Here is a 126,704-nt window from a genome sequence, read left to right on the forward strand (position 1 = left end):
GTATCTTGTAAACCACAGATAATCCCACAATAACCAAGCACTGAACCAAAGGCCCAAAACACAATCCAGACCAACACCCATGGAAACTGATGAATTACTGGGATATAGTCCATCTGCGTTGTTGAAAACTACCTGATTCTGTTCCAGCCCACCTGATACACATTTGACAACTAGAAAGGAAAATGTGAGTCTGTCAATATGGCAAGATACTTCTGAATCAAAAAGGAAACTCCAGGATAAGTGCAGGGGGAGATCAAATAAGCTATTTATAGTAGAGTCAAATTTTGCTCACTACAATATGAATGTTTGGTGTGGGGGAGGAGGGAGTTGGGGCAGCTGGAGAAAAGACGTCTGTCTTTCATGTCTGTAGTGATCTGCTATTGCTCTCAAGCCCCTAGTCCTGCTGATTCAACAGAACAATTTGTTAATAAAAAATTTTTACAGAATTCTTAAAAACCTCAGTCTCTCCCACTCCAATGCAAATACATTTGCAATCCATGCGGAGTGTGAGCACCCTGTTGCAGCTGTTTCCCTCGTCTCGAGCAGTCCCCCTGCCCCTCCTCCTTCTCAATATGATGTGTGGGCAATGTGGTGGTAAGGAGGCCTCTCTGATCACAGGGCTTTCCTCTAAATCACCTGGGAATGGTAGTGACTTCATACAAAGGTACTGGTCTGATCTGGTCCTGGCTACTCTGAGTCGCACCCATCCTACGTTGTGGCTAATCTTACAAGCGTGTTGGGTTATGGGAGTGCAGTTCTGTTCTGATGCTAACCACCAGAGTTAAGGTCAGAGTCTACACATTTAAGGACCTAATCCCTAACAAGACTGCCCTCACTTCAGATGCCGGTTCAAGGATCCCCAGACCACTGCATGTCCAACCAACTGACTACAGATCCTGGGGGTTCCCACCACCTCCACTCAGCTTCGATAATTTGCTAGAATGATTTACAAAACTCAAGAAAGTAATTTACTTACAACAACAGGTTTATTTTAAAGGATGCAAATCAGGACCAGCCAAACAGAGGGATGCATAAGGTGAGGTCGGAAAGGGTCCCAAACACAGAGCTTCTGTACCCTCTCTCTTAGAACCAGAGTGTGTCAATCTCCTGGCAGGTCAGTGTGGTCATCGACCAGAAAGTGCCATCCAGCTTCAGTGTCCAGAATTTTTACTGGGGCTTTATTTTGTAGGCATGATTGATTGAATCATTGCCTCACGATTTGAACTCAATGTCCACTTGCCTCCATTCCCTCCCAGTTATCGGGAAGGGCGAGGCTGATATCATGGGATTCAAAGCCCCAACGTCGTTCTGGTGTGGCCTGTTCTCATCCTGAGTCATCTCTCTAGTGTATCTATCTAGCGGCCCACAGGGATCACCTCATTAGCATAAACTATCTGCATCCACCATGAATACAAAGATACTCCTATCACTTGGGAAATTCCAAGAGTTTAAAGATTCTATCCCAGGAACCAGGGACAAAGTCCAGATAAATTCTCTACCATACAACAGACAGGCCCCTGATATTAAAGTCCGGGTCACTGACATCAGTCCCATCTTAACGTCTCTGCATTCCAGGCTTCCCAGTCTAGACGCCAGGCTACTTCCAATTTACCACGTCTCTCAGCACTTCTGTACCAACTCCCACTTGGGGATCTGAAATCCATGGTTGCATTTCTGTGAGTACCTATGTGTGAGACTTACCAAGGCTACATTCAGGCACCTCTCTCCATTTGCAATGGAAACTCAGATCAATTAAAAAAAAAAAATAGTGAAGACTCCTGAGAATGGTAAATGTGGGCAAATATAAAATAGTTACTTTTTTAGTTTCATCAGAAGATAAAAGACCAAAATCAAAAACATATCGTGCGTTTTACAATACACATAGAAGAAAAATGTATGAAAACAAGAGCAAAACACTAAGAAAAGGAAAGTACGTGATTGTGAACTTCTTTCATCAAATGGAGCAATAGGATTTGAAAACAGGCCACACGTTGAAAATGCACGCTGTGAACCAGAGAGGTTGGTTACTATGTGCTCTGAAGGAGGAAGGAATGATTTTCAAGGCAGGGAAATATAATCACACTAGACAGTAGGCAGAACTTTGCAAACTAAACTCACCTTACTCATCTTTAAATTCTACCTCCCTTTCCACAACAGCCACACCTACCCCCATCCAAACTATAATAAATTACTGGCCTGGAACAGAAAAGGGCTAGACTCATTATGTCCGCTTCTCCCACCCAAATTGTCTAATTTTAATGAAGCTGAGAAATGTAATTCATTGTCATGTTAAGAAATTTATTTTGTAAAAGGAACCCTTGAATATACCAAGTAGTGGATACGTCTGTCGAGGGGCACAGGATATAAGTGAGGGATTTCCACTTTTCTACTGTATATAAAATATGTTTCATATTCTGTTGTATTTTTGTGTTTAAATTGTTTTAAAGAAATAGAAAAGGGACTCAACAGATACACATTCCTCCTCTTGTTTTCAAGCAGGGATGTAGTTTCAACACGGACATAATTGGTGTAATAGAGAGGGAAAAAAGCACTATGTAGTCAGGCCCAGCTCAGTTGCCCTGAGACAGGAGACTCACATCACAAGTCAGATTTTGATCCATCAGGAGACTGGTAGTTTAGTTGTGTCATGCGCCCTACTCCTTCCCCAGACCCAGAGCGCCCCTACGGAACTTTCTGTTCTCTGAATGGAATTAGCCCCTCCAAGTTCTACTGCACAATTTAGCACTTAATCCTACTCATACAACTTCTAGTTTATGTTCCAAGAGTTTATCTGTTGGTTTGAGTGTTTGGTTTCTCGGCACACATTTTCCCATAGATACTGTATTATAAATTATGGTTAAATCCTCAAAACTGCCCACAAAAGTCTCTTAAAAGTTAATGTATTTGAAATATATACTACAAATGGTACCATATTAACTATGCTTAACCAGCATTTATAACCCTATTTACAGGAGGAAATGCATTTTGCAGTTAGAGATGCCAGGATTGCACGGGGCGAGGGGAGAGTTGGAGGCAGGAGGGAGGGCTCTGGACAGCGGGAACACCTAGGAGTTCTTCCATCTATGGACATCAGAGGAGGCACCTAAAGTAGACATTTGTTGCCCTGGATCTCTTCATTTTTTATCTGAAAATGATTGTTAGATTTCACTTCAGGGAATTACCCCTTCCCATTTCAATATATGCGGTGTAGGAAGGCTTACCCCCAACCATAGCTCCAGGGTAGATGACCGAGGCAGTTCTGGCCACCATTACTGTTTCAGAGATGACTATGTTCTGTCTTTCCAGTTAGATCACAGACAACACAAGGATACATAGCATGTCCTATACACACTTGAATCCTCCAGATGACCTAGCCCAGTGCTGGGCACTAATGACACAGCCATGCCCAGACAAGGAAGAGAACGGGGCTGTTCTGAGCAGTAGCCATGTGCTAGGTTTTTTACCTAGCTTTCAGTGTTACACGCCTTTCTTGCATAATACATGTGGTCAACTAGAAGAGTGTTTTTCCAAAAACCCTCTTATGTTCTGGAAATGAATACCTGCTTGCTTTATTAATTTAAAAATGTTTGACTTTCAGGTTTTTCTATATGAGGAGAAAAATATTTCATTTCCCTTAACTACATTATGGTAGTACATACCTCATTTATCATAAGAAGTAACAATAATAATGTCTGGCCTACCTGCCTCAGGTCTAAACCCTCTCTTGGGAGTTTTAAAGGTTGAAAGAGATCAATTTTGTGAGTAAACTTTGCAAAACACTGTACAAATATTATTATTATTATTGCTATTATAATTACTGTTGCTATTGTTATTGCCATCATTTTTTCTCTTATCCATTCAAAAGAATAACACATCTGAGAAACAGCTCAGGAATGATGAAAATGAGATGAATGAAAAATTAGACCCTATTCCACATAAACACACAGATCACCTGCAAAAGAAACTTAAATACGATTATTTTTAATATAAATAAAATAAGTGTTAATTTTCCCTCTAGGGAAATCATGAATTTTCTACAACTTGGCAATAGAACTCTTTAATAATAGGAATTTGCATTCATGTTATTGGTTAATAGGTATGCGTTAGCCCATGAAATTATTCATCTCTATTCTAAACACCTTGTTTTGTTTTTGCTGAAATCTTTCTATTCTCTCAAATTGTTACCTCAAATTGTTATCACTTTAAAAAATTGGCTGTGCTTAGCTGGGCTTTGAGTTTGTTTGGCAGGAGCCCAGCTACAAAAAGCTTCATTTCCCTGGAACAAGTCTGTTCCTCATTATCTCAAATATATCCTTACTTAGGAACTATAGCCACGTTCTTTCAAACACCCAGTCTGACGTGGTATAATGACCTTCCCCATCTGAGAGCACAGTGAAAGCCAGTGGCAGGAGAGGGAAGATAACCCACTGACCCCTTGTCTCTGACTAGTGCCCTGGGCCATCCTGTCTCATTATCTAGGAGAAAGGGCAGGAGACCATCTGCCTCCCCATAGAGTACACACAGCCGATAAAGAACTCAACCACTGGCCTGTGCCTTGCTTTCAGTGAGGCTGTGTTCCCAAGAAAACATATATGGCTCTTGGGCACCTACAAAACCAGCATGGTCAAACCATGAATGCTTTCCAACCAAATATCTTGCTTCCGTTCCCATTTGTTTGAAACTCCCATCAATCAATCAATAAAAAGCTCCAGGTCCAGCACTCATCTAAAAGAACTAAAGAAATCTGGGTATCATCTATTACACTGGAAAAGCATATGATAACAAAGGACTAAGGCAAAGCCCAGCAAAAGGCAACCAGAAGGAAAGCCCCATGAAATGAATGCCATTTGTGAACTCAGCAGCAAATTTGGCTAGAACCAGTCTTCAGCTTTGTCCTCCATCCGCTCTGGGACAGGGACTGCCTTAGCAATCTTCTAGTCATCTGGAGGCAACACACCCAAATTCTCATTCTAGATCTGCCCATAATGAACCATGAAACCTTGAGAAGATCATTCTACTAGGTGCTGAGGACAGTATCTGACGCCCAGTGGACGCTTGTAGCTAAATTTACGTCTACCTTTCTGTTCCTAAGATTTCTCATCTGGAACATTGTCTAATGGAGTCAATAAAGCTTCCACACTTACCAAGTATACTATCATGCCATGCTTCATAGTTTAAAAATTGTTTTCATATTTATTCTCTCATGAAGACTTCACGGTAACTGTGGGACACAGATAGAACAGGAGTCATATTACTGTTATGTCACGGATGACGTGAGTATGGCTCAGGCAAGTTACCTAGTGCTCACATAGCTAGGAGGTTATTTAGGTATTTAAATCCTCGTAGAGTTGTGAAACAACTTACAAGATAATACATCTAAAATTGCCCAGCACACAGGAAGGACCGCATAAATAGTAGTTACAAGGGCGGGTAATAGAGCACAGTGATCAAATCATAGGCTTGAGTTTTGGATCCAGGCCCCATTACTCGTCATCATGTAAGGCTGGCCAAATTTCCCAGGCTCGGTTTCCTCACCTGTGGAGCAGGAACAAGAACCATGGCCTCATACAGTTATCGTGAAGACTACATGAAAACCCGTACATAAAGCACATAGCACATAACTGGAATTCTCCAGCATACACCGCTACCTCTCTAAGTGATAAATGTGAAAAGAAAACAAGATTAATTTATATGATGATAGAGGGGGGAGTCATGGACCAAAAAACATACTTAGGTTCCTAAAATAGTCTTAGAATAGTTTCAAAGTAATTACAACTTATATTAGAATATACATTATATATACACCATCTATATTAGAAAATAGAGCAGGAGGCTAAGTAACAGTGTAATAGAGAAGTTAAAAAACACAAGGTAACCAAACAGGGGAGCAGCTGAGAAGAGTTGAGAAGATGTTGACAAGGCATTAAAGGCTTCAAGGGATGGATACTCACTCAGAATGCTGATGCTGAAGGGTCAAAAGCATGGGATCCCACCCACCACCTCCTCCCACCCTTCTGGTCACTATCATATATTAGAAATAACTTGGACATCTTCTGCCGGGAAATTCTCTTCAGTAAAAAAAACACCTCTCTCTCTTCTTCTTCTCAAAAAGCTCAGGTCCATCTCCCAAATTTCCATATAAGGGACTCAGAACAGTCTCTGCCTTCTAATCCAGCTTCTCAGTGGTAGTCAATGACTTTCACAGACTCTTTCCAGGTGGGACACCATGGCTTGGGGAGGTCATAGCCATTTTTAAGAGCTACAGTTTTCCTAGTAGCGTTACAAAGCTTATTTCTCCCTGAGGACTTTCTGGGACCTTCAGAGACTTTTGCCTATGAATTTAATGATGAACCATTTTGAGAAGAGACCTCAGGCTCCCTTTTCTGGGCCAGTTTGTGATGTTTCAAAAATGCAAGATTAGCATTTCAATTTCAATAAACCAATCCTCTTCTGTAATAAATTATGACAATACTGCAAAAGATGGCATTGATATATACTACATATATAGAGATATAGAGATAGATAGATATAGAGATAGATAGATAGATAGATAGATAGATAGATAGATGATAGATAGATAGATAGATAGAGATATAGATACACATAGATATGTATATGATTGTTTATTGACATTGTATTCTCCTATGTGTTTCCAGGAAAAAAAAAACCCATAAAAGAAAGAAGTAATTGGTTGATACTCCCTGATCCAAATGTGTTTAACAGATATTTTGGGTACAATGCATCTCTCATCGGAAATTAAATTAAATGGTGCCTGAGTTTTCAAAGTAAAGGCAGGAGGTTCCTAAGTACTCTTGCCAAAGGAGTTTTGTGGACACTGAGTGACCTGGGCAGCCAGCTCCACGACTTTAGGACCTGCTGAAGGGGTCCTTGCCGGAGCCCCCCCCAAAAAGGAAGTGGCGTTAAAAGATGCTGATGTACAAATTTCCACGTCTCTCTGTACTCTGTGAATCTGCCTGCCAGACCAGAACAATCTGGGTGAGGGTAGAGCCTTGACCAAGATCAGCCAATGTCCAACATGACTCCTAGCCTCCGCCTGTGAACTAAAAATAGAAGTGGGCATTCAGCAGAGGAACCGAAAGGGTAAACACAACCAGGCTAAGTCACATGAACAACACACCATAGAATAATCCCTGAACCTTTGCTCTTGGCAGGGCAGTAGGACGGTGGTCCTTTAGCTTTCCTGATCACCACAAGACCTGGCTGTTCCATGGTGTCCAGTCTTCCCAGGAAGGCCCCTTATTCTATTTCTCCTGCACACAAGCGGCCAAAAGGCTAAAATTACTTGTTTCCATGTGTCCCTTTACCACTTCAGCCTGTTCATCCCGAAGAGATCGTCATTAGCAAGAGGACTCAGACAGTCTCCTTCCCTTCTCATAGGAATCTGTAATCAGAAAATCTTGATTATCTCAACACCTGCCCAAGTAACCCTCTTATTTTTTTTTTTAAAGATTTTATTCATTTATTCGACAGAGAGAGAGAGAGCCAGCGAGAGAGGGAACACAAGCAGGGGGAGTGGGAGAGGAAGAAGCAGGCTCATAGGGGAGGAGCCTGACGTGGGGCTCGATCCCAGAATTTCGGGATCACGCCCTGAGCCGAAGGCAGACGCTTAACCACTATGCCACCCAGGCGCCCCCCAAGTAACCCTCTTAGACTGAGTATCCCTGCCACTCCCATAAACGTTTACCCTGGACTGCCTTCTATGGACAGTCAGCTGTTTCATCTGCAGAAGTCTTATCTCCCAAATCGATTATGAGGGGTTTGGGGGAGGGGTGGAGAGGAAGAACTCTGAATCTGGCATAAAGCTGACCGGCCATCTCCAGAAGGGTTTGGGCTAAGGATTGCAGCTTCTCAGCTTTTTCTTCAGTGGGTGAGCAAACACCCTTTCTTCCAGAGGTAAAATGCCCCAAGCCTGTTATTGTTTCTTATCTCTTTCACTTATCTCTCTCAACAAGTCTCCATTTACAAACCCTTTGTACAATACGCTCAATATGTTTAGGGGATCAGAAAGCTTACTGACCCAGGCCTGTTACCCCACACTTTTTAGCTTTTTATTTTTTTTTATTCCTTTTTTTTTTTTTTAAGATTTTATTTATTTATTTGACAGAGAGAGAGACAGTCAGCGAGAGAGGGAACACAAGCAGGGGAAGTGGGAGAGGAAGAAGCAGGGTCCCAGCAGAGCGGGGAGCCCGGTGCTGGCTCCATCTCAGGACCCTGGGATCACGCCCTGAGCCGAAGGCAGACACTTAATGACTGAGCCACCCAGGCGCCCCACATTTTAGCTTTTTAAATCTTGTTATGTTATCTCTCTGCAAATCTACATTTATTTTATAGCTCTTAAAACTTCACCCTCATCAGAGATACTGTATTTGAGAATCTTGCTCCACCAACACCATTAATTTTTACCCCCAGGAACCCCAAGGGCTCTGTGGAATCTTCCCAAGCTTCCCAGGAAAGCAGACAAAATGAAAGGAACAGAGTGGGTGAGTCTGACACTTCAATGCTTTGTTCTGTTTTCCACACTGGCCACAGTAAGACTGATTCTACAGCCCGAAGCAAAAATGGAAACATGTTCATATAGTGAGATTTAACCTCATGACCAAAAATAATCCCTCCACCTTTAGATTTTTTTTCCGCCGCTGAATTGAGGTTTTGTGTCTAGGATTTCAAAAGCCCAGTATTCTGAGGTCAACGTTGGATGCTTCATGGTGTAGCCTTGTCTATCAGAACTTGTACATCAGGTTCAAGGAGATGGGTTGCACAAATAAGACATATCTGATGTAGGAAAGTTCTTAGGGTTCGAAGCTGATGTCCAAGAAAGAGTTCTTGATGCAAAAGGGTGGTTTTATGAAAGCACAGGGACAGGACCCATGGGCAGAAAGAACTGCACTGGGGTCATGAGGAGTGGCCAGTTATATACTTTCAAGATGAGAGGGGTTAGGATAGCATAAGCCTCCCAGGTATTTGGGAAAGAAGGTTGCCGGGAGCCTGAGGGGGTAGCTGTTGTTAGGAAAAGGTCATTTATTATGGTTGAGTGAAAACTCAGTCATGAGACCCTTCAGATGTATATCAGTGGGTCATATACTTGGGGGATGATTGCCAGCATGTATCTTGGGGGTAGAGATAAAGGAAGTTTCCAAAGGAAATTTTATATGTTAAAGAAGACTTACAGGATCCTGGGGGTCAGGCTAAGATTGCCTTTGGCCCCTAGCAAAGTGTCAGCATCAGGGCAGCTGCGTTCCTAGAGGAATGTCACTCTGCCTGTTTCAAGAACTTGTCAATGGCCGTAAATAGTAAGGAAATTTAATAAGTTTTCTTCTTTGTTTCCCACATCATATCCACAAGGCGAGTTTCATGATCAGCCTGGGAGAAGAGGTAGATAAAAAATTTGGAAGTTCTGTCCTAAGAAGGTCTGGCCAGTGGTCCCTAGTGGGGCAGGAAGGAAGCCAGGGCTCCCCAGTATTCAACATTCACGAGCTTGCTGAGCATATCTTACCTGTAAAACAACAGAGCCAGCTCATGATTGTAAGCTAACTATTTGTTCACAGGATCATTCCTTCATTCCACAAACAGTACATGTCAGGCGCTTTCTACAAAGAATATCTTTGCATGAAGAACACTGGGCAGAAATAGAGCATTCAAAACAGAAAATTCTAGGTTTATAAAAAAGTTGTTGCAAAGTACAGACTAGAGCTGGAAATGAGGCTGTATCTACTTTTTCCCTTAGAAATCACTCTGGCCATTTGGTAAAGTGCCCTGTTTTCAATCAATACTAAGAACTGATTGAAGATTAAGAAACACCGAGTCCTGATTAAGGAAATGTTGGTGTATGTAGATAGATGCTTTATTAGGTTGATTTTGGTGTAAGATTATCTATCAGCTACAAATAGGGCTTAGAGTTGGGTAAACTGTTGCACACCCATAAAATATTTCTGCCTGACTTCTTACTTCTGGCAAGGCAGGCGTCTGACTAGAGGCTTCTCTGAACTTGAAGGGGTGTTATAGTCAGGATATGAGCTCCTCTCATCATTCCTATGTCCAGTCATACCACTGGCATTGACCAAGAACACACTGACCTTCCATGGTGCTAAGTTCCTTGACAATTATCTCTGCTCCTCTCTTAATTATCTTACTCTTTCCTATCCCTGCTCTCCAACCTCGGTCCTGATTCCCACTCTGTAATACAATTCTTCTTGCATCTTTTTCCATAAAGATCTGTGTTTCTCTTATATTTTCATTCTCTTAATGTTTAACGAGTTATGTGTAGCCAGATCTATCAAAAATCACAAGCCACATGTCAAATGGCTTAACACAGTGTCAGACCCTGACCTGAGTTTCACTTTGGTTCCATAAACATCAGATGTTACATTTGATGTAGAAGCAATTGCTGTTCTGTTTAGATGTTCCTGACACCATCTCAATCCATTACTTCACTGAGAAATTTTGCTCACTGTCTTCTTCCTTCTATGGATGAATTAATTGTGCCTAACAGTGAACATCCTCACTCCCAAACCCAGGCCAGCTCTGATGACCCCGTCAACAACTCCAGGACTGAGTTCTCCTCCCTGTTGATTTATGGAGGTTCAGGCAATCTGTACCAGCAGGAAAATAAAAATGCATAAAGGGAAAGAAGACTGGGGCAAATTTTACACTAGATTGAACCATAGGAAATTGCTGTTTTTGTAGGCTAAAAGTGGCCAGACATCAACAATTTTATATGGTTTAACCCAATACATGAAACAATGCACTCACAGTTCAACAAAGTAAGTCACAAACTCCATCGTGCACAATGATTATGAAAATGAAAGGTGTCCTAAAAACTCAGTGTGTACTGCTAATTATACATTAAATGCTGCATGTATGGAAATTGCTCTTTTAAGAGTTTATATGCTTGAGGGGTTACCCCCAATGCCATCTATTTTTAAATATTGAACAAGAGTGACAGATCCCCTGTTCTGCATCTGAGGAAATGAAAGCACCACACCCAGGCAAATGAGATTGATGGAAAAACATGTGAATGAAGGGCACTTTTCTTATTTTGCTCCACGATCCAAAGGGCTGGTTCAAGAGGGTGCTTCATTGCGGTTGATAACTCATCCAAACATGAACCTCAGAGGGGGCACCACCCTCCCACAGGGCATGGGAGGAGGATTGGCCCAGAGAGACATGACTAATGTAGGGTCATCCAGGGGTCCACAAGCTGAACAAGTCGTGAACCTCAACCTTACCAATGTCTGGTCTTTGCTTCACCAGTAGCTGCATTTCCTCTTTTAAAGGCATGACCAAGGAACACAAAACCAGAGACCTTCCTTGCTCCAGCCAACCCATCTCAGGGAGGAATATAGAGACTCCTTTCAGCAGATCTGACTCCTGTTAGAAAATCAGGATTTGGCGGGCAATGTGACATCTCTAAATTTTTTCCTTCAAAAATCATCTTCTCATTTATACCCCTCAGTGTTTTAAATTTAAAAATCTCCTCTATTAAAAAATATATATATACATGGAAGCGTACACACATGGTATCTGGGCTGTATTTCAAGTAGAAGAATCAAGAAAAACCAAGACCCAAATATCTGCAGTGAATTAAGAGTCTGGTTAAAAGTCATTCCAATAAAATCAAACTGTATTTAGCACTCCAGAGAAAATATTACTGTAAGATTGTAACTTTATAGCATCGTATCATTTGCTCTAGACTTTTGCCCCCAAATACGGTTTTTAAATCAAAATAATATTGAAATTTCTTTTAAAAGAAATTCAGCTTAGGGGCGCCTGGGTGGCTCAGTTGGTTAAGCATCCAACTCTTGATTTCGGCTCAGGTCATAATCTCAGGGTCATGAGATGGAGTCCCACGTTGGCCTGCACGCTGGACATGGAGCCTGCTTATGATTCTCTCTCTGCTTCTCCCTCTGCCCCTCCTTCCCCCACCTCAAAATAATAATAATAAAATAATAAATAAAGCAAAAATAAAAAATAAAAGAAATTCAGCTTAAAAGATGGGTGTGAAATATATGAACACTCCACGTGCATATCTGAAAACATACACACATGCTTTGCTCCCACGGCTGTGGTTCCATTCTCATAAACTTTGGAAACTATTTAAACAGCTCATTCCAAGGCCATTAAAAAAGGAAAACACATGAGAATATATAGGTATACCAATCTAACCAAATATCTCACTTCTAAATAAATTGAAGAGAAGGATAGTATACTTCATTGAAGCTCACAGGCTCTCAAACTTCACGTCCATTTTCCCACACTTTGACTAGAGTAAGAACCCCCCCCCACCTCTCCACATTCCAAACTTTGTTTCACTTAATAAGCACTTATTGAGCACCTAGGTGTACAGCACAGGGCTAAATGCTGATGGAAACATAAAAGTATAAAAAGCAGTCATCAGCTCCCAGGAAGCTGACATCCTGTAGAGAGAAAAATCAGACCACCCTCCGGTCTGTTCCCCACAGTGTGCTCCCAGGAGCACACATTGCTTGACTTAACCGTTTTTACACGAAACACCAGTGCCCAGCCAAATAGATTTGAGAATTACAAAGTTAAACAAAGTTAAATAATTTTCCTTGTTGTCGAATCGGAAACTTGACTGGGCAAATATGAATTCTGAAACTCCAAGACAGGAATGCAAGACGCAGAACCTCCCAGGCTGCTTGGTCAGGAGACGGGTTTTACCTGCCTCGTTCGCCACCAATCACACTCGGGCAAACATTGGGTTAGGTGACGAATGACTTATTGTCTGTTCTACTCCTTTGGAAAGTTTAGAGGACAGAGACCACATGGAATGTTGAAGAAGGACTTCCAGGGGAGTTGGAATTCAAACTGAATCCTGAGCTGAACTCAAAAAGAAGAAAAGAATTTGGATAAACACAGAAAAAGGAAAAGAAAGGGAAAAAAAAAAGATAAGACAAGACAGAGATTTCTGATGAGAACCAACATGAACCCACCAAAGCTTGGAGCCGAGTATGAGCATTGCACATTTAGAAGTCAGTAAAGAGAACAGTCTTACTGGAGAGAAAGACCCATGTTGGGAATGACAGCATAAAAATACAAAGGCTGAAAGTACTAATCTGGGGTTAGTTTTTCTAATTCTCCTAACAACTGGCAGATAGGCATTACTGTGATCATTTTGCAGCTAAGGAGACTGAGACCTGGGGAGAGCAAGAAACTCTCCCGAGGTCTCAAAGCCAATAGACAGCCAAGCTGGAATTTGAACCCGAGTAGTGGAAATTAATCAGGTAGGACTTTAAAAGCCAAAATGGAGGGTTTCTTATTCTTATGTTAGAGACAGTGGAGGTTTGCAAGCACTGGAGATTTCTCGGAAGGAGATGGATGTGAAACTGGTATTTTAGGAAGAGAAGCTTAGCAATGGTGATCAGGACAATTTAAGGAGGAAGAAAAGAGGATCTTTTTTGGAGGTTATTTCAGTGATTTGACATGAAGACACATGAAACTGGACAGGCATGGAGTCAAATGGGAGGTGGCTAGTGGCACTTGGTGATGGATTGAATGTCAGTGTTAAAGGTGAGGGAAGAATCCAAGATGGTTTCCTACTCCTTTCTTGACTCTCTCCACCCTCAGTGAAGGTGTGAACAGTGGGCTATTGGGAGGGCTGAACAGAGAAGGAAAGAGCTCACCAGTATGGCATTTCACAGAGTTCCTGTTAAGCCCAGCCTGGGGCTGGGTTATCACAAAGAATCCACATACACAGGTGCATAGATGTGTTTCCTCAACCAGCAACTATTCAAAACTGTGACTCCTACCTTTCAGAGGTTCCAAACATTTCTTTTCTTTTAAAGGAGTGTCTTTATTCTCAAATTCAGCTGAGAATCACTTATTTAAAATCAAGGAGGAAGTGTCTACAGTTCCAGTCCTAAGCCGAATGCCCTTGACCAAGCTCCTTCAACTTTTTAAGCTCCAGTCTCTTATCTTCAAAATGGAAGTTCATTAGAGGCAGTAAATTCCATAATTCTCATAATCAGCACCAAATGACAGATCTTTGGCTAGAGTTAAATGTCTTTGGAATAAGCAGTTTTCTCGCCCTTCCCACCTCTTGTCTCTAGCCAACTTACATGCATATGTGAAAGCCCTCATAGTCCTCTGACACAAATCCTGTCTTTATTCCAGGTCCAGGCCCCTAAACCAGGCCACATAGAGTGTGACAACTGGGTTGTGACAAACAGCTGATTTCCTTCTAACACAAAGGAAGCTTTGCAAGGTGCTCTGACATTTACTAGATACACCAGCCTTTACAGGGAAGTCAGAGCATTCTGCTTTCACATAGATATGTGAGTGAACTGAGACCCAACACATAATAAATGCCTAAATCTCAATTATAATGTCTCCATCCCTTTTGTTTATTAGTAAAAACAGCTGTCCATAAATGTGTAATGACTACACTAAAGGGGTATAAATTTTCCATGGAATGGTCAAATAAGCATTGAAAAGCTCTGGTCCAGTCATATTGATTTGTTTTGCTGAGTTCATAGGACTACAAGACCATGCTTTTTGGTTGACTACAAACAGAACTCTCTGAGGGCAAAAACATGGAGTTAATTTCTATACCCAAAATCATGCCAGCATTTCCAAACTTCTTTACCAATTTATGCCTTCACAAGCCCTTCAAATAAAAGGTGAAAACGTCTGAGATCAAGAAAGCTATAAAGTGACTACAAAAGGTCAGAGACCTTGGCTGGGAATCCACAGGATATGCATGGAGTGAGTATTGCCAGAATTATCGAGCTGGACATATCGCTCTTGCTGTTTCCTCACATGAGCCCAGCAAGGTGCTGCATTATGTCAACCGCATGAGTCAACCCCCACAGGAATGTGCTCAAATGGAAAACAGATAGTGCATGGGCCACAGTGAGTACTGCTTCACACTGTTCTCTCCCTGGAATTGAGAATGGGACTGTGGCCAGGATGGGGGTTAAGGGGTGGGGATGAAAGAGAGCCAACTGATTCTGAAACAGTCAAGAAGACTGGGGTCCATCTGTCAGAATGGAATTCATCACGAGCACTAAATGATGACATGTGCTTTCTTTTGGAGTGGGGTAAAGATGGAGCTGGGAGGATCTTGGTATCACTCAAGAGCAGATCCCAAAACAATAATTTGAATGCAAACAAGTTAAGTGAAAGAAGAGCCTTGGAAGCACCAGAAGGAAAATGGAAAAGTGAGCAAGGGGGACAAAAACAGTACATGGTACAAGATGCTGTGAGTATCTGAGGCTTAATTTGTCTGGGTACACATAGGATATAGGGTGGATGGCATCTCAAAGTTGTCCTAGGGTGTGGATTATCCTCCAACTGTCTTTCATCATTGATGAGGGCTACTCCAGATCCATTAACTCCCTGGCCAAGAGAAAGCCCTCAAGCAGTGTCGTCGTGCTTACAGAGGGACACTGCCACCCACACACACTATGAGGACCAGGGCCAAGGAGACATGGGTACGGTTCCAACAGTATCTGCTAAAGTCAGCTGAAGAAGTTGTGGGCATAATTAAAAACCAACAGGGGAATGTTGATGAGGCAAAGCTCAGAGGATTTTTAGGACAGTGAAAACACCCTGTGTGATACTATAATGGTGGACACATGGCATTATACATGATACATTGTCCAAACTCATAGAATGTACAACACCAAGAGTGAGTCGTACTGTAAGCAATGGTCTTTTGGCAATTACAATGTGCCAATGTAGGTTCATCAATTGTTAACAAATGTACCACTGTGGTGGGGGATGTTGATAATGGGGAGAGTTGTGTGTGTATGGGGCAGGGGTATACAGGATATCTCTGTACCCTCTTCCAATTGTGCTGTGAACCCAGAACTTCTCTAAAAGGATAAAATCTTTTTAAAAAACAGTAATGAGAAGTTTGTAATTCTTTCAAATGTCATCCAGCTCCAGTAAATACCATCTGAAGGAATGGCAGCCTTTCAAAAATCTGATGGTTGGGGACAGAGCTAAAATCAGCTTTTACTGGGTGTGGTTATTATGTTCCATCCCCCGTGCCCCCACACTTGGATTACTACAGTAGCTGTTTAAAGTGGTTCTCTGCTGCCAGGCCTGCCTGCCTCTCACCTCTCCTACACATAGTGACCTGCTGGGCCAATCGAGTAAACATTAATAAAGACCATAAATATGTTCAGTTAAATGTTCGGTTAAATGCAATACAACATTGTACTTTTATAAGTCTTTATGTAAAATGAATCCACAAATCCAAAAGAATCCTTTGTCATACCCTCTGTCCCAAATTGGATGTAACAAATTGTGATCACAATATGAAACAATTTCCAGAATATATTTTTAAGTTTGAAAACAAAAACAAAACACAAACTACAAAAAAACATGACACAGAGCAGTGTGCAATGTGTGCTGCCATTTGGGTAAAAAGAAGGGGATTAGAGAAGAAGAGATTGATGGATAGACTGATAGACAGGCAGCTAGACATATAGAAACATACAGGGATGTGCACATATGCGTGTCTAGACAGAATATCTCTGGAAGGATACTCAAGAAACTAGATCCAATGATTCCCTCTAGGGAAGGAAAATGGAAAATAAAAAGGAAAGGAGACTTTTTCACCATCTATCATTGTATATTATTTAAATTCTTATCATGTGCATGCATTAACTTTTTTCTTTGAATTGCATGAGATAGACAGTTAAGATGGAAGGCAAAAGAATAATAATAAATATAATCCCTCTTTGTAGCCTGTACCTTCAGCTCCAGCCAGACTTCCTCCTACCTGCCTTCAAATGAGCAACATTTATTCCCCAAATTTTCAGGCTGCTCCTCTGATGGATGCGTATCTCATGGCTGTTGCTTCTTCTTATCAATGCCCAGTCAAGTCTCACTTGCTCCAAGAAATATCCCTCTAGTAATCCAGACTAATTTGATCCATCACCACCACCACCAAATACTACAGCTTTTATTTCCCAGCAAGCACACCAGATCTGGACAATAGGAACGAGGCAACTATTGGTGTTCCCCATGCCATGTGCCTCTGGTAGAGGTGCTAAATAGAACCTGAGAATCGTTGTCTTTTAACAAGTTCTGGTGGGGTATGTCTAAGAGCTCAAGAGCTGCTTCTGTATACAGAAGTCGTCTTACCAAGGGCAGCATTTGCCAATCCCAGCAACCTTCAGCTAAATCAAAGAATCATAGGGCAGCAAGAACCCTCTTGGTATCTTCAAAGTGGCAAAAGCTCACTTTAGAGAGTATATACTGCCAAGAGAGAGCTGGAATAGGAAAGGAAATCATTAAAACATGGGCAGACCTCTGATCTATGCAGGAAACCACGCTGGTGACTCAGAGAAGTGGCCCAGAATCCACAGTACGTCAGACTGTAGGATACAAAAGGATTTGGGAGTGTTTTCCAATGACTGGAGGGCCTTCTGTCTTCTGGACAGAGTAAAATGTGACATGCCCATTTGGAGGGTGAAACTGGGACAGTGCTAAATGGTTGTGAAAGAGAAGGAGAAAGCAACTGAGGGCTGGGGTAGGAGTTGAGGGGCAGCAGTGAGACCCCAGGTAGGAAAAAGAAAAAAAGATACCATCAATGCAGAAAGGAAGAAGAAATACCTCCTTTAATAGCATGGCAGGGAAAAGTAGACTTTGGAAAACAGATCAGAAGGATAAGAATTTGTAAAGAATTTGCTGAGCAGTATATAAGCTGGCAAAATCTTTAGGGAAATCTACATTACTCATCAATGTCTCCTACTATAGACTGAATCTTTATGTCCCTCCCACCCCTGCAAAACCCACGTGTTAAATCCTAACACCCAATGTGATGGTATTTGGAGGTGAGGTCTTTGCAAGGTGATGAGGTGTCCTTATAAAAGAGACCCCATAGAGAGCCCTCACCCCTTCCACCATGTGAGAACACAGTGAGAAGATGGCCACCTATGAACCAGGAAGCATGTGTTCACCAGACATTGAACCTGCCAACACCTTGATCTTGGACTTCCCAGCCTCCACAACTGTGAGAAACAAATTTCTGTTGTTTATAAGCCACCAAGTCTATGGTATTTTTATAGCAGCCTGAATGGACTAAGACACCTCTCTGGCTAGCCCTCACTCAAGTCTTATTCTTCACCTTTCCCATATTTCAGATACTGGAGATCTTACTCCATTAAAATTCAGGGTCTTGGGATCCCAAATCTTTTACCTTTTGTTTCGCTATTAGTGAATGTACCTCCTTCTTTGTAGACAAGCAAATCTCTAGATCAGAGTTTCTTCGTGAAGATATATAATCACTTTTCCTCTTCAATTAGAGAATGCTGTTGTTTACCCAACTGTTTTTATAGACTAAAAATGCAACCGACTTGAAAGAGCTGCTAAGTTACAAATCAACATGCATTTCCATCCAGCTTCATACTATTCAAACATGTCTAGTTTTCATCTCTCTTTGCTACCAAATGAAGCAGTTGGGGGGGGAGGGCTCCGATGCTCAATATAAAATTTACTTCTGTCCAACTCTTTATTTTTCTGGCCTTGGTACTGGGTTTACAGTTCCCTTAGAAAGAAAGCTATCCAACTACCTTTGGAAAAACAATGCATTTTGGTAATCTACCAGAATGATTCCATGTTAGAGTTATTGCAGCTTTTCAGATGTCCAGCTCCTTGTGCAGGATAAACTAGAGCCGAACAATTAAGTAGAAATGTTCCTGGCATACCAGAGGCACCCGTCCACTGTCACAATTGTGGAAAGAAGGTGCCCTTTGTCACTTTATTGAACACATATTGCCAACCAATTTGGTAATATCGAAGTTCTTTTGGACTTTTGGTCATTGCCTATCATTTTAGAGCAGTATCTATTGTTTACAAAAATTGAGGTTTGAGTCATGGTGGGTTAAAATAAGTGACTTTTGGAATCTGAACAAAAAAATTTCTAGGGTAACATAAAAAATATAAAATCACTTCTTAGTAATTTCCTTCTTCAGTCTGTCAGCAACATTCTGTATAATGTCTTCTTCCTTTGCACTGTTAATCGAATAACTGGAGATCTGGGGCATTTTCTCAAGTAATAAAAATATGGGAACTACAGCCTTGGGAAGTGGGGAGAGGGTATAATTGTACATCAAAGTACAGCACTTGGCCCAGCGTAAACCATCAATAGTGTTTACTGAATCTAGTATAATGACAAGAAAGTAGAAAAGAACAATATGAGAAATTGAGTTGAAAATTAAGAAATAATCATTTCTGAGTAAGAAACTAACTAAGCATAAAGGACACTCCCTTCCTGTTATTCTGGTTTCAAAAGTCTTTAAGCAGAAACACGGTCCTAATCCTATACTGATGATGCCTGAACCCTTTGCCCTCAGAGACCTGCAATTTCTTCAGGCCTTCAATGGGAGCTGGATACAAGACATAGATAAACAGAATGGCCAATGAGATGGACTACTGTAGGAGTTAGCGATGGGAGATGGGGCCAAAATAGGGAGCGGAAGAAATTAGGAGAAGACAAAGCCCTTTTGTTTCCATTTAAAGTGTACCCTAGGGCTGCCTGAATGGTTCAGTCTGTTAAGTGTCTGACTCTTTATTTCAGCTCAGGTCTTGGTCTCAGGATCGCCAGGTCAATCCCCACGTTGGGCTCTATGCTGGGTGGAAGGGGGAAAAGAAAAAATGAGAGAGGGAAACAAACCATAAGTGACTCTTCATATGGAAAACAAACTGAGGGTTGATGGAGGGAGGTGGAGTGGGCGAGATGGGTGCTGGGTATTAAAGAGGGCACTTGGTGGTGATGAGCACTGGGTGTTGTATGTAGGTGACGAATCACTGAATTCTACTCCAGAAACCAATATTATACTATATGTTCACTAACAAAATTTATATTTAAAAAAAAACAAAATAAAAAATAAAATAGACTCTAGAATTATGGTCCAGTTGGATAAAGATAGCTAGTCCTCATATAAAAAAGGAAAAAATGAAATAAACATAAATTCTCCCTTTTCTATCATTCCTTGATCCCAGACCAATCCTAAAGTGGGACCCAGAGAAGACTGAGTAAGGCCTCCAAATAAAGGCTGGGAATGGGTAGATGAGTGGAAACTTGGATTCCAAATTTTTTCTAGACTCAGAAGGAGCCCAGATATCCCAAAAACATCCTGTGAGTCTTTCCTGCTCAAAATCATAAAAGAAACAACAAAAATACAACAACAACATGCACCTTGAGCATAAGCTATGTACAGTTGCCTTACATGTAAATGCTTATTGAATCCTCCCAACCACTAACTGTAAGAGATGTTAAACCCTTATTTTACAGAAGACAAAATTAAGATTCAGGGAGGTTAAGTAACTTATCGAAGATTAAGTTCACACAGCTACTAAGTGGCAAAGGCAGGATTCGAACACAAGCTTTGGGACTTCAGAATATGCTTTGATTATAATGAGCATGCCCCCTTCTCATGGCTCCAGACAGGGGTCACTTGGATTGTTCCATTTGCCCCAAAATATATGCATGGAATCTCCTCCCTCGGGGTGGCCAGAGGTCCTTTAAGGTTTACATGTGCTCTGAGCATTTCGGGGAGGGCTCCTCTGAGGGCCCCTCATGATATGGTTTGAGGCAGAGCTGGTATTGCAAGCAGCCAGCCATTAGCTTGATGGTCAGGATGAAAGAGCCCTGGTTCTCTCACATGTGAAGACTGGAAGGTCAGCTGGAGACATCTTAGATTTAGCACATCTCTCAGGTCTTCAAACAGTGCCTCTCATAGCAGGCTTTCCCCCAGTCCAGGGGCACTAACCTGGAAGAAGACCCACTTTTTACAACTCTCTAGAATCAGGCCTCAGGCTTTATTTAAACAACAGATCCCTCTGATCCTGTGCCTTCCCTGCTGGTATGTGGTCTCCACCTATGTGTTCTTTATCCCTCAAGACTAAACCCTTGATGGGATTCGTCAATGGGAAGAGTTTAGGATCCCACCAGCTTAGACCAAAACCATTAGCAATTCTGCATATCTCCAACCTAGTATACAGGGAGGGCTTAGTGTTTAGAAGCACAGCACTCTATTTCCCACCTCTGAATAGAAAGGGAAAAGCTTTCATTCCCAAGGAAAGGACAGCAGATGTTAGGAGGAAAGAAGAGAAAGAAACAAGGATTCATATTAAAAACATACCTATTGGTTATACTAACTCTCAGATACCCTGACAATAAACTGACGTAAGCAAGATGAGAGCAAAACCCCGGAACCCAAAGTCTATACCCAAAGTACATCTTTGTACTCTCATTGCCCACCTGGCTGCTTCCATTATAGCACTCATTGCAGTGCATTATATGGGACCTATCTTCCCATTAGACTGCATAGAGGCTGGAGCAAAGTAGACTCTCAGGAACTGTTGTGGAGCAAATAAATAAATGAGAATTTACAAAATATTACAACAGAAGAGCAGCAAAATCTCACTTAATCTTCTGACCAACTGCATAGAGTCATTTCTTTCATTGCTGTGCTGCTCTTTGGCTGGAGTCCATGCCTTCCACATGAACATTTAATCATGCACCCATCCATCCACCCGTCCCTCCATCCATCCATCCATCCATCCATCCATCCATCCATCCATTCATATGGAATGAAGACCACATGCAAGTCACTGTGTTAAGCACTACAACACTAAGGGCAAGCAAAAAAATCCCATGCCGAAAACATAGCACAAGATCGCCCACTATATTTTTTCACAACGTTGAAAGAGAAAAGGAGAGCAAAATACAAGAAGTTAAATAATGGATAGTAGCTGCCAGATGGAGGACCAGAGACATGCTCAAGGGAGAAAGAAATGTCTTTCAAAGGTGCTTTGAAAAGAAGGGCACTGCCAACACACACACACACAAAATCCAAGAAAAGACACTCTAGAAAGCAGAGAGTTCTAAAATAGTCCCTTAGCAGTGAGAAAAACCAAGTCAGCCAACTCAATCCAATATTGCTGAGGACAAGGAAAAAGGGTGCCTGACTTGTCTCCATCCTCTCTGAGAAAGTCCAGCTGTTCTCTGGACAGCAGAACGCCTGCCCCAGGAGTGGAGTTGAGCCTTGCAGACTGATTAATAGAACATATACAGTTAGAGAATAAACACAGAGCTCAAGAATGTTCTGCTGTGTACTGCGTGGTCAGCAGAGCACCACAGCTCTTTTAATATAAAGCAATTATCTGTAGTTGCTGACCCATGTTCCTAAACTACACAAATGTTATGGCCTCTTCTCAGAGGGTTTCTGTCCTTCTTCTGGACACCTGATCTGCATTTCCTGACAGAACGTTTAATGATATTCCAAAATATTCTCCACAGAAGACAGAGACCTGAAGGACTATTGCTTTTATAACATTCCACTTCTTTTAAATGAGCTCGGGTTGATCCGTGCACCCACTGTATATACACTCCCATTCATCCAAACTGACCTCTCAAGTTTCAAGCAGAATTGTTCCCTCAAAGCTGAGCTTAACACCTGTTTTAAAAGGAATTAATGCCAACTGAAGGACACTGATCATCAAAGCATTGTTTGTACTAAAATTCTCATAGTAGGATTCTGAATTGGTAGAAAGAACAACAACAGTGAATGGGATGAAAGACTGAACATCTGAGGTATTTCAAAATGGTATCTAGGCGTAATGGTAATATGGTGTGGATTTTGATACTTAAGTCCTACTTAAGCCACCTGTCTGTGAAAGAGGTCCCTGAAAACTTCTCACAGAGAAAAGAAAGAAACACAGTGGCTACCTTTACCTTAAATGATTAACTCTTTCTAGATCAATCAAGACCCACTGTGAAAATCTACTAATAGTAAGACCTAGAATGTCCTAGAACAGTCGACCTATAACAATGGACTAAATGAATTTTTGTCCTCCTTCACTTACTTAACAGCTATGCCATTTAGGGTAGGTCACAAAACCTCCGTGGGAAAATTAGATTAGATTAGGATCCCTTGGGACACATTTGGGGCCCATCCAAGGATGTAAAAATAAGAAATTAAACCTAAAATCTAGATTTCTGACTTAGATTTAAAAATGGAAAAACTTAGACGTTCCCACATGGCACTAATCAGCTAAGGACATACTTTTGTAAGTTGGCCATGCTTGCCACTACCCTCTATTGTCTCCACCTGCTGCTTTTCTCCTTTGTGTGACCTTCTTGGTCTGGGTGGTCAGCTGTATTTAAACCTCCTACCCCGTATTGCTAAACTCCGTTCCAGACATTTTAAAACTCCAGTAGGTTTTCTAAGCATAATATGTATGGCTCAATACGAATGTTTCCCAGTGACTCAGAAATGTAGTCGACAAACAGTTCAGTATTTATAGGGTAGAGACAAAGGCATTAGTGAAGCGAAGACTGCAAAATAATGCTGTCAGCCTGGAACTGCCCAAAGTACATTTGTTCAAGTTCATGACAATATTTGCCTGAAGATTTCCCTTTCTTAAAGATTTTCCCTTAAAATTTTCAGGATGGGGGGAGGCATGTTTTGTTTGGCTACTACTCTAACAGTTATCATTCCTGAAATACTACTGAAGAGATGGTGGTGGCGGGGAGCTGACGATTTATGTGATTCTTTGGTATGAATTGGAAGCAGCCAGCTCTAGCTCAATGGCTTTAAAATAAAACAAAATACATGTATTGGATGTGAAGTGAGGGGTGTGGGGGAAGTTAGAGGGGGACAATGATCAGAGTCATAGGAAAAGGGTGCCTGAGTCACTGAGTACCTTGAGCCTGATGCCAAAAGTCAAACCAAAAGCCAAACTATTTTTGACTTGAAGGGCAGTGCCTTCCCTACCATTCCTCTCTTTCTCTTTATTTCTTCCATATTATATTTCTGTTGCAAGAACTATTGAGAAGTGTATCAGTCAGCATAAATTAGACTATCCTTTAGTAACAAATAGATCCCCTAATCTCAAGAGCTCAACACAATAAGGTTTATCTCCAAGTCAAGTCATAGTTTGATGCGGGTTGAGTAAGTCTCCTCTACAGCTCTTTTCTGAGGATGACTCAGGTAGCCGGGGTGCTTCTTTTTGTTACACCATCTAAAATAAAATGCTTCCAATATTGTGGAAGGGAGACAGCAGGAGGATCACACGAGATCTTCTTCAGAAGCAGGCTTTGAAGTGGACTATATCGTTTCTGCTCAAGTTCCGTTGACCAAACACAGTCATATGGCCCCAATAAAACTACAAGGGAGACCCAAGGAACAACTACATCTATGTCACAATTTGGATTTTAGCCAGTCTTGGGTATATAAACAAGGAAAATAGATAGAGGGGACTGATTGTGATGATGGGACCAGATATCAGATGGAATCAGAAGAGGACTATACGAAGGGAATAATCTTTCTCTTTGTATGGCATCAAATCTCTGGCATAGATGAGTCAGGACTACAGGGGAAAAGTATAGTTTTCTCTGCTCACTGGCGCTTCCAAACTTGGTTATAATGTGATAGTTGAGAGAACCAGCCTCAGGGAACCTGTTCTAAATAAGGATAGCCTAATCCCTGTTCAGATACAGAAGCTGACTTTCCTGAGGCCCATCTAGTACTGGGTCATAGACCTAAACTGTGAGACCACTTATTCTGTGAATTGCCTTATCACCAGCTTGGCTTCAATATGGAAAAACATAGAGCAACATATATTCATCACCATTTGTCTGGAGCTACATGTAGGAAACTTCAGAGCAGAGTTTGCCAAAGACACCTAGTCAAGCACTGTTGAGATTCCCAAATCCCACATTGTCTCCATGGAACTGAAATTCACAAATTAACCAGTAATTTTTTAAATGAAGAGTTACTGTTTAAATTAAAATACAAACCCCCCTTTTATTTATTGAAAGCCATTAAAAATAAACCTAAAAAGACAAGCTACAAACTGGGAGATATACATTTTTAAAAAGTCAAACAATCCAATAGAAAATGGACAAAAGCCCTAAACAGACATATCACTAGGAAAGAAGCGCAAATGACCGTAAGTATGTAAAAGACATTGACTTCATTCATAATCAGGGAATGCAAATTTAAACCACAAGAAGGTACTTTTATAGCCATCAGATTGGCAAAATCATCAAGTCTTCACACTCTGACAAGGATTAGTACACATTGTTAGAGACAGTGTAAATTGATAAGCCCACTTTGGAAAATATTTTGGCATCATTTAGAAAACTTGAGGATGTATATCCCCTTTAATTAGGCACTTACTAATTCCTAGGTATATTTCCTAAAGTTATTCCTGTACATGAGCTATGTATAAGAATATTCAGAGCAGCATAAGCACTCCAAATAGAAAAATGCTAGACACAAACTAAATGTCCACTGACAAGAAAATGAACAAACTAATTGTGATATATTCATGAAATATACAACTATTGTATTAATACAACATAGTAGTGAAAATGAATAAACTACAGGTATCAATGTGGATAAATCTCTGGACATGATGTTGATCAGAAAAAGCAAATTCCAGAGGAGTATTACATATATAAAGCTCAAAAAACATGCAAAACAAAATAATATGTGTTCATAAGTTAAAAATGCCAGGGAAAAGCAAAAGAATCTTAAACACAAAAACCAGAAGACTCTGACAAAGAGCAGGAGTAAGGAGGGATTGTAATCAGAAAATGGCTTGCTTATAAGAAGTTTCAGATTTGTTGTTGATTTCTCTTTCTTTATAACAGATTGTGTGTACACAAGTGTTTTATTAGTCCCCTTTAAACTGCACATATACAATATCTATACTCGCTTATATACATGATACACTTCAAAATACATATTTTTTTCCTATGCTACTGTGGCATAGTCTGTTATTTATTTATCTGATATCCATTCTCCCTTCTCTCCTTGCTAAAAGCACTGCTGCTTTGTTTAGCATACCTTCCCCCCCAAACAGATCACCTTTAATCAAAAGTGTTTCTTACTTTCCCAGCTTCCCTTGCGGATGGGGGTGGCCATGTCATGAGTATTAAGTTATGCAAGGAGTCTGCTGAGGGTCTTCTGGGAAAGATTTTATTTTATTAGTCATTAGTATTTATTATTTGCACTGCCCTTTCTCCTTGTTTTGGACATCCATGCCTAATAAACCACCCCAACTAAGTGGTAAAAAACAACAGCCACTTAATTTTGCTCAGAAATGAATTCTGTGGGTCAAGAATTTGTACGGGGCATGGTGTGGATGGCTTATCTTTCTTTCATGAAGTCTGGGTCCTTATCTGGGGATATTTCAAAGGACCTGGGGGCTAGAATCATTTGGAAGTTCTTCACTTCCATGTCTGCCTCCTGGGCTATGATGGCTCAAAAACTGCACTCAGTTGCGACTGTTGACCAAAGACCTACACTGAGTTTTCCATAAAGCTTGGGCATCTCACAGCATGGTATCAGGAAAGGGAGAATCCCAAGAGGGAGAGTCCCAAGAAGAACATCAAGAGAGTAAGTGTTCTAGAGAATTAGGCAAAAGCTGTACAACATCTTACAATCTAGCCTCAGAAGTCACACATACCACTTCTACCATGCTCTGTTGGTTGAATCAGTCACAAACCCACTCAGAGTCAAGGGGAGGGAGCATAAACCCCACTTCTCAACAGGGGATGTGTCAAGGAATTTGTATATATTTTAAAACCATTATCCTCATCAACTTTCTCTTTCGAATAGAGGACCTGATGCCTGGAATGGCAGCAGCCATCTTGCAACCATAAGGGAAAAGCCAGGAGAAGGAAAAGTTCTTGATATCTTGAGCTAACAGACCAATCAGAAAGCTGTTACCTCCAGACTTTTGCTGGTGTGAGAAAAATTAACTCCCATTTGTTTAAGCCAGTTTTAGATTCTAATGCTACTTGCAGGCAAAAGTATTTCTAACCAATGTACTGCCTCTCCCAGAGATAGACTCAGAATGGTATAAATAGATCTGGATTTGGAGTAAGCATGGATATAGAGTCTAAGAAAACTACATGGAAATGTTTGGGTCTTCCGTTATTACTTCTGAGTTTTCATTAGCTCCAGTTAAGCCTCAGAGAATTTCAGAGTAAGGCATATTTGTAACTAGTTGACATAAATTTTGTATATAAAACTGACATGAAAAAATGCATTATCCTCAAAAAATGGTGGAACACTTAATGATTGCAAAGCATTTTATGGTCCTCAGCCAGACAATTGGAATGGGTGATTTACACTCTTATTCCCATTCAGGGTCAACCCCCAACAGTGTAGGAAATGAAGACATTTGTCTCTTCTAGAAATTATACCCATAGAAAACAAAGCGTGGAAGAGGCATCAGGGATTCTGGAAGAATGAAAAACCAAACAAAACGTCATGTACTCCTCCAAATGGAAAGTAAAAACTCAAAGGCAATAGGTACCTATTTCTCCCTACGATGGAACCCATCTCTGCCCTGCTGTCTAGATAAGGGAACAGGGGTAGAGCCCCACATACACTTAGTCCACTCTAAAAATTGTGTCCCGAGCTTGCCAACTGGAGCTTGCTGCAGCCTCTATTTGACATGTGGGGCAGAGCGCATTGCCTCTTCAACACATGCTCCTTTTATGTGGGAGTGAAGTTCAGGAAGGTAAATTAGCCCATCTTTCAGAGAATAGTTACCCCCTGGTCCATTCCCAGCACTGGATTCTGAGTCTGAGAGGACTCACTTTAGAAGTTGCTCTCGAGTTAATAAAGCTCCAACATATGCCATTTGCCTCGGAAATACACAGAATGCTTTGAGCTTGGTGGTCACAGCAATAGAAAATGCAGGAATTTTTCTCAGAGAAGCTTCTGCTTCCCATCAGATACTGTGATTCATTATCTCCATGGACATGTTAGCGTGTGCTCAGACCTCACATCGCAGGATCCTGCGGGGGGCGGGGGAGTTTCCCACATTGACTCAGCGAGGGCCGGTTTTCAGGTTGTGCTAGGTCCACAGTAGGCCATGGCCCTGAGCACATGGATTATCCCAGCAGCCTTCCCTCTGAGCATGCAGCACAACAGGCATCCTGCACGTGGGAGACCTCCAGCACTGCTCCAAAGGGGATCCCCTCCTTCCCAGATCTCCAAGAGAAGCCTCTCCATCTTAACATTCCTTACCAGCCCAAAGGCTATCAGCTGGGATCTTGGCATTCCGTGAACTCACTGCAGGCTCTTGAAAGACTTCCAAAGTCCTCAGCTCAGGCTCCTAAACCCCCTCCTCTACCCAACAATGTTTTGCAATACCCTGGGCTCTATGAACCCTAGGGCTGGTGTCATGAGCATTCCAACAAAACAGAATAACCTCAATATAAGGCAGAGTCTTGTTTTTGAAAGTAAATAGAGGAACACAATTGCAGTTTTTCTAAAGCTTCCAGTTTTCTCAAATTTTCCATTTGGATGGTATGTGTTAAGCCCATCCTTAGTGACCCCAGCTAGTCATTATCATTACTAACAACAAAATAGAGCAGATGTTTATTTGGATAATGGTGCTGACTCAGTAGTCTAGAGGGAACACTCTTACAGAGGAAGGAGCTGCAGTCAACTCCGCATGTGACCAGCTGCTGGCCCTGAATGGGGTTCACTGAAGAAACTCTATGAGCTCCATGTCAAGGTGATGGGGTGTGTGTGTGTGTGTGTGTGTGTGTGTGTGTGTGTATACAAGTAAACACTTGTAATTTATCCCCTTGGAAGAAATGGAACCCATTATTTTGTGAGGCATTCTGTTTTGCTGCTTTTCTAGCAATATATAAACCTGTCTTATTCTAGGAAAGTCAAAGTATCTTGCAGACATTACTTCGGGTCTGCATGGGGAGGAATTATTGTTTCCAGAGTCAGCGTCCTGCTGCAATCCCTAAAAGAGCTCTTGAATGCTAACCAAAACAATCCCACCACTTCAAAGCTCACAGATGCTTATATTAGACTTGAAGGTGAAAGTTCAAGGAAGGAGGTTTCTTCATTTCTAATTCCTGACATCTGGTCTGAATCTGACTCCAGCGAGAAGCAGGCTGGCAGGTGACAGCTTAGAGTATGGCTGGGCTTTACAAATGCCACCCAATCCTCTTCTGTGTAATTGGTACTTGAATTTGCATAGATTTGCATAAATTATGCACCATCAGAATTCTTTTGGTGCCCATTTAGGATCAAAATAAATCTGCTATTTTTAAAGTATCAATCCTAGGTGGCTTTTTTTTTTTTTTTTAATACTTGTGTGCCTATGCACTCTCTCAGATTTTATCAGTCATGGCTCTAGTAGGGTCTCCCAATGGTAACTGCCCTGCCGATGGCAAACATTCATTTAATAAGTATGCGTTGACGAAATGAATGAAGCCAAGATCTTGACTATCAGTCCTAGCTGTTGATCCTGAGTCAACACCTGAAAGCTTTCTTGGGCTGAAGGGCACCTGAGAGCTTGGCCATATGTAGGATCAGACCAAAGGTAGAGACTGCCCAGCAACTGGCTGCAGACAGGATGGTGACTCCTTTGATACCCCCAGCATGACTGATGCCTACAGGCCAGTGGCTTGAGGCTACTGGGGCCTCCCTTCCAATGTGCTAGAATACTTTGAGCACACTCATCTGTTTGCATGCCTGTCTCTTTCTTTAGGGCAGGGATGGAAGAGAATAAGAGTAATAAGTGAGACAAAGGCAAGGCTGGAATTTGCCCACTCAGATACAAGCCCCCACCTGAAGTTCTTAGAGGATCCTGCTGACAGTACTTTACGCTGAGACTCTCTGCTCTTATCTCTGACATCATTGCTTTCTTCTCAGCTCTCTGAAGGTTTCTGGAGAAGAAGAGAGTAAATCTCCTCCAAACCACCCTCCAACACTAAATGAGACTTTTTTGTGCTATAAAGGAGCTTTCTCTTTCTCCTAATCCAGTGTTGGGATCTCTAAGGAATCCTGAGCTTGGAGTTCACACAGCCCTGTGGTTCTCTCCTTGTATGTACATCAGCACCCCTTGGGAAAGGTGAGCTCTATCCTCAGAGAGTTAGATTAAATAGGCCTGGAGTGGATCCTGGGAATCCAAGTCTAGGTCTTTAAAAAGCACTACCAGGTGACAGTGTAGGACAGTAGCGTTGGAAACCCCAAACAACTCAGTCAGTTTGCCCATGAAGGAAATGTAGTTTAGAGGGATGTGATTTCACAGAAGGCCAACCCCTGGAACCAGAGCTCTCTCTTGTTTAAAAAGAGATTAGCCCAGAGTTGTGATTGGAAGAAATGTGAGTCTGTCTTTAAGGCAGCAGCGTCTGGGGTGAGGTAAAGAGTGGGATCTTCTTGAGTGCAAGGGCACGGCCTTACTGAGCTTTGCTTCTACAGAATCTGAAACTAGGTGCTTCCAGAAGTCTGTTAAAGAAATGAATCCATGTACTAATGTAGGGCCCCGCTCAACAACCACTCCCCACTGCTCCAACCTGATCCTGGCTTTTCAGCTCAGGTTTTTGGTAAGGCACAGAGGTGGTGTCTGGGACAAGACATGGGTGTTCCTTAACCTACTTTTCCAGGAATCTGAAGAATTCTTCAGATACTTTGCCAGAGGTCACGGGACCTGAGTCCAAAAGGCATCAGGGATTGACCTGCAGCCCAACAGCAGTTTGAATAGCAGTCTGGCCCCCCTTGAGGCACCTTCTGGGATCCCTCGGTCATATTTTGTTTTGCAGCAAAAGAGTATTAGAAACCTAATCTAAGACTCTTGGAAGTTCTCAAAGTTCAAGAAATCAGTAGAATGCAAACCTGCAATGGTCTAGAGAGTCCTCCTCATTGTTCTTAATTCTCTTTGTTCCCAAGACTTAGCTCTACACCAAAAATACAGTTCTGAAGTCTATTCTGACTGGCAAGTTGAACTCCATAGAAAGGTAACCAGGAAGTCTGGGCTACATCATGCCTCAGCACTCAGTGCCCACGCAAGGACAAATGATACATTGGCTATATTCACACCGCGTGGTTTCCTTTACATGATGCAACACCTGGGCTTTTGTGTGCTTCCCAACCCACCTCCCCCCAAATACATATTGAGCACCTATTTTACATATGATGATATGCATAAGGTGTCTCATCTCATCCTCACAGAGATCTCCTAAGGCGGGTGTCACCTTCCTTTACAGATGAAGAAATTTCCCCAGGTCACTCAGTTAGAAAGCGCTGTCAGAATTTGAACTCGTATCTGTCCAGTTTCAAAGGATCTGCTCTTTCCACTAAGAGCCTCCCCAAAACAGCAAAAGGAGAGCTGAGCCGCTATTCCCTGCTCTACAGCAACTGGTGTTTGAACAGTACAAGCAGAAGCTCATATACCCATGGGGGAAAGCAGAGTGCCTTTCCCTGACTTCAGAGAGCTTTCCTGGGCTGCCCTGGGGCTAGAGGAAGCTCTGCCAGGCAGCTTTAAATACACAAATTTCCAGGAAGAAAGTTCCTTCGTGAAAACCTGCTGTTTTGAATTTCCAACAGCTAAGGCTTTGCCTAACTTCCTACAGCATATGCATTTAAAGAATTCTTTGCAGGGTGTGGGTGCTGGGAGCAGGCCTCCCTCCTCAAGATGGCTCAGTCTGATCATTTTGTTTTTGTTTTTAGTCTTTTGTTGGTTGTTTTACTGATTCCGAGGGATGCAAAAGCACAGTGAGACATTTAGTTGTCTTCCAAATAAAGGTCTTGCTACAGAGTTAAAACATTTGCACTGTAATTGTGTGTCTTCAGTGTCAGAAAGGGAGTCATTTAACTTTTCATGGAGATATTTCTACATTTAACAGCAGGCCCTGATGCCAACAGAAGCCACGAATGATTTGTTTTCTCCCGATTTGCTTCTTAGCAATTCAAAGTTTTAGATACCAGCAGAGAGCTTTGAGTGGGAGAAGACATGCTCCACAAGTGTGTTGAATGAATAAGTGAATACAAGTCAGACGGTCTAATGTTGAGAACTCAGACGTTCCTGGGAAGACACAGGCCCATCAAAGCCCATCACACTGCTGCACTGAGCACTTTACACACACAAGCTCTGTGACTCTTCACCACGATCCTATAAGGTAATAGAATTCTTGTGAAAAATGAGGAAGCTGATGCCGAAGGGGCATAAGCAACTTACCCCCATTCTCAGAGCTATCCTGAACCTACATGGAGTCATTCCTACTCTGCCCATCCCTCGTTTCCACCCCAGGCAGGGAGTCACTGAGCCCATTAGGAATGGGATTTTGCTTTTTGGCTCCCTGTCAGATCAACTGCATCACAGTCCCAGAAAGAGGTTCTCAGAGAAAAGTGCGATAACCTCAGAGCAGTCCAGAGTCTGGCTGACTCTGGGGTCATTTCTGAGCAATGCTCTCAGCATTTTACTGACTTAGCTTCTCCCCAAGAGAGTAATAGACCAGAGAAGCCAAGGGCTTTTTGATTTACCCTAAACTCAACTGAAGGACAACTATGTGCTCATCAGCTCCCAGCATCTTAAGACTTCCTGTTTTCTTTGTTTTTCACATCTGCTGGCCCCCTGCTTCAGATTAAGTTTATATTCATGGAAGAATTAGAGGTGAGACCACAACAGTGTTCTTTTTCTTCACAATCTAAAGCAATTCCTAGATAAATCTCTTCCTTTTGAGCTGGGGGTTTAAGCTCACCCATGGAGTACGGAAGTCCCCCAAAATATCATAAGCCATCTTTAAAATAAAAAAAAACACTGGGGCGTCAGGGTGGCTCAGTTAGTTCAGTGTCTGACTCTTGATCTCAGCTCAGGTCTTGATCTCAGGGTCATGAGTTCAAGCCCCATGTTGGGCTCCACACTGGGCATGGAGCCTACTTTAAAAAAAAAAAAATCACAACCAGAATGTCTCGTCCCCCACAAGCAATCACTAACCCCTGTGCTTTTCACCACCCTCCGTACTCTGTTCATCTCCAAAGAAAAATGATTCACTTGTTAGTGTGCTCTGAGACCCAATCTGAGGTGAAGTAAGATGGTTTAGTACCTCCTTTTCTTATGTGCCTAAGAGCTGTTTTTATAATTAAATTTAAATGTTTACTTATAAACAAGAGATTAAAAAATTATAAGCTAAAATGAAATGTGATGTGAAATAGTTCTTGGTGATATTCCTTGTAGGAACCCTAATCTCAAATTTCCTGGAATCCATCCTTTGCTGTACTCTTTCTGGTCTTTTTGTGCCAAAATAGGCACTTTTCCTAGACCAAAAAAACTCTTCTCAGCCCTGATAGTAGGAATCACTGCAGTAAAACACAAAGCTATGTTGAATATCAATATTAGCATCAGAATTTACAGAGCATTAAAAAAAAAAAAAACCCTACCTATATGCCTGTACTTTTTATCAAAACTCTTTTAGAATCTCTTTCTTGACTGCAGTCTGTTCATTTAAAAATGAGGGAGGTGAACTAAGTGGTATCCAAGCTTCTTTCTAATTTTGATGACATCGATCTATAAATACATAGAGTACTTCTCCAAAAGCTCTAAGTAGAGTTAGAATTAATTTTTCTAGTGATTCAGAATGAATATTTTCATCACACCAACATAATGGTAATAGAGTTGGTATTTCAATTTGCTACAACATTAAGCCAGGTTTATTGAAATGAATGTATAACTTCTTTCTTTTTCTATAAATATATCCATTTGCCCAAAAAGTCAAATACTCAAATGAAAATTGTTTTATCAATACAAGCCTTGCCATTGAAATGACTCCTTCTGTGTGTGATGACTTCAGAAAGGTGACCGATGGAGGACCAGTTTACAAAGAGCCACGTACGTTCTCCTCTCTTTCAGCTGAAGCCAAGACATCTCTGACCAGTGGAGAGTGTGACTTGGGTGTTGATTGAGCAGTGAATGAGTTCAGAATGGACACTCTCCCACTTCACGTCAACGGGCTCTTTGGCTTAACTCCAAACTGCATATAAAAAGCCTAAATCACACAGTACCACTGAGTTTCTATTGACAAGAAAATCTCCAGCCTGCTTTCTGGGTCACCGAGGATGCAACTGCAAAGATGCTACTACATCCCTTAAAACCTTATTTCAAATGTTATTTTGACATCACACAGTATGCGCATCAGAATCCCACAGCTTATAACGCAATTATGCACTTACTTCCAGCAAAGCAAGGAGGACGAGGAGTCCACAGACCTCGTTGAAACTAAAAGTTCTTACAAATTGGCTTGCTTTATCGATGGAAGACAGTGTTTTCTTCTCCAATACATGCATTTGTTTAATGAAGACTGTGTTCACTTGTGTATTGGGTCGGTGCAGTCACTGACACCAGGACAGGGCTGTGAGCCCACCAGAAGCTTAGCAAGTGAATGCCAGTCGATAGTGACAAAAACTCTCTCCCTGTCCAAACTTCAGACAGACGTCTCTGAGCCCTCTTTTCACCTAGGCTTTGTTCTTGGGACTTCTCTTTAGCCTACCTTGTCCAGTTTTAGCAAGACTCTAAGTCAATTTATCTAATCAAATCCCTCCCTTTTGACACCTGATCACCCTGACCTGCTTTCAGCAAGAAGCCCCTACCCTTGACCTCTCCTCTTAGTAACTTTCCACCCACTGACACACCCCCTCCCCCAAGTCTGCTCATAGGCTATAAATCCCCAGCATTTTTGCTGCATTCCGAGTTGAGCCCAACCTCTCTTCTATTGCGATAGTCTTGACATCCATGACAACAGTCCTGAAGAGTCTTCCTTACCATGTTAACAAGTGTCAGAATAATGTTTTCCTTAAAGATAGGCTGTGTTATTTGTATGCTGCAAAACAAAGCATTGCAATCGTCTCCAAGTTCTATAGTTTAGTCTCAGTCACAGGTATTAAAATATGATATACTGTCTGAGGCCCAAAGGCTCCAAAGCCCTTGTTGCAGATGCACTTAATCCTTTCTCCTCCTCTCCTCTTTCCCCCAACTCTCCGGAAAAAGAAAAGCTGTGCCTTACTTAAAACTGCTTTCAGCATGAGAAATTCCAGAAGAGTGTAGCTGGACACATGGGGAGAGACACAGCCGCTCCACTCTGGACCATAAAATGGCAAGTGGGGGTTCCTTTGCCGAGAGGGGGCCCTGCTGCACCAAGTGGCAGGCAGTGTTGGTGAATGGGTGGGTGCCAGGGAAGTACCACCAGATGCCAGGATAAGGTTTTATGGGTCATTGGAACAAGAAAAAGGCTAACAGCATCTTTGTTAGAAGCAGAGAATAGAAGAAAGCCTGAGAGAGGATAAAGAGAAAAAGATAACAGTTATGGGGTGGGGGGGAGCTGGAAGAGTAAGGAGGGGAAGTGGGAGGTTTGAGTGTCAGGGTCATTTCTGGCAGAACTCAAACAAATGCTTACACGAACCCACGCAAATCTGATGATGCTGTTGTTCCCCATCCTTTCCTAAAGCCAACGGGATGCTCTCCAAGTTTATGAAAGAGGGAACCTAAAGGTAGTGATTTGCTTCTTCACCAGTTCATACACATACAAATCAGCCTGAGTTAGTTATTCTGGCTTATTTTATGGTCTGTTTCTCAGGCATCTGAGGATCACTGCTGGTAGGATATTGGGTGATTTGTTGCAGAATATTATTCCACTTTTCTCTGCTGTTAGACCACACATTTGGCAGTGGATATGATCCACAAAACAAAGGCAGCTTTCCCCTATCTACACATGAACAGAAAGCTTCTTCCACGACAGTTTCCCAGAGCTCCACGAACCCTCCTGCCATCTTTGTATCTACTTACTTGGCTTAAAATGCCATTGGAAGTTGTCTTTGGCTTCCTTAATGCTCTGAACATGTGATTTCTGAAGAAATTAAGGGTGGGTATTGTAGACTCTGATGAAGACACATGTCGGGAGAAGTGAGAATATAAGCAGATCAATGTCATTCAGTCAGTGCCTTCTTTCCACTGTTCTCTGACAGGATCTAGTCATCAGAGCAATGAGGGTCACAGTATGGCCATTCCCGAGCATGGAAGCCCAGTGGGCTGGCTGTTCCTTGTTGGTATCTGTAGACCCACTCTCCACTCTGTCCCATTCTGTTCCCTGGGAGGCTGCTGTCTGTGGCTCACATCATTCCAACTCAGTTGCCCTCTGGTTTCCATTAGGTTTGGCCAATGACAGGCATTAGCAAGAGATCACAGGGTGAGAAGAGGGAGCACTTCTAGAAGTGAACTTCTTCGCACTCCAATCCAGCCTCCCTCCTACCTTCTCCCAAGCTCAGATGTGCAGTGACTGCAATCTTTGGCATAAGGCCACTGATTCTTTCTGGTGGGACATCTCTCCAGAGAACTCCAGCTCATGGCACTTTCTGGTAACCTCTCCCTACCCTCCTTCAGACCATGAAGGGAATGGCACCACTTCCTGGGGCACCAGTCCTTGTCACCATCCCTTGGAGTTTGACTTAACCTAACCCACACATTTTTTAAAGTATCCTCTTTAGAAGATCTTTTGTGTGAGCCATCTGTTTCCTACTGGAACCTTTACCACTATGCACCTCTTCTTTCACAGTCAGGATTTTATACCTATCTCAATTTTCCAAAGCATAGCTCCAATCTAAACTATTTATTTCACATTAAGAGAATTTTAGATTACATTAGAAAGAAGTGATTATAGGCTCCACTTTCAGAATGGCCATGCCAGGAACCCCAAGGATCCGTTCCCCAGTGAAACAATTATAACTGATGAAAATTATTTTTTAAGAAAACATTTAAAGTCTCTAGAAATTGTCCTAGGGGAATATAGAAAATGAAGAAATGTTTATTCAAGAAAGGCTACTAAATCTTGGTGAGAACAGCAAGTCTGTGGCTCTTGAGCCATGACGTCTAGCTCAGCTTGAGGGAAACTCTACTCATAATGGGTCTGCCCAAAAGGTGAGGCCCCCGTCTCCCCCAACCTCCTAGTTAAGGACTATAGTATCTCACTGGAAGGGACAGGGCACCAGCAGTTTTCATCCCCTCCAACCTCAAGTTGGAAAGGCTAAATTCCTGGTGAATGTGGCTAAGAAGTAGACATTTCCCATCCCCTATTCAGTCCCCACTCACAGGGCAGAAGCCTTAAAACAGATGTGGTAGACCAAGAATATGAGGGACCCAGTTATCATTCCCTCCAGCTCACTCCAGGTTCCACATCAGGAGAAGCAAGCTAAAGATCAGAGGCTACCATGCCCTGCCAACACCCAAAGCAGTAGCTCTGAGATTTTACTTGGGGGGGGGGGGGGGAAGCAATCTATAAGAGCAGTAGGCTCCAAAGCGTTCCCCAAAAGAGCTGACTTTATTGTAAACAAAGTGTGGGGAAATGAAAGCCGAAAGGTGCTCTCAAATATAATGGGCATTTTGGTGGTAAATAATTAAAAGGAGATCCTACTTTAAAAAAAAAAAACAAAAAACACCCCCCCCAAAAAAAATGTTTTTTAAAGCTAAACTGTAGGTAGGATCGTTAATCAGAAAAAAAACAAACAAACAAAAAAAACAAAAACAAAAAAAAACCAGGGAACTAGATAGACAAGATGAGCAATCTAGGGGTCAGAACAAACCTCAAAGACCAGCCTCAAAAACTTCTCCCACCTGAATTTAATTGGACCAGACTGTGGAGCAAGTTATACACCAGGCATTGTCAAAAACAATAGTGAAACTGTTAAATTACTATATTGTACACCAGAAACTAATATAACAGTGTACGTTAACTAACTGGAACTAAGTAAAAACGTAAAGTAATAAAAGCAAAACAATTAAGAAATCAGCTGGCAGTTGGTGAAGCTTAACAACTTAGTGTGATATCGAAGAAGGGAGAGAGCTTAACAGAGAGCTCAGAAAGTCAAAAGTAACATGGTAGACGTAAATCCAATAATCCTCCTCCTCCTCCTAATCATCATCATCCTCAACATCATCATCCTCATCATCATCCTCATCATCATCATCCTCATCATCATCATCCTCATCACCATCATCCTCATCCTCATCACCATCATCCTCATCACCATCATCATCACCATCATCCTCATCACCATCATCCTCATCACCATCATCATCATCATCCTCATCCTCATCACCATCATCCTCATCACCATCATCCTCATCACCATCATCATCATCATCCTCATCCTCATCACCATCGTTCTCATCACCATCATCATCACCATCATCATCCTCATCATCATCATCCTCATCAACGTGAATGGACTAAATGGCCAAATCAAAAGGCAGAGACTGTCAAACTGGATTTTTTTGAAAAAATCCAACTATATGCTGTCTATAAGAGACACATTTCAGATTGAAAGATACAATTCGGTTGAACATAAAAAGGTAGAAAAACATATCATACAGACAGCAACCATAAGAAAGCTGGAGTGGCATACTAACATCAGACAAAATGGACTTTAAAACAAAAAAAAGTAACTAGAGATAATGAAGGACATCTTATAATGATTAAAATGTCAATCCCTCAGGAAGATATAACATTTATAAACATACATACACCTAACAACAGAAACTCCAAAAATACATGAAACAAAAACTGACAGAATTGAAGGGAGAAACTGACAGTTCTACAATAATATTTGGAGACTTGACTACTCTACTTTCAATAATGAAGAGAACAATTCTTCTTTAAGACCCTAGAAAAAGAAGAGCAAACTAAACCAGAGGCAAGTAGAAGAAAGAAAACAGCAAGAATTAGAGAAGAAACTAATGAAATAGAGAATAGGAAAATGGAGAAAATCAGTATAATCAAAAGTTGATTCTCTGAGAATAAGAAAACTGACAAATTTTTAGCTAGATTGACCGAACAAAAGGGAGAGAAAACTCAAATTTCCAAAATTAGGAATGAAAGTGGGGACCTTTCTACTGACCTTATAGAAATAAGTAAGATTACAAGGGAATATTATGCACAACTACATGCCAACAAATTTGTTTAAATGAAATGAACAAATTCCTATAAAGACTACCAAAACTAACCCAAAAAGAAATATTACCTGAACAGATCTATAAAAAGTAAAGAGATTGAATTACTAGGCCCAATGACATCACTGGAAACTCTCCCAAAAATTGAAATAAAGATTAATAGTGTTCTTTTACCACTTTTCCAAAAAGTGGAAGAGAGAGGAATACTTTCTAACTCATTCTATAAGGCCAAAATTATCCTGATATCAAAACCAAAAAGATATCACAGGAAGGAAAACTACAGGTCATTATTTCTTGTGAATATGGATACAAAATCTTCATCAAATTACTAGCAAACCAAATCCAGCAACATGCAAAAGTATTGTACACTCTGACCAATTGAAATTTATCCTAGGAATGCAAAGTTGGTTTAAGTTTTGAAAATCAATTAATGTAATACACGAAATAAATAGGATTAACACCATGTGATTATCCCAATAAACACGGAAAAAGTATTTAACAAAATCTAATATCCTTTGACATAAAAAACACTGAACAAACTGAAAATAAAGCAAATTTCCTCAGTCTACTAAACAGTACTTATATAAAATCCATAGCTAACATCATATCTCATGGTGAAGGACTGAATGTTTTTCTCCTAAAATCAGGAACAAAAAAAATGACCACTGTTGCCACTCTTATTCAACACTGTGCTGGAAGTCCTAATCAAAGCAATTAGGCAAGAAAATGAAATAAGAGGCACCTAGATTTAAAAAGAAAAAGTAAGGCTATCTAGTGGCAGATAACAAGGTCTTGTACATAGAAAATACTAAGGAATCTAATAAAAATAAATAATTAAAACTAATAACTGAGTTCAGCAGGTTTGAAGAATATAAAATTATGATGCAAGTCAATTATATTTCTATACACATAAAATGAACAATCTGAAAATAATATTAAAATAATTCCACTTACAGTATCATCAAAAAGAATAAAATACTTAGAAATACATTTAACAAAGAAATGGAACCCTTTAGCAAAAGAAAGTACAATTAACAAAAGATATCAAATGATGAACACTACAAAACATTGCTGAAAGAAATTAAAGAATACCTAAATAAATAGAAAGACATCCCATGTTCATGGACTGGAAGACTTAACATCATTAAGATGGCAATACTCTCCAAATTGATCTACAAATTCACCACAATTTGTATCAAAAAAATAGCTGGATTCTTTGTAGAAATTGACAAACTGATCCAAAAATTCTAATGGAAGTTCAAGGGACCCAGAATAGCCAAAAACTTTTTTTGAAAAAGAACCAAGTAGGAGGACTCACATCACACTTCCTTATACTTCCAAGACAATTCAATGGGGAAAGAAAAATTTTTCAACAAACTGGGTATCTACATGCAAAAGAATGAGGTTGGACCACTACCTCATATCGTATACAAAAATTAGCTTAAAATGTATCTAAAACCTAAATGTAAGAGTTTAAACTATGAAACTCTTGAAGGAGACATACATGTACATTTTTGTGACCTTAGATTAGCAATGGTTGCTTAGTCTGACAACAAAAGCACAAGAAAAAAAAATAGAAAAGTTAAAAATCATCAAAATTAACATCTTCTATATTTGCAAGGACACCAGTTAGAAAGTTAAAAACACAACCCACAAAATGAGAGAAAATATTTGTAAATAATATATCTGAAGGGGCACCTGGGTGGCTCAGTCAGTTAAGAGTCTACCTTCAGCTCATGTCATGATACCAGGGTCCTGGGATCGAGCCCCACATCAGGCTCCCTCCTCAGGGGAGCCTGCTTTCCCCTCTCCCTCCACTGCTCCCCCTGCTTGTACACTCTCTCTCTCTCTGTCTCTTTCTCTTTCTCTCTGTCAAATATACATTAATAATAATAATAATAATAACAATAATAATATATCTGAAGAGGTACTTGTATCTAGAAAAGACAGATAACTATTTAAACTCAATAACAAGAAGACAAACAACCCTATGAAAAACTAGCAAAGGACCTGAATAGATAATTCTCCAAAGTAGATACACAAATGCCCAATAAACACATAAAATGATTCTCAATATCACTAACATCAGGAAAATGCAAATAAAAGCCACAGTGATGTATCCCTTCACACCTACTAGGATGACTATAATATAAAATTAAAAAAAAAAAAGATAACAATTACTGGTAGGGATGTGGAGAAACTGGAACCGTCATCATTGCTGTTGGGAATGTAAAATGGTGCAACCACTGTGGAAAACAAGTTAGCAGTTCCTCTTACTTACTATATGACTCAGCAATCGCCCTCTTAGGTATATACAGGAGAGAAATGAAAATATGTTCAGCTGCTGGGGTGCCTGGGTGGCTCAGTCGTTAAGCGTCTGCCTTCGGCTCAGGGCGTGATCCTGGTGTTCCGGGATCGAGTCCCACATCGGGCTCCTCGGCTGGGAGCCTGCTTCTTCCTCTCCCTCTCCCCTGCTGTGTTCCCTCTCTTGCTGGCTGTCTCTCTGTCACATAAATAAATAAAATCTTAAAAAAAAAAAAAAAAAAGAAAAGAAAATATGTTCAGCTGAATGACTTAAACAAGAATGTTCATGGGGCACCTGGGTGGCACAGCGGTTAAAGCGTCTGCCTTCGGCTCAGGGCTTGAGCTCAGGGCGTGATCCCAGCGTTATGGGATCGAGCCCCACATCAGGCTCCTCCGCTATGAGCCTGTTTCTTCCTCTCCCACTCCCCCTGCTTGTGTTCCCTCTCTCGCTGGCTGTCTCTATCTCTGTCAAATAAATGAATAAAATCTTTAAAAAAAAAAAAACAGGAATGTTCATAGCAGCATTATTCATAATACCCACACAATGGGAACAATCCAAGTATCCATCAATTGATGCGTGGATGAATAAAATACGGTATCTACATATAATGGGATATCGTGAGGTCATACAAAGGAATGAAGTCCTGATCCACTATACCAGGGGTAAACCTGGAAAACATGATGCTAAGTGAAAGTAGGCAGTCACAAACGACCACACGTTGTATAATTCAACTGGATAAAATATCCACAAGAGGTAAATCTTAAGAGACAGAAAGTAGATTAGTAGTTGCCTAGAGCTGAAAAGAGGGAAAACAGGGAATAATTGTTAATGGATACGGGGTTTCTTCTGGGGGAATAAAAACGTAAAATGGATTGAGATGATGGTTGTACAACTATGTGAAATACTAACAAACCATTGATCTGTACATTTTAAATGAATGAATTCTATGTTACGTGAATTACCTCTCAACAAGGCTGGTTTTTTGGGGTTTTTTGTTTGTTTTTTTTTAAAGATTTATTTATTTATTAGACAGAGAGAGACAGCCAGCTAGAGAGAGAACACAAGCAGGGGGAGTGGGAGAGGAAGAAGCAGGCTCCCAGTGGAGGAGCCTGATGTGGGGCTCGATCCGGAACGCCGGGATCACGCCCTGAGCCGAAGGCAGACGCTTAACGACCGCGCCACCCAGACGCCCCTGGTTTTTTGTTTTTTAAGTGGTTACAGCTGTTTTTTTCTGACCCAGGGAAGCAAACCAGGCATTAACATGGAACAGCATTTCTCACAATTCACCTTCACACCGTCCACTGCACCCAGACGTGATTTCTGCTGCACCGGAAGTGCAGGCAGCACAGTGTAATGGCTGAGAGCCAGTTGCCTGTGCTGGAGTCCTGGCTTACTCACTTACCAGATGTGGGATTCGGGGAAAGTTCCTTAATCTCTCTGCCTCCGTCCCCTTAGCTTTAAAATGAGGACAATAGTCATGTCTAGCTCAAAGAGTTTTCAGAAGATTTAAAAATATAATACATAGAAAGCTATTAGAACAGTGCCGAAGACAATCAGTGCCATAGAATCATTGCTATATAATGAACCCATTTCCCCTCCCTAACACCACCTCAGAATTCTCCCACCATGCGGATAGGCCAATCATCCTATTCTATCCCCTTGTCCATAGTGGTTGGTTCAGAGATAAGCACAAGAGTTAATCAGCCAGTCAGGGCCAGTAAGACTCTATTCTCAGACCTTGGTTGAGCTGTTTGGTAGCAGACCCCCTCCTTTCACCTGGCAATAAAACAAGGATGCATTTAACCCCCGCCCCAGAAGTTTAGGCAGTCATTAGCGGACCACAGAGGAAAACTTGTGAAGAGAGAGACACACAGGGAACAGTTTAAATGTGAGTTTCTCCTGGAAATATTTTCCCCATCATCACTACACACAGACCAGATTAAGTGTTCCTGCTACACAACCCCATAGCAAGTTTTCCATCCCCTAACACACATCCCAGTTTGCCCAGGGCAATTCCAGTTTAAACATGTTGGCCCACTATAATTATTAAGAACTCCTCTCTCACCTTCAACAGAGTCCTAGGTTGGGTGATAAATTAGATAATCATCCTTTCCAATCACAAAATTTATGTACTTGTTTTAATGTCTGACTTAGGTGTTTGGCACTAAACCTTACAAAAGTCAGGGCCTATGACCATATTAGCCATTGTTTTATTCCCAACACCTAACATGGTACCTGCCATGAAATAGGTATTTAATAATTATATGCAGAAAACATGAATAAATGAATAAATGAAATAATTTTTTTAAATGATCACCACACCTATTCCTAGCCCCAAGGTTTTCCTCTTTCAAAACCATCACCTCTTAAAACCATGCCTAGTGTTTAGTTTTTATGCTGATTTTACAACAAATTAAGATATATTGGCGAGGCACGCACAGGGTGGGATGGTGCTGTAACACACACCCCTTCAAATGTGATTTTTGCTCCTCCGGGAGCCAGTGAATGGAGATATCCTATTCTCTTGCCTTCAAACAGACACAGCACCTGAACAGTTCAGGACACCAAGTTGAGTAAAGGCTTTTTTTTAGTTGAAACCTGAAACTCAAGGTAAAGTTCCCAGAAACAGAAAAAGCCCAACCAGAATGTCTTGACGCCTTTCCATTGGAAAAACAAAGCAATGCTGTCTTGCAAAGCTTTCCTAAGAAATTTAAGTTGTGCAAAAGAGTCCTAGGAAGGTTTTCTATACTCCCTACTTGCTCTCTTGGCCTTCAGTTGACCTCTCTGCCATGTAGCTCAGCCTAGATTCAGCACATAAAGCTTTATTGGATCTGTAAGCCATCTAATTCCCCCATCTTTTGCCATGATATGTTTTTCATAACTATGCGAAATAACTTGCAAGGAAGGTGGAAGAAGTTTTTCATTTTCAAGAGCTGGAATTGCTACTCACACTGCGGCTAGAATAAGGACAAATTTGGGAGATACTCACCACAAATTCACTTATCTATTTGATATAAAGAGGATGAAAAGAGCAAGGAAAATACACTCTTCAGAATATTTTTGGCACTCATGTAGTCATATTAACAGCGCCCCAGAGGCAAATGTGGCGCAATCTAAAAGGTTTACTGTATGTTCTAAAGTTAAACTGAATTCAAGTTACTTTCATGCCCCTAGGGTGTGTCGCCAATGTTCTCAAGCCAAAAGCTGGTTCAAGGGAAAGAAAGGAAAGAGATGGAAAATGTCCAACAAAGAAGTTAGACATGCTTAAGGGTGGCAAAGCCACATGAATATTAATCGGTTCAATGCTAACGTTGACCCATCATTAACACAAAAACACTTTCAAGCCTTAGGATAAGATGGATGAGAAGGTTCTTCCCAGGCTATTTGTCATCTCTCTGCTCTCTGCGTCTCTTACTGCTGGTTCTCAGGATTGCAAGATTGTAAAAAAGAGAAGCTACACTTCCCATACTTCTTATTAAACATCCCAGAGCAAGACAAACCCATGACCTCGTGCATGGCGAGGCTAGACGCAGAGCCGCTCTCCTCCCTAGGTGCTCAGAGCTGGCTCTGTCTCTTCCTCCCTCACGCTTCAGGCAAGGCCGGGAAAGAGAATTCTGAGTCCTGACTCTTCAGCCAGATGGAGAAGTCTTTTCTTGACTTGTCATTTTTGAGTCCCACTAAATGCTTTTTCTTCCTTTCCTGTTCTTTAATTTCCCTGTGCACCTCCTAAAGAAATTTATTTACGCAACTACGAACCAACTTCTCCTGCCGTGCTGGACGCCGAACTCCAGAAGAGAGGCGAGGCAGCTCATGGTGACGACACGGGAACAGCTCTGGGAGTTCGGATGACACCTTCAGAGCTCCAGCTTTTACTTCTAAGCCAGAGGGGAACCTCTAATGAGGTGTATGTCAAAGTCCTCCAGACAAAGGTGTCCAAGGAATTGTCTTCTGGGATAATGGAAACCTAGATTAGTTCTTTTTCATTTCATTATTTTTATTCTCCACCAAAGAAGAAATGGTCACCATTTTTGTTACCTTCCGTTTTGAAGATATGTCAATATGCCTCACTATCAAAAATCTTACCCATCAAAATCTGAACTGAGGAAACGTCTTATTTAAAGCAAAATCTCTCACAATCCAAAAGGATGACTCCTGGCACAAAAGGATTCATCGCCGGTTTCTTTTAAATACAATAGTAAGTTTTTCAATGTAACTAAAATTACCTAATTATATTTTAAGATTTACACATGTGTTCTCAGAGTTTCACATTTTAAAATGTACAGTAGATGCATTTTTTTCCTAAGCAGAGAGATTACAAATCTCACTATGAGTTTTCTTCCCTTTATATTGTCAACCATTGCATTGTTACTAATTGATATTTCATAGAAATCTTGTCCTATACAAAATAAGTATTTCAAATGTTTTTCTTTAATCATTTACTATTTCACTTTTTGTAATGAGGCACTTATCTAACTAAATAGCTATTCAACATCCACAATGTTTCAGGTCCTTTATCCAGCACAGTCAATGACTAATACCACATTTAACTCCCTTCCTGTGACCTGACGATTCCTTTCAACTAAAATTCAAACTTCAGTCAAAACCCTTACCTGTATCTCAAACAAAGTACAAAACCTTACAGTGAATAAAATTGCATGTGAAAGTTCAAATTGGTGGAGGGAAAGATGTACTTTTCAGTAGATGGTATTGGTATAACCAGGTAACTCTATTTTAAAAAGAAAAAAAATGCACCCATTCTCACATTATAAAATAGGATAAACTCCAACTGTATCAGAAATTGCATCAAATGAAACCCTGCAACTATGAGATGAAAACATTAGTGAATTGCTATATGAGTGGGGAAATATTTCATGACCATGACTCAAAATCCAGACACAGAAAGAGAAAGGGCTGATAAAATTGATGTCAAAAATTAAAGAAAAAAACCCTTTACATGGGGAAAGCATTGTGAAGAATGTAAAAAGGAAACAAATGACAAAGTAGGAAAAATATGTGCAACTTACATCACAAAGGGTAAATATGCTTAATATATGGACAGCTTTTAATATTTGAGAAGAAAAGACCAATGACCTTATATTGTCAAAACAGATTAAGAAGCAATTTATAGGCAAATTGAAGTGACCTACAAAAAGCTCAGCATTGCCAATAATGGAAATATAATTTCAAACTTCACTGAGATACCAGTTCTTATTTACCACATTAAGAAAAACAAAAAGTTTGACCACATACACTTTTGGCAAGACTGTGGGAAAATAGGCACTTTTGCTCAGCTGATGGGAATGCAAAATTATACATCTCTCTTGGAGGGAAATTTGCCAATCTTTTCTGAAGGGAACTTGCTAGATATTGACCCAGCAGTCCCATTTCTAGTAATCTAACAATACACAAGCAAAAATACAAAAAGATAAACAAAGCTGTTCACTGCAACACAATTTGTAATAATAAAGGACTTGGAAGCAACCCAAATGTCCACAATAAAGGACTGACTGAATACACCAAGATATAGCCACACAATGGAGTAGAAAGGCAGCTGTGAAAAGAAATAAAGATCATCTATAGTATTATAGAATGATCTTCAGATAAATCATTAAGTAAAAAAAGGCAATCGTAAAAAGTGTATATTATTAGGAAGGAAGAGAAGGATAGGATAAGTATTTGCTCATTAAAAAATGGAAGGATTAAAATAATTTGTTTTCATGGTTACCTATGAAGAGAGAAGAAATATAGACAACAGGGACAAAGCAGGACTTCTTTGAATAGACTTTGATTTGTAGATTTGAGTTTGGCACAATATAAGTATTTTACGTAACTATAAAATAAATTAAACAAAACACAATATAATCCTTAAAAATTGAGAGCAAAATTAAAAAAGTGAATGAAACTGTATCATGTAGGTGGCAAAACGGCACAGAGGGACTCTTCCAAATGACTTTGAAACACTCTAAGCTGACTATACATTCTTACTAGGACATACCCTGAAGACAAGGAGAACTGCAAACAAGTCTTCAACTGCTTTCAATTCTCAAATCGTGAGCTTAGTGGTAGGTATGGTTATTTTGAGTCTGTTACACGTGCACTGTTTGATTAAACAGATAAGTAATTGTGTCAGTGTTATCAAAAGCCAGGATTTTTGACATGAGAGAAAGGAGATACAATTGCAAGATCCGTAAGGCAACAACCTGTCGCCCTAAATTTGAATCTGAAGTATCAGCACGAGCTTACGTATTTTACCAAAAAAACGTATTTCCTAGCTCTGTCCTCTGGCAACATCTAGAAAAAAAAAAGATCAATCCAAGAGCACTGAACAACCCCAGGTTCCCATACTGCTGTTTCTATAAATCCTTCCTAACTCAAAGGGCCAGTGTTAGCCAAAGTCTTGGAGAGACTTGGCCAAAGTCAAGAGAGAACCTGAAACCAGGCCAGGAAGACCAACTTCAGTCTTTTAGGTCTGGAGAACAGAATCAGGACTCAAATGGAAGCTGAACCCAGCCAGGTTTAGGCCAGAATTGAAAAGAGATCCCTCATGATTGCCTCAAATCGAATTTAAATATCTAATTTGCATTTACTGGCCACTGGTCCCCTGATACAAGGGAGACAGGTGGACTGAGTGGGTTGATCCAGTGTCCTTGATGTGTGATGTCTTAACCTAAGTTATGAGCCTGACAGGCTGCAAAGGGCAATACTCATGATCAAGTTTTAAGGCTCACACATACTCATCCTTAAGCTCTAATGAAATGCCAATCCGTTAATTCCTTCACCAAGGGTTTACCAGGAACCGTCAATGTTTTGCACAGCATGCTGGGTAGGGAGAGGTTCATTACAAAGGACAGAACTGCAGTACCACTAGGCCCCCCCGTGCCACCCTCACCCTGCCCATCCCTTAGCCAGCAGAACTACTTCCCTTTAAAACAAAACAAGCAGAATACTGATCATGTCATTTCTGTGCCCCCAAAATCTCCATTTGATACCCTGTTGTCTATAGAAAAATACTTCAACTGGGTCTTCGTGTGTGACTAAAATGTTCTTTCCCCTTCTCCATCCAGACTTCCCAAACTACGAAAGCCAGTTTATTTTTTTAAAGATTTTATTTATTTGAGAGAGAGTGCATGCACAGAGGGAGAGGGAGAAGCAGACTCCCCACTGAGCAGAGAGACTGATGTGGGATTCGATCCCAGGACCCTGAGACCATGACCTGAGCCGAAGGCAGACACTTAATCTACTGAGCCCCCAGACACCCCCCAAAGCCAGTTTAATCATTACCTTCCCTGGATGTCTCCCACAAAGTTAGGCTAAGGCTCCAACAGTACGCCCTCATGGCCACCTATAGCACTGCGCTTTCATAACGTTTATCATACTTACTATCGTTTCAATTTTAGTTGTTTCCCCTTTTTTGGCATTCCTCAAATATAGTGCTCATTGCTAGCACTGTAATTATCTCTTTGCTAGTTATTCTGTCACTTTAAGGTGGAAACCAAGAGTTACTCACTCTGTATCCCCCCACCCAACACTGCAAGTTGCTTGGCAAGTGGGAGGTAATTCACTTCTGTGTGTTAGGTCGGGCAGGGCGGTCAACAAAAGCCGGCAGTTAGAGTCAGTGCTTTGATGCGCAGTTCCAATTTTGAAACTCCAATAATTGTCAACAGACTAAAATTCAAAGGTAATAATAACTGGAATTCACTTTCACCCAAAATCAGAAGGCAGGTGGGAAGGAGGACTGTGTGAAGGGAAGTAGAGAGCGGAGCAACGGAGAACAACGGAGAGGCGCCATGGCAGAAAGCTGTGGCCGTCGCCTTTGTTGCTTGTCTTCCCCTGTGATCCACACGCCCCACCGAACAGGCACTGCGCTCAACCCACTCCCCGGCTAGGTGCACAGTGAGTCAGCTCTGTGATTGCATCAGCGTTGGACACGTGCATGAAAATGGACAAAGACAGGAAGGAAAACACAAAAGTGAACTTGTTCGTTTACAGCGGTACAATTAAAAGTTACATAACGTTTTTTTCGTTTCCTTTAGTATTATGATTAAAATAATGTTCTTTGACTTGACAATAGATATTCTTAACAATAACTCTTAGCTAAAAATGGCAAAGCTGCTGATATACAAATTAGTACTGGGGTTTAAATGACTGATAAATGATTTTAGGGTTTGTACCTTCCAGAATGTTGCTTCAATTAGAATAATAAATCTCTCCTCCTAGATGTCATGAAGAAGCATGAAAATAGAAAAAAAAAAAAAAAACACTTTGGGGTAAGGTTTCTCCCCAAAACCCCTTGTAATCTCTAGGGAAATATTTGCTCTCATTTTTCACGAAGATAAAATACACTTTTTCCCCCAGCACCTCTGGCAAAATATGGTAAGCATATTTCAATCAGTAGCTACGGTAAGTTTTTTATTGAAAACAATATAAAAATGGAAAATTTTTGCAAAGGAAATGACTGTAATGTTTTGACTTTGATATTAATTTGATTCCTTTTATAAAGAAAGCACATGAGCTATGAGGTCCCAGCTGGATACAGTAGACATTAAAGTAACAAAGCACAAAAAATTTGAACTATTGTCCAAATCTGTAATTCCATTCTGGGAAATCCTTTGACTAAAAATAAATAAGTAAATAATCCCATAAATTCTGTAGTTCCTCACTGCAATTCGTTACAGAATACGATTTATGATACAAGGAAACAAATGTGCATATTTAAAAGTTTAAGCCCGTCTTCAAAGTTCCCCGAAGATTTATTTTCTTGTTTGACATGGACTTGTCTATCGTTAGTAAATAATTCAACAATTTAAAGATACCTTTGTAAATAAGCATCGAAAGGCTCTTCTCTTACACCAAGATGCAAACTAAAAAGCAGCTTCGTGCCATCTTTTTGTTAAATGTCATCACTCAGACCTCTGACTCCCCCACCAAGACACTTGGGCAGAAGCACAGATAGAACCAAGCACAAATTTGGACGGAGACTCAAGAAATATTCAGTCCCGGAAACTGCCCTCCGGCTCACGTGACTGGCCCACCAAATCCATCCTGTATCTGGGCAAGTGATCAGAGAAAGTGCAGAAAAGAAAAAAATCTCCCCCACCGACCTCGTAAAATGCCTAGAACTCTGACCATTGCAAACTACTTGGGCTTAAGCCTCTGCTTCTAGGTTTTTCATCCAAGAATCCTGATGGGAGGAGAAGTAAAAACAAATTCCGGGTTATCTAGAGACGCAGCCCAGAGTAGTTTACCCAAAGGAAAATGTCTTCTTTTCTCATGCTTTACTTTTTAGGATATGGGGAATTTTGATTTCTCCTCTAATATGTATCTGTGTTTGCTTTCATATGAAAATAATGTGGGTTTTTCCCAAGGAAGACTTTAAGTACATTTGAAGCCCCAAGGAAACGTGTAGCATGCATCCTGTGAATTTCACTCTAAGCATGGCCGGTTGGGGAGGCCTGGACAGAAGTAAGGCCTTTCAGACCCCAGTCAGAAAACACGGGAATGGGCTCTTGACAAGGAGATGCATATTTGGGTTGACTTTTATCAGCTGTTAACAGCTGGGCATGTGCTGATTTATGAGAAGAACTGGCCAGGCTTCTAACAAGGCTCCAAAGGAAAGAAACCCAAACAGCAAGTTTATCCAGCAGACGTGAAGGGCACCCAGGTAAGAAGGCTGGCTCGCGGGGCACCTGGGTGGCATAGCGGTTAAGCATCTGCCTTCGGCTCAGGGCGTGATCCCGGCGTTATGGGATCGAGCCCCACATCAGGCTCTTCTGCTATGAGCCTGCTTCTTCCTCTCCCACTCCCCCTGCTTGTGTTCCCTCTCTCGCTGGCTGTCTCTCTCTGTCAAATAAATAAATAAAATCTTTAAAAAAAAAAAAAAAGAAGAAGAAGGCTGGCTCGCACCCTCGGCGGTGTCCACATGAAAGGCCAGAGGAACAGCTGTGGCGGTAAAGACACAGCAAGCCTGGGGCTGGAAGGTTCCTACAAGAAGCGGAGGAGATTTCTGCAGGAAGGAAGAAGGATTCAGAGATGGACTTTTCCCACATCTTCTGTTTCTCAAGAGCACCCCCAAGCATATCACCAGGAATGAAAACATAAACATCTGCTTAAAGCATAATCAGCACCGGGAATTGGAAAGTGGCTGGTGTTGGGTCCCTTCTCATGGTTCTCAGGAGCCCGTGAAGAATGGAACAAGAGATAAAGAGAAACAGACTCCTCGGCCACAGTCACGTTTTCTCGTCGCCGTTCCCACCAAACCGATTTGCAGAGGAGGTTATTTCCTAGGCAGCAAATATGTTATTTGTCAGGTAATAAGAGCTAAGCAAGCCAAACTTATTTCCTAAACAAAGATAAACCTGGCTTCCAGAAAAGCGTACCAGTCCATTGCAGATCGACTAGCCCGAGAGATGAGTCAGAAACCATGCCTGGAATATAGGTAACAGAATGATTCTCAAATATCTGAGATATGCACATTCCAGAATACCACAAGGACTAAATAAACAAGAAATGATTAATACTTAAAATACTTAATACTTAAAAACCCGAGAGTTCCCAGACTTTGTGTAAAATAGCATGCGGACTCTGGAAGGCTCTGGAAGGCTCTGGAAGGCTCAGGCTGTTTATCCTTCCAGGTATAAAAGAAAACATGTATCTGTTGCCTGCCCCCTCTGTTATCTCCCCCAAGTGTGCTACCTATTTAAAAGAAGTTTTTCTAGAAGCATAAGATACTCCCTGACATCAGAACTAGCAGTTTACTTTGAATTCTGTCCTTTCAAAATTGAATCACAGTCTTGAAAGCAAAGGACAGACACTCTATTTACTTCTTTTATGTCTCCTCTGGTCAATACTCCAAACAAGAGAAACCAAAAATTTCCAACTGGTTTTGCAACAATACACAGCATGTCCAGCTGGCTCCGAAGCATCACAAAATCTTTAAAACAACAGTTCATTTAAAAATTAATCAATACAATTAGTTCCATATCGGTATCAAAAATAATTGTGTGCCATACAGCACTATTTTGTAGGAAGATGCAAAAGGTCACAAAAATTAAAAAAATTGGAAGATAAAACTGGTTTTCAAAAAAAAAACAACAAAAACTGGTTTCTCTTATTCTAAAAGATGTGGGGAACTGCTACAGTGGCCCCTCCCTGCTTATCTGTGCAGGAGCCACCAAGACAGAGTATATAACTTCATCCAAGGTCCCCTACAATCAACATGGGGCATAGGTTGCTGCCTCCAATCCAGCCTACTCTCACCAGCAGCTCAGTTCTGGCAAGAACTGCCTGCAGCCTGACACCGCCTTCCCTCACACCTCCTTCCCTGCTTCAAAAGGATCTTGCAAGAGCTGCTCCCTGGCTGCCCGCCATCTTCCACAGCTCACAATTGGGTTAATTCCCCCACAGATCGACTTTCTCTCCCCTGTACACACACATTGACATAAACACGTTTTCCTTTTTTCTTTTATTCTTGCCCAATTACCTCCATAAAGGACACCTGGTTCTGTAGTGGATATTGTGATTTTAGAACAAGGGACCAACCCTACCACTGTGGCTGGGAGAGTCAGTGGCCCGTGGCTCTCATGGTTACTCCTTTCCAAAGATTGGTGTCAGCTGGAGAGCCACCCCCCCCCCGCCCCTGCCTTAAGATGATGCCCCCTCCCTGGGAGGGACCCACATCCAGTGGCTAAATAGAAGTCTTGGCCCCTTGCCTCATGATGGGACAAATCTGAAGGGCTGTGCTTGCTCTGTGTTCTCCATGGCATCAACTGAGTCCATTGTTGTGACTGCATCTCAGCCCAACTGTCCCTTCCCCAGCTCTGCTTCCTTCATTCCCCCAGGGGTCCGCTGACAGTGTCCTCTGTAATGAACCTCTCTGACACAAATTTCTATCTCAGACTCTGACTTCCAGGAAACCCACCCCAAGACACTCTGTCTTTTCTTTCTGCAATCTTCCTTTGTGATTAAAAATGAACCATATAGTGGCTCATTGGTGCTAGTAAAGCACAAATGTCAAAGTAAAGGTTCAAAGTAAAATTATTCTACAAGTTTGCAAATTTCCTCTCATTCTCATCTAATTAAAAGTGCCACTGTCAAAGCCATGTCATATAAATAAGAAACAATTTTTATTAATTTGGTTATTTTCTGCTATAATTAATAGATTTGCAAACACAATCTTCATTCCTAAACTATAATATTTGGTTGTTCTACTGCTTATCATGGCAAATGTGCATTATTTCACTGAGGTTTGAGTTTAAATAGATTTCTATGGGCTGGCCTCTGTGCCTTTATTATTATTATTATTATTACTAGAAAGATTATTTTCAAGTTCAAAACACCTGACTTTGAAATAAACTTTTGGAACCCAACCTGTCTGCAAGTGGGAGCTCATGATCACTTCAAATAATTGGCTTTGGAAACAGAGAGAAACCTGACAACATTTCAGGGACTTCAAGCAAGCCTTCAGGCTTCCCCCAATGGTGCAGTTGCCCAGTCACCTAACTGTGTAATAGTAGAAGGGTCCCAGCTGGGCTGTAGCAATTTGATTCCCCTGACTTCAGATCACTGCTTGGCCCAACCTACACTGACCATCTGAAGTGTCTGGCCACTCACAGCCACATGTGCAATGGGCAGCAATTATTTCCTGCTTGTTGGGCATGTGAGGTCACCTAATGCACCAAGCCAAAAACTCCTCCCCACCCCCTTTTTTGGGAGGTAATGAGGGCTGAACATTTTATTAGATCTTTTAGTGATTTTTTTTTTTATCAGCAGTAGTTTCTGAGGGGCTGGAATTGTAAATGAACAAATTCAGAGCTTACCATCCACATGAGAGCAAAAACTCAAAAGAATAACTATAGACAGAGGCCAACCAGCTAAACTGAAGGGGACAAAGAAACTGGTGTATACAAATACAAAAGGAACATGAATTTTCAGCTATTAATTGACAAAGCAGCTAGATTAATGGGTAATCAAAGCTGCTGCTTCAAACATTCAAAAGGATTAACAGCAAAACCAAAGTATCCCATAGGATTAGTAAATGATATGAAGACCCATTCGGATGCTAATAAAGTCTCAGGAGCACTAGCTAGAAAGTGGAAGCTACCCCAGGCAAGAGAGACACAACCCAATTCTGGCATGAGCTGGAGCTGGGATGGAGTGCCCAGGGTGAACAGGTCCTCTCCAGCAAAAGGGAGGCAGGCAAAAATTGTTCTACATCCATCTAAAACATATGTATTTTCTATTATTTGTAAATAGCACTTATTATTTTTGCTGGTGTGCCACTGAGTCATTTCTTTCTTTGTGCACAAAAAGAAATCTGTTGAGTATATTCTCTTGACAGACATCCATGAAATGAAGGTAAGCTCTAATGTTCCGGCTTAACTATTCTGTGATTCTCTGTCTTATACCACAATCACACACTGATATAGTGACAAAATTATACTGAAAAATATATTGCTACAGACACTTATAACACAAAGTGGGCTCATTTAAAGATTTGTCTCATTTTGTCTTTAGCTGAAATGGGTGTTGAAGCTAGAGCTCTAAGCCACCTCAGGGAGTTACTCATTTTTCTGAGGTTATCTCCCATGGAAACATGAGGTATATATGTTAATAAAACTTTTATCTGCTTTTCTCTTGTTAATATGTCTTTTATCACAAGGTCTCAGCCAAGAATTTAGAAGAGTACATGGAAAATTATTTTTCTTCACCTACACTTAGAAGTTCACACCTAGTTCTGTCTCATACCATTTGGCATTACACCATTACCTCCTTCTATCAGAGCTGATACTCATTTGTTCATTTATTTGGTATATATCATTGAGAGCCTGAGTACTATTTTGAGTAGTAGGGGTACAATGATGAAGTAGAAAGTCTCTTCCAGTCCTTCTAAGGCCAGGCAACAAGAAAACCTGAAAAAAGGAAATGTCCCCTGTACTGAGGTCTTTGGAAACTGCAGCTTCATTTCTTTGGGTTTATGTTCAAGATCACTTTGCCATCAACTAGTATTTTAACTGACATAGACTAATGAGAAAAAGACAGAGGTAGACTTAAAAATAAAATATGTATTTATGCCAAATGAATGCAAATGAGGTTAAGGTACAAAGTTTCTCTAGTGCAAATGGAGAGATGGGGGAAGAATTGGGACCATTCCTTGTGTGCAACCTCATAGGCATGCCAAATTCCAAAACCTGTACCGTGGCTATCCGGAACGTATTCACACTGTGAGTAGCAATTTAATTTCAACAAAACTTTGTCTGTCACATCAAATTAATGTTGTTAATTTGAGTTTTATTGGTTTTAGAGCTTTATTCTTGTTTAGTTTGTAAATTTGTTTCAATTTTATAATTCAAAGAGCTCTAAGCATCAAGAATTCATCCTTGGTTTTATATTTGCAAATATGTAAGTAACAAGGTCATTAAATGAATTTAATGACAGTGAGGAAAATTGTTCCTGGGGTTCATATGAGCTCTGGAAACTGATTTATTGTATTTACCATTGGCTGTTCCCAGCAAAGGAGTTATCATTCCAGCTCGTTCTGATGGAGCTACCCCTTTTTCAATTGTTTGTTGACCCAGGAGTTGAAAGAAACAGTCCGTTTTTGTTATCTAGAGGCTTGAGGGGACACTTCTGGCCTTCTGTGTGCAGGGACTGTAATTTCCTTCAAATTTATCAGTGAAAGAAAATGGTGAGCTGAGAGTTAGCAAACATCTGAAAACAATAAAGCGGAAAGGAAAACCCAATTCAGTCTATTGCCTTAGGCAACCGGGGAAAGGCTGTGTTTTCTGATAACACAGGGAAACTTTGTGGAAGATACTACCACGCTGCAGCTGGCCCAGTAGACATGGGGAGGAGTCGTTTCTTACACAGCACACCAGAAGGGGAGACTGCAGTCAATACTGGGCCATGCTTCAGTCTCCCTATCTCAAGAATGCAGGTGAGGAAGGCAGTGTTTTGTTCTACATGATTCCCCACTGCTTGTCCTCAAGTGTGCACTGGGCTATGGCAGTTTTCACCAGTCTTTGACAAAATGAGAAGGATAGGGTCAACTAGTGTTTATATAAGCATGTTGGTGTAAAGTTACCAACTGTTCTTTCCCAGGAAGAACTGTTCTTTGTTCTAAGATGTGACCTTCTTGCTTCTTTGTGGTTGAAATGTCCTGGGATACATTAGCTGCACACATGCTCAAAGTAAGCTTCCCCTCCAGATATGTAATCAGAAATACTCACAACTTCTGGATTTCCCAAATCACAAAGTAATATGAAATAATGTGACATGTGAACATTTTAAAATATAACAAATATAATTAAACACTTTTTCTTTTACAAAATTGTGTTAAGAGTAGGTGATGATTGTTTCTTTTTATTTTTGTTTTCTGTTTATTTGGACACATAAAAAATTGTCAACCTAATTTTAGTCCCAAGGATTTTGTTTGTTTCTTTTTAGCTTTTTGAAGGTCTACTTGTTCATGAAATCCCAAAGTTCAAGAAATACCAAGTACTGACAAGAGCTTGTGACTTAGAGGCAGGGGGATTGGGGTTTTTCAACACTGGCTACACCACCCTGGGAATGTTGCTTAAACCCTTTCAAAGATGCAAGGTCCTCATACACGAAATAGAGATGATGGTATCTTTCTGCATAGAGCCACTTGTAAAGAGTAATGAAAAAAATATATAAAGTATCTGAGAGCTTAATAAATGGAAGTCACCACCATCGGTAACTATCAGCCCTTGGTTTTCATGCATTCAATATAAATTAAGCAGTCAAGATGTTTAATTGTGAAGACTCAACATCCTTTAAAATCAGAGACAAAACACAAGACCATAATTTCCAACCCGACTAGGTACTTATTTTTTCTGGACTAGACCAGACTCAATCTACACAAGTATCTAAAAAAAAAATTAAAGAGAAAGAAATTAGAACACCTAATAGCATTTTTGCCTACAAGATAACAAACAACCAGTTGAGCTGATGTTTTTACACTTAATTTGACATCATTTGAGACAACAGCCCCCAATAGCGCTTGATGGGAACCCATCTCACGAGGCATATACATGCTGAGACAAAACAATACACCATGTTTTTAAAAATAAATTTTCAACATTGAGAGAAAAAAAAACTTTAGAGAACCAAAGGAAACAGGAATTAGGATACTTGCCCAGAACAATAAGAAATGCTTACTTAAAATCAAATACACTTATGTCATTAAAATTTAATTCATGAAGCTTATTCATTTATGTGACTCATTTGAAAACCCTGTAAAGTTGTTGTTAATGGGCAACTAATCTTTACTGGTCTCATTTTCCTAAGGTTTTTTGTTTTGTTTTGTTTTAATGATGAATGGGTCTAAACATAAGCTAACCTCTTAAGAAAATATAGATGTTAATAGATTTAAGTCGAAGAGACTACGTGTTCTTCCTTGTTTGGATAATGTTCAGTGACTGTTTTTTAGCCATTGAGGAAATAGCTCAATTTTATTCTAAACGGACACCAACTGAGAAAATAACATAAGACACTCTTTTGTTTACCTGGGGATTTGAGAGCTCTGGAAGTTCCTGTAGGTTTCATGAGTGAAGGAATCAACACTCTTGCTTTTCACAGACGTGTCAAATTGGCTGTTTCCTAAATCAAAACATGGCATGGTACAAACTGAGGTCTTGATGTGGCACATTTCTGAGATGTTCTTCATGAATATATGTTTTTAATTCAGCAAGTTATTCGTCTAGACTTGGCAAATAAGCCCCTTACCTGTTCCGTAACTCTTCCTACTGAACGTTGTTTTCCTTTCTCTTGCAATTTGCCGTAACTCAGAAACTGATAAATGAGTCCTTGCTGGAAGACTATTTGACCATTAAAAAATGCCTAGGGAGCTGTATGAGCTGAAAAACATGGCCTCTGCACAGGGAAGGCCAAAGCAGTCACAAAAGCCCCTAGATAACTTCAGAGCAAGGGCATTGGAAAGAACTGTCTACCCTCCACTGCATACATAGCCCACTCAAGTTGGCTCTGCTTACCCTGAACCCAAGCCCAGAATGACATCACATCACTCCCCAAACACAGCTTTGGGAAACTGTTTTCATCCAGAACATTCCTTCAACATACATCCTGCAAACATATATTCATCTAGAAAAATAGATCCTTGCCTTGAGCCGATCCATTTTTGTCTTTGAAGGTAGTTAGCCAATTTCAGATATAATTTCTAAATTGAAAAGTTGAGATTGTAATGCCTTTTTTCTTTTCAGTTTGTTGAACAATTTTAGTAACCTGATTTGGTTCTTGAAAATCTGGCAGAGATCTAGCAGAGAAATTGTTTCACTCCGTCTTCTCCATTTGCAGAGGCAGAATTTCCGTGTGCATGTTCTCAGCCACATAAGCACAGAGATCCACTTGTCCTCGGCATCCTAAGGCATAAGCCCTCTATGTTTGTAGAGGATTCCATTCTTAGAGATCACTCAATTCTCACAGCCCAACTGGACTTAAAAATTGGACTTTTCAAAGTAAGTTTGAAGAGGTGCAATAATCAAATCCGAAAGCAATTCCTTTCTTTATTCCCTTGAGCTCAAACGATGGTTATCATACATTTTTGTCTTGTGAAATTCCATGGATCAATCCTTGTATAAGCAGAGGGTAATAAATCACAGTTATTTCAAGCATTCATTTATTAAATGGCTTGCTTTTTATTCATTTTACTTCTTAATTTGATAATGCAACCAATTAAAATGCTATCTACTCAGGTTTGAAATCTATAGACTTTTAAGTGGTTTCCGTTTTAGAAAAAAGTCAATGCATTACAAAAATAGACCTTATTAGTGGCAGTCAAAGGTGGATTCTGTTGATATTATCCAAATCCTATCATCCTTCAAGAATACATGTAAACCTTACTTTTACCATGGAAATTCTTTCTGACTTCCCACTCTGATGAGATCTCTGCTGAACCTCCAAGCAATTCAATATCTGTAACTAGTTAGTCTCTAGGATCATGACTATACTGTTGTCTTGAGTTCTTTTTATATATTGAATGTCATTTTCCTTTTAATGTATTTTTGCTTTGTCCCCTAGCCTCGCTTAGAAACAAACTACTTTCACTCAGGACCATGAGTTACAATGTTTTGTATTTTTCCCTTGTACAATATTTTCATTTTCAGTATGCTGGGTTAAGGGGCACAAAGACACCGTAGTTTAGCCTTGGCTTCACAAGCTTCCATTTTTGATCCAGGAAGAAAAATACCCAAAAACAACTAAGTAAAATAACATGTCAAAGAATCTCTGGGGAAGACAGATCGAGAATGGCACAGAGGTGAAGAGGCTAGTTCCATAGTGGGCTGTCCATAAATATCTGTTGTTAAAAATGGATAATTTACTTTTAATATCATATTATGTATTTCTGTTGAGTTTCCTTTTACATTTCCCCCTTACTACGCAAGGCAAACATCTGCAGCAGTTTTCATTCCCCCATTTCACCAATATTTATTGAGTATGTACATATGTCACCACTGTGCTTAATGTTAGGGATACAAGAAGGTACAAGACATATATGGTCTCTGCATTCATGGAGCATATGTTTTTAGGAGTTTGGGCAAAATACAAAGAAGCAAAACAAAACGATGACAAATTATGACAAGTGCTTTGAAAGACACACACCAGGAGCTGAAACCAGAACAGTAAGGAGCAAACTCCTTGAGTCAAATTGGTCAAGGAGTGTCTCCCTGAGGAGAAGCAAGCTTACCAAGAGAAGAGAGAAAAGTATTCTGAGATGAGGAAGAGCTTGTGCGAGAGACCTGGGGCAAGAGAGAACCAAGTAAAATCTGTTTGACAGGAACGTAATATAAGGAGGCAAGTAGTTCAAATTAAGGTTAGGAATATAGGCAGGGGCCAGGTTCTGGCAAGTTTTGTAGGCCACAGTAAAGACACTTTCCTTTACACTAAGAATAATGGAAAGCTACTGGGGATCTTAGCAATAAAACGACATGGGCTTTAAAGAGGATCACACAATACGTTATGGGTAACTGAATGGTGTATTGACTAATAGCATGGATTCTGGACCCATGTCTTTGCAACTTTGAACAAGTTCTTATCTTCTCTCTGCCTTGATTTCCCCTCTGTAAAATGAGAATAATAATAGTATGTGCCACAAATAACGTTATGAGCACTAAACACATTAGTATCTATAAAAAGCTTTAAATAGTATTGGCACATATGAGTGTTAATTTTCTTTTCAATTCCATGGAGAAAAAAGATGGATTATTAAGTAGAAGGAATTTGGAAAAATTAAGTAGCCATCTGCCCAAGATAAATAAGTTGGATCTATTCTTCATACTTATAACAGTATGTTTCAGATGGTTCAAAGATGTAACTGCAAAACATAAAACAATAAACATACTAAAGAAATAAGAGAGTTTAAAACTAGCTTTACAGACACTATGTATGACAAAACATGGTATAAAAATATACTCATAGATATAGAGAGAGACAATATTAAAATCAAAATTGGTGTTGGCAGAAATCAGCACAGGCAAAATAAGAGGGACAAACTCTAGAAAAAATATTTGCCATTCAAATCACAAAGAGTTAACTTCCTTAATATAAAAGAGATCCTACATATCAATAAGTAAAAGAAACCAACTATCAAATAGAAAAATAGGCTGTCCACTGTTTCCCAGGTAAAGAGGGGAAGGGTCCCATCTTAACATTGACCTTAATAATCTCTGCCAGCGACCTTATTTTTAATTCTGTGTGGGGCCAGCTTGGATATTACCACTTGCATCCCAACCTGTGTGTGTGTGTCTGTGTGTGTGTGTGTGTGTGTGTGTGTATCTGCATTGATGATTCACTTATTGTTTGGGAACCAGTTTTTTTGTTTGTTTTTGTTCGTTTGTTTTTCCTAAATTGTTAAAATGAACTATGACCATCATCTATAATTACATCTTCCTTAGATTAATTTTCCCAATTAAATTGAGGGGGTGCCACCTTTGGTGACAGTAAGAGAAAGAAAGAAAACAAATGGACCATTTGGACAATCTACTGTTAGGATCTTTATTTTTTCTATGATATTCTGGCTGAAGACAGAATAACGCACCTTCTCTGGACTCCTGGCCTCGAGACTGTATTCTGTTTTAAAAAACTTTAATTCAATTTTTTCTAAGGGAAAGGAGAAATGCTCCTTTGCTCATTTGCTCTAGTCTTAGAAACCTGGGATCTGGCTGGGCAAGGCCGCATTATCGGCAGGGGATGAGGCCAAAGTTGGAGTGGCAGGCCTGCCAGGGTACAGACACAGGAAAGGAGCTGGCAGGCACCCGAACGGAAGTCAGGTTCAGAAAAGCCTGTTAGCAGTTTGGGTGCCTGCTGCCCTATGTAGTTCAGAAGCCGTGTAGCTGAGTCCGGCTGGCTCCAGCATCAACAACTGTAACTAGAAAAAACAAGGTACGTCGCGATCATAGGGGAGCTAAATCATGGAATTTAAGCACAAAAACCAAGGTTTCAGAATGGAGGCATACAGTTGGGAGCAGAATAGTAACAAGGGAGATTTATTACTAAACTCCAAGGAGCTCAGATAAAGGCCTAAATATAGATCCCAGATATTCTGTTGCAATACTATGATTAATACATTGAAATAATACCATCCTGTCAATAATTAGCTACTTTTTGCAACCTCCCCATTCTCCCCCACCCTCAACCAATGCCTCTTCCCCCTCTTCCAACCACCTACAAACACCTGGACCCCTCTCCCACAGCCCCTGGTTCAAGAGTCAACCAGCCCCTCTCCAGTGCTAACCTGACTCTACATGGAGCCCCTATTGATAACATTGGCCTCCCAGTAGAAATCAATCTGTATCCCCCTCCCCCAAGTTGTGGCTGCCCATCAGCCTCTCCCCGGATGTATCTCTGCGAGGCCATGTGTTGGAACTGCAGCTTTCACTTCAGGCTACCACCATCTACCAGTTGTTAACATACTTAAAATCACCAATACCTAAGTCTCTTCTATTTAGGCCAGGATTGGTCCTAGAAATATACATGCACACACACACACACACACACACACACAGTTAAACCTACAGTTAAAGTGATGGGCCAGATAATGACAACAGTATCAGCAGTGGGGACAGAAGAAATGAAATACAATAGTCCCCTCTTATCTGTGGAGATACATTCTACGATCCCCAGTGGATGCCTGAAACCATGGATAGTACCAAACCCTAGACATGCTATGGTTTTCCTATATCCCTATGAGAAAGTTTAATTTATAAATAAGGCACAGTAAAAGATTAACAATAACTACTAAAAAACAGAACAATTATAACATTACACTGTGATAAGAGTTATATGAATATGGTCTCTCTTTCAAAATATCTTACTGTTCTGTGCTCACCCTTCTTGTGATGATGGGAGATGATAAGCCGCAGGCTCTTTGAGGTGAATGACGTAGGTGTCATGCCATAGAGTTAGCCTACGATTGACCTTCTGCTGATTGGTCAGAAGGAGGATCCTCTGCTTCCAGACCTCGGGAACTGAAACCCCCAAAACGAAGCAGCAGACAGGGGATTAGGGAACTACTATAGAGGTATCCCCCACTTTATGGAAGTTCACATCACACCACTTTGCTTTTATGAAAGACCTACAATAGTACCTGTTTTCACTAACCAGAAGAAACCCGAAGAGGACTTTTGTTTTTATGATAAAAGGCGAAAATAGCAAGGCGTGAGAACCCGGGAGCAGCGAGAGGGTCCCCACGGAGCTCCCTCCCCAGAACCACACTCAGCATCTTAGCGTCAAGCCACCAGAGCTGTGAACTATGTCTGTGAGTATCTTTGCTTTATCACAATTTATTTTGTGTATTTGTTAGCAGGATGTGTATCAGAAAAGCCTGAGAGGTTATTTTTGGGGTCTGGGAATGCTCAAAAATTTTTCCATATAAATGAATGCTGTTGCTTCTTTGCTTTATGACATTTTGTTTAGGAAGCTTTCATAGGGATATTCTACTTACGGACAGCAGGGAGAAACCCATACTTAAATTCCAAGCAAGGTCTGATTCAAAAGAAAAGTCTAGCTTTGTGGCTCTCACACATAGGTATGCAGAATATTTACATGGGGGATGTTAAAATACAGATTCCCAGGCCTACCCCAGACTGAATCAGGACCTGTGACGGTGGAGCCCAGCATCCATGGCTTTTTTAAGTGCCTCATGGAATCCTGCTCAGCAGGATTTGGGAACTCTGATCTAACCTATATCTAAAGCAATATCAACATTGTGTGGATTTCTTGAGACCTGCTGCCCACTGTTTCCACCTTCACCAGATGTTTGTGTTGATTGTTATAGCTGCCAAGAGGTGAGGAAAAATCGAAAGGATGAGGGTAAAAATAATTACAAGGACACAAATTGAAATAGATGACAAATGAATGAATATTGTATTGAGAAAAATGTGAAGTAATCTATCTTCTAGGTCATTTTAATTACTGCCTTTAAATTACTTGTAATGCTGAACAAAATTATAGATTTGGGGAGTTTTTTTTTACAAAGCTAAAAACAATTATGAAATATTATCTTCAAAATGTATTTTCCTTGAGTCCACATAGCTAGTTATTATTCAAGATAACATCATACAGAATAAATGAAAAAGAGCTGACTGTGAAAAATTATCTGTGAGAATCCAACTGGGAAAAAAGTTGGTGTGAAGAAAAATCATAAAGGGTTTAGAGTTCATGGAAAATCAGCTCAAATAATGTTCAGTACAAAATTTAGCATGAGGTAATAAAAGTTTATGACCATGTGTAACACTTAAATGGAGAAAAATCAATGTAAGTATACCTGCTTTCCTTCCTTTTATGAGGGAATCTGTATTTTGTTCTTGTCAGTCCCACTGCCCCCTACACAGTCCATGGTCTTGTGACTTCTGCAGCCATCCCTCCCCTTCCTCCATCCTCCTTCTCCCCAGTCTATCTGTACATGCTGCTATCTAGATCCCCCCACAGGTCTACCAGTAGCCTGGAGAGGTGGCCAGTAGAAGGGCTGGACTCCATAGCACTGGGGGAATAAATGTACCCAATAAAGGAAGTCAGCATTCAAATTCAGAGAAATCCCAGTCCAAACACCAGGATTATGAGCCACAAGTTTGTGGTCAGGCCCCTGTATGTGGGAACGATAGAAAATTCCAGAATAAGAGGAAGATCTGGGAGAGCAGATTTTCAATGGGTAGGTGGTGTCAGCCTCCTAAATGGGCTAGAGGTAGGATGAGACACCGATAAGGTCAATCTTACTAAATTGAAGCACTGACGATATTACTTCCCTGGGGAAAACCCTCAGCGACTCTTCATTTCCCACTCATAAGGGCCTTTCATGTTCTGGGGCCAACTTTCCTTTCTAATCTTATCTCCCACCATTCATTTGACTGCTGGGCAAAATTTAAGTTCCTGCTGTATGTCAGATTCTCCCATGTGCTGGAGTCAGAGACAATAAGAAAGCGCTGACTAGTTTCATCTACTAGAAATCCACAACTAGAGGGCAGGCAGGCAGACCAATCACTACATGTCTAATAGGGGCATCTCAAAACTGGATATTTGATATTTTTTTGATCTTCCCTCTCAAACCTGATCTTCCCACAGCCTTCTCCGCTTCAGTAAATGACAATAATCTTCCTTCCATTTCTTCAGGTCAAATCCTTAGAGCTGTCCTTGACTTCTCTCTCTTTCTTTCACATCCCATATTGGCAAATCCAGCAGGCTTTACCTTCAGAATACATTCAAGAGCCAATCACTTCTCACCAACTTTACTGCACCACCATGAATTAAGCCACCAAATTCTCTTGCCTGGATTATTGCTCTTGCCTCCAAATTATCTCCCTAGTTCCATCCCCTGTTCTTCTATAGTAAATTCACAAAACAGCAGGCAAAGCAATATTGTATTTTTTTTTAAGTCAAGTCAAGTCTACAGCCCACCTGCTCAAATCTTCCATTGGTTTTTCATCTCATTAAAAATGAAAGCTGAAGATGTTAGAGTGGCCTCTAGGACCATGTATCCTCTGGCCCCACTGCATCTCCCACTGCATCTTCGACCACTATCCCTCTTGCTCATTTGTTTCCATAGGTGTGTTTCTGAAACACACCATCATGTCCCACCTTAGGACCTTTGCACTGGCTGTCCTCTGCTTAGAACACTCTTCCCAGGATAGTTTCATGGTTCGCTCTCTCACCTCCTTTATGTCTTTGCTCAAACACTTCCTTCTGAGAGAACTTCTCCAATCACCTTATACCAAATAACACCAACCTCCCAAGCACTCCCTATCTTCATCGCTTAATTATGCTTCATTTTCCAACATTGTACTTATTACTATCTAACACATACTTATTTGGCTATCTGCTTCTTGCCCTGTCTTCCACTTGAATATAAGTGCCAGGAGTTCACGGACTTTGTTTTCTTCCCTGCTATGTCTCCTGCACCTAGAATAGTGCCCAGCATACAATATGCTCAACATGTATTTTTAATTAATTCATTAACTATTTTGAATAAAGAACTGTTTTCCCTTCCTCTCCTTCTAGCCTTTGGAAATGGTAACATCCTACTCATCTTTAGTCTCAACTCAAATGTCACCTCTTCAAAGAGCTTTACTGACTTACCCTAGAGAAATAATGTCTACCCATAGGACTGTGAGCCAGCTTAAATAAGATAAGTGTAAAGTGCTCACGATCATGCCTGGTACATATTAAAAATCCAATAAATGCTAATCAGCTCTATTTTGGGAACTCTTTGGAAATAGAATCTCTCTGCTGGTGCTGTCTTGCTAACACATGGCAAGAGACTGACTCAATTAAGTAAAACCAGAGGAGCGCAGAGGTGAGACATTGGGAGAGATGGAGTCTGGACACAGCACTTGAGCCCAGACCTCTAGATACGCCTGACAGCCACTGATGCCTAGACTTTTCTGTTCTGAGTCCATAAATTCTCTTTTCTTAAGGTACGTTGAGTTGGGTTTCTATATTTTTGAAGGCGTTCTGCCTAACACGGAAGGTTTCAGGAGGTGTAAAATTAAGTACTAAATGGATGTCACAGACTCAAGACTAAAGATAGGGAGAGTACAGAGCAAGGCAAGTTCAATGGGGCTTATGGGGTGTAGTGAAGAGAGGCAGGTCACCCACCTCAAATCCTGTCAACACCAGCAGTAGTGTCAGAAAATGTCTGGGGATAATTTGAGTTATCATTGCCCCAGAAGCATTACATTATTAACCAGAAAAAAAAAGTCACCTTCTAGAAGAAAAATGCCATTTCAGAGCTTTATACCAAAAATCTCTCCCCTCCCATAGCCAGGATCTAGAGCCCTCCCCTTTGCCTGTGTGGAAATGACAGCTTCCAAAACTTCAAAAAATGATGTTGTCAGACACAGGGAAGAAAGGCCTTTGCTCTTCTATCTGGCAGTCATATTAGCTGGATCTAGCTGGCATTGTCAGAAAGGACAACTGCAAAGTGATTCCTTTCAGGAAATTAGAAGGCACAAAATTCATTGCCATGTCCTGAAGTTTCCACCCAGGGTTCTGTAGGACCCGTTAGCCCTGCGTTCCGGAGACCGTCCCTCATCTGGAATTGTGTTATGATCACTTCATCTTCCTCTAGAGTTTCCTGGGAGGAAGTCCATTGAACACCTCTCCCTTGAGCTTTTTATTTTTTATTTTTTTTAACAATTTAGCTTTTCCACCTCTCACCCTTTCCTTGAAGAAATCCAGCCATCTTCCTTTTTCTTTCTCTCTTCCTTCTTTTTTTTTTTCTCCAAGTGAAGGTAAAAGGCAATCTGTCTTTTCACAATGCAGGGAGTAGGTTATATGCAGCATGACGAAAGTATCATTTCCTACGCCTGAGATCTGAAGTTGATAAGAGGTTTTCAGGGACAAAGGGGTATTGGCAGGCCACCTATGAGAGCAGGAGCAATTGCGTGTCTATGAGACAGGGAGAGAGAGAGAGAGAGAGAGAGGGAGAGAGAGAAAGTAACAGCCAGTCTCCATCCTCCCAAATTACTTCCATTTTTTTCTCACAGAGCAGTCAGCAAAGGCAGCTTCATTTAGAAAGTTCATTACAATTTTATTACCTTAAAATTGCCCAACACATACCAACAACCGTAAAGGAAATATTGGAATTGGAAGCGTCCACTGTGTTACTCTTTAAGGTTAGTATTTGTTGCCAAACCCACCCTTGGTTCATTAAGGTTGTAATGTTTTGCTTTGGGCTTTGCTAAACAAAAGAGAGAAGGAAAAGAAAGAAAGTATCAAGAACTCTAAAAATATTTTCAAAAATGTCTTCTAAAAAGAGGACAGAGAGACAATAGATCAGAATGTTAGCATCTAAGGCTCAAAAGTGATCATTCAGTCGTGGGTGTCATTGAATTGTCAACTGCTCATTTCTGGCATTAGTTCCAAGAGAAAGGCCCTGATCTATGACTTGGCTTCCGTAGAAATTTCTCCCTTGTTCTCATGGCGGTGTTTGTAATGGCTGTAGTTTTGAATGCACACACTAAATGATATTCTCAGTTTCTTGCTGAGTAGGGGATAAACTGGAAGGCGGCGGGTCGACAAGGGTCTGGTAAGAGGCCATGCTGTGGCAGCTGGGGACATCCTCTTGGAAGGATGGCTGCCTAACATTAAGTGGCTCTTCCTGGCAAGTGAGGTGCCCTGGACTCAGACAGCATAAGGCTGACTGCCTGACTGCCTGACTGCCTGACTTTTCCTAGACCTAGGACTGAGGGTATTTATAGTTGAGAATGAATCCATCTGACACTCTAAGACTAGAAACACTATGTATACAGAGGTGTGATTAGGCAAGATTTAAAGGAAAAAGAATGAGCCCTTTTTCACCAGATGGAACTAGTTTATTACTGCTACATTAAGACAAAAATAAAACCCCTATCCTTTCTTCCCAGATCTTCAACATACGCTTTCAATATCCTTCCTCATTGCCGTTTTCAAGGCCATCTGAGGTTGCCAGCTCCCTTCAACTGGTAACTGACCCAATACATCTCAACCCCATCAAACCCAGTGCTCCCCTTTTAACAAGTAGTATGTCCCCTTTAGTGTCCTGAAGTAAAATTTGTAGGTAGTATGCCCTACCTACCAACAGAAAGTTTTAAGTCAATAAATAGAATGCCTAAACTGAAATATCAAGGAGATAAATACAGGGCAGGTCATTTGGAATATATAAGCTCAGGGGCACCTGGGTGGCTCAGTCGGTTAAGCGTCTGCCTTCGGCTCAGGTCATGATCCCAGTGTCCTGGGATCGAGCCCCATGTCAGGCTCCCTGCTCAGCCATGAGTCTGGTTCTCCCTCTCCCTCTGCCTGCACTCTTGTTCATTCTCTCTCTCTCTCTCTGTCAAATAAATAAAATCTAAAAAAAAAAAAAAAAAAAAAGGAATATATGAGCTCAGTGTCAGACACTGCCTCCATCCATAGAATCACCCTGAATGCTGCCGGTGCCTCAGATCCTGTGAGCAATTGGAACACATCTGAAATGGGGTGCTTCTCTTCGTCAAGGTCCAAATAGAGCAAAGTGCAACATTCATTGCTTACACGGTGATTGCATTCATGGAAAAATCAGCGCATATTGTAAGTATACAGAAAACACTTTGCCTTTATATGTAAAATAGAGTTCAGTTTTACACTCGGATCATTATCAACAGGTTTTCCCCCTACACTGAAGTGTGTCAGGAAGTTTGAAGTTGTGCAGGACAGGGAACAAGTCTTCGTTTCACAGGATGAAACAGGACATGTAGCATCATTGTTCTCTGCCAATCACTGTATCACCTAATCCCTCCCCTGACAGGTACGATGTTCCAAAATGCCATCCCAGCTCGGTACACCCCCCTGCCCCTGAGAACACTATGCTGGTCTCTGCTCAATTCTCAAACAAACTCCTCTCTGCTTAAGAATAATGGAAGTCTTTATTTCTAGAGTAGACAGAAGCTTAAAATTGTATTCTAATCCTTTTACTTAAAAGAAAAGTGGCTCTTGGAATTGTTAAGTGATGTCATACGACCACCCGGTGGCACGTCTGCAGCTGGAGCCCAGGTCTCCTAGGCCTTTCCTAAGGCCTGTGACCATCCTTGAGTTCGATATGAAAACTGAGAATCATTATTCCTTCAAAGAAGCAATGTAAACAATTGCATCTTATTTCATTAAATGTTCAGAATGCACAACTATCAATGACACAACTGTCATTGCTCTTCCCCCAAACAACACCTCTGTCTAGAGAATTGATTTCCCAATGACCATGGGTAACACTGTGCTTATAAAAACCCGAGCATGGTGCAGAGGCACTCCATCGTAGGCACCGATTTCCTTTCAAATCCCTCAGCGGGGACACAGGGTGACACTGAAGTTTGAAACCATTCAGAAGTTGTTTTGAATCTTTGCAAGACCTTCTCCCACTATGTGACTTCTAGCAATCTTCAGTGAGCTTGGTAGTATCATCTCCCTCACAAATAAGGAACTGAGGTCCGGAGAATTTGCTCACAGTCACATCGTAAACAAAAGGTCAAAATTTCAGCCCATGTCTCTCTATCTCCAAGCCCATATATATATATATATATATATATATATATATATACACCTTTCACTGTTCTATTGTTCTATGCTTCTCCATTCTCAAGAAATATTTCACCCTGTCCTTTTTTTTTTTTTTTTTTTCTTACCTGACTGAGTTGTTGGCCTGTTTGTTCTTTTTCATTTTTTGGTCAAACTGAAAAAAAAAAAAAAGAAAAGAAAAAAATTAGCACTTTCCATGCCTGCAAGATAAAATTATTTTTAATCAGTAAAAGTGTCCCTTGTTCAAGGTTCTTCATGTTATTGAAATAACATGGCTATTATTTGCCTTAGAAACCAACTCAAAATAATTTAAACGGGGCGCCTGGGTGGCACAGCGGTTAAGCGTCTGCCTTCGGCTCAGGGCGTGATCCCGGCGTTATGGGATCGAGCCCCACATCAGGCTCTTCCGCTATGAGCCTGCTTCTTCCTCTCCCACTCCCCCTGCTTGTGTTCCCTCTCTCGCTGGCTGTCTCTCTCTCTGTCAAATAAATAAATAAAATCTTTAAAAAAATAATAATAATAATTTAAACAAAAAAGAAGCCATTGCAAGCATATTGGCATGTCCTATGTAATTTAAGGAAGAGGGGGCAAACCGATCTCCAGAGACATGGGATGAAGAGAGCCAGGGACCTCACCAGCAATGAACCCTGGGCCTTCTCTTGCAGGCCTGGGGCTGCTACTGATGTGACCCCATTATTAACCGTCCTCCTTTCTGTGTTGTTTCTAAGATTGGACCAGTAGGGGAACTATAGCAGCCAGGAGTCCCCTTCTATGAGAAAACTGTGCATTTCTCAGAGGACAGGGGCAGGTGGGCCAAACTAATAAGTGTCCATTACAAGAAGACAAAGAAAGGCCAGAAAATTTTAACTAAAGAAAATCAGCAGGACTTGATGAAAGACCAGATGTAAGGATAACTGTACAAAAGTGTTTAAAAATCTAGGTATCAATCAGATATTGAAAGATAAAAGAAAGCACTCACTTTCTTTATATTTTCCTCTACTTTGAGGACCTTTAAAATTAAGGATTAAAGTGTGAATCAGATCTGAGGCCCAAATGACTCTGAGCTCCTAGCTAATCACCAAGTATTTTTAAGTACCTTGTATGCATGAGTCTGAACAGGCTTTTGCCACCTCCACACCCTCCTGTACCCCCACAAAACTGAAGGAATACTAATTGACTAAGAGTTCAGAATTCATTTTGGTGGAAAAACAATAGTCAAAGTTAATTTTAGCCGTTAGATAGACTAGCCGACACGTTGATCAATTGCGTTTTTCATTTATGATGTAATTGCTTTAGTATTACCTAGTCACGGACATGGACCATCTCAACCTTGCAAAAGTGTTCATTAAATTTTCTTATTTCTAGGGGCAGAATGTAAATGTGCCTACAAAGCTCATGAATATTAATATGGAGGACCATACTTTCCGCCCTAAGTCCCCCTCACCCTATAGCTATTACTGAACAACTAAATGGGAACACGTAACAGTATGTAATTACTTTTTGTTTTTAAAGAAAAGCTACCAATTCAGGTGTCTGCGCTAGAAGCAACAATCTAATTTATTCTTGTAGTCCTATATCACACAGTACCACACGTTTATGCAAAGAACCAGCTCCAGCTTGCATTTAATAACTCCAAATGAGTTGTCGGACACCTTTAAATAGGAAATTGGCATATAAAGGACCCCAAGGGCAGAGGAAGGGTAAAAGTGTCCATAGATTTTTTCCTTTCCCCCCTGTCATTTTCAGAATAAATTATGGCCTTTTATTTGACTCACTAACCTAGTAGTGTACTGCTTTAACAATACTTATAATTTGTGCTTGAAATATGTGCCCAACCTATTGACACTTTTTAGACAATAAGAAAGAGTCAGAATATTCCTCAAAGGAAGTAGATGATCCCCATTTGCAGTTCAGGTATTACCTTCTAAAGCTTCAAAAGGGCCAGGCTCCTGTTTTCACAAATATATATCCCCTTATAATAGTCCTAGAAATATCATTTATATTGGCTGGAAACTCTACACATTCCCCTTTTCCATTGCCCCACACCCAACTCCACTGATTTTCCAAGCAGCCATAATCCATAGAAAGAGGTTTGATTTACAAAGGAAACAATACAAACACCACATCTGCAAATGAATTATAAAAGGTGAGCCTAACTAAAGCAGCAGTCTCAACCAGTGAATGCACTTCCTCAAGAACCACTGGATAGAGAAATTACAGTGTGCAGTGAGCAGAGGCTTCCCCTGCAACAGCTGGAGACTGCATGCTTTCCTTGGCTGGGCCACTATCAGAATGAACTCACTCCTGAAAAGTCAGTCATTCATAAGCACCCTCACCCATAAGCATGATGGGTCCCCTGGTAAGAAGATCTTAATCTATCTTTTCCCTTACCCACACTCCCACACTTTTGTGTTCTCTCGCCTTTCAGTCCCTTTGTGCCACACCCTCCATCAGTCTTCTGTGAGTTCGATGCTTTTGCACCAACCTGACCAGCATGCCCTCCTGTCGGGGGAGCAGCTCCCTGACAAGCCATTGCATTGGCAGTGATGCACTGGGGGAACTGAAGAATGGAGTGTATACAACAGCACGCTCATCTCTGAGAGATTTGTCAGCTAGTAGTTCTCAGCCTTCTTTTCCACCATGAAATGCCTGATGGAAAATATCCACACATCTGTCACTTCCTATCGGTGACAGCTGTCTACTACCCACTGCCTAGATTATTTAGGACACCGGCCATGAGTTTGTGCAATTATCCGCCAGCTGGCTCTACCACCACCCCTTTCTTTGCCACTGACTCAGGAGACACAGTGGTGAGGATCACCAGCAGGCTAGGACAAACACAATCAATATTAAAATAGAGTGAGCCAAAATAGGTGAGTATGTATCCCTTATAAATAATGGCAACTTGAAATAAACACTGGCAGTTATGGTCACATAAGAAGGATCAGAGCAATAAGAAGATGGGTAAAAAGAGTAGCAATTTACTTACAAAAACCCCAATGGGAAGGCAAAAGGAACCTTGTGAATACAGTGTTAAAGAAAAAATTGTTTCAACATTTTTTAAAGACTGTAAGAAAGACTTTATTCAAGAAGAGTTCACTGTAATGGGGTTTTGTGGGAGGGGAGAGAGATAGGGCTCAACTCTGAATACAAGAAGGAAAAGTGGAGGAGCAGGGGGTCAGTGGATGGAAAACTACTAAGAGGAAATATCAGGGGTAAGGGGGAAATTCAGGTTAAACCCACTTGACAAGATTCTTGCTAAAGGCAGGCCAGGGCAATTAGACATCACCTGGTAGACGGTGGAGGATGAGGAACCTGATCAGGTTTCAAGGGTGATCAGATAATGGGAGAGGAGGAGGTCTCACTCTTGAGCACGACCCAAGGACAAGGGCCTTACTAAAGGCGGTGAAAGAGATAGTCTTTCTCAATAACCATACCTTCCCACTGTAGGGGAGCAAACTTTGCCACCCCAATATGTGTCTTCTTGGCACGTGAGTTATTTTAGGCTGACTACTATTAAGAAACAGACAACTCAAGAAGTTTTTCTTTTTGCCTCCCCCGCTAAATGCCTTAAAGAATTTAGATAGAGGACTTGTTCCAGGAAGGGAGCTGTTGAGCTGTCACCATAGATAACTACAGTATGATGTGAACTAGGTGTGGTAGACAGGGAGGAACATAGCAAGGCCTGTTTGATTAAAGTCTTCTCTGTGTCCCATTGTTTCTGGAAGGCCCAGCAAACATATGTTTACTAAATATTTACTCATTCCATTCTTCTTGTGAATTGCCTTCCTTCCCTTTGAAGCCCCAGATGCCTACCCTTTCTTGTTAGTCCAGAATGACATATATACTTCATTTTGCCTGACTGTCTTTAGAATCTCTCATGTTCTTGGGCATTTCCCATATATATGTAATTAAATTTGATTTTCTCTTGTCAATCTGTCTCATGACAAGTTAGTTCTTACATCAGCCAGAAGAACCTTAGAGAGCAGAGAAAAATTTTCCTCACCCACACCACCTGGAGAGTTTCTTTCTGAAACTCTTCTCTGTTCAAAACTTGCTCTTTGTTTTATGATAAAGCAGGAGGTACTGTTTTGTTTTTAAATAAGAACAGGAACGCATAAAAATGTGCCAAAGTTCAACTGTTAGGGGAAGCATTTTTATCACCTATGAATGCATTTTAAGTGGACATCCACACACACATTCCCTGTAGCATGGCTATGAAAAGCCGACAGTAGGAACTTAGCATTGGCAGCCAAGGGGTTAATATTACCATTCTAGGGCTGCCCTCAAAACAGCACACTTAATCAGTCAACTATTTTTCCTGCCTCTACCACATGAACTGATGGTATTACACACATGTTTCAACTTACTCCACACGGTGCCAGCTATTGCAAATGCATCACAATAAAGGGGTTTTGTATGAAAATATTTGAAACTATTTAAAGTAACTGCAAACATATGCATACTAGTTTTGTTACATTTTTCCCATTGTTACCAAAGACCATGTCTGTCTTTTCTTTTTCCATTGTTTTCCCCCTTCAGTTAAGCTTAAGAGATGAATCTTTATTGCATTTCGATCTCTTCCTCACCTCAAAACAAATTGTATTCAGCAGGATGCACTGAGTAAAGCTGTGCTTCTCAAAAGGTGGTCCATGAAGTGGTCTTTGGTAAGCTTAGCATTTCTGCAGGTAGGATGCCATTTTAATGAATACCTTCAAAACCTGAGTTACAATCAGTTACGGTCAGCTATTTCCCTAGCTCCCTTTTTAGCACAGACTAACATAGTTTTGCTCATGCGGATACTATAAATTTTATTTTGGTGTTAAATACATGTTAAATAGATTCATTGACAGGGCATATCATTTGGAGATTTATATATTTAAGAACAAAAGTTTGTCTTTTTAGTACAGAATTTTCGCATGATAGATGTTTCAAAGTGATAGTTTTGGCTTTTTTTTTTTTTCAAAAAGCCTTTGGGATAGCATTTATCTACACACTCTATTTGATAGGAAATTGCTGTTTGTTTTCCTTCTAATCCTGTTGATTTCTTTGTCACTGTTATTTCTTCATATTTTAAAAAATTAATTCCCATTTTTCATTTTTCTTTTACTCCAACCTATCTAGCTCAGAGTATGGTTATCACTGCATACATAATGAGTTTTTCCACTTTTGTCTTCTTGAATCAGATCCCAAGTTTACTTGGTTTTGTCTCTTAGGTCCTGAGAAATACGGTGTGCCATTTGGACCCTCTGGAAGGCAGACACTGAAGAGAAGTTAGGGAAATGAAGGGCTTATTGGACAATAGCTTCCGTGAAAGGAAAGAACAGAAGTCAGGATTAGATAAGAGATGCCATCAGACAGTGAGATAGACCTGATAAAATACCTCTCTGTCCAACAGGGAGCAAAGATCACCTATAAGGTGAGTCCTGCTTGGGTGGAGATGGCTAAGCCCTTGGATCACCATCTTGTTCCATCATTGGCTGCAGGCTTCCCCAAGAAGAGCAGGACCTCAGTGCAAAAGCTGTGGTAGATGCTTGAAGAACTGGGGACTGGAGATGTCTGCTAACCACACTCTCATATCTGGGCAGCAACTCCTTTCTTGAAGGGGAATCTGAGTGGTGCATTCCTATGTCTGTCACAGGTGAAATTCTCTTACTTTAAACAAGTAACAAGTGACCAAATACAATATTTCAAAAGCAAAAGGAAATTTTAAGAGTAAAAGAGTTACACATTGCATCAGAATATGTAAATATGTACACTGCAATATCATTATTTGGTTTTCTAATACCATATACAAACTTACATATACATACATCTAACTTGTTAATATTTGTAATCACATTTTCTTCACATGAACATTTAAAGATACGTAATGCTAGAAATCCAATGGACAAGGCATAGAGTGACCCAAAATGAGTGGAGAAGAAAAACAATTTCTTTTTTTTTTTTTTAAGATTTTATTTATTTATTTGACAGAGATAGAGACAGCCAGTGAGAGAGGGAACACAAGCAGGGGGAGTGGGATAGGAAGAAGCAGGCTCCCAGTGGAGGAGCCTGACGTGGGGCTCGATCCCATAACGCCGGGATCACGCCCTGAGCCGAAGGCAGACGCTTAACCGCTGTGCCACCCAGGCGCCCCGAAAAACAATTTCTTATATATGAATATCTTTCATTTGCAAGGGACATTTGATTCTACATAGATATAAAGTATTAAAACAACACATTGGTGTTGGAAAGATATGCAAATGCCCAACATCTATTATTTCACAAATATGGGATGTTTGGAAAGTGATTTTTTTTAAAGATTTTATTTATTTGTTTGAGAGAGATAGAGAGGAATGGGGGAGGGGCAGAGGGAGAGATAGAGGAAGAGGGAGAGAAGCAGACTCCCCACTGAGCATGGAGCCTAACTTGCAGTTCCATCTCAGGACCCTGAGATCGTGACCTGAGCCAAAATCATGAGTGGGATGCTTGACTGACTGAGCCACCCAGGTGCCCCTGGGAAGTGATTTTTTTTGGAGTCCAGTTTATCTTAAATAGTTTTACAGAAATTACATATTATTTTTAAAAATTTACCTAATCAACAAAATATTGGCTATATAAATCTTAAGAATGTTTTCAAAATTATTTGGAATTATTCAAAATTCTTTAATTGTATGTACTGGTATTTTATATTTATGTTTTCATCTAAGTACTGTGGGAATTGGTGAGCATTAATTATCCATGGACACCAGCTATTAGAGAACACTTATCATAGTTAATGGTTAACATCTGCATTAATACTACATGTACCTATTAATTAACCCCCTTTGTGTGGAATGTTTATGGTGCATGACATTTTCTAATATTTTCCTCGAGATAATATGAAAGTTAATGAGAACTGCACATGTGCATCAAGAAGAGAATAGAGCCTTTGTCCTAATCTTATTAAGTTTCTCCAGATGTGATAATATTGTCCTGTCTCCAAATGGCTTTTTTTATCACTTTAAACTAATAAGATTTAAAATTAGAAAACAAAGTAACACGAGCAAAGAACTTCCTGAACTTGCATTTATTTTTTATTTTCCTTAATAATCTTAAATTTCCTGTGGGTAAAAGAATGTGATTGCAGAGTCAATACACAGCTGATTGTAGATCTAGGGGCATTTTTCTTGCACATAAACCTGAGTTATAAAGCTCAGAGTATTTTCAAGTCCAGAAGAGAGCAAGATACAGATTCTATTGAACATTACCTGCCCCATTTTAAAACACCATCTGCTGAATGCCAATTATGTGCCTATAATATGCTGAACGCTTCCACATATACTGTCCCACTTAATCATTTATTCATTCAACACATATTATTAAGTACCTTCTGTACTAAACAAAAGGAATACAACACTGAGCAAAACAAGCATATTTACTTTCTTTGTGGATCTTTCAGTCTGGTGGGGGAGATTGATATGAGATAATCCTATCAGTCATCTGTTGCTGCAGAGAAAACTACCCTGATGTTCTGTGGCATATGACAATAAAAATGTAATATCGCACTCCACGTGCAGGTCAACTGAGGCAGCTCAGCTCCATATGTCTCTCATTCTTCTGGGACCAGCAAATGACCAAGCACATGTTCTCCTGAAGGCAGGGGCAGAGATACAAGACAACAAATCCCACCACAAGCATACTTCAGACCTTTACTCATGTCATATCCACTCATATCCTACTGGCCAAGTTGAGTTACGTGGCCAACCCTAAAATAAATGGGGTGCAAAGTACACTCTGCCCACAGTGGATTGGCAAGGGGAACAAACATTTGCTGAACAATAATCCAAATTATCATAATAATTAAGCACAAATATTTAAATAATTAAAAACCCTGGAGCACAACGACAGAAGGTTGAGGGAGCTTGGCAGGAATCTTACAGCAGAGCTGGATCCCATCTGGGGGTCAGGAAGACTTCTCCAAAGACAAGGGAATATGAAATGAGCTGAGGGCTGAAGAACAGGTCAAAAATAACTAGGTAAAGAAGAGGTGTGAGGAATTATCCCAGCAGGGAAAGAGTGTACAGCATGGCAAGTTCAAAGGATTGGGGGGGGGGGTGCTGAGAGCATTGCTCAGAGAGTGAGGAGGAAGGTCAAGGAGCATGAAGCTGAAGGAGTGGGTGCAGCAAGACTTTGCAGGGCCTTGCAGACCGTGTTCAGGATTTCATCTTTACCCTGAGACCAACGGGAAGCCCTGGACGGTTTTCAGCAAGTGAAAGACATGGTCAAATTCAATTTTGGAAATTACTCCTGTTGCAATGGAGGGAACAGCTGAGAGCGGACTTAAAGAAATGAAAGTCCTCAGCAGATAGATTGTAATCAACATCACTGGCATAATCCCCTGCCTGTTTTTATAAACAAAGTTTTATTGGAACATAGCTATGCTCATTCATTTATAGATTGTCTATGGCTGCTTTTATGCTACAGTGCAGAGTTGAGTAGTTGTGACAAAGACCAGATGTCCCACAAAGACAGCAATATTTACTATCTGGCCTCTTACAGAAAACATTTGCCAACCCTTGCATAGATGAGACAGCTTTAAGAAGAAATCATAGAGAGAAGGGACAGAAGATCTAGGACATAACCTGATAGAGAAAAGAATGACAGGAATGTGAAAATGAGCTAGCAGAGGAAACTGAGAATCCTAACCTGCTTGAGTTTTTAGTACCATTTTATAGATCTAGAAATACAGTTTTGGAGAGTGTGGTAGATTGCAACATATAAGCACAAGTTTCTCCCCTTCTTTTATGATTATGTCTTTCCAGTATGATGTCACCATTTCTCCCATCAAGAGATAGAGTGTACCTCTCCACAGCCTTGGCTCTGGGTGGTCCTGGTGACTGACTTTGACCCATTAAATGTGGTAGAAGTGACACTCCAGGAGTTCCAAGCCTTGACTTCGAAGGCCTTATAGTTCTCACTTCTACTCTCATGTCCTGTGACTATCATAAGAGGAGACCTGAGGTAGCCTCCTGGATGCTGAGAGTCCACAGGGAGAGAGCCCTAGCCCACAGCCAGCACCAACCACCAGACATTTAAGTGAGGCCACCTGGGAGCAGCCAGCCTACTGCTGTCACCTGAATGAACCCAAGCAAGCCCAGCAGAGGAGCCGCCCAACTAAGTTTAGCCCAGATTGCTGATCCACAAAGCCACTCAGCTTTGGGCTAGTTTGTTACACAGCAAAAGATAACTGTAACAAAGACATGGAGTGACTTTCTTGAAATCACATGAAGGCTAGGATTCAAGCCAGGCCTTAGGACTCCGGGTACATAGTGTCCTCTCTAGTCATGTTTAAACAAGGCAAATAACAAAAATGATACTATGTTAGTCTGTCTTCCTGATGGTCTGTCTTATGGCATTGAGTTGGCTGATTCTAGATTTGGATGATTTGCTGTTATTTGAAGATGTCTGGGGATGTCCTCCTTTATAAAATAGAAGAAAAAAAATTTAAAAATAGTGTGCCAGCTTGCCTAGTGTCTGAAATTTTAATTATAGGCACTTTATGAGTTTGTTTTCTCTCTTTTGTCTTTGTTTTGGTTGGGGAGGGGTGCCCCCTTCTCACTCTAGAAAAGATTTCACTGGGTCTTTCCCCAACAGATTCATTGTTTGGGTTTAGTATATTGCCCTAGTTGAATTGTAAACAATAATCTTGGGAGGAGAGTTAGCAGTCCTTACTATGGTTTCCTGCAAGGTTAGGCACAGGATAGCTAAGTCTTAAATAAAATGATGATAGCCAGGGACAGTCATTGCCTGGACATACTTTAAGAGAGACAGAGAAGCAGAGAAAGATACCACACTGGGGAACCACAGTCAGAAGGTAATGCGAGTCACTGGGCATCTGAAGTTTAAAAATTAAGAGAGTGGGGAGAGGGAAGAGAGGAGACTTGGAAGGCTGAAATCCTCCTTCATGCTAAATCAGAGGAGCAACTGTTTAATCAAGGAGCAGGAAAAACAAAGTGAAAAAGAGTTAAGAAAAGATTATCTAGCTTGCTAAAATCCAGGTCCATGTGAATAGTCAATGTGGGTACAAAGGTGAAGAAGATGAACTTGGCCCTCAATGCACTACACTCCATCTTCCAGCACCCCTCCCCCCCTGCACCCCTCACTGTGGCCATCTTCACTGCACCTCGCCTACAAACACGGCCTTCTGTCCCTGCAATATCTTCTCTTTTTTCTGTTGTCTACCAAAACCCACTGTCAGGAAGACAGCTCTTGGCTATTTGCATATTAATGAGTTTAAATGAACATTAATTTAACATTTAAGTGAACCTCTTGTTCCAGATAAATTGCATCTGAGGTCTAATTATAGGTGGGTGGGCAATGCTGCGTTAAAGGAATTTCTAGGAGTTGTGAGCATGTGGGAGAATCTCTTTCTGGAGCTGGAGATGGTTATGGCTTAACTTGGATTCACATTCACTACATTTAGGAATAACTCTCAATGACAAAAGAAGCCAGGAAATGAGGGTGGTATGGCAGGCTGGTAGTTTGCTAGGATTGTTTCAACTCTGTGTTGAGGTGAAGATACACTTGGAAATAACTCACTCAGCCAAAGAGCCAAAACAACGCAGTATGCATGGCAACAAATGAGAGGGATGGTTAGGACGAGGCTGGGAGATACTGAGTTGAAGAACACTGAGTCAGTCTGCAGGAACAGGGCTAAAGTAGCACAGAGGAAAAGAGATGGAGTTAAAAATGCTGTAAGAAATGATAGATGGAATGATGATCACGGAGAACAGTGAGCCTGATCTCAAAGAGCGATTGAGTTACACCTGTCATGGTGGCTAAAATCATAAGACTAACTACACCAAATGTTCACAAGCAGAGGAAGCAGAGGTAATTCTCATTCACTGCTGTTGGAATTGTCGCAGGGCACCAACTGAAGAGCTATTTTGCGGTTTCTGTAAGGTTAAACCTCATCTACCCTATGACCCAGCAATTCCTCTCCTAGGTATTTACCCAAGAGAAATGAAAATATATGTTCTCCGAAAGACTTGTATAATAAAAAAAAAAACCTTACATAACAGCAGCCTTATTCGTCGTAACAAAAACTGGAGCAATTCCAAATGTCCATCAACAGGGGAACAGATGAACGAATTGTGGTATGTTCATACTATAACATAATCCTCAGTAATAAAAATAAATAAATGAACTGCTAATACATGCAACAGCCTTGATGAAAATATTATGTTAATCTGAAGTTGGTAAATTACGGTCCGCAGGCCAAATTTAGTCCACCACCTGTTTTTCTAACGAAAGTCCTATTGGAATACAGCCACACCCATTCCATACTGCCGATGACTGCTTTGGTGCTACAGTGACAGAGTTGAGTAGTTGAGACAGAGACCAAATGGAATGCAAAGCCAAAAATATTTACTATCTGATCTTTTATAGAAAAAGTTTGCCAATCCCTGCATTAAGCAAAAGAAGCCAAGCACAAAAGAGTACATACTATAAAGAGTACATACTATAATTCCGTTTATATGAAATACAAGAACAGTCAAAACTGATCTACGATGATTGGAGGGAAGGGAGAATTGACTAGAAAGGGGCATAGAGTTTCGGAATGATATAAATGTTCCTTATCTCCTTTAGGGCGGTTACATATCTGCATATGATTGTCAAAACTTCTCAAACTGAACACCTAAACTAGGGGGATTTTATGAATAAAAAGTTATTTCTACGAAAAAAAAGTTTGAAATAAACCACCTAATCAGCCTTATCTTAGGGGAAAAGATTTGCTTTATGGAAGAATAATTTATTTAATTCTAATAGAGTTATTTTGGAAATCCAACGTAATTTTATTATTTCCTATCAGTGCTATAATAAATTTTACCATGAACTTAGTGGTTTAAAACAACACAAGTTTATCATGTCGTAGTTCTGAAGACCAGAAGTCTGAAACAGGCCTCCTGAGGCTAAACCCAAGGTGTCAGGAGGGTTTGGGTTCCTTCCTGGAGGCTCTAGGGAGAATCTGTTCTCTAGTCTTTTCTAGACACTTTCCTGGCTCATAGCCTCCTTCTATCTTCTCAACTAACAGCATGACCCCTTCTTCTATTCTGATATCGTCTCCTTCTCCAACTCCTGTCTTCCATTTTTAAGGACCCTCGTGATTACATGTTAGGCCCACCCAGATAATCCAGGATAATCTCCCTGTTTTAAGGTCAGCTGACTAGCAACCTTAATTTCCCCTTGCCATGTAACAAAACATAGTCACAGGTTCAGAGAATTAGGACACAGACATCTCTGGGGGTCCCATTATTGTGCTTACCACAGACACCCTGTCTGCAAAGCTAAGACACCTCTGTTAACTACTACTTAATTGAAAATCTAATCACTCTCTGATGCATACGCTCACTCTACTGAACTCCCACCTGGTGTAGCAAATGCCCACAGAGAGGAACCCAAAGAAGGTATTTCTTTGAAGTGGTAGAGGAGCAGGGCTCATGCCTTCCAAGACAATAAGAGTAAATACCTCTTTAAATTGATGCCAGATCTGGCAATCAAAATAGAACAAGGGACTCTGACTCTCTTGTGACAAGTAGCAGGCATTGGTCAGAAGGATGGCAGAGATTAGCAAGGAAACTGATGACTATCAATAGAGTAAATCTCTGATACAATTAGCATTGTGCTCCAGCCAGCTGAGCCAGCCAACCCCGCATTCCATTTATCCACAACACAGCAGAGTGAAGAAGGCAGCTACAGTTGCACAAGAATTTTGGAATTATGAAACTTTTCTGTATACTTAGAGGTTTCACAATATTTCCACCTATAATTCATAACCTCAGGAAACACATAAATACTGCTGGTAAAGCCGCACATGCCTATGTCTTTGCTTTCAATTGAAATAAATCAACCCAATATGGTATTATCAGCCATTTTCACTTATCAGATGTTCTTACCAACTTCCATGTACTCAGAGGAATGCTGGGTTAATGAGGTTTATTACTAAATCCACATACGAAGTAGTCACATTAAAAAAAGGGGGGGGGGCCTGTAAGCATGCCCTTGGACATAAGACCTTGGACCTTGAATCTGACATCCCCTTTTGGATCTGATAAAGAACAAAAATTTAACTGAGTAAATCTGAACATCTGATTGTCTTTATTAAATGATTCATGATTCAGGCAGCACCCCATCTAGCAAATAGAGGGGACCTCCAAGAGGTTGTACAAAATAGAAGGTTTTCATGAGAAGGAGGGGAGGGCAAGAAGTTCCTAGCAGAAGAAAAGAAAGGATTGTTCCAGCCAAGGTCACCTTCCCTTAAGGGGAAGGGCAGAGGGTCTTATCATGCAAATTACCTCATCTTCCTTTGAGAGGCAGATGGAGAGGGCTCATGTGACAGATAACCTCATAGGTACTCTTCAGAAAATTCCTGCCTGGTTAAGACTATTTCTGAGGAAAGTTGAAACTGCAATTAGGTTAGGTATTAGCCTCCATTTAGGGATGTGGCCTAAGTGACTCCATTTTGGGCTTGTGATTGTCTTGTCTTTTCTTTTTTTTTTTAAGTAGGCTCTACACCCAGCATGGAGCCCAATGTGGGGCTTGAACTCATGACCTTGACATCAAGACCTGAGCTGAGATCAAGAGCCAGATGTTTGACCAACTGAGCCACCCAGGTGCCCTGTACTTGTCTTTTTAATAGGTCCTACCCACCCAGTACCATTTTCTCCATATTTTGTAGTTACCTATGTGCCAAAGGCTTTGTATAGAAAGTGAAAGTGACACTTAGCATGTAGTGACACTATATACAAAAAATGAAGCAATCAATAGCAGCAGATAGTGCTGTGAAATACTTGCTAGAATCTCAACCATAGCTTGATTATACGATTTCATAATGTTTTTATACACCATTGCATAAAAACATTGTTGTTTAAAATACGGATAACTTTGGGGGCGCCTGGGTGGCTCAGTCGTTAAGCGTCTGCCTTCATCTCAGGGCGTGATCCCAGGGTCCTGCTTCTTCTGCTCCTATTCCCCCTGCTTGTGTTCCCTCTCTCGCTGGCTGTCTCTCTCTCTCTGTCAAATAAATAAATAAAATCTTAAAAAAATAAATATAATAAATAAAATAAAATAAAATACAGATAACTTTGAAATGGAAACACAATAAAAGGTGGAACAACTTATTTACTATAATATAAATGTCACAGTCTAGATAAAAATCTCTCAAAACACAAGGTCTATAGAGGAAAAATAATAAAATAGGTTTTCAGTGATGGAAAAGCCAGTACTATTGTTCTAATTCAATCACCGCATCTTATAGATGGAATCTCTAGGGTTCAGTGAGAAAAAGTGCCAGTTAATGGCACTCGTCATCAGCCATGAGATGAGTTCAAGTTATGACCCCAACTGCATCTCTTTGTTTCCTGTGATGGTATGTTTTTTTGTTTTTTCCATTTTTGCCTAAAAAGAATGTGAGCGTCCAAGTAGGGGCTTCCTGGTGCTCTGTGACATGCTAAGATAACTATTCATAGATGTGTCCCAGAATTCAGCACTACGGGACTGTAGCCCCTAAGGTGATGAACTGTAAGCAAGAGTGGTCAAGATTAATAGCCAATTCATACAAAAACTGGCCTTGCCAGACTTTTAGGGTCCAAGATACTAGCAGATGCATTTCCCAGTGTGAAAGATTAGTGCCTGGAGCTAGCTGGCCTGGATTCCCTACAGTTCCCCATGTCACTGGTGAGAGAAGACTTACAGATTTATTGTTGGACTGTAGTGAAATGAAATCATCATTCGGTCATCATTTCAAACCTACATACGGTCTTACTTTTTTTTTTTTCCTCATAAAAGTCCCTTGACACATTTTCCTCCTTCTTCAAACAACCATTATCTGCACTATATAAAATGAGATCAAGTAATAAATTTTTGTGCAGTAAAGGTAGTCTTCCTGATTATTTGCTATGTAATGATAACATTTGCTTTTTAATTCTTTTCAATTGGAAAAATGCCTTTATTTGTAAATAGCTGCTTAGCAACATTCTTTGTAAATGCTCATATCTCATTTGGAACACCTATCATTTGGTTCTGGAAATCCTTAAATTCCTTGGGGCTTATGCAGTATTCTCAAAACATGGACAAAAGCAGGCGAAAACATGTGAGAAAGTTGAATCTTTCCAATTTTCTAACCAGAAGAGGAATTTAATAAACATGAAAAGCTGCCTTCATTTTGGATGGAACTGATGTGATGCTGAAGGGAAAAAATATGAAATTAAGATCTGGAGAGACAAAGAATAGTGTGTCCATCTATGACAGAGCACATGCCTGGAGCAGATCGAGTCAGGAGTGGGAAACTGGGAAAGTACGAGAAAATCTAAAACTGTGGACTTTTACCATCTGTATATCACTGGGAATCCCTGGTGTCTTGGACCCAAATGCAGCCCTAACTTTTTACAGATGAGGGGAAAGAATCCCAGTTATGATTATTGTCCTGAGGAGTCCATTTCCTCACTCACATCCTCGGGGGGGGGCGGGGTGTATGGGAAAGGAAATAAAGAGCCCCAGTGAGTTTGTGATAATGTACACCTGTCCACATCCAGGGTAGGAGAAGTGTGAGTAAAGGCATTTCTCTTGGTGTTGGCAGACTCCAGCCAACAATGGGAAGCTCTGACTTCCCTGTTTTGGATCTTTCCCAGAGCACTTTCTCTCTTTTCTTATTTATCTATATACCAAGGCTCTGCACAGAAGATGAAGCTTCTGTGGATGCAAGAGTCCCCATAAAGTGGAGGCCCAACACTGCCTTGTTGTGACTCAGCCACCCTGGAAAATGGCGTTCAGCTTCCTCAAGATGTTAAAAATAGAGCTACCCTACAACCCAGCAATTGCACTACTAGGTATTTACCCCAAGGATACCAATGTAGTGATCCAATGGGGCACCTGCACCCCAGTGTTCATAGTAGCAATGTCCCCAATAGCCAAACTGTAGCGAGAGCCCAGATGTCCATTGACAGAGAAATGGATAAAGAAAATGTGGTCTATACCTACAATGGAATATTGCTCAGCCATCAAAAAGGATGAATGCTTACCATTTACATCGACATGGATGGAACTGGAGGGTATTATGCTGAGTGAAATAAGTCAACCAGAGAAAGACAATTATTGTATGGTTTCACCTATATGTGGAATATAAGAAGCAGGGCAGAGGACCACTGGGGAAGGGAGGGAAAACTGAATGAGAAGTCATTAGAGAGGAATAAAAACCATGAGAGACTCTTAACTATAGGAAACAAACAGGATTGCTGGAGGGGAGGTGGGTGGGGGGATGGGGTAATTGGGTGATGGGCATTAAGGAGGGCACGTGATGTGATGAGCACTGGGTGTTATACACAACTGATAAATTATTGAACAATACATCTGAAACTAATCATGTACTATAAGTTGGTTAATTGAATTTAAACTAAAAAAAAAAAAAGAAACTCATTGACACTGCCTACGAACATTAAAAACAGCTCCGCCTCTGCTCACGCACTCTTGAGTGCTGGGAAAGAAAATGGTACTCAGGTACAAAAGAACATATATAAGACACTCTGTGACAATAAGTCAGAATCAGCCTCTAAGATGGCCCCTTGTGACTCCTGTCTCCTTACACCCACATCCCTGTTTAGTCTCCTTCTGCACTGCACCAAGTTGGTCCGTGTGACCAGCGGAATATGGCAGAAGTGCTGATATGCCACTTCCAAGATGAGATTCCAAATGGCATCACAGTTTCCATTTTGGATATCCTCTCATTCTGTGTGTCCCTTGGAACGTTCACTCTGGGAGAAGCCAGTTACCTGCCACGTCTTGAGGACACTCAGACAGCCCCATGGCAGAGCCATGCAGTGAGGATCTGAGGCTTCCAGCCAACGCTTGTGTGAGGGAGCCTTTTTGGATAAGGATCCCCCAGCACCAGTCAAGGTTTCAGGTCATTCAACCAAGATCCTGAGCCAGAACCACCCAGTTAAGCCACTCCTGGAGTCCTGAACCTCACAATCCACGAGACAGTAAATGTTGGTTGTTTTAAGCCACTAACTTTTGGGGTGACTTTTTATGTAGCAATAGATAAGTAATACAAGTTAGAATAGAATATTTGAGAAATTTAGTCCATAAAATCCTTGGTAATTAGGCTGTATCAATTTTTTCCGGGAAAGAAACATCCTGAAGAGAAATTGTTTTTATCTCATTGGGAGGATGTAAAGTGCTTTTTCCAGCCATGTTAAATTCAGTTTTCAGATCCTTGCATTCGCCCAGTTATCTAGCATCTTGTTTATAAACACTACTAGAATAAAATGATAGAAATATAAAGACATACCGATATCTTTAAAGTGCTTAAACCAAGGGTCCCACATGGACACCCTGCAGCATGTTTTGTTTTCCTCCTCGGTATTTGTTTGCATTTTACTTAATATAAAGTAATAGCTATCAATGCTGGATATTTTCAATTTGACCTTTGAGATCCACTCCCCAGGGTGCTGGCCTTTGGAGACTAAAACAATAGGCTTCTCTGTCCTCTGGCTTTCTCTTGGTTTAAGCCAACAGAGGAATGAATATGTGGGAGATCAGAGGATGAAAGGAAACAGAGATGGAGGTATTTTTATTCCTGGCTCCTTCCCTACCATGGATTGGCTATTTCTCTCCACCCAAGACCAAGCCCCTGGCAGGCAGCCCTCTCTGCCCCCTCCCAAAGCCACAGCCAGGCCCTTTAGACCAAATAATGCCCTCTGCTGTTACTGGACCCAGTGGTTTCACCACTCCTTGATGGGTGAGGGAAACCCTGCCTACAGGTTTTTAAAAAATTCCTTTGTCAATTACCCATTTTGAACGTCTCATGCATTTCTTGCCAGGGCTGAACAATATACTCATCTTTTAAAAACAGGAGATTTTCCATAAAGGTCAGTATTTCCACACTCATCTTAAAAATCAGAAGATCAGGCAATACTGGGTCCATATTCCCAAGCAGCTGCTGTCTGTGCCCTTTTTGACAGACCATGAGCTCTCAAGTTATCCACCAGTTCCTACCATTGCCTGTTATGTGATCCCCCCCTCCAACCTTGGGCAACCTTTTTTGACATTTGTATGATTTGCTTGTTCCCTCATGCTCATTTGAGTCTGTGAACTCAGGCTAAATCCGTGGCAGGAAAGAGATAATCTTGAATACAAATCACAATTATATCATATGGTGTATTGGTGCCAAGAAGTGATGAAGACAATATGGACAATGGCAATTAAGTAGATGAAACATTCATTTCTGTCTTTGAGACATTTCATGGAGGATGCCTCATTTTGAAGAGCAACACTATACACTAGAAACATTATAGGGTATAAACTCACAAGGAAGTCTGGTCATTATTTACACCGTTGCTTACATGGAAAACTAAATTCTGGAATCCAGTTGATTTCAAAATAACATTTTTGGAATATAATCCAATAATTAAATTAATGACCCTCTTCTAACTAACTCTAGGCATCAAAATCCAGTGATTTCAAAATAACATTTTTGGAATATAACCCAATAATTAAATTAATGAACCTCTTCTAACTAACTCTAGGCAATAAAATAATGACCTTTTAAAGAAAGTACGTCTAAATAGAAAAAGTCTAGGATTAGTGACCTTGATCAACAAGGAAGGAGGTATATGGTACATGAGGAATTACCATTTTATGAAGTGGCCAGGGAGAGCCTCCTTGAAAAGATGGCGATACGTAAAGATCTCAGGGGAATAATGGAGCAAGCTATGGGTGTATCTGAAGGGACAGCAGGTGCAAAGGCTCTGAGGTAGGATCCAATTAGAACAGATCATGGAAGGAAAATTCCATTCACAATAAGCAAGCAAAAAGATACGCTGTCTAAGAATAAATACATTAAAAAGTATATAGGATCTATATGAAGAGAACATTAATACAATAGTAAGAAATAAAATAAGAGCTAAATAAATGGACAGTGTGTTCATCAGGGTTCGAAAAGGGAAGTAGAGCCTCTATGAGTACTACAAAATAAGGAATTAATTACGGAATTGGACCCTACTTAATTCTGGAGGGAGCTAGGGAAGTAAAGATCCAGATGGGAGATCTTAGGATCAGAGAAAAGTCACCGGCTCTCCTGAAGCACTGGCCCAGAAGGGAAAGTCCGAGTTTTCAGAGGAATCAGGAAGCAAGGCACCAGCAGCTGCCAAAGGTTGTAAGCAAAGGGAGGCTAGCACACCGGCTGAGAAGACTGTTGCCTCTGCATTGAACCTCCTCTGCATTTCACAGCCAATATTGGTCAATGGGACTGGTTTGCCCTTGGTCAGTAGGGCCCGAGTCAGGAAGAAAAACAGGACATGGAATGGGGAAGATTAAGAACCCACTGGAACTCTCTTGGTCTTCTGCATCTGCCTTTCATCACCTCTATCCAAGAGCACCTTTAAAGATAATGGCTGCTGCCTCACATCTGCCTTGTAAATTTCACAGCAATTTGTTTTTTGGTGAACTCCAACCTGGAAAGAAGGTTCTGGAAAATATGGCCAGGTTGACATGTAAAACCCCTACAGACAGACACATTGTGCTCTTGAATAAAAAGACTTGTGAAGATGTCAATTTCACCTAAACTGATTTATAAGCTCAAGCCCAATACGATTTCACTTGGGGAGGGTTGTCAACAGATGTAAATGAAAATGAAAATGAAAACGTGAGGGCTGCCTGGGTGGTTCAGTCGGTTAAGAGTCTGCCTTTGGCTCAGATCATGATCCTGGGGTTCTGGGATTGAGTCCCTTTGCAGGGAGTCTGCTTCTGTCTCTCCCTCTACTGCTCTCTCTCTCTCTCTCTGTCAAATAAATAAGCAAAATCTTTTTTTTTTTTAAAGGAAAATGTGAGAATAGCCAGGAAATTTCCCAAAAAAAGAAGGAGCATCTGCCTCAAACAACATTAAAACATATAACTCCTTGGTACTGGAGAAAAACTGAAACAATGGAAAAAAAATAGCTGAGAAATCAACCCTAAATACACATGGAGATTTTAATAAAAGTAGCATCTCAATTCAGTAAAGAAACAGGGGATTTGTTTTTTTTTGTTTTGTTTTGTTTTGTTTTGTTTTGTTTTGTTTTGGTGATGGTATTGAAACATGTTCAAGGAAGACCTCAAAGCACAGGATAGAAAACCTAAAAGCCAAAAAAGAAAAGAGTGATAAAAATGAAATTAAAATTTAAAGATTGGTAATAGAAAAAAATATATAATAAACAAAGTTGAAAGACCAACAACAAATATTGGAAAGCATACATGCACACATTTGGGGCAGAGGGCTAATTCCTTTGTTTAAATAGAACTCTTACCAAAACAAAACAAAACAAAACAGAGTAAAACAAAACCAACTCATACAAATTTTTAAAAGGAAAAGCTCAGTAATACAATAGAAAAGTGAAGATATATCTGCAAAAAGTTTACAGAAAATATAAAGAAAAACAACTATTAAATTATTTGAAAACACACTCAGATATTCAAACTCACTAATAACTAAAGAAATGTATGTGAAGATAATAAATGTATTTTGTCCCAGTCCAATGAATAAAAATTAGAAAGCACGATAATACCCAGCGTTGTCAAGGGTGAGGGAAGAGGCACTTCAGAGCTCAGTCTCTCAAATAACTTTGATTCCTCACATTCACGACTTCTCTGGGTTGATTTCTCTGTCCTTCACCTTTTTACTCCAAGCATGGATTCAATTCCTTCCTGGTCCAAATGATTGAGAATAATAAAAGTAGAGTTTGGAGAGTGACTTTCACTGCTACAAAATAATCACTCACAACTTGACCCTGCTCCTAAATTCCTCATCTTACTCTTAATTGCCTTCCATGAGACAAAGTGTACTCCTCACAACCCAAAATCTCTAGGTCCCTCCCATCCTGAGCCCATAGAAGCTTTGGCCTCAAAAGCAGGTAGAGATCCTGCCTACCCTCGTCTGAGGTGAACTCAAAATCACAACAGTCAACGATATATTTCTCAAACTCTGTTCAGTAGCAGCATTTAAGAATTATTAATACTTGGGGCTCCTGGGTGGCTCAGTCCATTGAGAGTCCAACTCTTGATTTCAGCTCAGGTCATGATCTCAGAGTTCGGGGATCAAGCCCCCCAGGTTGGACCCCATACTCAGTGTAGAGCCTGCCTAAGACTTTCTCTCTCCCTCTCCCTCTGCCCCTCCCCACCCCCTGCTCACATGTGCTCTCTCTCTCTCCCCCCAAAAAATTTAATTTTAAAAAATAATTATTAATATTTCATCTAAATCCATATTTAAGAAAAAAATTTTCTGTAACTCTCCAGCACCTAGCTGTCCATGTCAAAATGAACATTTCAGATCTGCAACCGTAGCTTCTGCAGTCAGATCTGTGGTGACTTCAAGTTTTTGTCAAGAACTGTAGGTAAGTATTTGCATTACACTGATTCTGATGATGAAGCCACATCCAAGTTGCTCCAACTGTAAATTAGTAACTCCACCATCGCCAGCAACCAAAAATGGAAACCTCTCCAAAGGGCAATTATCTCAATAAAAGAGAATTTCAATTCTTATCTTCATCAAACACTCAGCTTCATATTCATTCAAATTTCCTATACTTTACATAAATTACTTCTATTTTTAGAACAAATTAATGAATGTCCTTTAATAATCCTTTAGTCATTTGGGTTTGGCCGACAAAGCATATCTCTGTGAGTAAAATCATTTTGAAAAATTAACCATCCGCTACCAGGATCAATCTTAGATAAACTTGGGACATGGGTAAGGTTTCTCTTGGGCACACTTGCTTCCCCTTTGGTCTCTATCTTTCAGCACTGAACTATTCTTCCAAAGAGCATGTCTTCTTTCTGGTTCTTCACTACTCTGAGTCATTAAACTAACTCAGGCATAATCCAGGGCCCTCCCTGTTGTGCTACCACAAGGTTTTTTTTCTATTTTCTAATTGTAATTTAAATCAGAAAAAAACGACACTGAAATTCTCCAAAAGCATTTTTCTTGTCATCCAAGGAGTGTCAGACATTGGATCAGATATATGTATTTCAAATCTCACCACTTGATCTATTTGTAAACTCTCTCATTCCTCTTACCTTCTGTTTGCCTCTTCTATTGCTGACAGAAAGGCAGAAAGAAGAGTGCTCTGACTTTATTAAGAATTCAAGAGCAAAACAGAAAAAAATCAGAGTACTCAACTTTAAAAAAAAAATGCATTCATATTACAACCAGACAATCAAGACAGCTATAAGGAAAATCTCACAACATGGAAATTAGGACCTATCCCATATTTACCAGGCCCACAGCTGGCAATTAGGAAGCTTAAAGTGAGCTTTGTGACACATTTTTATAAATTTCCACAAATAAACTGTCCCAGCTCTACTCACACCATCTTTTCTTTCTCCTTTTTTTTTTTTTCCATATGAGAGTTTTTCTGTCTCCGTATGTTTTCAGAATAAAAAACTCTTTCCTTCAGTCGTCAACAGATACACCCTGCTGGGAATTGCAGATGGAATACAATCTGCTTAGCCTAACTGAAGGCTGGATCTTGTTCATAAGATTTCAGACTCTGCTTTATTTACCTTCATAAACTCCATCCCTTGTCCACAATTCAAAGAAAAAGTACACACACTCACAGTGGTCTTTCTGTAGTTTTCTCTTTAATGATCTAGGAGAGAAATGTCATATGGGGGTATAAAAGAGAGGAAAATATTTGGCAAAAGTTTTAAAGCATCTGATAATGGCTTCAAAGATTCTGAAGATTAGATTAGGAAGTTTTCAGAATGTTTGAAGAATAAAGCTGCATTAATTAAGGAAGTTTGATTTGATTTAGAAGAGACTTCTCCCTTAAACATGTCTATGCAATTGCAGTTCCCAGAGCAGCTGTGCTATTAAATGGAATCTCTTGTTTTCTTCACGATATCATGAAATGTACTTTGTCTCTTACTAGTTGAAGCACTGAGGCAGGCAGCCTCTGAGAGGACCCCAATGATAGATCCCTTCTTCTTGGTATTTTCCAAGTAATCTTTTCCCTTTGAGTATGACAATGCTGAGAGCATGGCACACCTGTGATTAGGTTATGGAGGATTGTGCCCCACCTCTTGCCTCTATTGTTGGCTTTGATGAATCAGCTTGCCATGTTGTGAGGAGTAGAGTGTTTTTGCCCACATTGTAAGGAATCAAGGGTGGCCTCTAGCAACAGCCAGCTGGGAAATGAGGCACTTGAGTCCAACAGCCCTCAAAGAACTGGACCCTGCTCACAATCACATAAGTGAGCTTGGAAGAAACCCTTTCCCAGTTGAACCTTCTGGTGAGAACCCAGCCCTGGGAAACCCCTTGATTATAGTCTTGTAATAGACCATAAAGCAAAGGACCCAGCTAAGCTAGGCCCAGATTCCTAAATTCCAAATAAATGGTGAGGTGATGAAGCTCTGTGTTGTAAGCCTTAATGTTTTGCAGTAAATTGTTATACAATTTTAGGTAACTAATACAAGTACTTATTTCACATTTTGGAACTGTCTTTAATACCCATAGTTTTCTATAGATGTAAGTTACTGTATAATTGTGAAATGACTTACCAAAGTTTTCCCTAACACACTGTTCTTACATTTTAGTTTCAGCTACAATGGACTCAGTAGAACAATAATGACCAAAAGAATCAGAGGCTGGGAATTCTGATTCAGAGTGTAGACAAGAGTATTTGTAGTTTGGAAGATTGCTAGGAATAATTAAGTCATTTTAGGGAATGACTACCCAATCTTGTCTATTCAGTACATCTGCCATCTTGTTTTAATGTTTGGTAATTCATAAATACAACATATTTGGACTTACATTGCCAGGACCTTGTCTCCACTTAAAATGAAAGTATATCAGGGAGGTATCTCAAGTGCAGTGTTATCAATTTATACCTTTATCTAAGTATATGAGACAATTGTTTGGTTTCAGACTTCTCTGAAAGCAGGTTTTTATAAGAGATGAAACTGGGTCCTGTAGAGTAGAGAACAGTTGCGAGGTCAAAAACTCAGAAAACTGTTCCAAATTTTATCAAATGCTAGCCCCACTTGGTTCAACACCAAGAAAATTGGCACTCAAGAGAGATTTAAAAACCCATATCTTCACTTTTTACACTTCTTTGTTGTATCTTTTTACTATGCCTCTGTGATACTGTGATATAAGAACTATATATTTGGTCTCATCCCTGGTTCTTGGCACAAGATCTTCTAAAACCCTTGAAACTTCCCAAGTGATAGGGGTGAGAAGAGCATCTTTTATTATTTATAATAAGCCCCTCTCAACCATACCTGAGCTTGTGTTAATGAGGTGATATTGTGGGTTCCTAGGGAGCTTCAGGAGCTAATTGCCAGAGGAAACAGCCGTGGGATTAGAAGGTTGACACTTTCAGGGGTGCCTGGGTAGCTCAGTCATTAATGTCTGCCTTTGGCCCAGGGCGTGGAACAATGAAGTTCAAAGAGTTTTCAGATTAGTGAATTCATCGAGGTACTGGAGAAGCACTCACCCAGAGTGGTCATGGAAGTTTTGTGCACCCCACTCCCATACCCTGCCTTATGCATCTGTTGCATTTGCTTATTCCTGAGTTGAATCCTTTATAATAAACTGGTAATTGTAAGTAAACTGTTTCCTTGAGTTCTGTGAGCCATTCTAGCAAATTATCCAAACTGAGAAGGAAGCCATGGAGGCTCCTGATTTATAGCTGGTCAATCAGAAGTGTGGGAGCTGGCGACTTGTGATTGGCATCCAAAGTAAAGGCAGTCTTGTGGGAGTGAGCCCTTCACCCAAGGGGTCTGTGCTAACTCTGCGCAGTTAGTGTCAGAATTTAATTGAATCGTGTGATCCCCAGTTGGTTTCTGGACAGTTGGAGAAGAGGTTGGTGTTGGGAAAAACAACAACAACACATATTTGGTGTCAGGAACATTATCAGGTGAAAACACACCACAACCTCATATACACAACTGAATCAGATTAACAGACATGGAATCAGGCTTATAAACTAATTGTCTTAGGCTCCATAAATGAAAGGTGTAACTAGTTCTGTTGGATGAAAAGTAAGGTGGAAGTCCATATTGCTGCAGAAGTCCTCATCTGGGACATCACCACTACCACCACCACCACCACCAGCAGCAGCAGCAGCCAGGGTGAGCTAGGAAATGTGGGAGGGATTTGTTTGTGATAATGACTGGCCTATGGTGATCTTTATCTCAGGCACCTGCCTTTGTTGGATTCCCTTAGTCAAAAACTGACAGGTATGACTAATTTTGAATCTTGGGAGGAAGATGTGGTCTTGATCCCTTTTCTCTCATGGAAGGACCCCAGGCTCAACAAATGTATCTACCCCTGCCTCAGAAAACTTCACACCCCAGTTATCAATAGCTTCTCTGAAACTGGGATGGCCCTTCAGAGTTGTCTGAGTTGAAGCCAGGGGTCGCTTCAGCCTGTCACTGGGTGGAGGCCACTCCAGGAAGAGGACATGACCCTTCAACTGAGGCAATCCCAGGAAGGATTGACAGCCAAGAGCTGCAGCAGCTGAGGGAGCGAGTGCCCCTTTCCTGCAGCATGGTCCGGGTGGTACGTCCTCCCATAGAGCTGACCACTGTCTGAGTCTATTCCTCTAAAGGGTAAGAGATTGCTCTTAGAAAGAAAATTGTGCTCTTTTATTTAGAATAGCCTCTGGTTGTGAGAGCAGAGATCCCTCTGAACTAACGTAAATGAAAGAGAACTACCGCACAGAATGCACTAAAATCGCTCCATGGTACAGTAGCAGGATTCTGGGATTGTCCTCTGGAAGCTTGGGAGGGCAGAAGTTTCAGAGCCCTGGAGATTCAGAGAAAAGGCCCAGGAGAAAGAGAAGAGATGCCAGCAGCACAGCTGCAGGGGACACCTGGAGATAGGGCTTGACTGTGAGCGGCTGCCTGTGTGCCGTCGGCCAGGAATCTAAAACGCCGGTTAATTTTAGGTTGGCAACTATTATGCACTCTTCGGTGATTCCCCCTCTGTTATTCTGAAAACCTCAGTAAATGCCTTTTGCACACATTTTGGGTGAGGGGAGGGGTTACTGGTGCTTTGGGGGAATAAGGAAGGAGGTAGTCCATGCCTAGAAGCAAGGAAGCAAGCTGGATATTTGAGAATTCAAAAACCAGGAAGTTGTAAGCCTCCCTGAGAATTTTTGTAAATGTTGAAAGGGACATTGAACTTTGAATTATATATGGATTGGGGATCAAGCCAGTGAATTTCGTTACCAAAGGCAAAAGTTATCCTCAGAAAACTGGAGTGCTTTAAAATACCCAGTTTATATTTTCCCAAAAGAAAATGTGACAACACTTTGCTTTGGAAAGTCAAGGGCGACTTCTGAGAGGAGAAAGACAAAGGAGCTGGGTATTGAAGGATGAGTAGGAGCTTCTTAGGTGGACAGAGGTAAAGCAGGCGCGATAAAAATATATTCCAGGCACCTCTTGTTTCAGGTTTTTATAAGGTTTCCCTTATGTAAGGATGATTGATTAAATCATTGGCCATTGGTGATTAACTCAATCTCCAGCCTGCCTACTCAGTCTTCCCTCCCACTGGGTCAGAGGATGGGCTGAAAGTTCCAACCATCTAATCACATGGTTTGTTCCTCTGGCAACCAGCCACATCCCAAGGCTCTATAGGGTCCACCAAATCACCTTATTAGCGTAAACCCAGGTGTGGTGTGTTGAAAGGCAACAACATGCGTAAAGGCCCAAGGTATTTTAGGAATTATGCCAAAAACCCAAGTGAGTCTGGAGGCTTGAGTACCAAAAAAGGAAAAGAGATTAGAGCAGTAGACAAGAGGACTGTGGGGTTTGTATGCCAGGCTAAGAGCTTAGATTTGACAATGGAAGCTCCTAATTCCCAAACTGATAAACGTCTACCCAGTGGTTGGCTAGAGCTTATAGAAAGACATAAAAGAATGGGGCTCATTTTCCTGGAACATACATTTTACATATAGACATTAGGAGAAGGACATGCTTTTTAGATAAAACAAACATTTACAGTAAAATTCAAAATTTGCATGACTTTTTAACATAAAATATAAGGTTTCAAATAAATTTGTTGACTGATTCAAGCTGTCTTGCCATGTTCTCTGACGTGAGAGAAACTTGGATGGAACCACCAGTGTGGGTGACAAGAAGCTTCGAGCAGTACAGTAAGCTGATTAGCAATTATATTTGGTTTTGTGTTGTTCTTATTTTATGTGTTTCCATTTTATATCTCCCCCAAATTTGATTTGTTGTAGTTAATAGCATGGGAAGAGGAGAGAGAGGGCGAGAGAGAGAAGGAATGTGACAGGGAAAAAATGGAAGATGGGTGTATATGCTACTGGCTGGCTGCCCAGGCTGGGCTTCATGGGATGTCTATACTTCGGCGAAGTTTCCAATAAATCTTTGGTTTGCTTGGTCCCCAGCTTTGCTGTTAACGATCTGGGTTTTGATCAGCTCACCAGTTCACCCATGGTAGAGCAGATCCTAGAAGGTCGAGTCACACTAACCATACCATAAGAGATTATTTTACAAACCCTATTGACAATATACTCAACACCCAAGAGGAATGCATTCTCCTAGAGGCTAAGATGCTCATGTTTTTTCTCTATATACCTGGAGGATCCTCCCCACGAAGACCTATAAAGATCCTGCCTTCACACTAGCTGACGAAGATTGTTCTTGCTTCTGGGACCAAGGAACATTAATGTTCCAGCTACCATTCTCAAGCCAAGCAGATCTACAGTTACACTGTCTTTTCCTACGAGATAGCAACGTGTTTGGCCAGAAGGAGGATAAGTAACATACAAACTCCTGCCTATTGTCTTTGTTTAAAAATCCTGATCCCTAAAATATTTATATTTGGTGTCAATTCTGATGGACTCTGTCTGATCTTAGCCTTGCAATGTGTGAAGACTAATGGGCCTAGCGAATGGACAGGCAGCAATCCCTTCTGCAGAGAAAGGTCTAAAAGAGTCAGGACTCTTCCTCCATTTCTTAGAGCTCTAGCTCAAAAATTCCCTGCAAAGATCTGGCTTTCGGCTCTGAGCATTCCGTCTGCTGTTTACCTGAAAACACAAGTGGAGCCCTGCTAGCTCAGCGTTTCAGATGCTTAGGACACTGGGACAAACTTTGGCTAAAGGGTTGAACACACTGTGCGTCTTATTAGTTTGGGCATTGCACTGGAAAGGGAGTTGAAAAGCTTATGTATCCCTTCAATTGATTTCTGTTTCCTTATGCCCTGAAATTTTCCCCTTGTGTTCATTTCAAGAATCAAAGTATGTTCTAGGACAGGCAGGAGAGGGGTCCCTAATGTTGGCAGATCCTGATACACCCTGGCCCTCCTGTCCCTGAAAAACAAATTATGCATTCACAAGGTTGTGTGGTGAACTTAGAATCTCAGCCAAGGCAGTTGGATGGTTCCATGACACATTTCCCCTCACCCTGTGGCGGTGGAGTTGATTACGTCTGCCTCACCCAGCGGCTAACCTCTCTAGGTAGGCCGGACACAACGAGGCTCTTCTCTAAGTGGGACAAACATGAACACGCCTCACTTTTTGGCCTTCTTTCTAAATTGCATGGATACTGACCCCTTTCATTATAAAATTACTTTGGGGAAATTAAAATGAATTAGAGCACATTTTCTCTTTCATTAACTGCATTCTAACGTCCACAGTGAGATTCAGGGAATTCCAAAACCCCTATGAACCATGAAGGTGCCAATTTCTACCTTTTCTTTCAAATTCTGGAGTCTCTGCCTCTTTACAGAGTGACTACAGTTTACGAACCCAATGAGAGCGAATGCCGTTTTACAAAACAGATAAAAGTACACACAACATAGTAGTTTCACAATAATTCAACACCTGGTGATTAATTGATGCTTGATCGGTGATATGACAAAAGGAATCGCCTTTTAGAAAAAACTACTTCCTAATAAAGTCCTCCAATAACTAATTCCCCTTTGCCAGTGCCCAAGACCCTTCTGACACTGAGCAGAGAAAACAGCTTTTATTGAGGTCCCAGAATGCTAACTCAGAAAACTTTGTCCTTCCACACAGTTAACGGCTCTGTGCAGGGGCAATGGAGTAACTATCTGGGTGCCCCTTGACACTGAGAGATCTAAAGGAATTTTTTCCTTTCCTCTAAAACCTGTGATCAAAGAAGACCTAAGGGTGTCAAGAAGAAAAACAAGCTAACACAATTTGTATTGAATTTTGAAAAATCTTTCCCTGTAGCTATGGGTAACTGGATAAGAAAACACTAAACAAGTCCCTTTGGGGATATTACATGGTGGTATTCAATTTTATATGCTGCCTCTTGCATTGGGGATTTCTTCAAGACACAGACAGGCTCTGAGAGACAGACATATATAAATAGAAGCATTGCTCAGTGATGAGATTACCCTTGGCTATAAGGCAAAATTACTTCTAAATAGATCGTGGCGTTAAAAAAAAAAAAATTCTGGTTTCGGTGCTCTAAGAGCATAAGTATTTTAAAGGTTATGCATAATGCTCCGCAGAGTCACACGTGAAATCGCTTCAGATATAGAAGGAAACTGTGATGATGAACACACTCGATTTACCTTTTTTTGACAGAGCAACAAAATTCCCTCCAACACTCCCTACACTCACTCCCCCACCCAGATCTAAGAGCAACAAAGGGTAGTTTTGATTTCTTGCGCCAAGAGATATGGAAGAGAAACATTACATGATTAGTTAAAATTTTCCTTCATTGGGGAATAAGGCTCCCATGCAACCAGAAAAATCAGAACTCCCTCTGTTAGCACGCTATGTACTTAATTAGGGTCTGAACTGTCAATGTTCAATATGCTAATTATATGCTTAAGAACACTGATTATAATTTTTAATCTATCACTCCGCTGGATATGGCACCTTCTGGATATATAATTACATATCCAAGGAATCTAAAATACTCTCAGGTTGCCTTTTTCCCAAGTAAATCGTATCATTCATGTTAACATAATTTTTAGCTATCAAAATTTTTGTTAACAAAAGCATATTGGGATTTCTTCCCCATCCATGCCAGAAATTTTCAGACACATCCCTATTTCTTTATCTGAAATATTCATCATTTTTTTTCTTTCATCTAAGGAATTTTTCTTTTCCATCAGGCAGAATAATGTCCCCAGAGACCTCAAAGCTGTAAAACGAGTTCCTCCCCTGGTGAGGATGGAAGGGAAGAAGCTGACCGGAGAGACTAAAGCATCGTATCTCTCGTCTAGACTATGACTTCTGGAAATTCTACAATGCCCGCTCTCACAGTCCCTGGGATTTAAAAACAAGCATAAATGTAAACATGACACACAACAGGCTCCACACCTCCCCCTGCTCCCAGTAATATATATTTCAGACAAGCCAGGATTCCTATATTCTTATTAACCATTTCATATCACCCTTCTATGGGAACCATCTCTAGAGCTTGTCCCTAGATGGTGCCCTGAACCAGATCCTTGACATAGTGAGTCTGGAGGGACAAAGTGTGGCATGAACTCACAGCATAATCATCATGGCCTCTAACTCTCTCTGGCCTCCATTCCAAAAAAGGGAGGGAACATTCTTCTGACTCAGTCACCAAGGGAGACCAGGTTTCCATATCTCAGCTGATGGGTGCTCAATAGGCTTCCCACATCCCTCCTCAGTGAGCATGATGGCTAAACCTCTAGGATGTTTTGAACTGAAACTTCAGAGGGAGAGGGAATCAGTCAGTCACCGGCTGCCTCGCTGGCCACAATAGCAAAAGGCAGCAAGGGCTCATGGACCTGCCTATGACCAACCCTGGAATTCCCAGAAATTCTTCGAGAAGAGAAGCTTTGCAAGGAGGGTCTTGTGTGAACGGAGGAGGGAGAAGAGCCTTTGGATGGGAGCACTGCACTAAAGGGGGTTACATGCTTCCTCAACCATAGCCTGGACACTTTGGTTCACCAGTAAGGACAGAACAGTGTGACAGGGACTACAGTGGGGTGGGGCCCCAAACACTAGGAAACAGAGAGATAAATGAGGTGAGAAAAAACAAGGGGTTGGGGAGCCAGAGAAGAGCTGGTGAGGCTTAACTAGGGCAGGAAATGAAGGTAGAAGTAACTCATCAGGCTGGCCAGGGCACAGGGTGTTCTAGAAAGAGAAAGCAGCTTATGCAGAGGCCCAGAGGAACACAACCAGGTTGGGGGGGGGTGGTTACAGGGGATGGGAGATGGAAGGTGGGTCAACATAGCTGGAGCGGTGACAACAGAATGGAGGAGGGGGCACGGAGGGAAGCCCTGAAAGCCATTTCATAGACCATGGATTTTCTTTTCTTTTCTTTTCTTTTTTTTTTTTTTATTTATTTATTTATGTGACAGAGAGACAGCCAGCAAGAGAGGGAACACAGCAGGGGAGAGGGAGAGGAAGAAGCAGGCTCCCAGCCAAGGAGCCCGATGTGGGACTGGATCCCAGAACGCCAGGATCACGCCCTGAGCCGAAGGCAGACGCCTAACGACTGCGCCACCCAGGCGCCCCAGACCATGGATTTTCTGGAAGACACAGAGAGGTACTACTAAGTTTAAGTAGTGCCACAGTCTTGTGAGATTTGCATTTGGGAAAGACTGTGACGGGAGCGTGGCAGAGGGGGGACTGGAGGAGGAGAACAAGGCTGGAGTCAGGGAGTCTGTTCAGTCGTCCAGGGCAGAGAGGAAGGTGGTCTTTGCCAAGGCAGAGACAGTGGGGCTGAGAAGAGGGGCTACTGAGGGAAAACTTCTCTGAGAAGGAAGAAGCACAACAGTATCTTACCTTCCTGGTTTCTGCACACTACCCAGCTCATTAATCCTCACACAAACCCAGCGAGGCAAATCTCACCCATAGTGTTTTACTTCTCCGGAAAGAAATGGGCTCTGGATGGTTGACTCAGAGGTAGGAAGCTCCCTCCCAGGGAGACACCACATGCCCAGGCTGGAGCTCTTTCCACTGAGTTGCAAAGCCTGCAACTGATGAGCTTACGGTTTTGAAGCTGCTGACCACACTCGGTGAAAACGCGTGTGATTTGAGAGAAATCCCACTGGCAAGGAGACCAAGTAGAAAGAGAAATTCTCAAGGAAAAAGTAGTTCCTTCTGTTATTCAGAAAATAATGTCCCTCTGAAAGCCATTTTTAGAACAGTTAAATAACCAAAGAATTACATGGGAGATCTATTTTTATTTTGTGGGGTAAAAAAAATTTATTTAAATATTATATCTTATTTTCTGTATTTCCATACCTAGGGTCTATTTTTACCCGAAGATGTTATTTGGAGAAACATATTTATATCTTACCGCCTTCGAGAGCAACTGATAGATAAAAGTTGAATTAGCCTCCAAAATTCTGAAAAGGGGAATCTGCATACCTGTTTCTCTTTGGAACAAGCAATATTAAGATAGCTAAATAAATTAGTAAGTCATTTATCTACCTAAAATGTATATGCACTGTAATGAAACGGTTCTGCGTTCTGCTAGTTAACTGAGAGTGTTTTATTGGGCAAACACCCAGAGGCAGCGAGCCAAAGAGGAGTAAACAGTAAAAAGTTTTATCACAAACACATGATCTTTGAAGAACAAAATCTACTCCCTTGGCAGTGATCAAAAAGGAAAAGTGTGGGAGTGTTTCCTTCAAAGGAGACCTTCAGGTGATGGCTCTAATGTGCTTGTGGTTAGCAGCGGCTCATTTAATACCTGAGGGCTGTCCGGCCAGGGCTGGGCGAACCAGAAACCCCCTTCCTTATCTGCAGTTTGCTTCTGCACGCAGAAGGTCATTAGCGGAAGGAAAGCAGGAGAAGATACCTAGACAGCGATTCAGAGATGGTATCTGCGAGCAGCTGGCTGCTGTCAAAACTCAAACAAATCCTTTCCCAAGGACGGGCCACATTCTTTTGTCTTGCTCCAACACTATGGAGTTGATGATCGCCATACATAAAACTGAATTAAGACCGCAGCCAAATCTGCTCTTCCTCTGGTCTTTCCCAGTTTCATAAACGTCGCTTTGATTCGTCCTGGTGCTCCTTTCAGTAAGCACTCCTTTGCCCTTCAAGCTCAACCCATTCCCAAGTCTCCAACCCATCCATAATCTCAAACCACGTGGGCCACCCTAGTTCACAGTGCCTTGTCACCGCGGCGGCTGGAGAGCCACAAGAGCCTCCCTGTGGGTCCCCCCACTTCCACTCTGACCTTCTCTACCCATTGCCACCCAGCAGCTATTCTTCCAATGCAAATACTCTTCCGCTGCAAATGAGAAATTACAAGTGCCTCAGAGGTTTCCCTTTGCTCCTAACACCCTGTAGCATGTCCTACAATACATCCAAATTGAGGTCTGGCCCAGGCCCTTTCTCCAACTTGACCTTGCACCTTTCTTCCCCACATGTATTACTCTCCAGAGACAGTTCCTTTGCTTCCATAGACATGCCAATGAATTTCTCACTTCTGGGTCCTCGCACATGCTGTTCCTTCTGCTTGGAGTGTTCTAATCCTTGCTCTTCACCTGGCTAACTCCTACCTTTAACGGGTCTCAATGAAAATACCCAGCTTTACCTGACCCTTCAATCTTAATTTGATTCTAAATTATGGCATTTTTTTTTCTCAAAACATGTAGTTTTTCTTGGCATTTAACAGCAATTCGAATCTACCATATTTGCCATGTGTTTATCTTTTTAATGTCAAGGCCTTCTACTATCCTGTAATCTTGGTGAGAACAAGAACCAGGTGTGTCTTCCTGGTTCACCTGTTTCCACAGCCCTTAGCACAGAGCCTAACCCATAGTAAGTGCTAAGCCTAATCCATAGTATTTGCTGAATGTATGCATGAATAGATGAGCAAAGCCAAGGCTTAGGGATATTTTTATCACACAGAGAGTTTTCATTTCGTTTAAAAGGCATTAATATTGAATTCCATTTTTTTAAGATTAGCAGAATACAGAGAACATACAGTTGAGTTAAACTGACTTGTTTTCAAATACTGCATGTACCATTCAGTAGTTGTATACCATCGGGAAGTTTCTTCCCTCTCTGCATCTTGGGATTTTACCCTCTAATAGTAGAAATAGCATGACCTATCTTATAGCAGGTTGAAAGTGCTTTCTTGGGGCGCCGGGGTGGCTCAGTCATTAAGCGTCTGCCTTTGGCTCAGGGCGTGATCCCGGCATTCTGGGATCAAGCCCCACATCAGGCTCATCCTCTGGGAGCCTGCTTCTTCCTCTCCCACTACCCCTGCTTGTGTTCCCCCTCTCGCTGGCTGTCTCTGTCAAATAAATAAATAAAATCTTTAAAAAAAAAAAAAGTGCTTTCTGTTTTTTTCTCACAACTTTATTATACTTTCCGATTTTTATATCGTTATAATCAGAAAAGAGCAAGTATTATTTTTAAAAGTGCCTCTCTCACAGAGTCATTGTGAAAATTGTGCTGAATAAACAAACATAAATGTGAGGGTACCTGGGTGGCTCAGTCGGTGAAGTGTCTGTCTTCAGCTCAGGTCATGATCTCAGGATCCTGGGATCGAGCCCCACATTGAGCTCCCTGATCAGTGGGAGTCTGCTTCTCCTCTTACTCCTCCCCCCTGCCTATGCTCTCTCTCTCTCTCTCTCTCTCTCTCTTACACTCTCTCTCTCAAATAAAAAAAATAAAATCTTTTAAAAAAACATAAATGTGATATAAAACAACAACAATATTGGTTATTTCTCTGTGGCTCTGGAATCAGGAGGGCACATCTGAGTAGTTCTGGCTCGGGTCACTCATGAGGTTGCTGTCAGATACAGCCAGGCTGTGGTCCTCTGCAATCATCCAAGTAGGGCTGCAGGAGCTACTTCTAGGGCGGCTCACTCACATGTCTGGCAAGTTGATGCTGGCTATTGGGTTGGGAGCCTCAGGTCCTCCTCTTGTAGATCTTTCTGCAGAGCTACTTGAGTGTCCTCACGGGCTGATGGCTGGCTTCCCCCACGGTAAGGAATCTAAGAGGCCAAAGCAAAGTTGCAATGCCTTTTATGACTCAGACTTGGAAGTCACACACATTGTTGCTCCCACCATATTCTATTGGTCACGGGGAGTCAGCCCTGATTCGATGTGCGAGGAGACCCCACTGGAGCCAGAATACTGGGAGCCATACAACATTTGGGAGGCTGACTTCCATAGATAAAAACCTTTCACACTCACTTTCTCCCTACAAGATGCCCATAAACTTCCACCACTGTGTGTGATGTGTGACATTGGCGAGCGCTAATTGTGGGGTGTCTGGGATTGTTTTCTTTTGAGTACTAGGCTTTTGTCATGCTGCTTCGGGTAGAGCAAAATGAGTGTCCTTTGTACATTTTCAAGGATATGTCTAAATCAATTTCATATACTCTCCCAAGTGGTTTCTTGTTTAATTTGCTTTATCTAACTCTCATCATGCCATCTTTGTTCATATTTAAACATTACTAGATAAAATTCACCATTTGATGATGATGATGAGAGTGATTACACCTCTCAGATCACTACTCCCTGATTTCAATCCAGACAAAGGTAATTTAACTAACAATATCTCTGTAACTATTATTCTGATGTGGAAGCTGGAAAGTGGAATGCGTGAACATGCAACAGGAAAGCCTAACACCTCAGTCCCGTATCCGGTGACATGTCATTGACTGAAATTAGTTGAAATGCTGGAGCTCTCTCTTTATTTATACCCCTTACTGAATAAAATTGATAATAATCATCCCCACCTTGCAAGCATAAATAGTAGTGTCTATGCCAAACACACACAGAACACTAGGTTTCCACTGAAGATGGAAACAAACTGTCTAGGAAAAGAAGTGAGAAGGGTATTTTCACTGTGTGCTCTTTTGTACCATCTGATTTTTAAACTACTGAATGTAATATCTAGTTAACATCAAAAGAAGCCATTTAAAATTATTGGAAACAACTCAACTGTTCATCAATAGAAGACTGGTTAAATAAACCAATTTCCTATCAGAAAATGGAGTCCTAGTTATCTTAAAAAGGAATGAGTCATATCTCTACACAGTACTATTAAATGAGCTCCAGGATATATTGCTAAGTAAAAAAAGCAAAGTATAGAAAAGTGTGCTTATATAAAAGTGCACACTAAAATATAATAAAATACATTATCTAAAATATAATAAATAGGGCACCTGGGTGGCTTGGTCAGTTAAGCATCTACCTTCAGGTCGGGTCATGATCCCAGGGTCCTGGGATCAAGTTCCGCATCGGGCTTCCTGCTCAGCAGAGAGTCTGCCTTTTCCTCTCCCACTCCCCTTGCTTGTGCTCTCTCTCTTTCTCTGTCAAATGAATAAATAAAATATAATAAATATTAAATTAAATTAATTTAAATTTAATAAAATTAAAGAGCAATGGATGGATACCATAGCATTTTTTAAAATAAATGGTTATCTGTGAAGGAGGGTGGGCCTGGGTGAAGGTAGTAGGGATGGAAGCTGGATTTCTTGAATATTTTTAGATTTGACTGTGAGACCATGAAAGTATTTTGCATAATTACTAAGCAAAATTGAAGCTTAAAAAGTAATCCCCAAAACTTTAAAATGAAATGGAACAAATGAACCCATGTGTCCAACTGTTGGCACAACCACACAGTAAGGAACCCTTACGAGTGACATCAAAGCAAGATTCCCTGAGTGTGAACTGGAGCCACCAGCAAGGGCTCTCCAAAGCTGTGAATGTCTCTTCCCAACTCTGCATTCAGTGACACAGAGTCCATAGCTTGGAAGCAGCCACTCGAGGAGTATTCACACCATGGAAATCAGCAAAGTCTTCTGCTTATTTTGGTTTTCTTACTTCTTTGTTCTTGGAATACTGATTGTTAGACATTTACCGGCACACCACTCAATTTATCTGTACATACCTAGAGACCAAAATAATTACAAAGCACAATTACTGCAAATTAGCTTCAATAATTATGGTGTTGGTGTGTCAGTGTTGTTATTCTAAGACTGTCTTATGAGCAGTACAGGATAAACAAATGAGTCATTATGTTGCTATTGTTAAGCACTGGGATTTTGGAGAGTAGGAGAAAGAAGATAGGAATGTAAGAGATTAAGTAAAAGCCCTCAGTATTGAATTTCATTTGGGAGTATCAGTGTGAACACAGGATGAATTTTACTTTATCTAGCACAAATACAGCAATGGAATCAGCAAAATCCAAATTGTGGGAATTCTGAGGCAAACTACACAATTTCTTCAACAAAAACAAAAGAAAAAAATCACAATAAAAACAAAAAGAAACGGAGGAGGGTATCTATTGAGTAAAAGAGATGTAAAATATATTTAACCAATCTCATTGTATGAACTTCTTTGGATCCTGACTCATACAAAAAAAAAAAAAAAAAAAAGGAAAGAAGGAAGAGAGAGCATGTGAGCAAAAGAGAATTCCTATGACAATCATGCATGGAAACATGAATAAAAACTGAACATCTGGGGATGCCTGGGTGGCTCAGTTGGTCATAAACTAACTGTTGAAGCTTAGTGATGGATCCATGGAAGCCTAATACATTGTCTACTTTTGTATTTGCTAGAAATTTTTTTAATGTGTTTTAGAGGTTAATTCCTACACCCCTATGCCAACTAGGTTTTGATTGCCCCAGTGTTTTTTTAAATATAAGCATTTTTTATGATTACTACAGTTTATAATACTATATTATGCATTTGAAAGTCACTAAGAAAGTGGATCTTAAATGTTCTCATTACAAAAAAATGTGTTAACTCTGTATGATGATGGATGTTAACTGGACTTATTGTGGTGATCATTTTGCAACATATACAAATATCAAATCATTACATTTTACACCTGAAACCACTTTAATATGTCAATTATACCTCAGTTAAAAAACATATACAAGCATATTTCTGATGAGATAAGTTTCTGTGGATGTGTTTTTACTGTCATCATTTACTAAAAATTACTAAGAACCTCATGTTTGGGCCTCAATTTAACAAAATTCATTAAGCACCAAAGTATAGACATAAAATCATATTAAATTAGTTAAGAAAAAATCAACTTAATAGAGTCAATGTATAGACCAAAAGGCCTTGGCAGCTATTAACGAAGTGCTTAATTAGGAAACACAAACACATTTCAAACAATAAGCAATCAGAACTTCTTACAAAGTCATAAGACTTTAAAGGAGTTATTGCTGCCGTATAACATTATATAGGCCCACATAGAAAGATTCTTAAAAACATCTGGAATCCAAGTACATCTGCTACAGGTGAGTAAACAGAGCCTCCATAAAGCCACGAAAGAGACAAAACAAGCCGACTGGCCGGAGGGGCACTTTTTATGAATAGCCTGTTAGGAGGAAGCATAGACAGCACTTGTACCCACTGTGCATTTCTCAAGAAAATGAAACCTCAGAAAGTACAAAGAGGCATCAGCCAAAACCATCTCCATTTGCTTTCGGTGTGAACTATCCTTTTCCAATTCAGACAGACGGCAAATATTTAACAAGGAAAGAAGAGAAGCAGGTGCAGAATTTGGGCAGTAGGTAACGACTCCTTGCACCATTCTGAGTCACCAGTGAGACAGTTAGGTCAGTCACCTTCAGACACAGATAGTGCTTTTGATCACTATAAAAAGCAGGAAGCATTTTAAGAAGAGATCCACTCCTGTGCCTGGCCCCATAGTTCCAACCAAATAAAAAACCCACACACCACGGCGAGTTGGTGGTGAGAAACGTCAGCCGTCAGCCAAGGTAAGTAATGTAAGCAAACCCTGAGAGGGTCCTGAAGCCAGACTTCGGAAGAGAAGGAACAAGGTGTTGACTTTTGGAGCTCCTCGTCGGTGTCCTTAAAGTCTCAAGTCACGTAGGAAGCACGGTTTTCTCCGTGGACATAAGCCAGTGTCCCTGCTAATGTGTCTTTTGGGCCACCTACATCAGCACCACCCTGAGATGTTGCTAAATACAGACCTCTTAAACAGAACGGCAAGTGTGACGAGGGAATCTGTATTTTGAACAAGTCCCTTGGGCTGCTTTCGTGCCCGGTAAAGTTCTGAAGCCACTGTACTAAGCCAAGCCTGAACAGTGAATGTTATCACAGATCACAAAATGCCCAACAGCAGAAGCAAATGCTCATGACTTTTCTTTTATGTAAAGTACATGTGAAATCATTTTGTAATCACACGTCTCACACCTACGAAACTTGGTGGGAGGGTAGGGATAAGGATTACAGATTATTCAGGGTCAGGGTCATTCTAACCCTCTATCCTGCAGCTAGCCTCCTTATTTTTCTAAACTTTGAGTCACTCAGATTAAATGTTCATGCTAAAAAAAAAAAAAAGTTTACGAGAACAGATACCCATTATTTTTATGGATTATCTGCAGTACAGAGTATATTCAAACATCTAGGACAAGAGTGCATTCATGATGCCTGTTATGGAAAGACGAAAGCTCACTCAGATTAGTGGGTACCAGCAAGAATCTAGAACTGGCATGAAGTTCCACTTATTAACTGTGTGACTTTAGATAGTTCACCTAACTTTTCTGAGCGTGTTCTTCAGTTTGAATCGAGAACAATGAAAATCTCCTACCAGGATGTCATGAGGATTAAATGAAGTACTGTAAGCAGACCCTTGTGGATATCTGCTGAACACCAATTGAGCATAAATTGTCCCAATCATCCATTTCTCCAACAGCATTCTGTCATGCACTAAGCCTGAGCGCCTACCCTATGCACACACTGGGCTGAAAGGCACTGTGTTCTTGCCACCAAACACATCAGTGTAACGCTTACAAGACCATGACGGGCAAGGAGGAGTCCTCCCTCCATGAGGGGTCTTTGAAGGGGGATTATAGAGAAATCTTGAGCTGGGAGATGGACAAACTGAATGTTATGTCTGTTCTACGCATCCCAAGGGGAGGACGGTCAATACAGGCTAATCAATCTCCTGAAATCACTTATCCTCACGACACTGAGAACTCTATGGAGAATCCTGGGTCAAGATCTCTCCTTGCAGAGACTTGTAGGGATCCAGCTTTTAAATCAGCAAGTGACTGGAAGAGAGTTTATTTCCCTCCCCGATTGAGAGATTTAAAAGAAGGCAACCACTCTCTCTTCATCAGTTCTCAATTGCCAGGATTTCCTTGACTTTTCAAAAGCTGACTACTGTGTATTTCTGTTTCTCAAGAATCAGTCAGGGGTGCCTGGGTGGCACAGCGGTTAAAGCGTCTGCCTTCGGCTCAGGGCGTGATCCCGGCATTACGGGATCGAGCCCCACATCAGGCTCTTCCGCTATGAGCCTGCTTCTTTCTCTCCCGCTCCCCCTGCTTGTGTTCCCTCTCTCATTGGCTGTCTCCATCTCTGTCGAATAAATAAATAAAATCTTAAAAAAAAAAAAAAAGAATCAGTCAGTGTTGGTGATGTGGCTTTCCTCCTGCTCTCCGTCAGTAAGTGGATATAACTGACCTGGGCAGACTCAGAGACACCCGCTTGGGTTGCTGCTATGCCTGGATCTCCCCTTTCCATGTCCTTTCACACACACATTCTTCCCTCCCCAGGAGCCTTATATCCTCAGTCTCTTCTAGCAAAGGGAGAAAAGTGACCCAAGCACGTTATAACATGATTTTGATAGGGTTTGATGTTTTGCTGCTAGTGCTGTGTGTAATTTTAAAGAGGAAACCCAAAGAACGCATTCCAAAGGACAGAATTGCAGGAGGAAATCTCTGGGAGGACGCAGAGAGATGTTTTGGGTCCCCTAATGACATCAGTGAGCAACCCCAGACCTAAAAGCCACGCTGTTCCAGTCCTACTTCCTGGCCATGCCTGGCACTAAGTCACCTCCCATGCTAGGCAGCCATGCACGCCTCTGTCATTGTTGACACCTGGTTACGTCTTCCTTCAGGGAAAGCCAAAACTCAGCATCTTCCATGGAGCCCCCAACCTTTGCCCCCACCCCACCCCCCATCTCAGGGTCATTTCCTGATGAACCACTTTGGTTTTGTAACATTAAGAATATCATAACATTGGGCACAGCTAAGGGAAGCACTGAGAATTTAAGTCTTTGTTGAGGATAATGACCAAAGTCTCTTCCCCCTGGAAATTTTCTTAATTCCCTCACCTCTTTCAAGGCTTTGTTCCAATCTCATCTTCTCCTGGGGTCTGCTCTGAGCAACCCTACTGAAAGCCACATCAGCTCCCTACCCAATTTCCAGACTCCCAATTTCCCTATTCTTTTTGCCTCAACATTTGTCAACATTCAAGATATCATAAAACCTACTTGTTTATTTTGTCCATTGCTCAGGTCTGTCTTCTCCTGCTGGTTGTAAGTAAGCTCCATGAGGGCAAGAATATTTATTTGTTCATCAGTGTATGCCAAGTGGCTAGGAGTGCACCTGACGTGTAGCAGGCACTCCGTAAAGAGTTGTTGTTAATAATAATATAACGCTACTAACAAAACAGATTTAGTTAATTAATCAATAATAGATCATTAATTTCCCAATTGATTAAATAATTTAATTAATGATAGGATTGTTGCTGGTGATGATTATAATGTTTGTATGCTATTGATGGCTAATAAGCATATTGAAAAAGCACAGTTGTTAACTGAAGTAGAGAGGTCAAGGGGAAAGGAGGACCCACTCCGTGCTGGGCACTGCACAGGCATGTGTGCTTATTAATACAACACTCCTCATTCTCCACAGAGTTTCTAGAACAAGGACCTTTCACTGACAAGTCCCAGCTTTCCCACCAGTCCCTAGGGCCTGGCGTGGGTGGCAGCCAAAGGGAGGGCTAGAGCGTACCTATTCCCCAAGACTCCTGGAAATTCCTACAGGGAAAGGGAAGTATGGTCCCGGCCTTGGACTTACACCTCAGGTGCTTCCCCCCACCACTTCATCCTCCAGATCATTAGGAAAATCCTACAGGTTTTCAGAAAGTAAAAGTAGCTCTTCATCAGGAAGCCGCTGGGGAGTTCCCGACGGCTCACCTAGGACGCTCCCGCAGGCCCAGACGCAGCTCATGAGTCTGTCACCACCTGCCCAATGAGTAGATAAATCAAACGTAGGTCTGGGCTATTAAAACTGCATTAAAAACAATATATGTAAGCAAACGGAGCCCATGAGACGGGAGCAGGGTTGCTGGAAAAGTCATTGGCTCAGAACAAGCCACTGGGTTTGGCCCCTGCATCTCACCGGACCTTAATCAGCTCCGATCACTCAAATCCTGCTTGTCTCCTAAAACCTAAAACAGTAGTATCAGCACTTTGTATTGTCCTGTCTTCTGAAATGGAAGACAGGCTTCTTGCAGAAAAAAAATCTGGAAGAGCAGACACTAAAATTAACAGCGGTTACCTCTGGGAGAACAGATCACAGGAGAAGAGAAGGGGTTGCATTTAAATTCATCCACTTCTGAATTTTATAAATTGGTCAAAGCAAGCATGTATTGCTCTTATAATTTAAAAAATCGATCATGAGTCTTTTTTAAAAAAGCGTTCTGTACCAGAGGATACAAGCAGGCTTCTCAGACAGGCGTGATATGACTGTATGGAAATTCTCCGTGAAATGCAATCCCAGCTTGCTCCAGTGGGAAGTGTGGAAAAACATGGATCTCATCCACCGTGGACACCAATGCCTTTCGCCTCCATGGACCACATGCAAGTGTCCGCTCCTGGAAAGGGTCTGCCCCGGAAGGCAGTCTGCAGTATTCTGTGCAGCTCTGCCTGCCCAGGATCAGGTTATCCCAGCCTATCCCAAATGATTCCTTGTTTGCAGGACACCTAGAGTCCTGCTGAACAAACTGGCCTAAACCCCTGAGCCCTGTTCCAACGGGATACAGCAAAGGGATTTATGAGAAGTCATGGCTGACAGCAAGAGGAAAATACTGCTCAAGGAGAATAGCTTTGTCCAGAGGCCGGCGGGGTGTGTGACTAGACGTCCGCCCTGAGGCAAGGCGGGAGCTGGCTCATGCTATCTGGGCCCCCTAGAACCACAGTGAGCCCCATTCACAAAACCACACCCCACAGCCCAGAGTCTGGAGAGGCCCCGGGCTATGCTGAGGGCACCTTTTCCAGAATGTGGCAACACAGACGTGTAACCAGAAAGAGTCTACGTTTCCCTGTGGTCAGTATCTGCGACTGAACTTGAGGCAAGGCTGGCATTGCACAATGACTTGCAGAGCTGGAAGCGACTCCGGGTGTATTCAGGCGATGGTTTCAAACTGGGTTTCACAGAGTGCCAGGGGTCAGAGCAGCCATCCCAGGGGACAAGGAGGGAGGCCAAGGGAGGCTCTGAGCTGCGCATTCTGGATTCATCAAGAATGGTTTATCAGTTATCTATTTTGTATCTGGCTTCTTCCCTGCGGATACCAGATAGCCTTGTGACAGGTCCAACCTCAGCATGAACTCATGTTCAAAGAAACAGCTGTCGATCAAAAAAATACATAATCTGAGGCGATTCAAATCTATACTCAGCTTCTAAAAAAAAAAAAAGGAAATCCGAAGCCAAAGGGGTGGAGTGCATTCTTACTGCGCACTAAGAGATCTTTAAAATCCATTACCCCCCTTCTCTGCCACTCTCAATAACCACTATACAGATGGCAGCTGCTTCCTGAAATCTTACTCTCCTCGCTACTTTCAAAGCCAGATGAGAAATTTCCATGACATCCATTATGCCAGTATGGCTACTTCCACCCCCCTCTTTCCCTTCTCCGCCGTGTAGTGCGCTTAGCTTCTCTGGCTTCACTGTTTGGGGGTTGGGCTTTTTCCCCCTTGCCCCATACAGGAAAACCCAGACACTGGTACAGCAAGAATGAATCCTTCTTCCTTACAAGGTAGGGAATACGGAGAAAGACGGGGATTCTAGTACAGTGTTTTGTTTTGTTTTTTTATTCTTTGTTGCATTGAGTTCCCACAGAAAAATTCATTTTTAAAAGGATGCCCCTGATCCAGTCTATTCCAAATGGAATCTCTGAGAAAATTCTAACTAGCAATCATTCTGCCTCTATACATTTAGTGAAAAGGGGTTCATTACTTCACAAAGCAACATGTATAATTTGGGGCCAGCTTTCATTTGTGAAAGATCATCCTGAGCCAGATTTTTGACAGGATTTGAGGTCTGCTTGAAGGTCCTTCTGCCTAAAAATATTTCTCTCCATCAACTGGCAGAAATGTCTCAATGTCTGAAGTTCCCACATTGACTCCCCAGGGACTGGCTAAATATAAATATAGTCTCTAAACCACGTAAACCTTTCAGTCACTAACACCAACCTCATTCTTTGAGTTCATTTTGCAAACTAGCTAGGCAGACTACAGGTGATACCTTGAGATTTGGGGTTAGGAGTGAAGAAGAAAAACAATTTCAAAGTATGAGGTGACTAGGAAGCCAGGCTGAGAGAGGACACGCAACAAAGTGGAGGAGGCCTGGCACAGCGGGAAAGGACAGACCCAGAGACACACCCAGCGTTAGAGACCCACGGCTGAGCCCCCAGCCCCAGTAACCAGTAGGCACCACCAGACGTGACCATCCAAGAAGCCTTGAGCTGCCATCATTAGTCGACACAGTGGTTCCAGACATACTTTTGGTGTGGAATACTCCCGAGGACATGTCCTCAGCATCTGCTCCTGACCCAGCTAACTCACTAATTCTTCTCTCTTCTTCTCTAACTGCCCAACTTTCAGACTCATCACCTGGTTGCAAATACCCCACCCACTTTGTGATCCCTGCTCTGTCTCCTGTTCCCAACACCACCCTCTCCACGCGTGCCCACCTGCTGCCCCTCTCACCTCCTGACCCAGACCAGTCTGCGCCCATGAGCTCCGGTGCTCCAAAGGCTCTCTTGTCGCCTAGTCCTCTTCTTCTGTCCTCCATCTCTAACTACTAATCATCAGCTACACCAGTGTCCCCCACCTCTGATGACTCTAGTTAGGAGTTTTAGCCATGTGCCGCTTTCCTGTCGGATGTCACAAAACCACACTGACGAATTCCTTCATTCTCACGGCTCTCTAAACGTTCACTTATTGAATGAAGAAAGGAAGGAACAAATGAATGCTTTATGGGATCTAGCAGGGATGTTGAGAAAACAACTAAACAGAGGTTCCCTTGAGTGACAGAAGTTCTTCAACAATATCAACACCGAAGATATTATGAGGTTAATGCCCATTAGGCATCTGTCCTCGGAGCCCTCTCTGACCCCAGTCACAGCGGACAGGAGTTGTTGTTTCCAATCACCATCTGTTCCCTTTCTTCTGACTTTCCTTGGGGATTTTCAATCAAGGCACAGCAACCAAGAGAGAGGCTGATGGTCCAGTTAGGCCACGTGAGCCTCTCTCCTCCAAGGATTTGCATCTTGAGTTGAGCGACCCGAGAATGAAAATAACGGAGCAGATTCCTCCAGAAGGCTGTGCCCTACAAAGACTGGCCGGTTGGGTAAGAGGCAGCATGTCACCATGTGGGTCCTAGAGCCAGTTTGCCCAGAATTAAACCGGGATCCACCGTGTATTACACTTGTGTCTTTGGATACCTCCAAGTTACTTAGCTCCTTGCTGCCTCAGCTTCCTTCTCTGTATACAAGCGATACGCAATGCCCATCAGAGGTCTTCTTGGGTTCAAATCAAGATTCAGACTCACAAGACAGCAAGTGGCTCTACATTTGGCATCAGTTTACTCAGAAGCATATCAGATGTTCTTTGGCACAGGAGTCCTTACAATTCACACAGTAGGATTCAGGTACAAGATATCAAGATTCACATCAAGTGGGAACTGCTCTGGCTTCAAACCTCATGGGGCCTCCCCTCCCCCTCCCCCTCCAAGAGCTAGTAGTTCTTGTAACGGTTCCGCAGTTGTAGCTTGCAGGTTCCCACATAAGGACGTGCTGGTTGCAAGAGTCAGAGAAGCCCAAAACGATAGCTCCTTAGCGGGTCTTTATAGTTGTCCCAGCCTAGGAGCCTTTTAGCACAAGCAGTGTTGCCCAGCAGGACGGTTGACACATACCATCATGTCTGGTTTTCCAGAGTAATAGCTGGGCAGTCGATTAAAGTTCAGATTGTCGTCTGCAGGGACTTGGGTTTTGTTAACGCTTTCCCTCATAGGATAATAATGATTCCCACCTCAAAGCACTGTTGCGAGGGGAAGATTAATTAGTACGCGTCGAGGGCTTAGGACAAAGGCAGGAATGAACACCATCTGCATTCAGTCAATGCTAGCTACGGTTACTGTGTATTTCGGGAGCTGCCTGTGTTTTCCCTCCTTTCCAAAATCTAATTATTCCGGTTTTTCTCTCTTAACTCCCAGTAATCCTTCCAGTAAATTGAACTTTTGCTTAACTCGACCAGAGCACCTTTCTACGGCAACTGAACAACTCCAATTAGGCCGGAGGATTCAGAGGACAAGGAGCGCATCTGCACCCGGGAGTCTACCTGACTTGACTCTCAGGACCTCTGGTGAGCACCAGGTTTCGAAGCGCCAAAGGAGAGCCTGAAACGTCCAATGTCCTGCTGGCCCAGAGGGACGTGGAGCCTGAAGCAGATGTGGCTTCCAACCCAGAGCCTACGGTGACCTTGTCAAGGGTGCAAAAGGAAGAAACCGTGTTCCTCTGTTTACCTCACTCTGTGATCTGAGGTCGCTGTGTTTCCTAGTGACTTGAGGAAAGCATGTTGTCAGAGCACATGGGTCGAAGCAGAGAGTTGTCCGAGAAAGAGTTAATTGGTTAAAGCAGCTCCTTAGGAAGTGGAGAGTGAAAACCCAGGTAAACACAGCTGGGATGCTTCCCCTGTGTGACCCTTGGCCAGAGCACAGACCTCAGTCCAGGGAGGGGCAGGAGACAGTGAATCTGTCCCTAAAGGAATTGCACCACAAATGGCATATTCATTTCTTTCTCCCGCCCCTGTTCAGTGAATGGGAGTGATGGTATCAGCAGATTTGCACCCCTCCGTGTCACTGAGGTAACTGTCTGGGGCTGAGGCACGATGACTCACTCGAAGGCAGTTCTCCTGTCTCCACTCTATGGCCATGGTGTCTGGTTTTCTGAATTGATAATTCCTCCCCTTGTTCCAGCTTCCCCAAGTCCCTTTCCTTCTACACCCGGCCGCAGATCTGACTTGACCTTCCCACTCCTGACACTCTGACTGAAAGAAGCCTAGCGAGAAACCGAGAAACCGAGGCTGCTGTCCTACCCTGGGTCTGCTTGGGTGACGGTGACTATATTTCTTGCTCAAGTATGTTTTCACGCCTGCTCTAAGGAACATTGCCTAGACAATGACTTATTTAGGAAAGATGAAAAGATAGATGGATACGGAAAGCTAGCCAGTGTCTTCCTACAGGCTGAGACTCGATGGCCATCTTTCCCTTCAGAAGAACATCAACCAGGGGCAGCCCCCTGCGCTCCCCCTGGGCTCAGACTTCTTTATGGAACCGATGAGTCCTTCACAAGCACCAGCCACGTTCTTCATATATCACTGCCCCCTGTACTATTAGTTACCTCTTTTATTTCAAAGTTATTCCCATCTCTTTTTTAACAGAAATTCCCATTTACCCTCTCCAAATTCAAAGTATCCATGCAATCGTAAGTTTAATGTTACTATTGTGACATTTCCTCTACACACGTAGAAGTGTTACAGCGTGTCAGGCCCCACCACAAATATTCTACAAATATTAGCTAGTCAGACCTCACCACAGCCCTGAGAGGTAGGGGTTGCTTTATCCCCATTTTATAGATTAGGACACTGAGGCTCGGATTGATGGGGAAGGAATCACACAGTAAGTAATAGAACTGGGACTGAAATCCAGGCAGGAGTGCTCTGGAACTTGCGTCGAACCTGCCTTAACCACATTGTGACTCTGCATTTTTAATACAGAATAAACTAACAATCCAAGCATTAAACTGTTTCCATTTTCATTGATATACCACACCAAAATGTCTCGTACACCACCCGTGGTACACACACTTGAGAAACACAGGCTGGGTGGCAAGATCTCTGGACTTTTCCACTACCGCTGGCTGTGTGGCCTTGAGCAAATTTTTTGACCAGCTTAGGCCTCAATTTCTATAGGCAATAATCCCTATTTTTCTCATAGATGGCTGTAGAAACTAAAGAAAATCATACCGTTGACGGGGCTTTGGGGAATATTCTTGCCACACATCAACATCATCCCCTCTGATGATGCATAAATGTTTGAAATGAAGGAAATGGTGCCCCTACTTTTTCATCGCAAACAGCTCTTACTGGTTGAAAACTCTTTCCCATAAAGAGTAGATCCTTATGTCCCTTTGTGTTGGGGGTGCTTGCGCTGCTGCCAATCTAAAAATAAACTACTTCATGAAGTAAGGTCTGTTTCTATGATTTCACTACCTGATGACTTCCTGTGTCTAACATTCAAATGTGAGCAGCTCAGCCAAAGGCCCATAAAGCCATTTCCCCCACACTTTACACTTAGCCGTGCTAAACATCTGCTTTTCTCGGCCACCTGAGTTGAAGAGTTTCACTCTGCGCCGCGCTGAGGTCCAGGTGTCAAGCAAGGACCCAGACATTTTCTTCCTTCCATGCCTCAAGAGGGGTCTGGGTTTATAGCCCCATTTCCCCCCTGAAAGAGCGGGTGGGGAGAAAACCATTGCAGCTGGGCTTTGTTACCCTCAATCAACGGCCATGGCATTTTTTTTTTTTTAAGGTGGCTGGTAGGACCCAAAGTTACGTTCTTGAATTTTCAGCTAGGTTGGAGCTGTAGCCATCTGGAAAGATGGATATGAATATAAACCTTAGTGGGAGAACTTTGGTTTTTCCTTATTTGGGAACTCCTACTCCTTAAAATTTCCTTGCGTCCTTACCCTGGGGGTAATGCATTTTCTAGACTGAGTCTATAAGCATGGGCAAGGATCTGATCTGTTCGTTTTTGCTCCTCCTCATTATCATATGTATATATCATAGTGTAATGTAATGCTCATGGTGCATAATGTAATGTAAAATAATGTAATCCTCATGGAGCATTTTGATATCTTTGCAAGAGCAGTAAACTGTAAGGAACTGGTGAAACCCTGACATCACAATTACCTTTTGGGGTCTCCTACCTGATCAGCAACCCTTCCATATCAAAGGATTTCTTTTGAGTCCTATGTCCATTTTCCCCTTGGAAAACGCATCTCAGTATACGAGAGAACTTCACCTTATAACTGATCAATGTAAGAAAAGAGGCAAGAGAAATAAATACAGAAGAAATATCCCCTAAATCCCTCATGGTTTGTCTCTGTGCCTCTATCAGCCAGACCAGAGCCTCCTACCATGGAAAGACAGCAACTCTCTTCCTGAATCAATATGGATTGTATTTTGAAGACCAGAGTGTATGAAAGAAATGATTCAAAACATGAATGGATTTGCACACAGGATACCGTCTGTGTGACACAACTCCATGCTTGATAGTTGGGTCCTGCTCCTAGTTTTCCTAAGCCATGTCCATTGCCTATCCAACAAGAGCAGATCACTTTTTAAAAATGGTCCTGGTTGACTATAAATAACCATATTCATTTAGCTGCTTGGGATTTCCCCTTCAATCATTCCTTTATTGGAGAGATATATTAAGAAGCATAATTTTTAAATTGGCTTAAAAACGTTACCTGTCCCTCCGCATAGGTCCAAATACTGCTCAATTTCCCCATCACCCAGTTTTCACTACTATGCTCTGTTCCCAGACTGTGGGCCCAGACATCTTCCTGTGCCTCAAACCTTTAGCCTTTAGATTCAGATCCACCATATTTACTAGAGATGATGCCCATCCCAGGCATTGTGTGAGACACTTTCACATACACTACCCCATTTGACCCCCAGAATTTTAAGAAAAGCAGAATGCCCCCATTTCACAAGCAGGAAACGCAGAGAGGCAGAGGGTCACCAGCCTTGTGGGGGCAGATCCAGGGTTTACACCTGAGTCTTCTCCAAGCCCCTTGCTCTCTGTATTAAATGCACTCCTTCAACTTCCCTTGCCCTGCTTTGAGCTGTCTCAGTTGGCGTCACTAACTACCCACACCTCTCTTTGCAAGAAATGTCTTCTCTCCTTTCCATCTGTGCTTGGGAATTCGGCCTCTCTGGGCTCCTCCCAGACCCGTCTTCCCTGCATTCTGTAATTGTCTCCTTACTACTGACGCCCTCCTTCTCCTTTCCTGCCACAGCCAAGGTCCTAAAATTCCGGCTACACTCTTCCCATTGCTCAGTTCCTATCTGTCGCTCACTTCCTCGAGATTGCCCACCAAAGGGTCAGCTTCCAGCCACGGCTGGCCCATTCCTCTATGTTTACCGCGTTCTGATTCCATCGAGACCTCAAGCAAGCTAGCGTATGCCGATCTGTATGCCAACAGGAGATATATACCCAGATACATATTTTTCTCCACAAATTTTTCAAAGCACCTTACTAAATATTTTTCCAGGTCTTCTGTTTTCCTTTTAATTATTGAACATTTTAAGCTACCTGGAAGTAAGAACTATGTCCTCTCCTTTTCAGTAGTGGCCTGAGGGCATGCTTGCAATCCAATTAGAATCAAATAAGAAACAGAATCCAAACTATTCCACCAAATGGAATCAACTTATCGTATACTCATTCTCTACATATTGAAATCCCAGCACTTCAGGGAACAGGAGAAGTAAGTAAGAAGAGCCACATTATCTAGGAAACAACGATTTCTTTTGTGAAAGTTAGCTAATACTACACAGAAGGCCCACTTCCCATAGAGGGAGGAGAGAAAGAAAGAAGACAGTCTTAGCACTGGCAGAAAGGCAGAAAACACTCTGATACCCTGCTGATAGAAGCGTAAATGGGTCACACCTTTTTGGAGGAAGATTTGTCAGTAAATATCAAAATAAAAAAATGCTTATACTGTTTGACCCAGCAGTTCCATTCTTTTAGAACTAATCTCACAGATTTACTCACATCTATGCACAAAGAAATGTATGTTGTAATATCCCCTGCAGCATTTTAAAAATGAGGTGACTCAACATCATATGAAGTTATCTCCAAGATAAGATATGTAAAAAAGCAAAATACAGAACAATATGTACAATGTGCTAATATGTATGGACATGGGTGAACACACAGGCACACAGACACACTTGTATCTGAAAGAACTATAGACCCATAAACACACATACACACTTGGATTCGCAAAGACCATCTCTAGCAGCTTATACCAAGAAATTCTCTTAGCTGTTGTCTTTGGGGAGAAGAATGAGGGACTGAGGGGCTGGGGTAGGAAGGAAACTGATTTTCCCTCTGGATTTTTAGGTGCTAAGTTGAAATTTTGCCTTGTGCGAGTATTTTTTAAAAAATGGTTTTTTTTAAATTTTAAACAAAAAGAATTTTTTAACCCCTTGGGTTAACTTGAACAACTTTTTTTCTTCCCAGTTACATGTAAAGAATTGCTATAATTTAAACATTTTCCCCCCAGCGAAGTGTGAAGAAGTGCTGGAAGATTTGAGAGGCCTGGGTGGGCCAGCTCTGAATTGAGATGTTTCAGCCACTGATCTGCAATGGAAGGTTTTTCTGTTGCTGCCGCTGGGTTTTAGAACTTTAAATGAAGGGTTTCTATAAAGAGGGCACATGTAGTTCATCCATACCCAAAAGTCATCCCCATTAGTTCACCTCATACAAGGGTGATCAGCTATCCCTGGGAGAGGTTTGGAGAGACAACCTCAGTACTCTGTGAATTATTTTTCGGTGCTACCGGTTCTAGAACACATGTATGTAGAGTGTAAGCGGTACTGTCCACCAGCCACATCCAGTCTACTCCCACACCAGGGTAGGAGGCCTCTGAAGGTCAGTAACACTAACTCAGCCACCCCTCGAACTCTCTATTCTCAACACTCAGTTGCGAGTTCCTGGCACCATGACTAGTCCGGGCCTTCCATTTCTGGCTCGGGATAACTTCGTGATCTTCCCTCAGGAGCCCCTGAACCTGGCATCTTCTCAACCGCCAACCTCACACCCCAGGAGAGAAGGGGAAATTCTGGAGACCAGGACCCCCCGAGCACCCAGAAGACAGCCATGCACAGACAGGCTGGGACTCCAGGCAGCCCTGGGCCTCATAGCAGCTGTCACTGGAGAGGCGATATTATACCAGCCACTGTTGTCAAGTGGAAATAAACTTAATAATAAGAATAACAGCAGCGGATGGATACTTGGGCTCTTCCAGAACAGCCATCCAGGGACATTCCGGCCTTAAAATTCTATCAATTCAAGCAAAAGTCGACGTTTCCACCCCGCCGGGGAACACTTGAGCCCTTAATCTCTTTTACTAGCGGCAGAGGGCCTGAGAACCAACGACAGCTGCAGACCTGGCCATAGCCCGGTCACCTGCGAGGAGCGACCCCCAAAGAACTGAGGCCCTTCTCTGCGTGTCTGTTTTTCTCACTAGTCTTTCTTTCCAACTTTCCCGTAGGTGTGGTAAGTCAGGAAGCGTACTTCTCAGATACTGTAACTCACACTTTCTCTGGGCCCCTCACAGCCTCAGAATGCTAAGATGCTTGCAATAATGCAGTCTCCTTCCTCGGCTCCCGCCCACTTCCAGCATGGATCAGGAAAAGGAGACCACATTTCCTTTACACTCCCAATCTCATTCATGTACCATCAAGACTCACCTAGGGGAGGAGAAACACTTCCCAGCCCACGAAGTGCATTTATATCTCTACGCATCTAATACATGGACCATTCCTGAAGCTTTATGCAGTTTGAGAGAGAGCATAATGCAGGTAAAACTTGAATTGATTTTAGGCTTATTTTCCCACAGAACAGGGACTTATAAATCACTCTACCTGTCAAACTCTGCCCTTTTTCCGATTCAGTCGTCACTCTCCTAGTAACTTGGGAGATCTAAACCAGACATTTGAATCTGCCAGGGGCCCTGATTGGATTATTTCCTTAATTCAGCTGAGAACTGGGGGTGTTACATTCTGTTAATTCACAGACGACCTATTTTCAATGAATGGTTCAGAGCAAACTTGTCTTTGAGACGCTGGACGTGACATAAATACAGTGCAGGAAGAAGTCAGTTCTCCATTCTGGCTTGACTTTCTGATTGTTCCAACTATTCACATAAGAAAAAAAAAATCCTCAAATGCTCTCAAGCTTCACAGACATATTTTTGTCTGTATGTTTACTCAGAAAGAGCAAATCTACAGTTTCATTTTCATATTTAAATTAACAGTGAGAGGAAGATTCTAAACCAATCCACAGACCCCAGCTATTCTGAATTAAAGCTAAAATTATGAAAACGAGTTAAAACCACAAATGGTGTCTGGCTTTTAAACTGTCTCTAACGCACAGATGTAACGCAGCCCCACTTTGCATTGAAACAGTTTTAATGGTTTTAAAAGAAGTTTTGTGTGTTCTTCTTTCCTCCTCTCCAGACTAACTGGTTCAAGTGCTATGGCAGTAAGACATGGAGTTAACCATTATTATCCATAATGGATTTTCAAAACTTCAAGTGCAAGGAGAGATTAAGAACTCCCCCCCCCAACAACGTTTACCTATCAGAGGAAAAAGCGGGAAAATGAGGAGGCAGATAGAGCTTCATGATTCAAAGCAATGGCTTGTGCCAAATTCCTCACAAAAAGGCTAATTTGCGAGGGTCACCTTTCACCCCCAAGCCTGGAGGTTGATTTTGTATATGACGACTTGTGGGATCCGGGACTCCATGATTCAGATACCGGGCCACCTCAGGCCCATTGCTTTTCCCCACCAATATTTCTGTCTCTTTCTTTTTAAAGCATGCATTTCTTTCCTATTTTTACTGCTCAACTTCGAATAGTTTCTTTCCGTCTGAGCTATGAGGTCAACAAAAACCAGTCAGAACTGACTTTTCAGACGTTGCATTTTCCCCCATTTTTGTGAGAACTGTGATGAAAGAAACCCCTTAGCGTCCAGGTTTGCTGGCATCCTCCTCTCATAGAGTTCTTTCCACTTAGAAGGTCCTCCGCTCCCCTCCACACACCCAAGTCCTTCCTTCCCACCCTCCAAACCACACGAAGGACTGTTCTCATGACCCTCCTTCCCCCTCGACCCACAGAGAGCCAGCCCCATGTGAGCACTCAGAGAACTGCAGAAGGGCGATGCCGTGCTCTTCTGTTCTTGAAGGAGCTCTCAGTTACAACGTCACGACTTTCACGTGCCCACAGGATGCAGCTCAAGGTAGGGCAGAGGCTAAACAAGGGGCCGCTTAGCTTGATAACACTTGGTCTACAGCTTGGCGGGAACCGCTTTCTCTGAGGAGCTGTGGGCATAGGCCTGCGGTTCAGCGACTGTCCTTCTCAGCCTGCTGCACTCAGCGGAAGGCTCCCCACGCGCATTTCATCCTGGCTTGTTGAAGCGGTTCGAAGAGGAACTTATCGATCAGGTGCTTTTCCTGAAAGCACAGTCTGTTTCCCAAAAGAAAATGCTACTATTAGACAATTAAACATATACACGCGTAGGAAAAAATTGTAAAAGACTGATAATGGACCAAAAAGAGTACAGGTTGTCCTCAGTGGAAAGCTAGGCATTGTCTAAGGCCAATCTTTCAAGTTCTTTGACTCCCGGAGATCTCTGTGCCTCTTATTGATTTTGAGCTACTTTACAACTCTGTAAATTGTACCTAACTGACAGTAATGAAAATGATTCGTGTCGATGGACATGCAAATGAATTTTGTTGCCTGAAAATACCATTGATTTCCCTCCCCTGCTGTGGAATGAGACCGGTTTTGCATCAATCTATAGGTTTATTGCGACATTATTTCTGGTTCTTTGAATTCTCCTTTGAGCCGCTTATAACATCTTCCTGGTTCCCACATGAATTAATGACCTCAGTAACATCGCTAACACGTTAACTTCATATCTGAGATTCATGGCTGTATTCTACTAAAAAAGGAATCTGGTGGACAGTACAAAATTGTTCTTTACTCTGTCACTGAGGAATCCATGGAGTTCCCTTCAGGTGGGCATCAAGAAGCTCCTCCTCTCCAGTCTCCAGCTTTGTTCTCTTCCCACCCCCACCCTTAGAGTCCTCTCTGTCTTTTTAGTCATTTATCCCCGTGACAGGCTTTCAGCCAGCCAGTCCCATCTGAAGAGAGGACAGGAAATCTTCTGATTCTCCCATGTCCTCAGTATATAGCAGCCACAGAAAAAAAAACTTGTCTATTGATGACACATCAGACCAAGACTCTAGTGTACTATACTAACTCCAATTGTCAAAGAGCTCCTCCAAGAAAGAGGGTAGGAAGGAAGGGCTTAAAACTCCATTCTACCACCATATGCTACCTTTCTTTTCCTATTAAAAAGGCATGTTGATCATTTGTCTTTCCATGAGTGAAGAGGGTTTCTACTGTTCTACTCTGTTCATTCATCCAGTTTCTATCATGGCTCTCAACCAGTTCTCAACATTAATCGGCATTTGCTATGTAACAGGTATTGTTCCATTGGCTGCAGATTTATCGACCTCAAAGAGCTCACAGTTTTGAAGAATCACCTCCACATAAGTGCGTAGTTACAATATCACGTAGCCATACAACATTCAATAAATCTGCCTTTTCAGAATAACTATCATGAAGATGTCCAATCTGTGACTCACACAACCAAAGGCTCAGAAGAGTACTTGGACCTAGGGTCCTTGACTTCTTTGCATTAAATTGGATTAAACCCAACCACCTCCGTACCAGAACCTACCCAAAAACAAAATAGTAGAGATCAGATCCTTCAGATGGCTAGTTATCAAGTTACTACTCACAATCCAGAGAATGTCAATACTTAGTTTGGCTTTCAAAAATGACAATTCCTAAAATACAGGATTAATAACAATATCTCGAAGAGCATTTAAGTGGTTGGGACACTGCATTGAGGCTCGACATTTGCGGGCGGGGGGTGCAGTTCTGCTTGCAGGTGCCTTTCTAAAGCGAGTGGGCAATTTATTTCCCTGACCTCCAAGAGGCTTCTAGAGTTTGCCATGTTTTATGAGTGATTCTTAAAGTACATTCTAGACCTCCCTCCTCTTCCAACTGTTCAGGCTTCACTAGGCTTTTAAACTTTCTATTTCATTACAGTACAAACAACTCCACAAGCGGGCCTCCTGCTTCTTCCCTCAGGCTATGCGGAATTATTCATACTCAAGGTCTAAAGAGGAACATCAGCATGAAGGAAAAACAGACTAAAGAGTGAAAACAAATTAGCAATCCAAACAGCCCTCTCCCTGCCTGTCGTGAGAAGGCCTTTGGTGTCTCCTCCCAGAGTCAAGGGGTTTTCTGAGTCAGAGATTAAAGGATACATTTCCAGGGCTCAGAGAACAGACGCTCTGTGAAATGTATATCCACTCAAGGCAACCAGGACCAATTACGCATGCGCAGAACCATGGCGTGCCCCGAACCCTGCGGAAGCCTCCAAAGCCAGAGGAGCCTGGCCTGGATATTTGGTATTCTGCACCCCTTGGCACAGGCCTAAAAGTGCATTTCGTATTTTCCTTCATGCTTGGATGGAAAAAAGAAAGAAAAAGGAAGAAGAAAAATAAGGCGTTAAGCTATCTTTGGGAGTGTTGTAAAACCTATTAAGCATTTGCTCTTAACCAAGGTGATCTTGCCTCACAAGGAAACATTTGGCAATGTCTCCAGACGTTTTTGATTGTCACAGCTGGGGGTGAGAGGTGTTACTGGCATCTAGTCACTAGATAACTGATGTTGCTAAACGCCCTACCCTGCTCCTGGCAGCCCAACTGCAAAGGATGAGCTGGTCTAGGTGTCAATAGTGCTGAGGTTGAGAAACCCTATATTGAAGAGACTAAGCATTGAAAACAGAATTTTTTAAAAGTTTCCCTCTTCCTCTCTCTCTCTCTTACTCTCTCTCTCACAGGCACACATGCACACAGCTAAGCTTCATCAGTGTGAAACCCATGCAGTTGCATAAGGCACCACGCTCAGAGCAGTCCCCGGATTTGAGATCATCCCCTGCTGTCGCCATCTTGAAATCTTAATAATGTTGAACAAGAGCTCCCACGTGTTCTTTCTGCCCTGGACCCGCAAATGATGCAGCTGGTACTGCGGGCAAATGCATGCACATGAAAGACTTGTCCATTGTCTGGAGCAGGACCACATATCCTCCCCTGCACCCTCTTTCTGCCCCAACATTTTCCTTCATCATAGCAGTGTGTTCTTGTTCTGTTTT

General features: G+C 41.5%; 2 long non-coding RNA genes across 2 annotated transcripts; both read right to left on the reverse strand.

Annotated features, from left to right (window-relative positions):
* Nucleotides 1-57,480: 57,480 nt before the first annotated feature.
* On the reverse strand, nucleotides 57,481-101,681 carry LOC130542140 (uncharacterized). The gene is made up of 3 exons (XR_008956489.1): nucleotides 101,380-101,681; nucleotides 69,721-69,767; nucleotides 57,481-58,671 (listed from the first exon to the last, which is right to left on the reverse strand). It is a non-coding gene; the product is annotated as an uncharacterized LOC130542140 (long non-coding RNA).
* A 2,300-nt stretch (nucleotides 101,682-103,981) lies between these two features.
* Nucleotides 103,982-105,872, reverse strand: LOC130542141 (uncharacterized). The gene is made up of 2 exons (XR_008956490.1): nucleotides 105,764-105,872; nucleotides 103,982-104,555 (listed from the first exon to the last, which is right to left on the reverse strand). It is a non-coding gene; the product is annotated as an uncharacterized LOC130542141 (long non-coding RNA).
* Between the last annotated feature and the right edge of the window lie 20,832 nt (nucleotides 105,873-126,704).

The sequence above is a fragment of the Ursus arctos genome, unplaced genomic scaffold, assembly GCF_023065955.2.
Source record: "Ursus arctos isolate Adak ecotype North America unplaced genomic scaffold, UrsArc2.0 scaffold_1, whole genome shotgun sequence".
Lineage (NCBI taxonomy): Eukaryota > Metazoa > Chordata > Mammalia > Carnivora > Ursidae > Ursus > Ursus arctos.